We start from the raw sequence: 108,578 nt of genomic DNA on the forward strand, positions 1-108,578 counted from the left end.
CCCTCATTTGTCTATAAATAAAACACTAGTCTTCACTAAATTTCCATCCAAAACTACTATTCCCTACCTTTCTTAACTTCATCTTCAAGCTCTTTACTCTTCAAGTTCAAAAAAAAATTATTTTAATTAAAGAATCAAGCTCTTTACTTTTCAAGTATTGGTTTATTTAACTAAAGAGGTCAATTATCCAAGAATCAAGAGTGATCAATTTTTGAAGACCTCAATTAATTGTTTTAGTAATCAATTATTCAATTAAAGGTATCAACTATGAAGTAAGTAGTTAAACAAAAAAAAGGGTATCAAGTAAGTAATTTACTACCTTTTTTTTTGTTGAAGGAAAGAAAACAAAACAAACTACAAATCCAACTCCTTCGTCATCATCTCCTTCGAGTGCCATGTGCGTTTGACTCCGTATTTCCTTCCCCACTTGGCTAATTTATCAGCTAGAATATTAATCGATCTCGGGCCGTAGTGAAATTGAATTTGAGCAAACCTAGCTCTGAGAGATCTAATGCCTTCCATGTGATTCAGAGATTGCCAATTGATATCATGTCTCTGGTTCTGGAGGTGATTAATCAGGTTGCTGTTGTCGCTTTCTATTTGAAGATGAGAAATTTTGAGCTCAGTCGCCCATTGTACTGCCCTCAAGATTGCCATACATTCGCATTCCTCCGCTGTTTGTCCTCTGATTGTATCAGCCATAGCTATTATAAAATCTCCATGCTCATCGTGAATAATGCAACCAATACCGGTCGGATCGGAGTAACTACTGAAAGATGCGTCGACATTAATTTTGAGAAATGGTGGAGCCGGAGGGAGCCATCTTGGTGTTGGGACGGTGCGTTTGGGAGGCTTTTCGTCATGGATGCTTGTTGTGTAGCTTTGAATCATCCGAATAACCTGCATGGGCGAGAGATCTTTCTTTCCAAAGCATTTCTCGCATCTCGCTTTCCAAATAAACCACATTATTTTGGCCAAAAGTCCCAAATACGTTTCCTCCAAAGAATGCCAATATAGAATCCACTCCAACACCGTGGAGAAGCTATTGGTTCTGATGTTAAAGTGGAGCCAAATAGCTCGAGCAAAATTGCAGTGAAGAAGGACATGAGATAAAGATTCACGATTCTCACAGAAAGAGCATTGGTAGATGTTGCCGATGTATTTACCAATTTTGTCTCTGACTGGGAGACTGTTAGTGCAACACTTCCAGAGGAATAGTTTAATCCTCGGGATGGTTTGAATATTCCAAATAAACTGCCAGTTAATAACTTCATAGTGAGAATTATCGTTTCTCAAATACCTATACATAGATTTAATCGTGAAATTGCCAGATGTGGTTAGAGTCCAGACCATGGAGTGACTCGCAAGAGGGTGAATATTAATACTCAGGATAGCTTTGCTAACATCTTCGTCGAAGTAAGCATTTAGCAGGTCCGTATTCCAAGTGTTGTTCGAGATCAGATGATCCACTGTATTAAAGGGACAGTTATTAAAGTTTCGTATCGGCGGTTTATGGTTAAGGATCCAGTAGTCATCCCATATATTAATATTAGTGCCCTTGTTCACGTCCCAAAAGATGAGGTTGTTGATTTTGCCAAGAGGAGCTGCCAGTGATTTCCAGACCCATGAGTGGTTTTGTTTAGGTTGAGTGGGTTTAGCAGTTTTCGGAAGTATTTGGCTTTGAGAAGTTGTACCCAGGGGCATCCGGGAATTTTAGTAGACGCCAGCTAAGCTTACTAAGAAAAGCTTCATTATCAATGAGAGGGATTCGAAGACCCAATCCACCAAACTTACGCGGTCGACAAATATAAGCCCAGTTGATAGTGTGAATTGATTTGTTTTTTTCCCCACCAAAAGGACCGTTGGATGGTCTTGATGCGGTTGCTAACGCCCTTAGGAATGGCGAAGCATTGCATCTAGTATGGGGGAACAGCCGCGGTAATAGTCGAGATGACTACTGTGCGGCCAGCTTGAGAGAAAAGGTTAGACTGCCACTTGGAGAGTTTATTCTGAATTTGGTCTATAAGAGACACGAATGCTTGCTTTTTCTGGGCTCCAATAAATAATTTAGTACCCAAATACTTGTCAAGGGAAGACGCTTGATGCACTTTGAGGGATTTGATGATCATACGTTTGAACTTAGGGTGTGTGTTTTTAGAAAAGAAAATGGTGGATTTGTTATAGTTAATGATTTGGCCAGATTTAGAACCAAACAAGTTGAGAATGTTAATGAGATTGGTGATGTTATCAAGCGTGTTGCGACCGAAGATAATACAGTCATCGGCAAACAGCAAGTGGTTAATGGAGAAAAAGGAACGGGAAATGGAGAATCCGGTAAACTTGTGAGGACTATCAGGGGAGTCAAGCAAACGACTCAGTCCTTCCATGGCCAAGGTAAAGAGGAAAGGGGAGAGAGGGTCACCTTGCCTTAAGCCCCTAGACACGTTAAAGGAATGACCTAGACGACCGTTGATAAGCACGACCATGGAGGAAGAGGAGATGCAGGTGTGAATCATCTTAATCCAATGACGGTCATAACCCAAGCTGACCATGATGTTTACTAAGTAAGGCCATTCGACACGGTCAAAAGCTTTCGACATGTCAAGTTTCAGACCAAAAAAACTTTTAGAGCCACGCTTAGTTTTGAAGGAATGAGACACCTCCTGGCTAATAATAATATTATCTGTAATTTGACGGCCCGGGACATAAGCAGCTTGGAAAGGCGAAATGATATCAGGCAGGGTGGTTTTAAGACGATTAGCCAGAATTTTGGTGATGATTTTATACGTGGTGTTAAGAAGGCGCTAATTGGTCTGAAGTCAGAGGTGGATTGAGGGGACTTGGATTTGGGAATGAGACAAATATGAGTGTGGTTGGTGGAAGGAGGAACAAGGGATGAATGAAAAAAGGTACTCACCATCTGAATAATATCCCAGTTAGATTGGTAAAAGAACGGGGGGAAGTCGTCCGGCCCGGGTGCGGCCTCCGGTTTAAGGGAGAAGGTAGCCTTACGAATTTCATCTTCATTAGGAACAGCGAGTAGGATGATGTTCTGAGAATCAGAAATCTGGGTTTTGAACAGATTTTGGATTATGCCCGGGGATTCAGGGGAATTGGTAGTGGAAATTTTGCATAAATTAGTGGAGAAAATTTGGGAGATCTCAGAGGTATCAGAACACCAAGAGTCATCCTCTCTCTTGATCGACGAAATGTGGTTTTTCCGCTTTCTGGTAATAGCCTTGGCATGGAAGAATTTAGTATTACGGTCACCAAGTTGGACGTGAGCAACCCTGGATTTTTCCCTCCAGATACTTTCTTGGAGATTATAAGCCTCTTCCAGCTGAGAAGTAAGATGGAGTAATGTGTTAGGATTATGCGTGGATTGGATTGAAGCGGTGAGGTTCTTGATTTTGTGCTCATCATGTCCAAAAACCTTTTTGTTCCACTGGGACAGTTTGATCGCCAAGTAATTGATTTTATGTTGAATGAGATAGGAAAGCGGGAGCCAGTTATCATGAATAAAGGTTCTGCATTCTGGATGAGACATCCAGGTTCTAATGAATTTAAAAGGTTTGACACCTAAGGGAGTAGGGTGATTGGTAGAAAGAAGAATAGGAAGGTGATCCGACCCCACCCCGTGTAAATGCCGGATTCTAGAATGGGGATAGGTGGAAAGTCAAGACAAATTGGATAAGGCTCTATCCAGGCGCTCTTGAACAAGGTGGCCTTGGAATTGGCGATTGGACCAAGTAAAAGGCGATCCACTAAAACCTAAATCATGAAGCCCCAGGGTTTGGATGAATGAGACAATCTGCTTGGCATATTTAGGGATGGGTTTGGAAGTACCACTTTTTTCCGACGGATGCATAATCGTATTCAGGTCTCCTATCACAATCCACGGGTTGTTAGGGTTCGGGAGTAAAGATTTAAGAGTCCCCAAGGCTTAATTTTATCCTTGTTATAGGGGCACCCATAAAAACAGGTCATCGAAATGGCTTCCCTAGAATCGGGTAAAGTGAAATTAGTGTGGATCATATTATGGTCAACATGAATAACTTCCAGGTCAATATCCGGATTCCAGAAAAGAGCTAGACCACCTCCCTTGTTGATAGGTTCAATGGTGATCTTTTTGTAGCTCTGATGAAGGTTGAGAAGCCTATCTAGGTTTATGTTCATGCATTTAGTCTCGGATAAGAAAATCAGGTCGGGGCATGTTCCTTGACAAGAGTCCATAGGTGCTTACGGTTGAGAAAATTCCCACACCCACGGACATTCCAAGCCAGGATAGAAATGTTATCAGTGGGGGGGGGGGGGTCTATAGAGTCGGTGGTCCGGGTCATCAAAGAGGTTCTGGTCAGGGCCCTATTCGGGCCATACTGATTATGGTCCATAAGGGTAGGGCAAGGAAAAAGACTATAAAAGCGCCCCACACAAGCAGAAACCAAAGGACTAAAGAGGGCACCTAAAAGGCACCACCTCACCAACAGAAACAAAGAAAAAACTGAAGGCACCGCCACCCAAACAGAGATAAGACTAAAACAACAGTAATAAACTAAATATCAGACCAACGACAAAAGGCACAAAATAGAAACTAGAAGCACAAAGAGCTAACCGATACAAACGCCTAAAACAAGACCAACCCTGGTACACCAAGCAAGAAAGACAAAAGATGGGACCTTAGCCTAGCCCTGGAGAGGGGATTAGGCAAACAGACACCACACTATCAACCCAAAGGTGACAACCTCTCTTGTGTGTGTACCAGGGTGCAAAACGAAACAAAACGCTAACCGTGCTAACCGTGCTAACTATCTGACTCACAAAGAACTACCAGACAACCAAAGGAAACAGAAAACCAAAGAAAAAAGACAAACACATGGTAGACTAGGCAGGTGGTATAGAGGCACCCTCTGCACCCGGAGAGACAAGGATGTCCAGGCTTCGGGATAGAATGTTGGACTCTTCCAGGAGTTGACGAGCTTCAAAGTTGTCCATCAACCGCGCCCGAAGGTGAGGAGAGTCATGGGACTCATCAGAGGAGCTGATAGACAAATGGGAGGAGCTGGTTCGAACTCTCTTGCCTGTGGTGGTAACCCAAAGGTTAGAAGGGTTGCGGTGTTGCACTGGGGATGGTGGTGGGGCTCTAAGGATTGGTTCTTCAGGGAGTTGGGTAGGGGAGCTTCCTCTATATCCTCCATTGGTTCATAACTGGAATCATCATCCTCATCAGAGGGGCCGGAGCCCTGGGTCTTGATTGGGGCAATGGCCAAGAGGGTGTTCAATGATACGACAAGATTGGCAAATTGCACCCGGGAACTTTTGGTAGCTGATGTTAATGTTGCATTCCCTATCTACAAATAAAAGATTGATGACTGCCAAAAGAGGAGAGCGAACATCATAAAGAAAGTGGACCTTGATAACTTTGTTGTTGATGAATCCCAGACTTCTTGGTTTGATTTCTATGATTTTGCCCATTCGTTCAAAAATGGTGTCAAGATCCTCCTTGTTTTGAATTGCCAGAGGCAATTTGTACAGGGTACACCACATAGGTTCAAAGTATAAATCATCGACTCCTTTCGTGAGTGGAAAGTCCACTTGCTTAAGGACCAGTAACATCCCCCTCATAATCCATGGCCGACCGAAATTGAGGGCATTAAGGATAAAGAGGCTCTTAGGTTTAATGAGGAATATGTTAACAGGGCCATCCACCGGAGAGTAGTAGCAATCCCTGAAGAAAACAGTAAGTGGATAGAGCATTCTTTTGATTTGAGTGAGAGAGGCTTCCTCAGGACAGCACCACCTAGCCACAAAGCCCTGGGTGATGGATTGGAGTTCGTGATTAGTGGAAGGCTTTTGGTATCGAAGGGATAGGTGACCTCTGGGCGAAACAGCAAAGTGGGTGGCCATTAGAGATGAGTCTGAAGGTTGAAATGGAAAGGGTTTGCAAGGAGATGAGAAACAAGAGGCAAGGGAGCTGATGAAGATGGAGAAGGGGTGGAACTTACGTTGGCTTATAAAGACAAGGCATGGAAGAGTCGAGAAGAGTAAGCACCAGACTATAAACGCCATGCAAGCTCAGGGATTGGGTGGTGCCAACCACCCGACTAGTCTACTCGTCGGACAAGACGATTGACATGCCGGAGAGAGAAAACCAAGTCGCAAAAACTAGAGAGAGAAAGAAGGAGAAAACCAATAGACGAAACGACAAAACCAAACAACGAGAACTAGTACTGGAAGAGAGAGAGAGTGCAGTAATGACGCAGGAACAAAAGGATATTAGAACAGACTTACCATAAATGCAATCTTTGGTGTGAATGGGGAAGTCTCGGGAGAGCTGCGAGCCTGCCTTGAATAATACCTTGATCTGATGCTCCACCAATGTTGTCGATGCCTTCTGGAGTTTGGTATGACTGCATGCAAAGCGTGATGAAGGTTCGGGAAGTTGTGCCGGTGGTGATTGGGGGTTGAGCTAATCAATGGGGTGGGGGCTATGATTATCTACTGTCGAATATCAAGAGAAGATCCGATTAAGCTTTCCTAGGGGAAATCTGAGTAGGGATTGGGATTGAAATTAGGGTTTTGGAGAGTGGTTTCGGCGGGTGTGAGGGTGAAAATGAGAGAAGGGCTGACGTCACCGGGAGCTTCTCTCTCCTCAAAAAACCCTTGTCCTTAAATTAATTTACTACCTTATCAACCTATTTCTATTTTTTTTACATATAATTTCTTTTCTCCTACCCTCTATTTTACAATGGTGGAGACAAAATGGAGTTTATTACCCAATTATGTAAATCATGGCACGTGATTTACTTACTCCACCCGCATCAACCGTTGCTTCGGAATCGGCTTTTAGTGCATGTTCACGAGTTTTGACCGATGAAAGGAACCGATTAGGTGAAGATATTTTTGAAGCAACTATACGCGTGAAGGATTGGGATGATTTTGAAATTAGGGAAACCACTCATTGAGGAACTTCAAAAAATATATAAAGGACTACAAGAAGATGAAGTAATTGCTGAAGATTAGTTACTTATTTTATCATGTAGTATTTTAATTTTATTTTTCTAATATAAAGATAATTGGAAATGATTGATAGGTTAAGTGGGTGCCAACCTAGTTGGGATGTGCTTAATCTATAGTGATCTAATTATCTATCTTTTGTCTTGTAATTTTTTTTTATCTCATTTCATTTTAATTAAATAAAAAATAATTTTATTTCTCAATTTGAATGACTTTTATTTATATTTCCAATTAATTTAATAATTTGGTTGTCTTCCAGAGAATAAAGAAATTTAAAAATTTGAATTGAATTGAAAGCACTTAAAGACAAACTAGTCTAGATTCCACCAATTAATTTGAAATTTAAGTTGAAAACACTTAAAGACAAACTAGTTTGCACTTAAAGACAAACACTTAAAGACAATTTGTTTTTTTTTTTAAACCTTTCTAAACTTTTTTTTTGTGACCCGCGGGCCGGCCTGGTCTAGACCGGCCAAACCCGAGTCCAGTACCAGGCCCGGGCTGGGCGTTGTATGCCCAGGCCAGGTTGAGGCCCAGCCTTTATAACACCACTACTCCAAATGTATCAAAAGTCAAAATAAATTATAAACCCACATCTAGTCCTGATGAAGATCCCAATGCACCAAATTTCATCTCAAGGCAAAAAAAATTTCGCTTCTTCAACTTTACCCCTCTGTATATACAAAGTCATTTATGTATTCAACATTTCTAATAGTTCGTAACATATTTTTTCAAATACTTAGAACATAAAGTGACTAATTAGTATGGATTACACACTAAAATATGCATTGTACAAACTACCAGAGGCAATATACAAACATTGAATTAGAAATGGATTACATGTAAGATTAATATAAATTCATTTCGTCCACCACCCGTTGGTGTAGTGGTAGGATATCCCTCTTAAGGCCATGAGGTCTTGGGATCGAGTCCTAGTGGAAGCAGTTTATCACCAAGATTTATCCCATGTAATTTAGACACTAAATGAAGTAGATGTTGTCGGGCTTTAGGCATCTTTAATTATTAGTTTAACTTAGGCAGTTATCGTGCTCATCACATTTTAATGATGATCAATGCCTTCTAACGGCTAACACAGATTGTAGTCAATTTCTCAACAAAATTCAAATTCATTTTTGTACTCAGCATTTCGAATAGTTTCCAACCTGATTTTTCAGATGCTTAGAACCCAAAGTCACTGAATCGTATGAACACTTAAATTTGCATTCTACAAACTACCAGATACAATATACAAACATTGAATTAGAAATGCATTACATCTAAGATTCATACAAAGTCATTTATGCATAGTTCATACCCTATTTTTTCAAATGCTAAGAATCTAAATTAACTTACTAAAATGGATTAAACATTTGAAAATGTATTGTACAAACTAGCAGATGCAATATACAAACTACTAAATGCATTATACAAACTAGTATAAAATCTTTTGACTAAGCGTATTTTGGCCATTTTGGATAAAAGACTAAAAACCAATAGATCTTTATGGGTGGACCTTCAATCTCTCTCTCTCTCTCTCTCTCTCTCTCTCTCTCTCTCTCTCTCTCTCTCTCTCTCTCTCTCTCTCTCTCTCTCTCTCTCTCTCTCTCTCTCTCTCTCTCTCTCTCTCTCTCTCTCTCTCTCTCTCTCTCTCTCTCTCTCTCTCTCTCTCTCTCTCTCTCTCTCTCTATTTTACATATTTAAAAGTCTAAAATCGCTCTCTAAATTTTCTATTTCAAGATCAAAAGTTCATCAACAACATAAAAAGAGATTAATGGAGGATTCCCATTGATCATGGTTGCTATACCATCCAAAATGTTGTTTCTGTTGTATTTGCTTCATTACCTATTTATGCCTTCGATTTCCTCTTACAAGTCCATTGGTTCCATGACCGGTAGATGAAACAAGATTTATATGCTCTCTTTTATTTTATCTTCTTCCTCTTTCCACATTTCTTCATCTTACAAATTTTCATTGTTACATGTAGTGTTTTCTGTACTAAATCGTATCAAAGAAAATTTAGATTTAAAGGCTTGAAGATGAAATTAGGAAGGACTATGGTTGGGGAAAGAGAGTTTGTTCCAAAAATTTAAGGAGACAGAAAGAAATAAAGAAAAGAAAAGGAAAGCAAACCTAGAAACGAATTAGTTGGTTATTAGAGAGAATAAACTGAGGGCAACGTGCAAATTGCACACATATGTGATGACATCTGTAATTTTCTCAACAACTTATTGCCGTAAATACAATTGTTTTTTTTTTTTTTTTTTTTTTTTTTTTCTGATTTTCGTAAATTTGCATCTGGGCCTGGCACATACCTACGCCTTATTTAGGTTCTGCAGCGAACCCTGGCCTAATTATCAAAGAATCGTTGGGCCCGATCCCCCTTTTCGATATTTATCTAAAAATAGTTTTCAAATGAACTGAAAACCAACAGTTATACCTACTAAATGTACATGTTAGGACTACAACCTCTTTTTTTCAAAAACAGAGATGCAAGAAAAAGGGTCCAAGAGGATAAAACAAATAGTAAGATCATAAGTATACAAAACTACAATTATATTTCAGTAACCAGTTGTCTTCTCTGTTACTTCATTGATACGATTTATTGATGGTAAACAAAGTAGCTTAATACCCTTACGGCCTGATATGGTAGTTGACAGTATGGGTTACATTTAGGGGACATGAGACTCTATGGTCAATTTGTGACCCCTGGATGTTGAAATCCATCTTGGTGGTAAACTAACTCGAACAGAGTCGGAAAGATGGGTTGGTCCATGGGAGCCGTCTATCGGTACGCCGTCTTGTTACTCAGGTCCGCCTTCTCTCTTGGCGCTCCTACGGACTAGGCAAGTCCGAGGGCACGCACCAGGACTGGGCCTAATCTGAGACCCACGTGGAATGCCAAGAGTGAAGGAGGGCCTGAGCAAAAAGTTGGAGCGCCTTCAGAGGCACCCTTGGTCCTTCGATAGGTTTTCCTTCCTTCCGTCTGTGTTTGGTCAATAAATTAATGACGAGATATGCCCGGAAGTATAAAGACTTTATTTTTATGAAACAAGCCAGGCAAAATTTCTCCACAAATGTTCTCGTGGAGATTCTGGACGAAGTCAGTTTGATAAAAATACAAAGAATTGTAAGTCAAGCTGGGGGTAAAGCAGTGGAGATATCTGACCGATACAATTCTTCATCTGCAATAACAGTTGGTATATTCCATGTTCCAAAAGAATGTCCTGAAATCTTCCCACCTGCAACAAGTTATGTTATAAACTAGTGTAAAGAGAAGAGTCACCAACAAAACAGAATTTTATGTCAAAAGGCTTTGAACTTCAATAAAATGCAATTGAATCAGACCTTCTCTTGTTGCTTCTTCGCATCTTCTCCAGCAATTTAAAGAAAGATTTTCATCCAAAGATTTCGAAAGGCGTTCGTACTTCTCTTCAGCCTCCGAGATGCATCGTGCCTTAAAAAGGTTTAAGAACTCGTCACTCATGAGAATATAGATAAGTTCAACGTTCAAAGGATCTATTTGGAATTGGACATAACGAACCCTAAGTGAAACTTGGAAGATTGCATGTACTTGCCGCTTGATGTAATACGTGTCTCAATAATAGCTTGTTATTCTTGATTTAGGCATTGCTCAGGCAATCCAGCCTAGTTTACATGGTATGAGGTTTTTCCTGGGCAGGGGCTTGCCTATCAATCCGAGGCTTATCCACCTGCTAATATAAGGACCAACCCAACCAAAAAAGCCCCGCTAGAATGTAAGACAAGGTGTTGTACTATAACTCAGGTCTACAGAGCGTTGCTAAAAAAATTGGGAATAAGTGCCTTCCACACAAAACTTCCATTTCACATCACTCTGCATGCTCGGGTTTATTCATTAAGATGCAATAAAGCAAACACGACATCAGGATGAACACCATCAGGTTTCACCCAGGATTCATTAGGTCCCAATAGTACTGTTGTATTTTCATTTGTAGAACCTCAGAGTTTCCAATGTCACTTAGTTCATGGAATGTTTCGGATGGTTTCACGAACAGTTAGTTATCTGAAAGTACTGTAAAGTCTTCAAATAGTTATCATAGTCAAGGTTCATCCCGATGAATGAATGATCTACTGATATAACATTCAACAAAAGGTATTTCAGATTGAATATCAACTTCTCGTACAGAACACTTGAAAGCAGCAGTTATGTGCAGTACAAATTTGGAATCATAGAGAAAATGAAAAACATCAGATCGAACTCACCAACATAGCCGGTGCCACTGAAGCTCCATAAACTCCGACAAACATGCGTAGGATATTGAAACTGTTCTCAACTACATCTTCCTACATAAGATGTTTTCATCCTTCACTTGAGAACAAACTACACTATAAAATCAAAGGTATGGAGGAAGAAAATGCAAACTCAGTGTCATACCTCGTAATCAAACCTAAAGCAATATCACCATTTATCTTGTTATTCACCAAGAATATTTTCATCCTCAGCATGTATAGAAAAAAGAGAATGGTTCAAAGATTAAAAAAAAAAGTCATACCAGTAATTTAAGTGTATTAAGTAGAAGGGAGGTAATTGCTCTCTAATACTGCCCCACGTTGTTCCACTATTTTAGAGCAGTATGTATGCATGTCTATTCGGGCCTGTAAATTGAGGTCTAATATATATTCATGCAGATGATTCGTGCCAAAAGTATATGATACACTCGGGCAGATATTATTATGCACAAAGTAGACGCTGTAAGAAGATCTAGAAACTTGTCTCAATTCCAAGAAATTGGAAGTACTTACAAGTCATCAGATACCTCAACAAGGAATTCTGAGGTTGATAGAAACTCCATATGCATGTCATCGACCTTCACAACAACAGCAAAGAGTGAGTCGCCGTTATAGTCTACTATTTCCTGGTGCCATCTTCAACAATACACATTAACATCTTTCAAACCCTTTCAAAGATGTATTGGCAAGGACATGAACAACGTGTATTCGCCTTGTTCCTTGACCCAAGAACTAGGTGGTTCATGTTACACCATGATTTTGAATCAGAAGAGAGATTTCGAGAAATGGGAGATTTGTTCACTCTATCATCTATTGTCAAGTTTATGGTCATACAACTCAAAACCAATCAGCAACGAGTGCAGAGGACCTAGATATTATATTTTTGGTTGCTAGATACCCATTCTCCCATTTGGGACTATTCTCACATCTATCAATAACCGAGCCAGATCTAGATATTATCCTTGAAAATGCATATGCACCAGATTTCTTCTGTGCATCTATTGGTAAAGAAATGATTTTGAAGTTGCAATTTGTAGAAGCAAGAACTTGGTATACTAGTCAGTGGTAAAAGTGTCAAACTTCTGCCAGAAACAAATATGCAAATGTGAAGTATATTACCTGCTCTAGCCTGAGCTGGTACAATAAAAGATTGAGAACCCGGTAGTCGAAAGATTTCAGATGAACTGCTCTCATCACGTCTTCAATCATAATCTGAGTATTAAAATATTGAGTTAAATGTTTGCAAACATTCAAAAAAATGTGCATTTCTACAATTGGTCTTGCTACATATTCCTTGGAGAATACCAAACTATGATCAAGGGTAACTGCAGAAATATAGAACAAAATAGACAAGAATTATTGCTTCTTAAGTAATGAGAAACCAGACCTTACTCCTTCACAGCTCAAATAAACTTCCTACATATTGAGCTACTTGGATCAAAACAGTCAAGTACCAACCATAAGAAAATATGTTGACTCTAGGAAAGAATAGTCCGGAGAATATGGTTAACAATTTTGACCCAATTTATGAACAGAAAGAATACCCTAAATTTAACTTGCACTCATCTCCAAATTTTGAAATTCATAACATGAAATTGGAGACCTTGTAACAACAATATGGAAACAAACCTGATAACACATCTAAATATTAAAGCTGTACAAGAAAGTCATACTTTATGAGAAAAATAGGGATCAATAAACAATGGACACTAATATAGTAAAATGTCTATTGCTCTATGGGAGTAATATTTGCACATATGATTGTTCATATCATATCATTGTAAATAAGGTCAAAAATCAACAGAATTGTAATGCATAATGTAGTGGAACAATTATTCCTGATGTAGGTGGAAGCACTGGAACAGGAATCGCTGGCAGACCCAAGAAAAGACTAGATGATTTTCATTTATTGAATTTGAAATTCTTGTAGCCCATTCTCTTGCCTTCATAAATACCAAGAGCAGGATTTAATTGGGGGCAGGCGACATGAGAGCCCTGTTAGAACCTTAACGGACTAAGAGGGTAACAACATTATTTTGGTTCCTTTTTGCGGGATTAGATACCTGGCGAAGGGTAGTCACCCTATGTCTACTGGCGCAACAGGTAATTGGTCTCAAAGGTACATGTTCACCCCATTTTTAGTTTTGATTGGATTTTGTGAACCTACTCACTTGTTCAATCTAGTCCCTTTTGCCAGCACTTCATGCCCACCAGTCAATTGTTAAGATGTGTCACACTTCGCACATCAGCTTTTGCAGTTAATGCAGAATAAGCAGCTGATAATTTCGGCCAGTGCCGGTGCCGGCCCAATATGTGATGTAGATGCTAAAAATGATAACAGTGTGCACTTTTAGGATGTAGAATTGTACTAGACAATTCTCAACTTATCTCATATAGGCAGTTCTCCAAAAGAACGCAAAAGCAGCCGATCTTTTCCGTGAAAAGCGAAGTGCCCAAATCGACTAATAAGCTGCTAAAAGCTCGGCCAATGTCGTCCTAATATCTGATGGATATAAGATGTAGATGCTAAAATGGTAATAGTGTCTGCACTTTTAGGATGTAGAACTGTAGTAGATAATTAACCTGCAAATAGTTTCAAGTTCTTGAGATTAGGTGCAATTGTTTGCTTTTATGGCTAGGGCCCTTGTTTTGGTTATAGATCTTGCTATTAGTTTTCATCATTACCATGATTTTCGCCACAATGATGCCCTCGTCACTTGCTGACTTGCGATTTTTTTCGTAGATACGTCTTTTCATTTATTATGATATTATTACCGGCGTAAGCTTGTCCTTAATCCAAAGCTACTATTTTTTTCACTTCTCTTAGTAATATAGTCCCCAACAACTCCGTGTTAAGTCACTAACATTCTAGAATGACAAGGACCTCGGGCTAGAAGTGTTTTGGACTGTTGAACATGACAAATTTAAGGTAAGACTGTACGACTTCAACTCAACGATTTGAAAACAAACACAAAACAATCTGGCTTAGATTTATGACTTGGTAACCGCCTAATCAATCTCATCTACATTATGGAGAAACTTCTAGTATGTAGTTACATACCTGCTGCTTGCTCACCAGTGCAGTACACAACTTTCTCTCCAGAAGCCAGTACTCTTCTCCACTCTTTAGTTCTGCTCGAATTCTGAACACAGTAAAAAGATAAACAAGATAAGGATGACAATAGACCGGTCTCACACAATTTTCCAATGGATAAGCAAGATAATAAACCGTTCTGTCATTAAGCCATGATGTTCAAGTAGATGAGTGAGAGGTCCAAACGGATTAGTCCTGAAAACTTTCGAAAACCGTTCTTTAAACCCATAATTTTTTTTCTGCACCAAGGGAAGAATCGATCAAACCATGTAAGAGTTAATTACTACGAAATACTAGTAATTCAAGATTTAGCAGTAAGTCCAACCAAAACTACTTACTGGCTTATAAGCATCATCCATTACTTCATTAGGCAATAGTTGTACAATTTGTTCATTAAAACTATCCAGCTGAATTATGAAAAACAAGAAACTGTTAAAAGAGATGAAGTTCAAATAGAAACTTAAATTGAAACTCATGAGACATGTTTATAATCTGGAATTACAATAGGAGTACCCATACTGTGGGGATGTAGGTGATAACAAGATAAAATATTAAAAAGAACTATAATTAATACAAACTACAAAGTAAACCACCCTATCAGCATATTTGATGCAATATCCATTTCCATACCGAAGTAGAACTCGTGATAACATGAAGAACCCTAATGCTGTTTTTCGTACCAGTAACAAAATCATACCATATAAGTTGGGGGGGTGCTCGTACAAGTTGTTTTTGGTTTCAGATGTCTATATCTAAAGATTCAAAAACTGTAGCTTACAGAATTATAATGTTCAAAAAGTATTTTAGAGACATCTTTGACAAAGTAATCTGCTAGTTGATGTTTTCGACATAAAAAGTGACATGAAATTAGTTTAACAGTGAAAACGTTACCTGATAAATGTAACTCTCCGTAAATGATAGCATTGGCAGGTACTTGAATACCACTTCTGGCTTTTTCACATCGAGTCCGTGAAACATAAAGTAAAATCTACACTGACGATTCACCAAAAGTTTTTAGGCAGCTTACTATTGTCACAAGTCATCAGACACCAACTACCATTTGAAGCTATAGTCTCAAGCAAGGCTAAAAAATCCATAAGAACATATCATTTGAAGCTATAGTATCACCAATGTCAAATCTGAAAAGAAAAATACTCACAAAATCCTCAAGGGTGGAATTTGCCCGCTGCATTGCATCTAATCCAATCATAGCCATGTCTCTACCATCAACTCCCAGTGCATCAAGATCGTTTTTGCTCTCAAGACAGACTTCAGTAGGATGCCAGCGTAAAAAAAAATCAACCATTTCAATACAAGTCGAGCAGAACCCACAAGGGAGTTGATGTTGTTAATGTCATGGTTATATAACTTCTGGAGTGATGCTACTGTATATCGTGAAATGTTGTAAATATCGTACATATTCTGACTAGACTTTAGTCTATGGACTCTTTCAAGAAGCAACTAACGTGAGTGGAAAAATTTGTTATCGTTCATATGTTAGTACAAAATGTTGACTGACTATAGCAGACAATCTTCAAGGAGAAGGAAAAATAAGTGAAAAAACAACAACTTCATGAATGGAAAAGAATTTCTTGTTCAACTAATTTGCCTTCCAAAGATTCAGAAAGAAATTTCCAAAAGAAAAGGGCGGATAGACAATAACAGATTCAACAGCACATCTGTGTTGTCTAAAGCGCCCTTAGGTGCACCTTAGGCGACCAAGGCCCAGGGTTCCTGAACCCATCGACTCGCTGCAAGTTTGCTTCCCCTTGTTTCTTTCCCCTGGTATCGACCGACTAAGCGCTCTTAGTAAACCGCTTCAGGTAGACTAGGGGAAGTATGTATTCGAGTTGAGGCGACAAGGGTGGCCTTCAGAAAGAAAAAAAAAATTTGGGGAGGTGAAGCCCAAGTTTTAGGCTCAAAACCCAGGTTTCATCTGCCCTAATCGACCAAAATAGGGAAAGAAGGGGCATTGATTCAACTCTAAACTCTGAAGACATCTCTCTTTCTCTACATCCACCATTATTGGTGCTAAACCTGAGGCACTCGCCTCGCCTCTCGCTTAATAGAACATAGCCGCACACAAAGTCCAAACAATAACATATATAGATAGCACAATAATCCATAAGCTAGGTTTAAGATGTTCAAGTTTTGAATGACCAAAGAACATATTCACATTTTTGACAGTCCTACATAATTAGTTATAGTTCTTGTAAGAGTGAGATTACCTTGTGGAGGGAGAGAGAGTTGTTTAGCTTGTTCTAGAGCTGAAGGTGAAATCTGTGAAAATAACATCAGCAAGAAACGGAAAACTTATAAAAAAGAAGAAATGATGTTCTTGTTGTATATAGGAAAGGAAAAAATGTTCTATTACCTTTGGTAGATGTTGAGAAATCAACTTGCACTTGTCTTCCATGGTTAGGTTGGCAGATGGTTTTGCCATGAAAAGCATGAATTCAGCAAGGAAGCGATCAGAATGGTGATCGTTTGAAGACATACCACTTTCTTCAACATAAGAAAGCATTGTTTGAACATTTTGAAGATTCGTTAGTTCTTCCATCTTCTCCGATGACTTCCACAATCTCAAAAACCAGTATGTATAATTAGTAGTGGTTGATTTCTTCTCAGTACCTATTTCCAAGCACACACTGAAGAAAAAGCGAATAAAAGGTTGGTTTCATTGGGTTCAGAGTGACTGCGTCGGAGAAATCGTGTGGAAGAAAACTCTGGGGAGTCTATAGGCGCCCAAAAATTATTCTGGACACTTCTCCCTCTTCGCCCCCTCCTAGTGTCATGTCCCTTTTTGTCAAGCCTTATTGGTATTGCCAAGGGACATGTCTTTTACTTTTATGCATTGTAATAAGTGTAGCATATGTCTTGCGCTAGGCCGGCATATGTATTGAGCGTGCATAGTAAGGTGTCTTGTATATAGGTAGCTTCCTTAGATAGCTTCCCTTGGCACGGGGATGTAGATGTCTTTATTTCCAACAAAGGAGTATGCCTGGTTGAAAGCATTGATGTTTCCTTGTGAGGATAGGTGAAACATATATTTTGCACTATGTAGGGGAGTGGATGGTAAACTTTGAGTGGAAGACCCCTACCTTCCAAATAGTGGGCAACCAAAGAGCCATAAGCTTCCCTAGCCTTTAGGAAGCTTCTTTAGTCATATGCTTGTCTTTCCTTGTAAGCTCTCATTATCTATCAATATAATCTTGTTGCCTTCTTTTGTAGCTATCGTTGGTTGTTTGGAATATTACTTTGTTGGCTGACTTGTACCGAGAGCGCGCACAAGTGCCGCACGACGCCTATCGAGAGAAAAGGCCGTGACAATTGGTATCAGAGCATAGGATGGCAGCTCCAAGAACTACGAAAGAACGGTTGGATGCTTTGGAGGAACGGGCCGCGCGCTTGGAAGAAGTGATCGTAGGCGTCCCGTTGCTCGCGGAGAAGCTAGACGGATTGGAAGGTCACCACAATGGTGTGGATATGACGGTGGTAGCTATGGGAGCATCCCTGAAGGATGTGCAAGTGCAAATAAGCGAGCTTCGAAAAGAGCAAGGTAGCATAATCGACGAGTTGCGAGCACAGATGAACGTGTTGATGAGGATTGTAGGTACCCAAGACCGAGCCGGAGCGGCAGAAGCGCATCCTCCTCGAGTGCGAGTACCCGATCCAAGATCCTATGGAGGAGCCAAAGATGGCAAGGAGCTCGAGAACTTCTTGTTTGACATGGAGCAATACTTCCATGCCGTGCGACCCGACGATGAAGACACCAAAGTCTCGATGGCCACGAGGTACTTGACGGGGGATGCTAAACTATGGTGGCGCACACGGTATGAAGAGATACAAGCCGGACGTGCCGTCATAGACTCTTGGGAGGATTTGAAAAGAGAGCTCAAGGCTCAATTCCTTCCAGAGAATGTGGAGTATATGGCAAGAAAGAAGCTACGGAAGCTCCAACACACAGGTACCATTCGGGAATATGTGAAGCAGTTCTCAGCGCTCATGCTCGATATAAAAGATATGTCAGAGAAGGATAAGCTCATCTGTTTTCTTGAAGGCCTAAAGCCATGGGCACAGACAGAGCTCCAGAGGCAAATGGTGCAAGACTTGGCCACAGCGCAGGCCGCAACTGAGAGACTCACAGATTTCGCAACGAATGACCAAGAGAGAAAAAAGCCTACGGGCACTGGAGGAAAGCCCAATCCTGGAAGGGGAAAAGGCCATGGTGGTGAGCGGAAACCTTACCCCAACCGGGATGGCACAGGGTCGAAGACGGGCGCTACATCAGGAGCCAAAGCACCTTTGAAGTGTTTCCTTTGTAGTGGCCCCCATCGCATACGTGATTGTCCATCCCGAGCCGCGCTCAATGCATTGAAGGTGTCTTTTCGCGGCAAAGAGGACAAGGAGAGTATGCATGATCCACAGGAAGATGTGGATAGTGATGATGATGATTCAAAGATGGGTGTGATCCAGGTACTCAATGCTCTTGCGGGCCAATCAAGTGAGAAGCCTAAGGCCTCAAGGGTGCTGATGTATGTTGAATGTAAGATTAATGGCAAGACTACCAAGGTGATGGTAGATACTGGAGCTAGCAACAACTTTGTAGATGCTGCGGAGGCTAAGCGATTGGGTCTAAAGCTTCATAAGGATCCAAGCCGCATGAAGGTCGTTAATTCGGCACCAAAACCCGTAGATGGGGTAGCTCGAGATGTACCCCTCGAGATTGGCAAGTGGTCTGGTAAGACTAACTTTACTTGTGTACCTTTGGATGATTTTCAGGTCATCATTGGACTAGACTTCATGATGGAGCACAAAATGGTGTCGATGCCGTACTTGGGGAGCATATGTTTCCTTGGAGACAAGCCGTGCATGGTGCCAGTAGTTGCCGAGAAGAGTCGAGGCGACAAGATGATTTCAGCGATGCAACTTGAGAAGGGGCTAAAGAAGGGAGAGTTGACATACTTGGCAGCCTTGAAGATGGAGACTACAGAAGTAGACGCAGAACCTGTACCTGCCAAGATCCAAACCATTCTGAAGGAGTTCAGGGATGTTATGCCAGCAAAGCTTCCAAAGTCTCTACCCCCACGACGTGTTGTTGATCATCAAATAGAGATTATTCCAGGAGTTAAGCCACCTGCGAAAACTCCCTACAGGATGGCCCCACCCGAGTTGGCCGAATTGAGAAAGCAACTCGATGAGCTATTGGAGGCGGGATTCATCCGTCCTTCTAAAGCTCCTTATGGTGCTCCAGTGTTGTTCCAAAAGAAGCACGATGGTAGCTTGCGGCTGTGCGTGGATTTTCGGGCTTTGAACAAGGTGACTGTGAAGAACAAATACACGATTCCACTTATAGCGGACTTGTTTGATCAGCTCGGTTCGGCAAAGTACTTTTCGAAGTTAGACTTGCGCTCTGGGTATTATCAAGTCCGTGTTGCAGAAGGTGACGAGCCGAAGACCACGTGGGTGACGCGGTATGGGGCGTTTGAGTACTTGGTGATGCCTTTTGGCTTAACCAACGCACCTGCCACGATTTGTACGTTGATGAACCAGATCTTCCATGAGTTTCTCGACAAGTTCGTAGTGGTGTACCTTGATGATATCGTTGTGTATAGCCACAGTTTGGAAGATCATGCAAAGCACTTGAGAGAAGTGTTTAGGGTCCTGAAGGAGAACCAGCTATATGTGAAGGAGGAGAAGTGCTCGTTTGCACAAAAACACATTGGTTTCTGGGCCACATTATTGGTGATGGGCATATCCGGATGGAGATGAAGAAGGTGAAAGCCATCCAAGAGTGGAAGGTGCCAACTTCAGTGTCGGAGCTTAGATCATTTATCGGACTTACGAATTACTATCGTAAGTTCATCAGGAGATATTCAGCCAGAGCGACACCTTTGACAGACTTGTTGAAGAAGGATAGGCCCTGGGTTTGGTCGAAGGAATAATGTCAAGAAACATTCGAGGAAATGAAGCAGCAGGTTGCTAACGATCCCGTATTGGCATTGCCCGACACTTCCAAGCCTTTTGAAGTTCATACCGATGCATCTGATTTTGCACTTGGTGGGGTACTAGTATAAGATGGTCACCCAGTTGCATACGAGAGCCGCAAGCTTTCCGACACAGAGCGGCGTTATATAGCTCAGGAGAAAGAGTTATTAGCTATTGTTCATTGCTTAAGGGTCTGGAGGCATTATTTGTTGGGGTCGAAGTTTCTGGTGAAGACCGACAATGTTGCTGCCTCACACTTCATGACTCAGAAAAAGCTCACTTCCAAGTAGGCTCACTGGCAGGAGTCGGAGTCATTGGCCGAGTTCGATTTTGATATGGAGTACCAACCAGGAAGGATGAACAATGTTGCTGATGCACTGAGCAGGAAGGCGGAGTTGGCCGCCTTGGTTACTACGGGACAGAGGAGTAGGTCCCAATTGAAGACCATCATTATCGACAAGATTCGTGAACGGCTGCAGAGTGATAAAGAAGCCAAGATCTTGGTCGATATGGTGAAGGAAGGGCGTTCCACAAGGTTCAGAATCAAAGAGGATTTGTTATATACCACAGGTGGACGTCTCTATGTGCCTCGCTCTGCGGAGCTAAGGCGGGAGCTTATCAAAGAATGTCACGATACAGTATGGGCAGGCCACCCTGGCTACCATCGTACATTGGCGTTACTTGAGACATCATATTACTGGCCGAACATGAGGAAGCAAGTTGAAGAGCATGTGCAGACTTGCCTCATTTGTCAGCAGGACAAGGTGATGCGGAAGAAACCTTTGGCACTTTTGGAGCCATTGCCGGTGGTGCAACGTCCATGGGAGAGTGTATCTATGGATTTCATTAGTGGCTTGCCAAAAGTGGGGGAGTATACTTCTATTATGGTGGTGATTGATCGTTTATCGAAGTATGCAACCTTTATTCCAGCACCTGCTCAGTGTACTGCGGAAGAAGTAGCGTTCTTGTTCTTGAAGCACGTAATGAAATATTGGGGGTGTGCCCAGACTATTATCAGCGATCGTGATGCCAGATTTACAGGGCGATTTTGGACCGAGCTCATGAAACTCTTAGGGTCACAGCTGAACTTCTCGACAAGTAATCATCCGTAGACAGACGGCCAGACGGAGCGTTTCAACGCTCTTCTTGAAGAATACCTTAGGCACTTTGTCAGTGCCAACCAGCAGAATTAGGTGAATCTATTGGACGTAGCTCAGTTCTGTTTCAATTTGCAGGAGAGTTCTTCTACCAGCAAGACACCATTCGAACTGGTAACAGGGCAGCAACTGCTAACTCCCCACACGGTTGCAACAGGTTATACAGGTACTAGCCCTCGGGCATTCACTTTTGCTAAGGAATGGCAGCGGACAACAGAAATAGCCAAAGCACACCTGGAGAAAGCAGCAGAACGCATGAAGAAGTTCGCAGATGAGAACCGGAGGCCACACAACTTCAAAGTAGGTGACTTGGTGCTCGTCAAGATAAACAGGGATACTTCTCGGTTCGTGAAGAAGCTACACCGAAACTTGGTGAGGCGGTACGAGGGCCCCTTTCCCATCATTGCTCGTGTTGGAAAGGTTTCGTTCAAAGTACAACTCCCGAGGTATATGCAGAACCACCACCCTGTCTTCCATGCCAGCAACTTGAAGCCATTCTACCAGGATCAGGCGGATCCCCAACGTGCCAACCAGCAGAGATCTAATCCAAGACCGGAGCTCCAGCCAACCAAGGAGGTGCAGAAGATAGTATATGATCGTCGTGCTCAAGCTCATCACAATTCGCCACCCGAGATCGAGTACTTAGTGAAGTGGAAGAACCTGCCAGAAGCCGAAGCCAGTTGGGAACGTGCCAGCTCCTTGCTCGACAATGCAGAAAAGATCGTGGAGTACTTGGCAGCGAAGTCGTCGAGGACGACGACATAACAAGTGGGGGAGTTTGTCATGTCCCTTTTTGTCAAGCCTTGTTGGTATTGCCAAGGGACATGTCTTTTACTTTTATGCATTGTAATAAGTGTAGCATATGCCTTGCGCTAGGCCGGCATATGTCTTGAGCGTGCATAGTAAGGTGCCTTGGATATAGGTAGCTTCCTTAGATAGCTTCCCTTGGCACGGGGACGTAGATGTCTTTATTTCCAACAAAGGAGTATGCCTGGTTGAGAGCATTGATGTTTCCTTGTGAGGATAGGTGAAACATATATTTTGCACTATGTAGGGGAGTGGATGGTAAACTTTGAGTGGAAGACCCCTACCTTCCAAATAGTGGGCAACCGAAGAGCCATAAGCTTCCCTAGCCTTTAGGAAGTTTCTTTAGTCATATGTTTGTCTTTCCTTGTAAGCTCTCATTATCTATCAATATAATCTTGTTGCCTTCTTTTGTAGCTATCGTTGGTTGTTTGGAATATTACTTTGTTGGCTGACTTGTACCGAGAGCGCGCACAAGTGCCGCACGACGCCTATCGAGAGAAAAGGTCGTGACACTAGGGCATTCGGACTTAATCTGTGTTGGGCTTGAACAACATGGATTACGCCCAGTCCGAGTGCTCTTGGAGAGAGAGAGAGATCTACAAAGAGAGGGAAATCGAGATCTACAAAGAGAGGGAAATCAAGAAATTAGAGCGAGTGAAAGAGTGTGAGGTGGTCGAAACTGGTGGTGGTGATTGGAAGTTGTGGTGGTGGAGGAGAGCCGAAGATAAAGATTACGAGGCTAAACAAAATCAAGTGAATGACAGATTTTTTTTAGAATCCCCAAAAACTCCACTTAAAGAAAATACGGAATTCATAGAAAGTTGTGGAGTGGATGCCCCACTATAGTCATTTTAACCATCTTTGACAAAATGAAGCCCGGTCAGTGCAGCCTTGAACCTAACTATCTGACCTATTGTTAAGTTTGTGATCATCCAACTCAAAACCAATTGACCATGAGTGGAGAGGACCTATATTTTATATTCTTGGTTGCTAGTTACCCATTCTCCCTTGTGGGACTATTCTCACGCCCATTAGCAATTATAATCTAACCACCTCATTAAACTCACTTAATAATCACGAATCCCATTTGATAACCTCACATGCAGTTGCCCTCTGCTAGCTCGACGGAGTTGTTAATCCGAGGCTAGTTGATGATGGTATGAACAATTACTAGCCTCTACACCAAAACATCAAACTAAACTACCAGAACCCTTTTATGTGATAGTGAAAATGAAAAATATTGCCACGAAAAACAGATTATCAAATCACAAAGAATTGTTTCTCAATTTAACAGATCTTCATTTTACAATAAAGATAAAATTACAGGCTTCAAGTACACTAATGGCTAGTCAGACTTGTTTGAAACTTCGAATGTTCTTTGCAGCTGAATCAATCCACCTCAGTATTCCTCTTTGAGATTTCGTCTGGTACATATTTATTGTTCTTGCTCAGATAGATATCAGTAATCGCCTTTTGAAGCAAAATATCAAAAGAAATCAAACCCGTCGTCATGTTAAATGTGTAAGAACTTGTTTGATTGATGTTTACCTAGATCTGCTCAACCTATTACCATTTAGGCTTGGCAGTTCACTAAACTCTTTCAATGTCAAGTTCATCACCAATTTGGATATGGGTTTGAATCTGATTCGACTCCTTAGTCACTGGAGCCGAGTTTAGTTTGTCTACCTTATGTTCTTTTGTAACAAACTCTTTCTTGATTTCCCTTCTTGGCTTCTCTGTCTTCATGATTGCAAGAATCAACTCTAGCTGTTTTTGTTGTTGTTCCTGTAGAAGCATTTTAGAATAATCAGTAACTTAATAACAATTTGCTATCAAGGTTGATCTGTTGCTAAACATGCAGAAACTAATTGGAGCTTATAGGCACAGTAGGTTGGGCCGTTGGGGTGAGGCAAAGTGGCGCTGTCGGTGTCGCCCACAGTACATATATAGATATTCATATTACATCTAACAGAAAATGCCTATTTAACCGAACATAATAAATTACGAAAACACCTATTGGTACACCAAAATTACGACAATTTTACAACAAGATACCATTTATCTGCACACTGAATAATTTTGTTTATGGTATATTCTTAATTCTAATACCTTTTGCAACAACCAGAACCACAAAAATAGAATTTGTTACAAGTTTGTTGTGCCGTGTGCAAAAAGTTTTACTCCAAAATTAATCAATTAAATCAAGAGATAGTGACATATGAGTAATTTATATTTGAAATGACAAAAGCTCAAAAAGTTTAACATGGGCACTCAAAAAGGCGGTAAAGTTGGTCAGTTATATGCTAGGAGAAGAAAGACTGACCTGCATCGCCAACAAGACCTTTTGTATTTCACCAAGCTCCTTTTCGAGAATGTCTCCATTTGCTGCAAGAGCACGAGTAGCCTCGGAGTTCTTCTGAGCCAAAGATGCAGCCTAAAAACATTGAGAGATAGTCAGCAATTATGGTTCATGACACATCCCGCAAGCTAAGTTGGTTGCACATCGGATTTTACTACTGGAAACCTTTCTAAACGAAAGCGAGAAACACATATTTGGAGCATAGAAGTATTTCTTCTGTTCGCAACTTCGCATTAATATTTAACTAGAACGGTGGATGGATATCAGACTGACCGGCATACACGTTTCACTGATCACTCCAGGAACATAATATGGCGAGTAGGAATTCTATAAAAATGCAAAATGTGGCAGGAGGATTGGACATCAACAAATACGAATTTTGCATTGTTCAAACATTCTTATGGCGGCCTCCAACATGTCTTCGGGTCTATAGACCTAACACATAGTGATTGTTGAATTTTCCGGACCTATTACCTGTGACCTAGCTCTAATACCATATTAAAACTGTAAGAATCCAACTTAAAATCAACGAGCAATGAGCAAAGAGACCGTATAAATTATCGATTCCGGCACGAGAATATTATCCATGTGGGATTATAATACTCACATTAGTTTATAGTAACACGGGTATGTGAATGCTAATGGAATTCAGTTTCAAAGAATCGCAATGAGAACAGTTCATGTAACATAGTTTCAGTACTAACTACTAAATCTAAAATTTAAGAACACTAAATTATCAATCAGAAAGAGGAAAAGTAAGTTTTTACCTCAGAAATGGGTTCTTTCAGAGCCTTCCTTGTAACCCTAAATCTAATCCCCAATTTCTCAAGCTGTCTTGATAAAACCCTTATAATCGTAGCTGAACTTTTAAGATCCTCTTCTAATTTCTCAATTCTCTCAAGAAGATTAATACCAGAACCACTTGATCTAAACGAATTTCTACAAATCCTACTCCATTGTCTTCTTCTAATCAAAGCACCAATAAAGACAGCAGCCATTAACAAACCAAATTGCCATACAAAAACCCTATTAATCACCAATTCCTGTAATGACTTCTTCGAAATCGCCCAATTAACACCAAATCCAACAGAAAGAATAGCTGATGGAACGAGACACAGTACTTCAGCAATTGAAAGAAAATCATCGAAATTTATCTGATTAAGACCTTCATTTTGTACTGTTCCTTCTGATTCAAAGACTCTAAGTTGCCAATTTAGGGTTCTAAATGAATCGCTTCTGGGAATTCTAGAACATTTGTGGTCTGGAATTGTGAAATGCAGTGGGATTTTATGACCAAATCGTTGGGAGATTGAGAGAGAGAGAGTCTGGGTGTTGAGTGAATTGCTCGATTTAATCTGATTTGAATAAAAGTAGAGATGATTAGAGTGATGATTTGTTAAGAGATTTTGAAATGAGATTGACATGGTTTGATTTTCAAATTTAGGGTTGGCCGGGAGATGGCACTTGAATGAAGAGTGTGGTTTCGCTCGATTTGCCTAAAAGGCAAGAAGAGGGGAACTCGGGGAAAAAAAATTCTTATAGCCCAAAAAGCGGGTCCTAATAGCATATATAGTCCTCTCTAATCCTATAAAGGATTTCAAAACCAAAAAAATAATATAAATGGATATCTAGTCTATTTAGTCTCATGTAGAGAGAAAACACAAATCCCTAGGTTATTTTTGATATGAGATTTTTCATAGAAAATAGAAATTTTTTCTCAAATTTTCATAGTTTCTTTGTGTTTGGTAGGCGTTTAAGGGGAAAAAAAGAATTGAACTCACGTGACTCTTTTTTCCTCGTTTTACCCAAAATATTGGGAATTTGTTACCCGGGTGAAACCTGAGTAAAACTTTCTCAAGCCATGAAAAGAAATTATGGCTTTACTATGCATTCTTTTTCTCTCTATCTCTCTGCCGTGTATCCCACTCTCTCTCCCTCCTTTTCTCAGTCTTCTCATTGTAGAGAGAGAAAGTTAAAAGCTTCATCTTCCAACTCTCTCTTTCCCACCTCTCTCTCTTTCTTTGTCTCTACAAAAAAATACTAAATCAGATCTACAACTCAAACTAATCAGATTTATAAAGTCTTTATTTATGGTTTCCTTCTTTTGCCATTAATGATAGTAAACAGAATTCCTCCAATTTCACTTTTTCTGTAGTCTAGAGAGAGAAAGTTAAAGAGGGAGACAGATAACATTGGATATCTAGGGTTTCATTTGCTTCCATTAACGGCTTCTTAATAGTATTTATCAGTTTATTACATAGAGTGAGAAAGAGAAGTAATTCATTCATATGAAGTGGATATTAGGTTGGCTTCCATCATTAATTGAAAAATTTAGAGAAGAATTTGTCTTGAAGGATTCTTGCCTTGATTGATAAATTCATGTCTAAGTGTGCAAAAAAGTTATAAGGGAAGGATTGATACCTTGTGATCAAAGATTGATGGTGAACCCTAGTTAAAGATTGATGGTGAAGTAACACTGTTTTGAGCAAGCAACAACAAATAATTAATTAATGAACAAACTTAATCTTATTTTTATGTGGTTTCCTTCTATTTACTCTCTTTACCTTTTGTCTGTTTACATATTTTACAAGAAAGAAATGGAAGAAAATAAAAATTAATTTTTTTCTCTTAACGAACCAAATAATAGAAAATGAAGAAAGTATTACGGAGAAAAAGTTTCTTGGTGAAAAACTTTCTCGAGAGTAAATTTTTCTCTATTTTTTTCCTTTATCCAAATTGCAATCAAACACAACGCTAGATTACATATTAATTTGTAATACCTATACTAACCTTCTTTATATATAAAATCTGATTTACATTCTAAAATCCAAGATATCTTTTCCATTTTTATCTCCACATTCTCTCTCCAATCACGTTTAAATTCAAAGTAAATTCCATCTTCAATATATTCCGTAATTGAAATCTGAAAACTTTCTTTCTCTAAAAACGAAAGCTCCAATAAACCTCTATTAAACTCACCAACAGCAGTACAAACCTCCATTGTTTCATCTTCAACTCGAGTTTGTCATTATTGCAATCAATCATCATAGCATATATCTTTAGATTTGTATTTTAAGCTTAATGATATTCTCATTTTTTTTTCTTCAGATCTGGTTTTCAATCCATACGGATTTATGAAACATTTGTTCTTTCGTACGGTTACTCATAACAAAATTTACAGTACATGTACTTTATCGTAAATTACAATAATTTATAGTAAATTATGGGTAATTTATAGAACATTACCGTGCTTTAACACCAAAACAATACTCATTTCATTAGTAGAAATACTTCGTTTTACTATCAAATCTCGTGTACTTTGCAATAAAGTATATATAATTTACGTATATCTTCATGTGTTTACCATTATGTATATAATTTACGTATAAGTGCACATAAATTATGTATTATTTATTGGGAAATTTGGCCAAAACACCCTAAAAAATTGGGGCTTTGGTTAAAAAGGATCTATCAACTTTTTGTAGGCTTCAGCTCCCCGGGGCATTTTTGTAAATTATTTCATATAAGGAAAAGACTAAATTAACCTTATTTGTTAGAGAAATTACAAACCCAAATCAGGTTGATATTTCCCTCTTTCTCTATCCCGTATTTCTCTCTCTATCCCGTGCACTTCTCTCTCTATCCCGTGCAAAATCGATTCTTCTCTTTCTCTATCCCCTCTCTCGTTCAACAATCGAAGGCAATAATCGAAGGCAACAATCAAAGGTTCTCATCTAACTTTTTTCATCCTTGATTTTGCTAGGGTTTTCATTGATTTTGCTAGGGTTTTCATTGATTTACTAGGGTTTTCATTGATTTTCTGGGTTTAGCTTTATAACTAGAATATTAATTGATGATGTTAATATTCAAGCAATGGCTGTTTCAGTTTTTTTTGTCAGGAATGACGATTTCATCTTCATCGATAATATTAATTGATGATGTTACCTTTCGATTTTGAAGTATATAGAGGCTTACATATGTGTAGCTGATTTTTCCTTCTGTAACTCTTGTTCTCCTGAAATCCATTGGCTGGTATAGAAACTGTCAACGTAGTTAGGGTTTTATTTCATGATAAGGAAGTGCCAGTTCTTGATATGTTTTTATGTCTTTTAGATGTGGTTAAGTTTGTTCTCACAAATCTATGTCTCTTGTTTATCATGTATCATAGAAGATTAATCTATTAATTGTTCTTTTTTTTTTACGCTCTGTTTCTAAATAGAAAGTGCTTTCTGTAAAGGAAAGTTAATGAAGAAGTTACAGACTGTGCATCGATCATCTGGATCGTCTTTCAAATAAGCTATAATTCCATATAGTCGTTGGAAATTTACTCTTTCCCTTGACTGGTACTGCGAGTAAGTTAGAAGGTGAAGAGTTACCAATTTTTTTCTTTTTCTTAGCAATTTTTAGTTTATAAGTTGTTCCCTAAGTTCCAATTTGGTTGATTATATAAAATGTACTTAGTTTCAAGGTTTATTCTGCAAACCAGTTTTATGTACTTAGTTTCGACGCTTAATTTGCCCATTTTCACTTAAACATAATAAATGTTTATTATGCACTTAGTTTCATAATACTTCATGTTATTGACATTTGATAGGCCTAAAATAGGTCTATTCCTGCAAGTATACGGGGTCAAGTTATAGTATAATTTGTAAATCGGGAAATCGTCCCAAGGAATAGGTAGGTAACTTCGGATATTGACGGCGAGTTTAGCCAAATAATCAAAATGTCAATAGCTAACTTAGACTAACACACACCCCACTTCATAAGTTTGATGATTGATTGGTAAGAAATAAGAAAACAAATAAAACTAACTAAACTATCTAAGAAAGAGGTGAGAAGATATCTAAGGTTATAAAATCCACCGCATAATTTCACTTTATAAACAAGCACTTAATTACTTAAATCTCTTTTGTATTTACTCGGGATCCAATATAATGAACTATTTGGATTTCGGATGATGTTCTAGATAAAACAATTTTATAATTACTAATTCTAATTGTCTTCCTTATAAAGATTCGGATCACTTAACTATTATTCATCATCTAAAAAGCATACTCCATCTAACAACTTAACGAAAGTATGAAATATCTAATTATGAGGCATAAGTAATGGAAAGAAAATCCAATCCTTATAGATAAACAATCAATAGACATTAAAGCACATCAAGGGATTTAATTAATCAAGAACAAGTGTTACAAAGATCCAAAATGGGTTTCATTCACAACCTTAGATTGCTAAGTTAACTATACATGAAATCTAGGGTAACATTCATTGACATTGTAAAATAAATGAAAACACTAAGAAATTAATGGAAAGAAATCACCAAGAATGTTCAAATTCCATATCCCCATGTATCTCCAATTTATCCAAGATTTGCTCCATTTGTGCTCAAGAATTTTACTCCAAGAATTCCAAGTAATAGCTATTTATTGCACCCAAATAAGAAAAAGAAAGAGAAGGAAGAAATTAGATGTAGAAAGAAGTTGGAAAGAAGAGATGAAAGGGGATAAAGATGTAGAAGAATATGGAAGGATGAAGGTGAAGAATATTAATGGAAGAAAGAATAGTGGTAGAGAAGAAGTAGTAGTGGTAGTAGAGAAAGATGGAAAAAGAATGGAAAAGATGGATTTAGTAGTAGAGAAGAGAAGAGAGAAAGAAATAAGTAAGAGGGGATTGAGAGGGTTTCTAAGTCTAGAGAGAAATGAAAGAGGTAGAGATTTATTTATAGATGGGTCGATGGCTAGGGTTTTAGGAGTTAATTGGGAGAAAATGAGAGAAAGAGGGTTAAAATAGGAAGTTAGGGTTGCTTTCTACTAAAGAAATGATTTCCTACTGGTTGAACATAAAGTGAGACAAAAAGGAGGGGTATAAAAGTAATTTTCGGAGGGCTTAAAAGTGAAAAGAGGGACCACATGCTGCTGTCCGTTTTGTGCAATCAGGACGTGCCACGTCACCTGCTATTATCCCACCAGCCAGAATGGTGTCCGAAAGTGTCCCACTAGTCTACATTGTTTGACTCCAACTTTGACTATGCATATCTCACTCTTCCGGACTCCGAATTGACTTCCGTTTTCTCTTACGAGTTCGTCTCGGACTCTACTTTTCACTCGTCACTGACCTTGTCCAAATTTCCTAGAATACCCTTGTGTCAAAAAGACCAAAATGCCCTTCAAGTAACTTTTTCTCATTTTTAACCGTTTTTCACACCTAACTCCGCAAAAGACACCTAATCATAAAAACCAACCATTTTATTATAATAAAGACTCGAAACGAACTAACTTGGCTAAATTAAACGACTTAGATGGGACATTTTCATGACCCATCAACATTATTTTGGTGGTTACATAATACTTTGTTTGTTTGTTTTGAAGCACAGTATGTCTCGAACAAAAGAAAACAAGAAAAGCAAATCGGTTGATACATCTACTGGTATCGAACGTAAGGTATCAATTAGATCTAGTTTGAACGGATTGTGCAGTTGTTTAGATGATTTCAAGAAAAATATTAACGAGAACATCATCCGGATGTTGAAAGAGACACCATTCGGAAACTTGTTTGATGCGATATTGCAGAAGAGGATTACAACTAGTAAGAAGGATAACACAACTGATTCAGTGAACAAAGTACTCAAAACCTTCAATCTTAGTAGTTGTGAGTTCCATATTGGAAGCAAAAGTATAACGTTTACAACTAATGATTTGGCATTATTGTTTGGGGTGCCAAACGTTGGGAGTATTAAATTTCCAAAAGGAAACCTACGAAATAGTGAATTCATCCAAAAATATTTCAATGGATCGGGAAAGATAAAAAAGACGGATGTCAGTACTTGTTTGAAAGAACTATCAACGAAGATAGAGGAAGAATACGATGAAGGACTTGATGAGGATTTTGTTAAGTTGTTGCTTCTCTACATGTTAGCGACACTTTTTTATGCTAATGGTCCGGGAACTATACCACAGCATGCAATTAGTGTTGTTATTGATTTAAAAAAAATCAATGACTTCAATTGGGCTGCTGATATACACAGAGAATTAGCGGATAAGTTATCAAAATGTGAGACAACTTCACATTTTGCTGGTTGTGCAGTAGCTATTTTGGTAAGTTTATAATATGTTCTTTTTAACTTCATGTTATTGACATTATTGCTCATTCCCAAATTGATTTTTAACGATCTGTTATTTTTTGTAGTACTTTATATGTAAAAAAGTGAAAATTATTGAACCGATTGAAGGAAATGAAGCTCTAACTCCACGAGTAACAAGATGGGATCTTCAAATATTACAATCAACATTGAAAGAAGTTGATCTTGCCACTGTTGGGAGTGAAAATGTAAGATCTCTGTTGTTAAATGTTACTATTTTCCTTGAGAATTGTTTTGCAAGAGGTCTGCTAAGTTTCGCAAATCAGTTTGCAAATCAATTTGCAAATCAGTTTACAAATCAATTTGCTAACTGGTTTGCAGAGCTTTGCTTTATAGTTTGCATATAGGTTTTTTAATATAGTTTTAAATATTAATTTTGAAATGCAGGCTTTAAAATTGTTAATAAGTTCTTCATTATGCACTTAATGCAGGTATATGATGAATTCCTAGAAATTAGTCATGAAGAAACTCTATTACTATCTTCTTCGAACAATTTGCAAAGAAAGAAGAGCAATGGAAATCATCTAATGCCAAAGGAAAGACCTCCAATGCCAGTAAATGATGCTTCAGCTGGAAAAACAACACTTGCCATTCTTGAGAAAAGGATTGATGATCAAGCAAATGAAATCAAAATGCTCAAGAATGAAGTAAATTAAAAAGAAGAGTGAAGTATTTAGAAAAAAACGGCAAAGTTGAGGCAGGAGTAAATGAAGATGATGAAGAAAATAGTGGTGAACAAGGTGATGAACATGATGAAGAAAAAACACAAGATGCTGAAGAAAGCTCTGGAAATGAGAAAGAAGAAGAAGACGACAATGATGATAATGAAGAAGGAGAGAGCAGTAAAAATGGGAGAGAAAATTATGAAAAAGATGGTGAAAATAGGCAGGGTAAAGATGCAGAAGATAACAGTAAAGATGATGTTGGGAGTGATAATGTAAGATCTTTGTACTCAAAGTCTTGGTTTGCAAACTGATTTGCAAACTGATTTGCAAATTGATTTGCAAACTGATTGCCTTGCATTTTAGGTAAAAATTAATAAATGTTTATTATGTACTTAATGTAGATTAATGATGAGTTCCAACAAACTAATCATGAAGATGAAGAAAGAGGCGAGGGAGATGAAAAAGATGGTGTAGATGAAGATAGTAGAGGAGGAAAGGAATTGGATGAACATGATGTGAGCAAAGATATATTTGATGTTGTGAAGGAGATAAATGAGGGACTAGAAATGGAAAAAGCAAACGAGGAAAACAAAGATGAGGAAAAAACAGAAAGTGATGCCGAAATGAAGAAAGAGAAGGGAAAAGGGAAAGTGGAAATGGAAGGCCTTAATGAGGAACAACAAAGAGATGAAAATGTTGCTGAATTGAGGGAAATAGTTAAAGGATCTATTGAAAAGGGTGTGAAGGAGCGTCCTAAGAGAAAACAACTGGAAGACCCTATGTTTGTTTACACTAAAAAGGAAAAGAAACAAAAAAAGGCAGGACACACTTCAAAGGTGAATGAGAACAATTAAAAACATGTGTTCTAAACAATATCTTTAATAGTTTATTATGTTGAGTACATTCGATTACTTCACTATTCTTGTATGAATTTGAATTTTGGTATCACTTTTTGAATTGACTTGCAAAGCTCTTTAAAATCGCTGCAGAGCTGTTTGCACAGCTTTGCAGAGCTGTGCAAACTGGTTTGCAGAGTCTTGCTTTCTGGTTTCATTTTTTTTTAATCTTTTTCATTAATATCTGAAGTCTAACAAATCTTTTTATGACATTGTTGATTCTATTAAATGTAGGAACAAAAAGTTGAAAAGGGAAAAACGGTGTTAATTGATGACGATAATTTTGAGGATCCACCAGTTGAATATGGAAATGTTCTTGACCTAACAAGGTGTAAAATCTTCAAAATGTTGACATCAAAAGAGAAAAATGCAATTCAGAAAGATTGGTGTGATTACCTGATGAGACATGGAAATGTCCCATCTGAGTCTCTTAATTTAGACGAGTTAGTCTCTCTAGAGCAGTTGCTCTCACGAATTACTCTCTTTTATGTTCAGGTACCTTTTTACAAAGTTACGCGTGCAAAACGGATAAAGTCGGAAAGAATACAGACTAGGGGCATTTTGGTCATTTGTTGAATCTGACTTATTGGTCAAGATTAGTGTTCAGATGGAAAGTAGAGTCCAAGACGAGCCCGTAGGCAAAAACGGAAGTCAAATCGGAGTCCGGATCAATAAAATTGAGAAGGTCAAAGTTCGGGTCAAACTTGGTGGACTAAACGACAAGACGGACACATGGCATGCATCCAGGAAACAATCGCACGAACCAGAAGAGACGCGGGCTACGTTCGGTCAGTAAAGGTGTGTCACAGGATTCTCAAAGAGCGTCAGATCCGGTACACTCGCGAGCAAGTTATTACGGTGCTTCCGAGCTTGACCGACCGTCCAGATTCGTGTTTTGTAGATCCGACGATCTCTGTAGCCTCCCACCGTGGAGCAATCGGACGTAGCCAGCTGGATCCATTAACCTCATCATTTCAAACCTCTATTCCTGGTTGATATTGAAGAAGATTGTCAATTCAAACTGAAACAAAGAAGGAGATATTCTCGGCAATCCGAAAACAGAAAAGATTGAGAGAGATGGATTGAAGGAGTTAGTTTGTTAGGATCCTAGAGAGAAACCCGAGAGAGAAGGAGGGGATTCGATTCAAAATCAAATTAGAAACAGAGAAGGAGGGGATTCGATTCAAAATCAAATCAGAAACAAAGAAGGAGGGTCGGGGTCTATAAAGAACAGAAGAGTTCGGCTGAGAGAGGGGAGTTTTGATGATCGGTTTTAGAACAGAAAAGTAGAGAGAGAAAGAGACCCGAGAGCTTCATCATCTGATTTATTTGTCTTCCTTTTATCTCTTTAATTGTGGTTTCTTTATTTGTGAGAGATAGAGAGATTACAGAGAGATAAAGAGAAAAATAGAGAAAGAAAGAGAAAGAGATTGTAGAGAGAGAGAGAGAACAATAATGGAGAGATTCGGATTTCATTACTTTTCATCTTGTTTTTGATTTTTTACTCTTTGTTTTCTGTTTTCTTGGTGAGAGAGTAATAGAATACTTAAAGAGAAAGAGAGAAACAGGAGGTTAGAGTGAGAAACAGAGTTGGAGAAGACGAGAAAATAGGCGAGAAAATTATTTTCCCAGAAGGAATCCATTTCCGGGAAGACGAGAAAATCGTTTTCCCAGAGGGTGCGTTTGGCAGATTTTCGGGAAAAAGAGAAGGAAATCAATTCCTTAAGGTTCTGTTTGGCTGCAAAATCAGTAAGAAATCCAACTTTTTCTACTTTTATCCCATCATTTATTTAGTTAAACTTCCATCTATCATCATAAGAAACTAAATTTCTTATCTAGGGTTTTAGATGAAGTCATAATAATTGTTTTCTCGAGAATTTATTAAAGTTTTTACCATTTTAACGATAAAATCTTCCGGGTTTTTAGATCGTTCATGGACTAAAACCTGAGTTATATAAAGAACTCTCTAATTAGATCAACATTAAATTGTCGTTAGAATTATTAGGAAGATGGATTCGAAAACCCTAGGTTCCCTTTTTCTGAATACCGACTTATTTCTTTATTTATTTTTGAGTTTTATATTTTATTTTTACTTTACCACCATCAAACCAATTTTAAATCTCAATAGTTTTAAGGTTAGAATTTAGTTTAACTTAGTCTCTGAGGAACGAACGAACCGGTCTTACCGGGTTATTACTTGACGCCCGTATACTTGCCGGTGGAGACCTTTTAGGGTAACCTTTTAGGCCCATCATTACCGTAGAAGGTAATGCACATTTACTGTGTTTTTAGACAAAATTTACTTTACTAAAATAACAAAAGTGTTTGTCAATATTTTTTAGTGATCTTGTATGGTGTTCAAAAGAAGAGAGGATCAACATAACAGTTGATTAATTAGAAGATCTTCTATCAAATCGATTTGTTAATGGGTCAATCATCGATTGGTTTGCATATAAATTGAAGAAGGAAGAGACCGAAAAGAAATTCACTTACATCAGCCACTTTGATAGTGTAAGTATCTTTAATTTTTGTTTTTCTTAGTACGTTGATTGTATTTGTTCTTATATGTTGCTGCTATGCAACTGATTTGCAAACTGATTTGCAAACTAATTTGCAAACTGATTTGCAAACTGATTTGCAGATCTTTGCAACTCAGTTGCAATGATGTCTTTGAAAAATAACCACAACATACTCACATGTTTCCTTAACTATTTTTTCAATAGAAGCCGAAGATGACCGATAGTTTGACAACAAAGATATGCAACTTTGATGTTTCTTCTCAAATGCTGATATTCCCGCTTAATCATTCAAAGGAAAATAAGGATCCAACTGGTTATCATTGGTCAGTTCTGATATTGTGCATGATGAAACCATGGAAATGGTTTCACTTCAACTCTATGATGCCAAGAAAAAAAAGGAAGAGAGGATGAATCTAAGGCCCAAAAAAGGAGCCCAAATACCAAATCCAGCCCAATAGGGAATAATATCTCAAAAAAACCCAAAAAGTGATGTTACCTATCTATCCCCTCAAAACAAATACATACCACTCATGTCCCTCACCCATTTCTCGCCCAATCTAACCCAAAAGCCTGCCAATGCGTCAGCACCCACATGCCATACCCTCTATCTCTCTCTTCCTCTCTCTCCCTTTCTCTCTCTATCTCTCTCTCTCTCTCTCTCTCTCTCTCTCTCTCTCCATTTCTCTCTATTTTGATTTGATTAAACATTCTTCTCAACTCAAAATGCTCTCTCTCTCTCTCTAAATTGATTAAACACTAAAACCCTAAAAAACGCTCTCTCTTGAAACCAAACGATTTTGGGCGTCTCTATCTCTCTCTCTCTTTCTCGCTCAAACGAAACGATTTCTGGCGTTTACCCTCTCAACCGAAGCGTTTCCGGCTACTCTCTCTCTATATTAAAACTTCAAAAGCAACTTCAAAACCTACGGTTCTACTCTCTCTGCTTATACGGTTGTTCTCTCTCTGCTTCGAGAATCATCAAACCCTAAACCTAATTTATGTTCGCCAGCGTTTAACACACAGGTGAGACTCTGTTCTTCGTCAAAATCTTCTTCCTATCTCTGTTCTTGGTCAAGTTTTAGGGTTTTTGGCGGTGAAATGATGAGTTTGTTTTAACATTTTGTGTTATTTTAAAAAAATTAGGGTTTCGTTTCACACATTTAGTACTTTGATCTTGATTTTTGGGGTTTAACTTGCTCTTAAGTTGTTGTTCTTTGTGATTGTTGTCGACATTTTGGTTTGTGATAAAACATTTATGGATTTTGTTTTGGATTTCGGAAGCATGCATCTTCATATAAGGTAATTTTGGGGTTTATGGTTCTTTATCAAGTTTTTAGGTTAGGTTTGCTGATGAAATTATGGGTTTGTTGTAACATTTTGTGTTATTTTCAAAAAATTAGGGTTTCGTTTCACACATTTAGTACTTAGTCTTGATTTTTGGGGTTTAACTTGCTCTTAAGTTGTTGTTCTTCGTGATTGTTGTCGACATTTTGGTTTGTGATAAACCATTTATGGATTTTGTTTCTGATTTCGGAAGCATGCATCTTCATAGAAGGTAATTTTGGGGTTTATAGTTCTTCATCAAGTTTTTAGGTTAGGTTTGCTGATGAAATTATGGGTTTGTTGTAACATTTTGTGTTATTTTCAAAAAATTAGGGTTTCGTTTCACACATTTAGTACTTTGATCTTGATTTTTGAGGTTTAACTTGCTCTTAAGTTGTTGTTCTTCATGATTGTTGTCGACATTTTGGTTTGTGATAAAACATTTATGGATTTTGTTTTTTATATCGGAAGCATACATCTTCACAGAAGGTAATTTTGGGGTTTATGGTTCTTCATTAAGTTTTTAGGTTAGGTTTGTTGATGAAATTATGGGTTTGTTGTAACATTTTGTGTTGTGATCAGAAAATTAGATTTCTGTGGAGACATTTAGTACTTTGTTTTCGATTTTTTGGTGTTTGTCTTTGTAGATGAAATGAATGGTTTGTTTTAAAATTCTGGGTTGTGTTAAAGAAATTAGGGTTATGTTGAGACATTTTAGGTTCTGTTCTTGGTAAATATTGGAGAGATTTTGTTTTTCTTAAAAGAATTTGGTTCGGTGTTGATGCATTTTGTGGTTTTTTACCCTCTGAAACTTGATATGATGTAAAATTTTGGGTTGAGTAGTGTTCGAACATTTCGTTGAATGCTTTAACACACATGTATGACTATGTTCTTCCTCAAAATCTTCTTCCTATCTCTGATCATGGTCAAGTTTTAGGGTTTTTGGTGGTGTAATTATGAGTTTGTTTTGACATTTTGGGTTGTCAAATTAGGATTTCGTTTCACACCTTTAGTACTTTGATTCTGATTTTTAGGGTTTAACTTGCTCTTAAGTTGTTCTTCGTGATTGTTGAAAACATTTTGGTTTGTGATAAAACATTTATGAATTTTGTTTTTGATTTCGGAATCATGCATCTTCACAAAAGGTAATTTTGGGGTTTATGGTTCTTCATCAAGTTTTTAGGTTAGGTTTGTTGATGAAATTATGGGTTTGTTGTTACATTTTGGGTTGTGATCAGCAAATTAGGTTGCTGTGGAGACATTTAGTTCTTTGCTTTCGATTTTTGGTTGTTTGTCTTTGTTGATGAAATGAATTGTTTGTTTTAGAATTCTGTGGAGACATTTAGTACGTTGAGACATTTTGGGTTCTGTTCTTGGTAAATATTGGAGACATTTTGTTTTTTATAAAAAATTTTGTTGGGTGTTGATGCATTTGGTGGCTTTTACCCATGAAACTTGATATGATGTAACATTTTGGGTTGTGTAGAAACATTTTTGGTTTGTTTCAAACATGGGGGGTATCTTACAAACATTTCAATTTGTGCAGAAAACATATAAAAGATAGTGAAGAGCCAACCACCACTGGGCCTCGTAAAAAAGGCAAGAAAATGATGAATGTGACATCATCACAGACAAAGGTATGATATTCTATAAATATTTCAAAGCATTTTTAAGCATTTTACATAATTTCGAGACATTTTGGAGTTTGTCCTCTCAGTATTGTTTGTGGTCTCGCATTTCGTATAATGGTTTGGCATAATTGCTAGTGTGTTGTCATTCTGTAAAATGTTGCTTCATTTATTCCTACTCTTATTCCTAGGGTTTTGTGAAAAGTTCTGAAAACCATTGACATCAGCTTACAGTGTTGTAGCATTCGTAGTCGTGTTGGAACATTTTGCTGAATGATCTAACATATCTATTACTGTGTGTTTGAAGCATCGATCTGCAACATCCAAATCGAAAGAGCAGATGGTGGAGGCTCAACGTACAGAGTCAAGGGAGCAAAAGAAGAAAAATTCTTTAAATTACAAATGTAATTTGAAAGCAGTTCACAAGGTAGCAAGGGACAATTTGGAAGCATTTGTAGTCCAGTTTTTGTTCTTTGGAATGTTGATGAAATGAATGGGTTGTTTTAACAATTTGGGTTGTGTTCCAGAAATTGGGGTTATGTTGAGACATTTAGTACTTTGTTTATGATTTTTGGGAGTTTTACTTGATTATTACAGTGATGTTATTGGTCAATGTGGCAGACAATTTGGTTTATGTTTTAACATTTAGTGGGGTGATGATGGATTTTGTGGTTATTAATGAGTAAAAATTGATATGTTTTTGACATTTTGGGTTGTGTAGAAACATTTTGTGCAAAACATTTAAAAAAGAGAAGCAGCAGCAGCAAGACAATAGGTTGTACAAAGAGCTAGCTCTAGAAAGAGGGCTAGTGAAGAGACAACAACAGCAGGGCCTAGTAAAAAAGGCAAAAAAATATTAAAAGTGACTGAATCACAGACCAAGGTAAGATGCATTCCTAAACATTTTGCATAATGTTTAGGAATGCATACGAAATTACATAAGGTTCTGTGAAAAAAGTTAAAATTTGGAGAAAACAGTGGCATCAGATTTTTGAAATGTCCTCTCATTATTGATTGTAGTCTAGCATTAAGTATAATGTTTTCGCATTATTGGTAGTGTCCCGGCATTTTGGAATATGTTGTCCACATTATTCTTAGGGTTCTGTGTATAGTTATGGAAACTAGTGGCATCAGTTTTTTTTGGTACACAATTTGCAAAATGATCTCGCATTATTGATAGTGTTCTAGCATTGTAAATAATGTTTAGGGGTGCAAGGTAATAACAACAATTGTTTCTCAAACAATTCAAATAATGTTCCTCGAGCATTATGTATAATGTAGCATGCAAGTTACCTAATCTTCATCCATTTCAGAATATATTCAGAAATGTTACACAACGACGGAGTATGTCCATTTCAAAATCAAAAGTTCTCTCATCAGCGAAGAAGTGTAGGTATTTTAAATTGAATTCTGCTTTGCAATTTAACAAATGTTTGGGCACTGCTTAAAATGCTTAGAAAACGTTAGACTGGTCTGAACATCTTTAATACAAAATTCTGGTGAACATTTTTCAAAATGTTCACACATCCTTTAAAATGTTAATACAAATTGTAAAGTGTTTTTAACAAAACGAGAACTAGTTGCTACTGTTAACATAACTGTACGGAATAGTGTTAACACATCCCGTAAAATGTTTAGACAAACTGTAAAGTATTGCTTATAAAACGAGAAGTAGTTGCTAATATTAACAAATTTGTACGGGACAACAATGAAAACATCATGAAAATACCCTAAAAACCAAGAACAACCTCACCAATGGAGCTTCAAATAAGTATATCTACAAATCTATATATTTAACTCTCTACAAAACTATGAAAACACCATGAAAACATCCTAAAATCAGATTTGAAGATTTTTTTAACCTCCATTAAAGAAGATAATGATTGAAGATAAAAGATGATGAAGGTTGCTCAAACGAAGAAGATGATGAAGGTCGCTCAAACGAAAAAGATGATGACTGAAGATGATGATTGAAGATGATGAATGAAGATGATTGAAGATAAAGGAAGATAATGAATGTTCTTGAAGAGGGTTTAGGTTTATGTAGAGAGAGAAATCTGGAAAAAAAATTTAGAGAGAGAAAGAGGTAATGAAAAGGGTTGAAGAATGATGACTGTAGAGAGATGAAGATGATGATTGAAGAAGATGATGACTGTAGAGAGATGAAGATGATGATTGAAGAAGATGATGGTCGTTGAGATTCGAGAGAGAAAAGAGGGTTTGGGTTTGTGTTAGGTAGAGAGAGAAAGTGAAACAGATTATGGAGAGAGAAAAATATTTAGTTTGTGAAAGAGAGATATTAAGGAGAGAGAAAGTTTATGTTTCTTATAGAGGGAGAGAGTTGTTGGATATATATAGGAGGGCAAAAGAGGGATTAGAAGAAACTATTAAGTCTTAGAGATACGAGTTGGGTCCGGATTGAGCATTGGGATGTGTATTTGGGTTTGATTTGAGATATTAGTTGATTATTGGGTTTTGGGTGGGTTAATAACCCCGATTGAGTTTTTTTTTGTATTTGGGCCCAAAATTTGGGTCTTTCATCAAAAAATTCAAAAAGGAATGACAAATTATCCACATGTGCGAAAAATATGGTAAACATATATATACCACAATTCGCATAAATAAAATGAATAGTGTAATTTAACTTATACTACAATGTTTAAATCAAGTATTTTCTTATATTTTAGATAAATATTGTGGAAGGTCTTCTTCACTATGCTTAAGATACGGATAATTTGCGTCCAAAACCTCCATCAAGAATTAAGAGAGTGCAAGTAGACTGCCCACAACAACTAGAAACGTCGTAAGTATAAATTAATCATGCTTATTAATCGACAAGTAATTTTTTTTATTTATAAGCTAAATGACTTGTTTTTTCTTTACAGAGTTGATTGTGGTTTATATGTATGTCAATTCATTTCGAATGCTACAAAAGGTCAGGATTTTGAAGAAATGGAGATTGACCCTCATGAGATAACAAAACTTAGAGGAAAGATAGTTGCTGAAATTGTTTCAGATGAAAAATATTGTTGGATTCAATAAAAAAAGGCGTTTGAATATAGTGTTTGTTCTGAATATTTTGATGAATGTGTTTGTGAATATTTTGATGAATCTTTAATAGCTTTTTAATCTTATTATGTTGAGCATTTATTTGATTACTTATTTGGTCTGATGAATTTAGGTTTCACTAGTCTGCAAACTGATTTGCAAATTGGTTTGCAAACTGATTTGCAAATTGGTTTGCAAATTGATTTGCATTGTGGTTTGCATTGGTTTGCAAATTGATTTGCAGTGATTTGCAAATTGATTTGCAGTGGTTTGCATGTCTTTGCAAATCAGTGGTTTACAAGCTTGATTCTTCTAATTCTGTAATTCAATTAATCGTTTTTTAAATCTCGACAAAAAAAAAACGAGGGTTACACCCCCGAACCCCTGTAAAAAGACACGTAATCCAATTAGTTTGTAATTCATCAAAATGTTGCATACATTGTGTACATAAATTGAGTTCCTTAATTAACATCTAAGTTGCAAAAGGATTCTAAATTTATTTGGTGACTCTGCAATCTGTTATTCAGTGGGTTGCAAACTGATTTGCGATGATTTGCAAACTGATTTGCAGTAGTTTTCATTATGGTTGGCAGTGGTTTGGAAACAAGATTTTTTTTCAAAATAGTCACAACATACTCATATGTTTCTTTAAATATTTTTCAATAGATGCAGGATGAAGAAAGATTAAATCCTTTTCGAAATATTTATTCTTCATTTTTTTATTCTATTAATTATTTTTAAAATTTCTACAAAAAAGAATGGGAGCTACGCCCCCGAACCCTTGTAAAATAATACGTGAACTCATCAAAATTGAAGGATATGCAGTGGTTCGCAATATGGTTTGCAATATGATTTGCAATATGATTTGCAAACTGATTTGCAATGGTTTGCAATATGGTTTGCAAACTGATTTGCAATATGGTTTGCAAATCAGTTTGCAGTGGTTCGCTATATGGTTTTCAATATGATTTGCAATATGGTTTGCAAACTGATTTGCAAACTGATTTGTAAACTGTATCAGCTGCCAAGACCAAGATTTAAGGTTCACATACTATTTATAAGCAATTACACTAACATTGTTCATCCAATAAAAATGAAGACAACATATGCAAAAAGGCAAGTGAAAGCTAATGAAAACTAATTTATGAATTAAATTGACATGTCTTATTGTTAAAAGTAATAATGTAATGAGAACTAGTTCAAACATCATGTTTACAAGTCTTCTTGTTGTGACCAGATGTATGACACACGCTACACTTTATCGACCTCTTCCACTTTGCTCCACTATTTGGTATCTTCTTTTGCCTTGGTCTTCCAGGTTTCTTCTTCTCAGTCGGTGGTAAAGAAATAAGTTCGTCGGGATGATGATTCAGAAGATCATAATCAACCACAGGTTCAATAACTTTCTCGTACGACGCACAATAATGAGAAGCACGATAGAAATCACTAATGAAGTCGTATGGACTATAACCTGCACCTGAAATACAACATAGAGCATGATAGCAAGGAAAATCGTGTACTCTCCAATACCCACAACTACATGAACGATTCTCAAGGTCCACCCGAAAAGATCTACCATCAACAACCTCAAAAGTCGAGGATGAAACCCTTATTGCTCTAAAAACTCTACCTTTATTCAATCCTTCAGCAAGCTTTTTTTCATCTCCGGTCCAAGAATAGTGGTCCAACTATACCCGAGATCACGTCTAGTAGAAAACAAAACCATCAACTTTTTGCGAATATAGTCAACCAAAGGTGTTATTGGATAGCTGCGACCTTCTAAAATCCATTAGTTAAAACTCTCAGCTATACCAGAACATGTATCACCATATCTGTTGCCTGGAAAGTAAGCGTTTGCCCATTTCTCAACAGGTGCTGTTCTAAGAAATGCTTCAAAAGATTGGCCACCAACAGTTTTTAACTCTTCAAAAAGAGGTTTGAACTCTAAATGGTTTGGTGCATAAGCACATCGAGTGAAAAGATCAAGGATGTCAAATGATGCATATTTATTATCTCTTGTTCTAGTAGATATATTATGTTTTAAATGCCAACCACAATAACCATGGTGACTCGAAGGGAATACAGTAGATATACCATTTATAAGTCTAGGATGTCTATCAGTAAGAAATGTGTAAGTTCTTTCGGGAATAATCTGATAAAGAATCTCCAAAAACAATAACCAGTTAGCTTGATTTTCCGTGTCTACGAGCGCAAATGCAAGTGGATAAAAACATGCAAAAACAATAAAAGGAACAACACTATAATCAACATGTTTGCAATGCATTTGTAGAAGAGTTGCAAATCAGTTCGCAAAGTCTTGCAAATCAGTTTGCAAACCACAATGCAAATCAATTTGCAAACCACAATGCAAATCAATGCAACCCACAATGCAAATCAATTTGCAAATCAATGTGCAAACAAATGCAAATCAATGTGCAAATTGATTTGCAAAGCACTGCAAATCAGTTTGCAAAGGCTTGCAATGATTTGAACAAAATAAATACAAGAACAAAGCTGAAAAGAACATGTTTTACCTCCTTCGGCATTCTTGCCCGTTGCAGCTAATAAACATCCACTAAACTTTCCTTTGAAAAATGTTGCATCTAAATAAAGAATCGCACGGCAAAATCTAAATACATGAATACAAGCCCCAAATGCAACAAATAAACGCTGAAATTCTTTTGAATCAGAGTCAATCTCAATTTTCACACAACTATTTGAGTTACTTCTTTGTAGAGCATCAACATAAGAAACTAAATGATGATAAGACGATGAGGCATCCCCGTGAATATCCTTCAAAGCTAGTGCCTTTCCAGTATAAGAGTAATAGTAACTAACATCAAACCCATATGTATGCAATATATGATCAATAATTTGCCTAGGCTTGATAGATGGATCACTTTGAACACTATGCATCACCAATGTTTTTATCAAAGCACTTGTGAAACGACGTTTCTTAATGTCTTTTAGTCCAGCACCACAAGTATGACAATTGTTCATCGTTTTGATAACAAAGATATCACTCTCTTTGGAGAATTTCGTGGAATGAATTCTCCAATTACATCCAGTTTCTTTTCTAGTACATTCCACTGTAATCCTATAAGGATCGTTTTTCACAAAACGAAATCCATAACCCGACTCAAGAGAGTATTTTATCAACTCCATACGTATTTCATGTACACCACCTGGAAATTTCTGACTACATGTTTAAAAATGAATGCCCAAGTACTAGAAAGTAAAGGAACAACACTTGGACTTGTGTTACGATTTGATGATGACGCGGTAGTAACGATAGATGAAGAACAACTTGCATGATTTGTAATAGTAACTTGTATTTCAATAAGGTGAATATGTTTCGCCGAACAATAATAAAATATTGATTGTAAATGTAAATCAGATTCTACCTTCATATCTTGGTTGTTTATTTTGCAACTCAATTTGAAAAGTGATGGAGTCAAATCATTCCATTGTTTGCATAAGAACTCTTTCAAATGGAGTATAGTACTATCACTTCCAATCTTCGAACAAACAAAATTGCCCATATGTTGAAATACTCCAAGAACGGTCGGAACCATCAAACTGTAACGGAATTAATCTTATATAATTAATCTTCCTAACTCTTGTAAAAAGAATTAATCTTATAGAACAGAATTTAATGAAATCAAAATCAAATAGTAAATTATCATGAATAACTCAAAATTATTATTCATAACTCATAATCTACTGTGCAAAATATTTCTTATATTTGTTGATGAATGAAAACAAACAAACTAAGAAGAAATTATACCTTGAAACAGAAGATTCTCCTTCCATTGTTGTCTATGAGTCCAGTAATGAAGAAAACAATGTTAAACCCTAGAAAAATCTTCCAATAGTTGATCAAAATGTACTTTCTCTCTCTAGAATTCTTTCCAAAGACTAATTGAAAACCCTAATATTCAACTTCAAAAACTAAATCCAGAGATTCAAAGCTAAACCTAAAAGAAATTGTTGATTTGATAGAGAAAATTGATCGAAACCCTAGCAAAGCTATAGCCAAAAATCGCCCAAATACAGCTCTCTCGGTTAGGTCTCGGTTTTTCTCTCCCACTGAAATCTTTGGCCAAATTGGATGTTGTAAATTTCCTCAAATAAGAAGGTTAATTAAGGTATTAAAAATGTGGTGCTTCTAAAATTGTCCTCCAACCCTATTTTGAAAGATTTCATGGTGTCTCAAATAAGAAAACTTTGATTTGTCTTTTTAACAAAATAAAACAGGAAATTGGGCCTCCGACCCAATTTCCTGTTATTTATTTACCATTACGTGTACTTTTCACCCAAAACAGTAGCCTTGTTAAGTTTACCAAACTAATCAAAACCTTCAAATGTTGTCAAAATTTGACAAATATTATACATAATTTACGAAACCGTACATGTAGTTTATAATACAATATATGATTTTTTTTTTCTTTAATGTATGTGTATTTATGTGTGTAGATTTGATATACCAGATGAAATTTTAAAGAGAATCATCAAATCAAAGTGAGTCAAGAAAACTAATAGAGAGTACATGGATGGGCACCATTTTTTAACCAGAGAAGATTTTGTACGTTTTTTGTAACAGAATGTAAAGGATGGGTAATGTAAAAGAAATTATGTGTAATGTAAAAGAAATTGTGTGTAATTTATTGAACAAGACCCACATACATTTGATAAATTATGTTGTATACTTGACAAATGATGGTTTCCTCGTCATAAATAATACATAATTTACGTATTCGTTTCATAATTTGTATTCGATGTGTATTTATGTATGAGTAAAAACAAAAACAAATGTTGCTTTAATGTTCCCAGAAAAATATACTATTTCCAAATCTGAAAGTTAAGTGAGAGAAAGTGATATATATGTTTTGTATATTAATCCCCAAATCACGCTAAATTGATCCCAGAAAATATACTATTTCCAAATCTGAAAGTTAAGTGGGAGAAAATTGATTTGAATCGAAAAAAATTTACATAGTAAGAGAGAGAAAATTGATTTGGTTTCCAAATCTGTAAAGAGAGAGAAAATTGATTTGGTTACGATTTTTGTTTTGAATCGATTTGGAAATAGATTTGATTTCCAAAACGGTTAGAAGATAGAGAAAAATCAATTTCGGATTTATACGTTAGCTGCTTTAAATCCCCTAAATCACGCCCACATTAAAAACATTCCACATTCACCCTGAAAAAATTAAAAATCCCGTGATTTTTGTACGAGGGACATGGACGGTAGTTATCTCATAAAGAATGGGTTATTATGTCCATAATGTAAAAGGACTAAATATTCATGTTTTGGGAAGATTGGATCATAAACCTTTTTTGAATATTATTTTTGGTCTATATACCCACGGACCCCAAAAAAATCAAGGGTTAATGAGATTTTTCTTTTTCTTTTTGAACTTACAATGAAAGGAAAAAAAAAAAGAAAACAAAAAGGAAATTAAACATCATCCTTAATAAAATTCGGGAGGGGTCCCAAATATTCTTTCGTTGATGCTTTCTTCCCCATTGAGCTAACTCATCCTCTTTTACATTGATTAATCTCGAAATGTAGGAGAATTTGATGTTAGTAAATTCGCTTTTCAAGTGGAAGATTTCGGCTATGTGTTTCCTGAATTGTCATTGAGTGGAGTAGCTTTGATCTTCCAAATAAGAAATAACGTTGAGGTTCTCACTCTCTATATGGATGTGGCGAAGCGAAGATCCATGACCCACAGGAGAGCCGATTTAATTGCTAAACATTCGCATTCTTCCAGATTTTGACCTTTGACTGTATCTGCGAGCATTGATATAAAATTTGACTCCGCATCGAATATAATGCATCTGATCCCTATTGGTTCAGCTAAGTCTGTGAAGGATGTGTCAGTGTTAATTTTGAGAAACGGTGTCGATGGAGGGCTCCATTGGTGTTGCTTTAGTTCTTTGTCTTTAGTAGTAATCTTCAGTGGGACTATTGAGGAGGCTTTGATTAATTTTTTTTTTTTTTGATGAAAGAGGCTTTGATTAATAGAATGGTCTGAATAGGAGATTGTTTTTTTTGCTGAGAAGCATGTTTCACACTTGGCTTTCCAGATAAATCACATAATTTTAGCATATATGTTCGTTAATTCCTCATTTAGATCCTTCCAAAGAAGAATCCATTGTTTTACCGAAGTGAGATGTTCCGTCATGACCTGAACATAAAATCATATTGCTTTGGCATAGTGACAATGCAGTAGTGAATGCTCGATCTTTTCATTAGCATTACAGTTAATACAAGTAAAGACATTCCCAATGAACTTACCTATTTTATCTTTCACAGGTAGACTGTTGGTACAATATTTTCATAGGAAAAGTTTAATTCTCTGCATCGTATCTATGTTCCAAATGTAGTTCCATTCTGGTGATTCATTATTTAAATCATACCTGTAGGTTTTGAGATAATTGTATGTTGATTTAATAGTATGATTTCATGATTTGCTTAGAGACCATCTGGCTTTATTATCAGCATCTATCTGCAAATTAATACTGGTAATGGCATTTCTAATGTCAACAGTAGACACAATTGTTAATAATATTCATATTCCATTCATTATTGGTAATAAGTTGGCTAAATGGGTTAATGAGATGGAGGTCACAAAAGTAATATTCAACAAAAAAAAAAGGTCAGAAAGGGACAAGGGTCACGTCCAAAAAAATGGGTGTTGGGATTTTTTTTGTATTATTTAGCCGCGACTTTGGAGAGTAAAGAAAATTTTCGAAGGAATAAAGACTTAGTCAACTATGATTGACTTAGGAGGCATATTTATTTATTAGGCTAAAAAATTACTTAATTTATCTCTTACCCCCCTAATCTTCATCTTCCTCACACCTCGTCCCCCCTAGAAATTTCGCCCACCAATAATTCGGCCACTACGAATTCCGGTTACCACAGATTTCGACCACCTTCTTCTGTCTTCCTCCTTTGAGCACTTTCTTTCTCTCTCTGAAGACTATCTTCTTCAACTTAGAATTTAAATTGAAGAAGATGATGAAGGAGAAACCTTTTCATCCCTTCCATTAATGGAAGACGAAGGGGTTTCCCTTTCATCGTTGCTGCAGAGGGCAACAGATACAACCATCTTTATTTAGTTCTGGAAAAATGTTACTACAAACAAGAAAAGCCACTCTGTTTTCTAACTAACCTCTCTCTCACTTTCTCTCTTCCCCGGATTTCCTTACATTGGTACACATCTCTGATCTAATCCGTCATCTGGGTTATCTTCAGTTTTATAAAACGATATCACTTTCTCCCAAATTTCTAAGAGGTAAGAAGAGCTTTTAGTCTAAATTTTCTCATTAATTATGGTAAATGGGTTCCTCTGTTTTTCTTCTTCTATCAAGTTTATATGAATAATCGAAAATGGAGTTTTTTACATTTTTCTTAGATTTTTGTTCTGATATTTTTAATTGAATTTCAGAAACTGGTCTCTTAATGTACTCATTTTGAGTCAACTCAAATTTTGTTTATAATTGAGATGAATGTTAAGTGTTTGACATATTTTCTCACTGAATTTCGTTTAAATGAATTCTTTCAAAAAAATTTGTTTAGTTTCATGTATATGGGGTTTGTGGATTCTAACAATTTACACTTGTTTATTATTATTTTTTTCTTACAGGAATTGAGAGATATTTCCTCCAAGTTATTGTTCATTGACACTCCATTATAGATACTGTTGAAGAACAAGAATTTCGTTGTCTATATCGAATGGGAATATCGTTTTCTTGTCCTGGAGCTGGTTATGATGCTTTAGATGAAGGTTTTGATGCTTTTATTAGACCTATCAATTTCAAAGGTGATAACATGAGAACGACAATTCGATCAGTAAGTTTTAAAGATAATCTTTATTACAGCAGAGGAGAGAGAGAGGGGAGTTGAAGATGGTCGCCGGAATTTGGGGTGGTCGGAATTGTTGGTGGGTGAAATATCTAGTGGGATGAGGTGTGAGGTAGATGAAGATTAGAGGGCAAGAGACAAGTTAATTATTTTTTGGGGCAAAAAATAAATATGCCCCGTATGTCAATCATAGTTGACTAAGTCTTTATCCCTCGAGATTTTTCTTTATTCCCGAAAAGTCTTGGCATATTATTTACATATGAGAGGTTTACAGAAGAGAAACAAAAGTACAATAAAGAACATATATAAGAACTGAAAAATACATCATGGAAACTAATTCTCCTAATTGTAACCTCCATGGTTGTATGATAAGCCGTCAGACAAACTATCTTGTATCTAGCAGTTGTCTAACCATCCTTCAAAAGAGGAAGAGTAACAATGAAATCCAATGAATAAGTGTTCAACAAAGTTAATGTCCATTGCATCCCATCCGAATTCGAGCATGAGTTCCCAATAAACCAACACAACTCCATGAAACTTTCGAACAGAGTAATTCATACTTGTCTCGGAATCACAAAAATGAATAACAACTCCCACGTAGAGCAAAAAAGGAAGCTCAACATATTCAAACAAGATAATTAAGTTCCAAAGTTTGGAGTCATCAGACTCTACAGTTACCCTCCAGACTTCTCTCGAAAGAGAAATAATATCCAACTGTCTGTCAAAGAAAGAAAAATTGAATACCTAGTGCTTAGGGTTGTTGATCCGGTTCAACCTGGAAGACACGACTGAATCAGGAATAAAAGATAGCAAAGCTACCCAAGGTGGAGATAGCGTTAGCAAATTTGTATTCCATGACAAGTAAAGAACCAATCCATTTTGAAGAGCAACCAAAGAGATGTATCCAGGTCCATAGGAGAAGCAATCAGCTTTAGAAGTAGCTAGAGAAGTAAAGCTGAACAATTTACCAAGGTGAAATGGGCTACCCAATAAGAATAAGGCCCGCGCTCGAGTAGATACTCCAGGATCAAAAGGGTGCCCCAAACAGTAACATATATAAGCCTAAGAAAGTAAATTGGGCTCAAAATATGAAGTGAAACTGTGGTAATAGTAAGAACCCAAGATTGAATATGTGTAAGCTAGAGGAGCATGGAGAGGTTTAAAAATGACATGTGTGAAAACAATAACATGAATAACGAGAGTAATGATGTTAAGGAAGATAATAATGAGAGAAATGAAGGATATGTCCCTTACACAGAGGAACTCAACTTTGATCATGCAACGCAAGATCATGATCATGGAGTCCCACAGCGACCAACTGAACCTGTATCGTATTCTCGTAGAGGGAAAAACCAGTTGGCTGAAATGAATGATTCAGGTACTTCTTCTTGGGGCAATAGTGTTAACAATGTTACAACCACTCTCAGTAGTATGAGTATCGACGATAGCTCTTATGGTTACGATAGTTCATTGGCATCATTTGGATATAAATACCCAAGTCATGTTTCTTGGAGTAATAGTGAAGATGAACGACCATTAATGTTTCCGCCTCAACACCAAGTTTTGTTATGTACCATCAATATCCCCTAACCGGGCCACTACGCGATATTCGTCAAGAGCAATACATTAAATACGTCGAACAATATCGGAATTGGTTTCGAAATCGAATGTTAGGGGCAGAATATTACAATGCAATTGGAAATCAATCTCATGTACATCCAAACCAAGACAGTGATGACGGGGGTAGGAGATCATTTTAGTATTAATGTCTAATGTAACAGAAAGGAAGTAATTTACAATTCCATCTTAATAAACTATTGTTCAGAAGATTACATCTTTTTATGCTTAACACAGGTTAAAGAGGTTTGGAATGAACAATTGCATCATATTTCTATCATTTTCGCAACATTGTAAAATTTCCACACAGATGGAAATGTGTCCACTTTACGACCGACCGAAATTTCCACCGAAACTGAAATTTCATTCCTTGATTGGTTGTCCGTCGTTTATCAGTATAAACTCTTTTGCTCGATTTCGGTACGTCAGAATGTTCTTTACCACTTCCCAATGGGCATTACCAGGATCAGATTTATATCGACTGACAAATTTGATCACATAACAAATGTCATGTCTAGTTCACACCATAACCTACATAAGGTTTCCAACGATCGAGGCATAAGGGATCCTTCTTATTTTGTTCCTAACCAGTCTTAGGAGACTACCTCTTGTATAAAGAGATGTCGTATCCGAAAGGTACACCATATTTCTTTGATAGCCTTATCCGAAACTTTTCAAATATTATGTTTATGTACATTTTATGGGAAAGGTCTATCATCCTCTTTTGCCGATAAATCAACAACTTTATATTGAGGATGTAGTTTGCGCTTTTCCTGGTCCTTAATTTAAAAAAGGTGACATACTTTGTATATCATTTTCGATCAGTATGATGACACCCCGTACAACACAAGGAAAATAATTTGTTTTTCCTTGATGTACTTGTACAGCATGGTTCCTTGTGGTTAAGAATGAGTTGTAGTGGCAGCTAAGAGCATCCTGATGGAGTTAAGAATGACTATCGAAGAAAATGTTTCTTTATAGTCGACTCCTTTGACCATAGTGTATTTTCTACCAACCGTGATTTGCACGTTGAAGTCTGAAGAACATATGACAAGTCATTATTTATTTCTAATTTTAAAAAGTTAAAGTCCAAAATAATTTATCTTATTAAATGTCTTTAAGGAATATGATAGAAAAATCTGTACATACATACTAAGCTGAGTGTTTCCAACATTTAGTATTATCAAAATGTACATGTTAAAAGCGTATCATCTTAAAATATGTTTTTGTTTGCACGTGTTAGTTAAAGTTATAACTTTTGTCGAGTTTTAACAACTAAAGGGAGGATGATTATAAATTCCAATATTTGGGGGATAATAGGAAATAAGGTCCATACTTAAATAATATTGTAAAAAAAAACTCATTTCGTAAAAGTACAATTTTACCTCCTAAATGAAATTTCCCGTCCAAATCAACGTGTAAAACATTTTTGAAAATTTCTGAACAAATCTAAGTTTGCTCTCAACATTCTGACTAAAACATTTTGACTGGCACTAACATTCTGACTAAAACATTTTTCAAATTGTCTTGTGAAGAAAGAAATGGTTTCCACATTTTTTTTGTTATGCATATTATCCTTCGTGTTTGAGAAACCCATTAACGGGAAACTTATATTTTAGCTAATGCATTATATATGTTGTTAAAAACACAATTATATATGTCGGAAATATTTTATAACAAGTCAGAGCAATTATATGTCGTTAACATTTACTAACAACAGAATTATATATGTTGTCAACAGTTTATAACAACATATTTATATATGTTGTCAACGTAGAAAGGTAAAAAGGGGATTATGAAAAAAAATGGGACTGTCTTATTAACAACATAATTATATATGTTATAAACCGTCTGGAAAGTGTTAAAAAATCGTTAATTTTTTTGTGCGTTTTTTTTTCCTATTTAGGTCCGGATTTAGGTTTTTCATGCATTCTTCCACAACTAAAAGTATAATTCCCCACATTGATATTTGTAGGTTCATGAAAAGAAATAGAGAAATTGATGTCTAAAATGTAGCTTGTGTGACACATGTTAATTGTTAAGCTATAAATCATTTTTTAATAGAAAATTCTAAATTTTCTCGCGTGACTCGACTATAGTATCTAGCCTCGTAAAATTCTAGAGTTGTATAAAGTTTCTTAATAAAAGATTAAAATTTTAGTGGTACAAGGAGAAAGAAATTAAGAAAGATGGACATGTTGAAGAGAGACCAGAGTGTATCATTGTTCCATCAACTATTTTTTTTTTTGTTGAAAATTGTTCCATCAACTATGATTGTAGGTTGAAATCCGAAAGACATATTATAGATTTTTGTTTCTCTTTAATTTTTTTTTTTAAGCCACGGGAATCGATTTCCATTCATAAGTGATAAAATCACATAATTTACATGGATGAAATTTTATTTCTCTCTTCTAACTTCATGAGAGTTGCATACCTTTAAATGCAAAGTGCCTCGTGCATAAGAAAGAAATTGGACTAGACTCTGACGAAGAAAGATAGGAAAAAGATGAAAGGATCCTAAAGAACACAAATGAAAAGACCCTAAAGGTCAACAAAACAACTGATAATACAAATAAAGAAAATGCTAATCAAACATCCCCGTCACATTCGCCGGAAAATCGATATTGTCGCCGGAAAACTGCCACCATTGTCGGAAAACTGCCGTCATAACCGGAAAAGCCATCGTCATCTCCGAAAAGCCGCCACCACCATTGAAGGACCTCCAGTATAATAGTACTAAATATAGGTAATTTCTTCTTCTGTATTCTTTGCGAAATTGAGTCATTTGTTGTCTTAATAATCCGATTGAAATTGGTGTGTGCAAATCTTTTTATTCACAACGAAATCGTTAAAATTGACATCCCAAATGAATTGATACCCTTGATAGAATACTTCGATGAAAATTCATCTAAATCTTCACCATCAACAAGTGCAGATCTGAATCATCGATTCCGAAATATTAACTAGTTCATCAATCGCTTCCATGGATTGTACGATCTTCGAGTTGTTTTTATGATGGGCGAAAAAGATAGCCTGGAGGGAATTAATGGTTGCCTTCTTCATATCCTCCATGAATCTAAGTAGAGAAATAAAATCTCTTACTCTTTCTCCAGTAACCGTGCAAGAAGATACGATTAGACCCTAGAAACTATAATGGAGGGATACTAACTACTACAAGGAAAAGAGGAAAGGGGATCCGGCGAAGGGAGGGCCCTTCGCCGGAAGAACAAAGCAGATCTGACGACGGTTATAAGAGATAGAGAGAGAAAGTGATGAAAAAAAGGGGTTGGTCTTGTTTCTCTTTAATCTTAACAAATCAAAGTTTCCCGTTCTTTACTGAAAATAATTTATTTTGTCACGTGGCTTTTAGTGATATAAGGAAAAAGAAATTAAGAAAGATGTACGTGTTGAAGAGAGACCAGAGTGTATCCATGTTCTACCAACAGTGATTGTAGGTCAAAATCCGACAGACATATTATAGATTTTTGTTTCTCTCTAATTATAGCAAATCAAAGTTTATTGCTCTTTACTGAAATTAATTTATATTATTACGTGGCTTTTAGTAAAATGATCAAAAAACCTCTTTAGGGTGAGTTTTCAAATTTTAATATTATCAAAATGTATTCTATATATTGGTAGTAATTTTAAAATCTCTTAAATTTCGAAATATCTAAAATTTAAAAAGATTTGAAAATTAAAAATATTTGAAATTTAAAAAAGTAAATCTTAAAATATCTTTTTTGTTCCACATGTTAGTTATTGAAGCTATAAATTTTGTCCACTTTTAACAAGTAAAAGTATAACTTCCCTCATTAATATCCATATTTGTAACTTTCTGAAAGGAAAAAGAGGAAATAATGTTTACAAATGTAGCTTATGTGACACATGTTAGTTGGTAAGTTTTAAATCATTTCCATTTTATTTCAAACATGATTTCAAGTATCTTAGTGATTCTCCTACTAAATCTTTTTTTTGTTAAAGAATTCTCCTACTAAATCTAGCCTTCAAAAGATTCAGAAGCCCTATAAAGTTCCCTGAGTAGAAGAGTAAAATTTTAGTAGTAGAAGGAGAAGAAAATTGAGAAAGATGTATGTGTTGAAGAGAGACGGACGTAAGGAAGCAGTTCATTTCGACAAAATCATTGCTCGACTGAAGAAGCTAAGTTATGGTCTGAGTACAGACCATTGTGATCCTGTTCTTGTTGCTCAGAAAGTTTGTGCTGGGGTTTACAAAGGTGTCACCACTAGTCAACTTGATGAACTTGCCGCTGAGACTGCTGCTGGCATGACTGCCAACCATCCGGATTATGCTTCTGTAATTTACTCTTCTTTTTATTTCTGATTTTTTTGTTGTTGGATTCATGGGTTTATTTTCATTTACTTTTTCTCTACTTTTTTTTTTGGGTGGTTCAGTTAGCTGCAAGAATTGCAATTTCGAATCTGCATAAGAACACCAAGAAATCATTTTCGGAGACGTAAGAATCCTTTTTTTTATTCTCTCACCTCTTTTCTTTTATTTTCTTTAAAAACGAGGAGGTTTGATTGTAATGAGTGAATGTAGGATCAAGGATATGTACAACCATGTTGATGAGAGATCAGGGCTCAAGGCTTCTCTTGTGGCAGATGATGTATACCAGATTATCATGAAGGTATATTTTCCAACGGAAGTTTTAAAGGCGCCCCATTTGTTTTACTAAAAGTATCTCTTAATTTTTAGAAAATTGTTAATAGCGCCCCATCTCAAAACAAAGACTCCCACTTTTGTAATTGACTTGAAATCGTGGACCAACCGATTTTGGTTAAACAAATTTACCACCGTCAAAGGGCCAGTAACACAAATAGGGGCGCCTCAGAAGCTTCCCATTTTCTAATCATAAACGAGCAATAATTTTTTTTTCATTTATGTTTTCTTACATAGATGGTGGTAGTAAATTGTCCCTTTCTAATTTACATAGATGGTGGTAATAAATTTAGAGACGCATAGGCAGAAAGATGGTTCGGTCGATCCCCATTATTTAAAGTGTTCCTCTCTCCACGTGGACCGGCCAATGGGTGGAGGCGGTCACAACAACCTTTGACATGTGGTCGGCCCCAAATTTCGAGTGAAACGATATTTTTGTTCCAAAAAAATTACTTCAACAGTCATTTGTTGGGAAAAATAACCTAATTAACTTGTTCAAGAATATGAAGATAAACGATGTGAAAGTAAAAACAGAGACACCAAGATTATTTAACGTGGCAAAAAACTACTCCAAGATAGAAGGTAAAAAACCACGGGACCTAGTCCAGAAATCTTCCACTATAATGATAATAGTGGGGTTACACAATTCTTCCCTAAAGCAATAGGAGATTAACAATTCTTCAAGATGTGTAGAAACGCTCTTGGATAATAACTCTTCACCAAAACTATGGTGGATAAACTGAACAAAGAAACAAAGAAATAGAAATCTGTTACTCCTTAGGATTTGAACAAATCCTAGATTACCAATGGCTGAAGAAGATAATCACAAACTAAATTGCTTCACAAGATTAATAATCTTCTTTTCTTCAAACCAATATTCTTCTCTTTTACTCTCTCATGAAAGAACCTTCAGAAATCTCTCTTTCTCTGACTTCTCTTTGTTTTGAAAGTTGTGAATAATCTCTTCCTCTTCATTCCCTTTTATAATGATAAATATGGAGGTTTACCAATAGAAATAGGAATTCCATTTTAGGCTTGAAAAGATGGAAGTTTCTATTTTTTCCCCAAATAAGGAATAAGGAAAATCCTATTTCAATCAGGAATCCATTTATTATAAGGATGGATCCCAGCAAGCTTCCCCTCCCGACTTATGAAGAGGGACCTACCACACCCAAACCTGCAACACTGCTACATAACTCATGCCTTCCTTTGGGTAATGGTTTTCTCATCATATCAGAACTATTTTCGTCAGTATGGATTTTCTCGATCTTCAACACCTTTTCTTCAAGAACATCTTGGATCCACTAATATCTAACATTTATATGGTTAGACTTGGAATGGAAACTGGAATTCTTACTGAGGTGGATGGCACTCTGACTATCACAATGAATAACATAATTATCTTCTTTCATACCAAGTTCTTCTAACAGTCTCTTCATCCATAACATCTCCTTGTAACATTCTGTGATGGCAATATATTCTTCCTCTGTAGTAGATAAAGCTACACACTTTGGTAATTTAGATTTCCATGACATTGCTCTCCCTGAAAATGTAAATAGGTAGCCTGATGTGGACCTTTTGGAGTCTACATCTGCTGCTATGTTTGCATCTGTGTAAGGGACTAATACTGGCTTATCATTACCAAAACATATACGATCTTTAGACGTACATATAAGATACTTCAGAATCCACTTCACTGCTAAGCAATGCTCTTTGCGTGGATTGGCAAGAAATCTGCTTACTACTCCAACTTCAAATGCAATGTCCTGTCTCGTAGGCACCATTGCATACATCAAGCTTCCTACAACTGAAACATAAAGAATTTTCTTCATTTCTTCTTTCTCACTTCTAGTTGATGGACACTGATCACGCGTCAACTTGAAGTCACTGGCTAATGGACAACTCACTGGTTTTGTCTTGTCCATATTGAACCTTTCTAGAACCTTCTCAATGTATCTTTCTTGTGATAGCCAAAGTTTCCCAGCTTTTCTATCACGAGAGATATGCATGCCAAGAATTTATTTTGCTGAATATAAGTTTTTCATATTGAAATACTTGTTTAGTTCCTTCTTTAACCTGCTAATTTTATTAGCATCCTGACCAACAATCAACATATCATCAACATAAAGCAGAAGTATAATCAAATCTCCATCAGGAAATTATGAATGAAAACACAATGATCTGAAGCCGTCCTGTGATACCCTTGATCCTTCATAAATGATTCAAACTTTTTGTACCACTGTCTTGGTGCTTGTTTCAGCCCATATAAACTCTTCTCTAACTTACAAACCAAGTTTTCCTTACCTTTAACTTCAAACCTTGTTGGTCGTTCTATATACACATCTTCCTCTAAGTCACCATGAAGGAAAGCGGTCTTGACATCTAGTTGTTCAATTTCTAGGTTCTCACTTGCAGTCAATCCTAATACTAACCGTATAGAGGACATCTTCACCACCGGGGAGAAAATCTCATCAAAATCAATACCCTTCTTCTGCCCAAATCCTTTCACCACTAGGCGTGCCTTGTACCGTGGTTGTAAATTTCTTTCTTCGGTTTTGATTTTGAACACCCACTTATTTTTAAGAATTTTCTTATTCTTAGGTTTTTCAACCAACTTAAAAGTGTTGTTCTTATGCAAGGATTCAATCTCATCTTGCATAGCTTTCAACCACTCCTTGTGTACATCATCTAGGGCTTCTTCATAACACTGCAGTTCTCCACTATCTGTAACCATCACACACTCGTGTGGAGGATACTTGGTAGATGGTGCTCTCTCTCTAGTCGATCTTCTCAATTCAGCTGGTGGTTCATGTTGAACTTCCATTCCTTGTTCAACATCATCACCCTTAGGAACATCTTCATGATTTTGTTCTTCATCTACATTATCATGCATAACTTTAGAAGAGATATGTGGATCTAGATCAATGAGATCATTACTATGATTCTCATGTTTCTCAAATTTCCCGAAGTCCTCAATAGTTTGATCTTCAAAAAAGACCACATCTCTACTTCTAATAATCTTTTTATCGACTGGGTCCCCTCACCTGTATTCGAATTTCTCATCTGCATACCCTAAAAAGATGCATTGCTTGGCTTTATCATCAAGCTTTGTTCTTTGATCTTTAGCTATATGCACAAAAGCCCTGCAACCAAACACCCTTAGGTGTTCATAATTGACTTCTTTCCCAGCCCACACTCTCTCAGCTACATCGACATCTAATGGTGCTGAAGGTGATAAATTGATCAGATAACATGCAGTATGCATTGCCTCACTATAAAAACTTTTAGGCAGCTTAGCTTCTGAGAGCATACATTTGATCATCTCCACAATAGTGCGATTCATGCGTTCTACTACACATTTTGTTGTGGAAATTCTTGAAAACTGTAAGTACCTAATCTTTGGTTGTTATGGCATATGCCAAACTTTCCTGGAAGCATCCTCAATAAAAATAACAAAATACAAAGCACCAACAAGTGTTTTGACCTTTAAAGGTCCACAAACGTCAGAATAAATGAGCTCCAAAACACTGGATTTTCTTTTAGATGCATTCCTTCAAAGGAAACTTTATGTTGCTTTCCTACCAAACAATGAGACCAAGTGTTTAAATTTATATTCTTTCATGTTCGGTAAGTCTTGTCGTTTAGCAAGGATTTGGAGTCCCTTCTCTCTCATGTGCCCGAGTCTTCTATGTCAAAGATCAGTGGAAGAATCTTTTTCAACTGCATGCAATTCTCTTTGACACAGGTTTACTTGAATCCTGTATAAAGTACAACACTTCTTTCCCCCCCTTCCTATCACCATTGACCTTTTTGTGAGTTTTTACTTTCCATCACCAAAGTGACTGTGATACCCTTCATCATCTAATACTTCTGTAGAGATTTCGTTATATCAAAGATCTGGTATATGCCTCACATTCTTAAGAATTAATGTACTCCCTTTGGTCGTCTCAATTTTCACTTCTCCAATTCCTATGATTTTTGAGAAACCTAAGTTTCCCGTCCTAACTTTGCCAAGGTCACTAGTTCTCTAAGATTTAAATAAATCCTTACATGGAGTAGCATGATATGAAGCACCCGAGTCAACCAACCATGTTGTTTCTAGTTCTGACTCAGTCATACTTAAGCAAGTGTCTTCACAACCTGAGAGTAAGATAATGTCATCACCTGATGCAACTGCTGCAACATTGTCTTGTTTTTCATCATCCTTTTTATTTTCCTTCTTTGGTTTCCTCCATTCCCTCTTGTAATAACCCATTCTTCCACAACCAAAACATCTAACTTCTTTGTTTGGTTTTGATCTTTCCCTTGACTTATCACGGTTATGAGGTTTTTTACTTTTTCCTGTCCCCCCCCCCCCCCCCCCCCGTCTTTCTGTAACAAGTGCTTTTGAATGAGACTCGTCTGACGATGATTTCCTTCTTGTCTTCATTCAACAAATTAACTACCTGTTACGTGGTTCATACGCATTATGCCATCCGGAGCAGAATTGCTAAGAGACACCACCAATTTCTCCCAACTATCTGGTAAAGAATTTAGAAGAAGTAAGGCCTGCAACTCATCATCCAAAACTAACTTCATTGCAGAAAGCTGATTTACTAGACTTTTCATCTCATTCAAGTGTTGAGCAATTAAGGTTCCTTCTTTATATTCAAATGTCATAGCTTTCTCAACAAATAAGTCTTTTTGGCAGTTGTCTTCTGATCATATAATTCTTCTAATTTCCTCCATACACTAAAAGCGGAAGTCTCCGTTAATACATGATGAGAAACACTGGGTTCTACCCATTGTCGAATAAATCCAAAAACCTTTCGATCTAATACCGTCCAATCTTCTTCATCCATCTTCATCGATTTTGTACCGTGATTTTCAATGGGTGCAGCTAGGTCTTTGCAGTATAACAAATCTTTCATTTTCTGCGTTCCACATCAAATAGTTTTCTCCATCTAAACTAATCATGCGATTAGTATTCACTTCCATATTTCTGAACAATAAATCTAACCTGAGCTCTGATACCACTTGCTAGGAAAAATAACCTAATTAACTTGTTTAGGAATATGAAGATAAATGATGTGAAAGTAAAAGCAGAGACACCAAGATTATTTAACGTGGCAAAAAACCCCTCCAAGATAGAAGGTAAAAAACCACGGGACCTAGTCCAGAAATCTTCCACTATAATTATAATAATGGGTTACACAATTCTTCCCTAAAGCAATAGGGGATTAACCAATTCTTCAAGATGTGTAGAAACACTCTTGGATAACAACTCTTCACCAAAACTATGGTGGATAAACTGAACAAAAAAACAAAGAAATAGAAATCTCCTATTCCTTAGGATTTGAGCAAATCTTAGATTACCAAAGGCTGAAGAAGATAACCACAAACTAAATTGCTTCACAAGATTAATAATCTTCTTTTCTTCAAACCAATATTCTTCTCTTTCAATCGCTCTTGAAAGAACGACTTCAGAAATATCTCTTTCTCTGGCTTCTCTTTGTTCTGAAAGTTATGAATAATCTCTTTCCTTTCATTCTCTTTTATAATAATAATAGGGAGGTTTATCAATAGAAATAGGAATTCCTTTTTAGGCTTTAAAAAATAGAAATTTCTATTTTTTTCTCCAAATAAGGAATAAGGGAAATCCTGTTTCAATTAGAAGTACTTTTATTATAGGGAGGGACCCCAACATAATTTACATAGATGGTGGTAATAAAATTAGGGACGCATAGGCAGAAAGCTGGTGTGGTCGATCCCCATTATTTAGAGCGTTTATCTCTCCAGATGGACCGTCTAATGGGCGGAGGCGGCCACATCAACCTTCGACATGCGGTCGACCCCAAATTTCGAGTCAAACGATATTTTTGTTCCAAAAAAAAAAATACTTCAACAGTCATTTGTTTGAATTACTACACAAAATACTTAAAAATACAGTGGTGGAAATTAATGTTTATTTTCTTGTGTTGATTTGTTTCAGAATTCTCAACTCTTGGATAGTGAGATCATATATCACAGAGACTTTGACTATGATTATTTTGGTTTCAAAACCCTTGAAAAATCATACCTTTTAAAGATTAATGGAAAAGTTGTTGAAAGACCACAACACATGTTGATGAGGGTTTCTGTTGGAATCCATAAGGATGACATTGCATCTGCTCTAAAAACTTATCATTTGATGTCTCAACGTTGGTTTACTCATGCTACACCTACCCTTTTTAATGCTGGAACACCAAGGCCCCAAGTAAGTTCTTTTTTTTTCGCTATAAGCTTACTATCTCTTTTCTTTGTTTACTTGATATATATATTTTTTTCTTAATTCGATCGTATATGCCATCAGTTGAGTAGCTGTTTCCTCGTATGCATCAAAGAAGACGGTATAGATGGGATATTTGATACCTTGAAGGAGTGTGCTGTTATTAGCAAATCAGCTGGGGGAATTGGTTTTTCTATCCATAATGTTCGTGCCACTGGTAGTTATATTCGTGGTACAAATGGGACATCTAATGGCATTGTTCCTATGCTACGAGTGTTCAATGATACTGCACGTTACGTCGACCAAGGAGGATGCCGAAGGAAGGGTACGTAATGGTTTTCGTTTGATATGATTGAAGTGCTAGCTGCTCAATGTTGATACGTTTGTGCATAGTGTAGGTGCATTTGCTGTGTATTTGGAGCCATGGCATGCTGATATTTTTGATTTTCTGGATCTCCGAAAAAATCACGGAAAGGTATGCTTCGACTTATGATATTTCTCTTAATTTTTCTACATCCTATTGGAAAGGCTAGGATTGAATCGCATGTAGTGAGTTTTCTGTATAACATGTTGTACACTTGCAGGAAGAAAACCGAGCTCGTGATCTATTTTACGCTCTCTGGGTTCCTGACCTTTTTATGAAAAGAGTCCAAGAAAATGGGCAATGGTCATTATTTTGCCCTAATGAGGCTCCAGGCTTGGCCGATTGTTGGGGCGAAGAATTTGAGCAATTGTATACTAAGTATGAGACAGAGGTACAACTCTTCGAATGACCTTTTAGTTTTTCAACATTTTTCCACGTCTTATAAGAAAGCTAATATGGTATTGTATTACCCAGGGCAAGGCAAAGAAGGTCATCCCAGCTCAAAATCTATGGTTTGAAATTCTCAAAGCCCAGATGGAAACTGGAACTCCTTATATGCTCTATAAGGTATTCCACTGAGCATGTTGATTTGGTGTTCATGACATTATTATCTAAGTTTGAGTTATTTACTTGTTTCTTCTTATCTTCAGGATACTTGCAACAGAAAGAGCAATCAAAAGAATTTAGGAACTATTAAATCCTCAAACTTGTGTACAGAAATTATTGAGTACACTAGTCCAACTGAAACTGCAGTTTGTAATTTGGCATCGATTGCTCTACCTCGATATATCAGGGAGAAGGTCTGTAATTTTGATAATGTATTTTTCTCAAGTACATCATTCATTCATCTCGCTATGCTTTGACAACACTTAATGGTTGATGTACTTTGTTCGTTAGGATGTTCCAATCGAATCTCACTCGTCTAAGCTGGTTGGGAGCAGGGGTTCTGGAAATCGATATTTTGATTTTGACAAACTAGCTGAGGTATATTCACATCTTGCTTTAGTCTGGCATGCCACATGACGGTTCATCTGTTTCGATTATTGCCTGCCTGTATTGGTTCTTCTGGTAGCATATGTTGCTTTTGTCGTAATAGGTTACTGGAGTTATTACGAGAAATCTCAACAAGGTAATTGATGTTACATACTACCCTGTTGAGACTGCCAAAAGGTCAAATTTGAGGCACAGACCCATTGGAATAGGAGTCCAAGGTCTTGCTGATACATTCATCTTGCTTGGCATGCCATTTGATTCACCAGAGGTAACAACAGTGAACATGTTGTTTCATTTTCGCTATTCGAGTTTGTTGATGTGGATAACTAAATTTGTAATATTCGTCCCTTTTTCTAGGCTCAACAACTGAATAAGGATATATTTGAGACTATCTACTATCATGCTTTAAAAGCTTCTTGTGAGATTGCTACAAATGAAGGCCCTTATGAGTCATACGAGGGGAGTCCTGTTAGCCAGGTCTGTATATTGACGTAGCTTTTTATGCGTTTTAAATACCTCTAGTAAGCAGCTAATTAACTAGTTAATGTTGTGAATTTGCAGGGAGTTTTTCAACAAGATATGTGGGGTGTAAAACCATCAGATCGATGGGACTGGATGGCTCTTAGAGAAATGGTCTCCAAGAATGGAGTAAGAAATTCCCTTCTTGTAGCACCCATGCCTACAGCTTCAACCAGCCAGATTCTCGGCAACAATGAGTGTTTTGAACCATATACTTCGAATATCTATAGTCGTCGAGTTTTAAGGTTTGCTTCGTTTCCTACTGCATTTTGCTTTTGGCATGAGATACGTGTCGTCTAATAACCTTTTTTTTTTTTTGCTTGTGTTTGTAGTGGCGAGTTTGTTGTGGTGAATAAACATCTACTTCATGACTTAACTGAGATGGGTATTTGGTCTCCTGCTCTTAAGAATAAAATAGTTTACGAGGATGGTTCAGTTCTGAATGTCCCTGAAATTCCCGATGATCTGAAAGCTATTTACAGGTATAGGATATTTGCAAGTTTTCTAATATTGTAAGCTTATTTAAGAAATTTGTTCCTAAGAGCTGCTACTGTTGTGGGGGATTAGGACTGTGTGGGAGATCAAGCAGCGGGCATTAGTTGACATGGCGGTGGATCGTGGGTGTTACATAGATCAGAGTCAGAGCTTGAATATCCACATGGACCAGCCTAATGTTAAGAAGCTCACATCCTTGCACTTCCATGCTTGGTCAAAGGTATGAGGAGTTTTTAAATATCATCTTTATAAGTGTTATATTATAAAGTCACCTAACTTGCTCTTCTTTTTATTTTGAAATCTTAAGGGTTTGAAAACAGGAATGTATTACCTGCGATCACGTGCTGCAGCTGATGCCATCAAATTTACTGTCGATCTATCTGCTTTAAAGGTAGTACATTTGATTCTTCATTCGGTTTGGTGTTGTTTTTTCATTTGATACTTATTTTTAGTACTTACTTTTGTTTGGGGCAACATATGTAGGAAAATGCGAAGGTGAGTGAAGATGGTGGAGACGATGAATCGAAGATGGCAAAGATGGTATGTTCCCTACAGAATGGGGCCGACTGCTTGGCTTGTGGAAGTTGAAAAATGGAAGAAGAAGATAGTTGTCAGGGAGTGAATAAAAAAGAGGGTAGGAGAGACTGAGTGGTAAAACTTGAATTCTAAGTTCATTCGAGTAATAAATTATGATGGTTGTTGGTTTTAAAATGGATAATTGGTTTGCATATTCTTCTGCATTAAGGTTGTAGATGTTTTGTTTCCCATGGTTCAAGTCCTTCAATTCTAGGAGAATTAGCTTATAGACTTGGCTTGACTACTCACTTGGGTAAGCTTCTGCGACCACCCAAGTCAGGCTATAGAACTTGAAAAGTTAGTATTAGATGATTTTTTTTCCCTCAGTGTCCTATCTCGATCGTCTGAATCTAAATTGTCTGATTCAAATAAAATTTAGATCAATTGAATCAATCATTCAAATGTACTAGATGGTAAGGAGCTGAGGTAAGATACTTAGCACTCAAATGATCAAAATGAAGAGGATAAGGAGTGAGATTGGAATACCCTATTCAGAATGAAGTTAAGATAACTACAAATACTCAGAACCTATAGGAAAGGGTAGGGGTGTACATGAACCGAGCGTTTAACAAGCTGCTCGAGCTTGGCTCGACTATTGCTCGTGTTCGACTCGAAGATTAACGAGTATGAGCTTAACACGAGCCCAAAATCATACTCGGTTATGTAAACGAGCCGAGCTTGATCCTTCTTTAGTGTATCGCGAGCTACTCGTAAACAACTCGTTTAACATACTATTATAATAGTGTAGTACATAATTACATATTAGTATTGAAACTTGTACATGAAATATCAACCATTAAAAAATTATTAGAATATGAATCATTAATCATTATTATATATTGTATGTGACAAATGATCATTGAAGTATTTTGATAATTTAGGAAGTTGTTTTAATTTGAAGTATTTTTATAAACGAGCTTAAAACAACGAGAGTTCGAGCTCGAACTCGAACTCTTTCAAACTTATACGAGTCGAGCTTGAACAAGTGTATAATTACTCGAACGAGCTCGAGCTCGAGCAAACAGTCAAATACACGAACCGAGCTTGAACATCTTACTACTCGGCTCGGCTCGACTCAAATACACCCCTAGGAAAGGGTGTATTACTTTTCCCTAGCTGAAGAGTTCTCAAGCAGTTTTTGCTTCCTCAACTCTCTTCAAGAGAGACTCGAGGTCGACCATGAAGAATTACGGGTGAACAAGGCTTGCAATCCAACATATTTTCTATATGAAGAAGTGATGCAACGCGTAGTAGGCAAAAGATTAGAGGTATAGAGTTCGCTTCTCTATGATTGATTAAATCCAACAAAATTTTGTTCAATAAACTAAGCTCCCTTAAGAATAAACATTATAGGCTTGAAACCCTAAAATAACAGAAGTCTAAAAATACTAAAATATCTAGAATCTAAAAACTGCTAAAAACTAGGAAAACAACCACACTTAGGAAACTGCTAAAAACTATAAAATCTTCCTGATAGGCCTAAAATAGGTCTATTCCCGCAAGTATACGGGGTCAAGTTATAGTATTGAAAATAAGATCGAGTATCGTCCCAAGGACAAGCTATTTTATCTAAATCTCGAATTAAAACCCCCTTTCATTAATTTTGATTTGTTTTTTTAAGAAACTATTTTAAAAAGAAAGCAATACTAAAAGACTAATAAGAATGAAATCAAGATGAGAAGAAGAATCTAGGGTTTTCGATTTCACCACATAAATGGACTACTTAAAACATGCATTAATTAACAAATCCCTTTTCTCATGTATAACTCAAAATCTAACATAATAAACTATTTAGATTTCGGAATATATTCTTTAATAACACAATTCAAAATCAAGAATGTATGATTGACTACCATATAAAACTAATTTCCTACACTATCATTCAAGATCTAAAAAGCATATCTCATCTAATAAATCAATAAAAGCATGAAATATCTAATTATAATACATGAATGATAATAAGGTTATAGAATCAACATGAAATAACAATAAATAGGCATTGAAGCTCAAAATAAGGATTCATTGATTTATAACATATCTCAAAATAAGCCCAAATATGGGTTTCCTCTACACCCTAGATACAAAATTTAGCTACTCATGGAATCTAAAATAATATTCATTGAATTCATAAAATAAATGGAATTACAAAAGATTAATGGAAAGAAATCACCAAGAATGTTCCCAATCCATATTCCCATGTATCTCCATTTTGATGTCCAATTTAAGCTCCAAGTATCTCAAGAATATTGCTCAAAACTCCAAATAATAGCTTATTAGAGGATAAAAGAAGAGAAATTTAGAAGATAGATAGAAGAAGAAGAGATTTTAGAGAAGAAGGTATGAAGAAATTAGAAGGTTAGAAGAAGAAATTAGAAGGAGAAAGAAATTAGAAAGAAAATGTAGAGAAAAGATGAAGGTGGTAGAGAAAGTAGAAGAAAAGAATGGTGGATTAGGGTTAGAAGATAGAAAGAGAAGTGGCTTAGAAATTAGATAAGGAAGCCATTGAGAGGGTTGTTGAAGTCTAGTTGAAGAATGAGGAGAAAAAGATATTATATAGGGGTAGGGTTTTGAGTAGGGTCAAAATGGTAGAAGATGGGAAAATGAGGGTTAGTTTTGGAATTACAGGAGTTAAAAATGAATAAAACCCTAATCATTCTCATAAGTCCGGCGGCTAGGGTTTGCTGGGTTCACTTTCGTTTGATAGGGTGCAACGCACCACTTGAAATAGAATACGGCAGCAAACAGCCACCGTTAGATCTTGAGACACGGGGATCCGGAGGGACGGGAGTGATGACACGCGTCTGGGAGTACGGTATCTAGGCTGCTTCGGGTGCACGGGATAATGATAAAGCACGGGACACACAGCATCCGTTGGATCTACAAAACACGGAAGGTCACGGTCCAGATTAAAACGTGAGATCGGGGCTATGGAATTAAGTTGCTTCGGGTGCACGGAATAGGCCATAAAACACGGGATGCTCAGGAACCGTCCGATCTAGGACACGCGGAAGGCTACGGTCCAGATTAAGACGTGAACAAGGGACTACCGAAGCTCGCTGAGACGCGCTACACTGGATGATTCACGATGGTCCCACTTCGCTGCTTAGCGCGAACACGCGATTTAGATGCTCCGACCTCCGAACTACGACACGTGTCCCTAAGCATACCGCGGGCCAGAAACTTGCCCGAACTTGTACCGAATGCTGACCAAATGTTGACCTGACTTTGACCTTGGTTTATTCCTTAGTCCGGACTCCGATTTGACTTCCGTTTTCTCCTACGGACTCGTCTCGACCTCTACTTTTCAACCACGCACTGACCTTGGCCAAATTTCCAGAATGCCCTTGACTCCGAATGACCAAAATACCCTTTATGCATCTTTTTCTTATTTTTAACCGTTTTTCACACCTAACTCTGCAAAAGACACCTAATCAAGAAAACCAACCATTTTATTATAATAAAGACTCGAAACAGACTAACTCGGCTAATTTAAACGACTTAGATGGGACATTTTCATGACCCATCAAACATCCCCAAACTTAGATTTTGCTAGTCCTCGAGCAAAACAAAATAAAAGAAAAACCTAACTCACTTTCGAAGGCATCCCGGTTGCATTTAGCGTATGCAACAAGCCGTTAAACCCCTAGGTTGCCCTAGTGGACGAGTGTGATCTCGTGAGGGTTTTCAGAGAATATACCCACAAAATTCAAAAACATTTCTAAAATACAATAGGGTCCAAAAGCACTCAAAGTCAACTAAGACAGACCAAAAATGTTTATCTCCTAGAAAATTTTAGCAAGCTAATAGGAATCAGTCAAAGTTAACAACACTATACAGACGTTAAAGATCTCTTCACTAGTAGTCTAGACTCAAAGTGTCAGTGACTAGCCACAATGAGAATCACTTCGGTTCCAAGCAGACAGACCCTTGATCCCTATCTTAATACATTTCGCCTCGACTTTGGCCTCACAGACATACGCTCTAAAAGATGAATCACTCAGAAATGGTTCGCTCGTATGTGCGAGTGTGATCACTAAACTTGAACTCAACACATAAAAAGGGTGAGGACAACATTTTAGAACGAATGATCTACGAAAAGGAATATAACCACTAAATGGAATGGGGAAGCTCACTTACCCTTCTCACCCACTCTACCTTATAATAATGCTTCCTAAAGGTCAACGGATACAAGTGATGAGATGGATGGTGATGAGATCCCGAGAATGTCGACGCCTTCAATGCTAGAGAACTTCAAGCAACTTCCATACTTAGCTTTTTGCTTCGAACACTTATTTTACATAACAAACTAAAGTTCACATGAACTTTTTACACAAACTTTCTTTTTTTTTTTTTAGAGATTTTTCTCTTCACTTTTCAAATTTTTTTTTTTTTCAAACACACTATTAAACACAACTATAAACCATGCAATCAATGCAATACCAAGACTAGTATTCTCAACAATCAACTTTTCCATTTTTCGCACTTTGCTTTCACATTCTTCATCCTTTACTTTTCATGCCTTCATTCTCGGGAGTCATATGATGAATGGATGGTGGAGTATCCGTCTTCCTAAAGTCGACACTATTATCGGGTTTCATGGACTACAAGAGTAAGGTTTATTCGCTATCCTGATGTCACTCCCAGTGGCTATGGAAGTTGAGCACACGAGATCAAATGAGCTCTTTTTACAAATTTACGAGGTTGAGTAGCTCTTCACTCTACTCGGAATCAGCGCAGAAGAGTACACTCAAAGGTAATAGAAAGGCTCAGAAATCTCACAAGGGTTAAGTCTCCACTAATGATTAATCTAGTTCTCTCAGAACCGTCTACCCTTCACTTCCATAATACTCACATGGCTAGCACACAGACAACCTCAAGACTCGAAATTCATGAAGAAACCTTTAACAACCGGATAGTACGGTCAACTCGACTCTATAACTATTAACAAGCCAAAAACAACCATTAGACTCACATTTTCGGTCCAAAATTGAAAAATTTTTGAACCCTCTCGAATTTTTGAAATGAAGGACTTAGCAAAAAGTTCTTCCCTATCCCCAAACTTAAACCGAACATTGTCCTCAATGTTCTAAAGACTATGCCAAAATAAAAAGATGAGAGGAAAGATATTACCAGACTCCACTGTCCTATATCAGAAGCATGGGTTGCCTCCCAAGAAGCGCTAAGTTTATCGTCTTCAGCCAGACGATGATGAAAGAAAAAGGAAAGAAAAGTTACTGTAAACCTACTGGAATAAGGGTTGATGACTCCCCATACAATAGTAATCGGAAGATTTGAGGGTCAACCCAAAAGATGAAGTATCCAGGAAGGTTCAGTCTCACGTCCATGGAATGATATGGCAGTTTAAGTGAGACTTCCAATGTGAATGATTTATCCCCAAACTTAGATGAAGCAACAATCATTAAGTTTGGCGATAAACTAAAGTTGAAAGACATTGGATAAAACGGATCCTCATAAACATGACAAATGGATTGAGAGACCATGGTAGAGTTTACAAGCGATTGCAACGGGGTAACTTGAACTTCCGAGGGACATGGTGCATAACTATTTAAGAGATTGGACTCATCTAGATCAACACTCAAACTAGGAGGTTCTAAAATGACCTCATTGGCTCGTTGTAAAATCACCTCCAAGTTAGGTACTAGCTCATTTGAGTCTGACTTAGGTAAAGACTCCGAAAAACTTTCTAAAATTTCTCTTATTATGATGTCATCGGTGTCCTTAAAGAATTCTAAGGTTTCACCTAAGTCAAATGAGTCATCACTCTCTTTAGACATTTCTGCAAGCCATAACTCATCATCTTCATCTTCTGTAATACCTCCAATTGGACTCAAAAGGGTATCATCATGACTAAGTGTAGTAAAAGATTGAGAATCAAGAAATAATACAGACTCAGCTTTTGGATCTTCTAAAAGTGGCTCAAGAGTTTGCTCAACAATGGACTCGTATGATAATGGAACATTGATGTTGACATGTTTGAACAATTTCACTACCTCATCAGATTGAGGTAACTTCATCGTCTCTATTAGACGCTGAGGGTATGGAGCTCATCGACATGCCCATGATCAGTTTCAGGAATTTGATTTTGACCTAGATCCAAATCATTTTGGTTACCATGATTAAGACCATGACTCTGTAGTAGGGCGGTTTCACGGGTCTACCCTAGAACTAGTTCATCGTTCTGTGATTGCCCTAAATCAAGATGATGTTCACGAGTTTGCCTTAAATTCAGTTCACGGCTATGACCTAATCCAAGTCCATGATTATGCCGTAATGCTAACTGTTGGTTCTGTCCAAGAGCTAAATCACCACCTTGTCCAAGAACTAATTCTTGGTTATCCATTCAACAAATGAACTACTCACAGAATTACAATTACCAATAGAAAATTTCCAATACCTCTACAATTCAGGAACCAAATCCCTCTTCATCATAGAACAAACCCTAATTAAGTTGAAAAGCTTAAAAGGAGACATCTTTGAGTAAATCTAAACAGAAAAAAGAAAGTACAAGAACTTTACTTCAAAAAAAAGCAAACCTCAGTCTTCAAAACTGCAATCTGAGCCCTAATCCAACAACCCAAAAACCCAAAGTTTCCAAATTCCAAATAATCAAAGTTCAATCTGACCCCTAATCCAACAACCCAAAAACCCCCCACATTTCCAAATTCCAAGTAATCGAAGCTTAAAGGAGAAACCTTTAATCAAGAACAGTAACAAACAATAGCTGAAGAAGAAAACCCACAACTTAGAAGAGCTAATTAGACTAGCTTTAAGAAGAAAAAGAAAAGATCTGGTAAAATGTAAAAAACCAGGGTTTGGAAGAGGAGAAGAGAAAGAAACTGGAATTTGAAAAAATGGGGGGAGAAAGATGAGATTGGCGGTGGTGGGCTCCTCCGCTTCGCCGGAGTTGTATAAAGAGAGGTTAGAGAGAGAAAGGTCTCTTCCTGTTTAGAGAGATAGAAATTTTTTTTTTTATGTTTGAAGGTCGCCGAGCGAAAATTTGTCCGACGACCTCGCGGGTGAAGACGATGAGGTAGCGAGAAGATGAGGTGGATGGAGGAGAGAGAGGTGATGACTTGTTAACAGAATTATAACGGTAACTGAAAGAGGAAGCCATCTAGATATTTTTGATAAAGTAGGGGCCTAGACAGGAAGTTGGTCATAAAGTTAGGGGCTATTTGGAAAATAACCCTTAAAAAACTCCAAATTTTTTTAAATTGTTGGACATTTTCTAAACTATTGACACATTGCTCATAAATACATGCTTACATGACCATCACACCATTTAAAGTTAGTCCTACCTTATCAACCAGCTTAAGTCCAGAAGCCATGTTCTGTGTATGCCCTTTTTTCACAAAACAATGACCCCGACCAATATCCCGGTCGGGGTACTTGGATGGACAAGATCTAGTGAAAGAAAACCTAACACTTTCTCTCACTAGATCTGAACTGGCCAAGTACCTTGACTGGGATATTGGCGGGGAATAGTATAAGTGTTGTTTGTCAAAAATGATACTATACCCGGCTAATATCTCGGCCGGGGTACTTAGACGGGCAACATCCCACTAGATTGAACGAGTCCAAGTACCCCGGCCCGGGATAGTGGTCGGGCATAGAGTATCAGTGTTGTTTGTCATAGTATTTCTGTTGGGGTTAGACACGAGAACAAGCTCAACTGTTACAACAGAGACCCCGTCGTTCTCGCTTCTCTACGCGTGCTCGCGCGTGTGCACTGACCAACATAAACCTAGAGAGAGAGAGAGAGAGAGGGACTAGAGAGGGTTGTTGAAAAGGGGGCTTTTAAACCAAATTTGAGTTTGGGCCCAATATAAAAGTGTGGGTTTGAGTAAATGGTTTACCAAACTAGAAGGGGTAAAAAACGTAAAAGCCTCATGAAATTAATTAAAAGGGTGTAGAGAGTTATTTTCTTAGTCAAGTTCAAGAACAATCTAGAGAGAGAAAGAAAAAGGAAAATAGTAAACAAGAAACTTGTAGAAGAAGACATGGATCTAGTATGAATATTGTGTTTAAGGTAAGAACTAACTTCAATATCTAGTTTAATATTGTGACAAAACTTTGTGTCTCTTGTTTTATGAGATTGTGTAGATCTAAAGAAGCTTTATTATATGAAAGTATGTTGATGTGAATCTTTTGAGTTTATTTGAGTGTATTGAAGTATCTATACCTCTAATCTCCAACAAATTGGTATCAGAGCCATATTAGTTTATCAATTCAAGCTTTTTCAACATTTTTGAGATCTAGGGTTTGTGAAATTTTTGGGGATCTTTTAAGAAAATGTCAAATATGATACAACCTCAAATACCTAGGTTAACTAAAGAGAACTATGAACATTGGTGTATTCAAATGAGTGTATTATTGGGATCTCAAGATTTGTGGGATATTGTTCAAAATGGTTATGTAGAACCAACTCAAGAAGAAGAGAGTTTTATGAATGATGTACAAAAGTGTGTTCTTACAGACTCAAGAAAGATGGATAAAAAAGCCTTATTTCTTATCTATCAAGGAATTGATGGTCCTACATTTGAAAAAGTGTCCGAAGCAAAATCATCGAAAGAGGCTTGGAATATTCTCAAGAATTCATTTAGAGGAGTTGATAAAGTGGTAAAGGTTCGTCTCCAAATTTTGCGTGGTGAATTTGAAAGATTGAGTATGAATGAAGGAGAACTTGTCTCCGATTATGTTTCAAGAGTATTGTCTAATGTTAACGAAATGAAAAGGTGTGGTGAAAAATGTGATGATGTTCGGGTGATGGAGAAGATTTTACGATCTTTGACACCTAAATTTGATAATGTGGTTATTGTCGTTGAAGAATCAAAAGATTTGGAATCCATGACGGTAGATGAATTCATGGGAACATTGCAAATCCATGAACAAAGGGTGAATAGAAATGTCGCAACCTCTTCAAATTGTTCGGTTGATCAAGTACTTCAAGCAAAACTCACTTTAGAAGAAAAACAATATACACTCCAAAAAGAAAGAGGCTATGAGAGTTATGGTAGAGGTTATGATAATGGTAGAAGAGGCTTTGGAAACCAAAGAGGAAGAAATTTTTTTAATAGAGGAAGAACAAATGAACCAAGAGGAAGAGGTAGAGGAAACTTTACTAGACCTTATAATAGCCAAGGTAGAGACAAAAGGGATATTGAATGCTATAATTGTCACAAGCTCGGGCATTATAGTAATGAATGTTGGTATAAAAATGAAGTTAAGGAAGAATCAAACCTTGTTGAAGATGAAGTAGAAATTAATGTTGATCCTACATTGTTATTTTCTTGTGATGGTCTTGACGAATCACAAACAAACACTTGGTATTTCGACACCGGTGCAAGTAATCATATTTGTGGAAAAAGAGAATTGTTTGTTGAAGTGAATGAAAGTGTGAAAGGGTGTGTAAAGTTCGGTGACTCCTCAAAGATACCGGTGCTAGGGAAAGGTAATATCCTCATTCGACTAAAAAATGGAAAACATAACTATATTTCCGATGTCTATTATGTTCCCGCACTGAAAAATAATATTTTGAGTTTGGGACAACTTTTAGAAAAAGGTTATGATATAAGATTGAAGGATCTTCATCTCACATTAAGAGATAGAAGTGGAACTTTAATTGCTAAGGTAAAGATGGCAAAGAATAGATTATTTCCCTTGAACATTCAACATGGTGATGCAAAATGCTTAAACTCTATTGTGAAAGATGAATCTTGGTTGTGGCACTTGAGACTTGGGCATCTAAACTTTGATGGGATGAAGACCTTGGCAAGCAAGAATATGGTAAGGGGTTTACCATGTATTGATCACCCAAACAAAGTGTGTGAAGGGTGTATCTTTGGCAAGCATCATCGCACAAGTTTTTCTAAAGAAGGGAGGTGGAGAGCATCTAATATATTGGAGCTTGTGCATACCGATGTTTGTGGTCCATTGAAGCCAATGACAAATGGAGGTAACAATTACTTTCTCACTTTTATTGATGATTTTAGTAGAAAAACATGGGTTTATTTCTTAAAAAATAAATCCGAAGTATTTGAGGCATTTAAAGAGTTCAAGAACATGGTTGAGAAACAAAGTGGTTTTATGATAAAGAAACTAAGGTCCGATAGAGGTGGAGAATATACCTCAAGAGCATTTGATATGTTTTGTAGAGAACATGGGATTGTTCATGAACTTACTCCGTCATACACACCACAACTAAATGGAGTTGCCGAAAGGAAAAATCGCACCATATTAGACATGGCAAGAAGCATGTTAAAAGAAAAAAGTTTGCCTAGAGAATTTTGGGGTGAAGCCGTTGCATGTGCCGTATACTTGTTAAATAGATGTCCCACTAAAAGTGTTTATATGAAGACCCCACAAGAGGCATGGGGTTATTACAAGCCTAGTGTATCTCATTTAAAGATATTTGGATGTATTGCTTATGCAAAGATACCGGAAGCAAGAAGAACAAAACTTGATGACAAAGGTGAGAAATGTATCTTTCTTGGGTATAATGAGCAAATGAAATGTTACAAGTTGTTTAATCCAATTGTCAATAAAGTTCTATTTAGTAGGGATGTGGTATTTGAAGAAGATTTGGCATGGGAATGGAAAGGAAAAGAAATTGTTCAAGTTGAACTTAGACTTGAAGGAGAAGAAGAAGAAGATGTGCCACCAAGAGAATTTCAAAGAGACCCACAAACACCATCGTCCTCATCTCCATCATCCTCATCATCGGGGGGAAGTTCTAATGAAGGGCCAATGAAAACAAGAAGTTTGAGAGAGATATATGAAGTTGTGGATAATGAAGAAGAATTAAACTTGTGTTGTTTTCTCATGGATTGTGATCCTATTAGTTATGAAGAAGCCATCCAAGAAGAAAAATGGGAAAAATGCTATGAATGAAGAAATTAATGCAATTGAAAAAAATGATACTTGGGAATTGACAAATTTGCCAAAAGGATACAAACCTATTGGTGTGAAGTGGGTGTATAAGACAAAGAAGAATGCAAGTGGAGAAGTCCAAAGATACAAAGCAAGACTTGTAGCTAAAGGTTACAAGCAAAGAGCCGGCATTGATTATAGTGAGGTATTTGCTCCCGTTGCTCGTATGGAAACAATTAGATTGTTAATCTCTATAGCGGCTCAATATTCATGGAAAATTTATCAACTTGATGTCAAGTTGGCATTCTTGAATGGTATCCTTGAGGAGGAGATATATGTTGAACAACCTTTAGGGTATGTTAGAAAGGGCAAAGAAGATAAAGTTTATAAGTTGAAGAAGGCCCTTTATGGGTTAAAGCAAGCTCCACGTGCATGGAATGCAAGAATTGATAAGTATTTTCAAGAAAATGGATTTGAAAAGTGTCCTCATGAGCACACTTTATATATCAAAGTGAAAGAAGGTGGAGGTATGTTATTTGTTTGTCTCTATGTTGATGATTTGATATTCACCGGTAATGATTCAAGACTATTTGATGAGTTCAAGAAGAGCATGCTTAAGGAATTTGATATGACCGATATTGGGTTGATGGGTTATTTCCTTGGTATTGAAGTAAAGCAAATGGAAAATGGCATATTTATTTCTCAAAGTGGATATGCTAAAGAAGTTCTTAAAAGGTTTAAAATGGAGTCATGTAATCCGGTAAACACCCCTCTTGAAAGTGGAATGGAGTTGAGAAAATGCTCAAGAAGAAGTGATGTCGATCCTACATATTTCAAAAGTTTGATTGGAAGTCTACGTTATCTTACATGTACAAGACCGGATATTCTTTATGGAGTTGGGCTAGTGAGTAGGTACATGGAGACACCGGATGAATCTCATCTTAATGTTGCAAAGAGGCTCCTTCGATATATTAAAGGTACGCTCAATGATGGTTTATTTTTCTCTTGTGAACAAGATTTTAAGCTTATCGGTTATTCCGATAGTGATTGGGGTAGAGACTTAGATGAAAGAAAGAGTACATCGGGGCTTGTACTTTTTATGGGTTACACGGCATTTACTTGGTCTTCTAAAAAACAACCCATTGTGACTTTATCTACTTGTGAGGCGGAATATGTAGCCGCTAGCTCCATGGTTTGTCATGCAATTTGGTTAAGAAATATGTTGAAGCATCTTCAATGCCCTCAAGTTGGTCCAACCGAAGTGTTCCTTGATAACAAATCGGCTATTGCTTTAGCCAAGAATCCCGTTTGTCATGAAAGAAGCAAGCACATTGATACACGCTACCATTTTATTCGTGAACATGTTAAGGAAGGTGATATTGAAGTGATGTATTGCAAGTCTCAAGATCAAATAGCGGATATATTTACGAAGCCCTTGAAGCATGATGTCTTTGAGAGATTGAAGTGGATGTTAGGTATGAGAAGCTATGGAAATTTGGTTTAAGGGGGAATGTTGAAAAGGGGGCTTTTAAACCAAATTTGAGTTTGGGCCCAATATAAAAGTGTGGGTTTGAGTAAATGGTTTACCAAACTAGAAGGGGTAAAAAAAGTAAAAGCCTCATGAAATTAATTAAAAGGGTGTAGAGAGTTATTTTCTTAGTCAAGTTCAAGAACAATCTATAGAGAGAAAGAAAAAGGAGAATAGTAAACAAGAAACTTGTAGAAGAAGACATAGATCTAGTATGAATATTGTGTTTAAGGTAAGAACTAACTTCAATATCTAGTTTAATATTGTGACAAAACTTTGTGTCTCTTGTTTTATGAGATTGTGTAGATCTAAAGAAGCTTTATTATATGAAAGTATGTTGATGTGAATCTTTTGAGTTTATTTGAGTGTATTGAAGTATCTATACCTCTAATCTCCAACAAGAGGGAGAGGGATTGAACGAGTCCGTTTTGAATGATCAACTTTTCGATCTGTTTGGTTTCTGGGAGGTACTTGGATGATCTTAGAGAGAAAGAAAAAAACCTAGTCTTGATTCTCTATGAGAAATCTAAAAGGAGATTAGAGTAATCGAACGAAGACATTCTGATACTAATATACTCAAACTGGATTTGGTTGGATTACTTGATTTGAAGTTGTAATGTTTGTTTCTCTCTCTCTCTCTCTCTCTCTGTAAGTTCTCTTTGTTCTTTAAACTTTTCCAATCATATTTCCAATTTTCTATACTGTTTATTCTACTCCTGATTTCCCTCCACATTACAAGTCATATTGGGTAGACCTGTTTAGTGAATTTTTCAATTTTCATTCAAATTAAGTAACAAAGGAGATGATTTTGTCAAAATGAATAAACCACTAAACTAAAGTCTCTTACAAAATCAATTTGAAGCGTCTAAGGCGCATGCGAGAATGTCATCGCTTCGCCTCGCCTTGCGCCTCAAACAACATAGCCCTGACTTAACTACTTCAATTGATTTTGTCTTAGTAACACCCTTGATATAACTATGTAATTGACGATACCTTCTCAAACTAACATAGTTTGTTAACTATTAACTATTATTAGTAAGAATGTTATAGTTTGCGTGTTATAACGAAAAAGTTATCCAATTTACCCTCCTGAAGTAACTGTGTAATTTTTAATACTCCCTCAAACTAATAGATAATGTTAATCCGTTAGACACATCATTTGTATGCTTCATTATGGTTTAATAATCTTGTTATACATAATTGCATCATATTTCTATCATTTATGTAGATTTGTAAGATTTCCACATTGACCGAAATATTTCCACTTTTGGACCCATCGAAATTTCCACCGAAACCGAAATTTCATTCCTTGCCTTAAGATGATTTGACCGTTTCTGCCACTGAAGCGTACACATTTCAGTTGTGAAACGTGCGTCTTGAGGCATTTTGTCTCAACGCCTAAGAAGTATACTTCACATACTGGGGGGACAATTGTGAAAAAGGGTCACAGTAATTCTTTTTAATTAATTATTAATCATTAATGTAAAAATGTAAAAGGGGAATGTAGAGGGATTAGGTTTTAATGTTTTTGTGTTATTCTTGTTATGAGTTGGAGTTTACGCGACACAGAAACCACTGATAATTTTAGGTTGTTGAGACTTGAGACACTTAAAAGTTCATATTATGGTAGCGAAGTACAAAAGAATATGAGGTGTTCTTTTTTAATATAAATTTAGCGCAGTTTTTCCTTCTAAAAATCCGTCATATGCCTCTTGCGCCTCAAGGAGCATTGCTCAAGGGGACACCTAGCTTTTTCATAACTAACGGCCTTGAGGCGGAAAATCACTTTTTAAAACACTTCTCTCTCGTGTCGTGGTGGGTAAGCATTTCTTCTAGTGTCTGTCATTGGGATCATCTATGGCTTGTTATTTGTCTGATTAAATTCAAAATTGGAATTCTTGCAGGATTTGCCTAAATATCATGTCGTATAAAAACGAAGCATGGCTTGTTATTTGACCTAAAATGTAGAACGACGAAGCATTCTTTGACTCCTCTCTGGTACCACTTTCGAGGTATTGTGTTTGAACAAAAGGGAAATCACAGGTCCTTTCATGTTTTCCCCCATTAAAAATCTAGGATGACAGTTATGTTCTTCTAGCCTGGATACAGCCAAATGACACTTAGCAAAATTGCAGAATTTGTTTCGGGTATTTCAGCTGCAGCTAGTCGTGTGACCATATCGCATTCTCCTAGTATATCGTCTGGATTGATGCTCCCAGGAGATCGTGTTAATGGTTTTGGATTCCCCAATAGAGAAACTATCAATTTGCGTCAGGCCTCATCTCTCCAGGATTTCTCAACATTTAGAAGGCGTGATACAGAAGAAGGAAATCTGGACTTTGGAATCAATCAAAGTGTCGCTGAAGCAAAACTCTCCCGTTCTCTAGAAAGAGAAAATGGTGGTTCAAGTTTTTCAAAGGTGAAAGTTTTTCCTGCAGTTCACTATACATCGAAGAAATGGATACGAACAATGATTACTATTCTATGCCCATTATTTATATTCTTTTTCCTGATATTGACATGTAAAAGATATTTAAGCACATATTGGTCTGATGAAGCATCACGGTTTTATGTGGTGCTTGATTGTGGAAGTACAGGCACTAGAGTCTATGTTTACGAGTCATTGGTTTACCATAGCAAAGACAGTAATTTACCCATCCTCTTGAGACCAATACCGAAATATCTTCACAGAAAATCTAGTTCACGGAGTTGGCGTGCTTATACACGGATGGAAACTGAACCTGGATTTGATAAGCTGGTACAAAATACCTCTGGATTGAAGACAGCGATAAAGCCACTTTTTTTTTTTGAAACTTTGAATTAATCATTAAAAGAGAAAACTATACAATGGGGGGGAGGTTAGCGGATATGTTGACCAATCCACGCCTCCCAATTGAACACAACATCATTAAAACTAGCAGAACATATACAATTTAGATTTTTAGCCCAACCGTAGATAACTGACTTAATGTCCTCGACATCTAGGTTCGAGTTTACATTTCCTTCCTTGAAAGTCTTGTTATTACGATCTTTCCAAATGCTCCATACTATAGCTGCCGGAATGAGGTTCCAAACCTCTTTCTTGCCCCTCGGCTTAGGGGTATTTTCCCATTGATCGAAGAGGTCAGCAATCGAAGAAGGATTACACCATTTTATGCCTAGCGAGTTAAAAAAATAGGACCACAATCCTTGAGCAACCTTACAATGTATGAACAGATGAGCACTTGACTCCTCGCTTTCCTTACACATGATGCATCGATTGATGATCACAAATCCCCTACGTCTGAGCGCATCCACCGTCGGAACTCTATTGATGAACGTTGCCCAAAGCATAAATCCAACTCTCGGAGGGATACCCTTCCTACGAAGGATTTTCACTAAAGTGGGATGCATGATTTGGTCTCCTGATTCCATCATAGAATAACACGCTCTGACCGACAACTTCTCCTTGATCCAAACCCTCGAGTCCTGGTCATCATTTAACCGCACCTCTTGTAGAGTTCGCAACAGCTCCACATACTCCAACACTTCCCAGTCATTCAGACTCCTCCTTGTTTTGATATCCCACACCCCAGCCTCTGTGTCCCACAACTCCCATAATCTCACCTTCTTCTCCGCCACAGCAGAGTAAATGTTAGGGAAACGAACACTTAGCTTCTCGTTATCTAACCATGTATCCTCCCAGAACAAGATCTTCTGGCCATTACCCACCTTCTATTTGGTGATTCTTTTGAACTCTTCCACATTATTTTGGATTCCTTTCCAAACCCCACATCCATAAGATTGGTTCTTCACCTTCTTTGCCCAACTATTATAATCCTCACCATATTTATCTCCCATTACCTCCTTCCAAAGCTTACCATCCTCCTGCTCGAACCTCCACAGCCACTTTGATAGGAGAGCCTTGTTCATAGTCTTTAGATCTTTGATTCCCAGGCCCCCTTTGGGGCGGCCTAATTTCACTTTGCTCCACGCAGCCCAATGGAGCCTCTTGGATTCTGATTTTCCACTCCAGAGAAAATTGCACATCTTAGAGTCTATCACCCTCAATATACCCATAGGGATGGCGAACAGAGACAAGAAATACGTTGGTAATGCCTGCAGCACCGACTTCAGGAGTGTAAGTTTCCCACCTTTCGACAGAACATGACCTTTCCAAGAAGCCAACTTTCTGTTAACTCTTTCCAGAACAGGATCCCATAGGGACTTAGCCTTGTATCTATGTCCCAGAGGTAATCCTAAATAAGAAGTGGGCAGGGAAGCAACCGGGCATCCGAATCCTTCCATAACCTCCAGATTCCTTGGACCTCTCTCATTTTCTATAACCTCATAGATAAAAGACTTATTCAAGTTAACCTTCAGCCCTGAACATAATTCATACCAGACCAATATATCACGCAACCTTGTAATCTGTTCCAGGTCTTCATCAAGAAAAAACAGGGTATCATCCGCGAATTGCAAATGATTGATCTTCCTACTCGAGGCAGCAGCTTGGAATCCTTTTATCCATCCTCTGAGCTCTACTTGTTGCATGCACTGGCTTAAGACCTCTCCCACTAGAAGAAACAGAAGGAGAGATATAGGATCTCCTTGCCTGATCCCTCTCGAGCTCTGAAAAACCTTAGATGGTTGGCCATTGATCAAGACCGAGAAGGTAACCGACGAAATACATTTATATATCCATGCCCTCCATTTATAACCAAAACCCATGCGATTCATGATACTATACAAGAAGTCCCAGCTTATTCGATCATAAGCTTTCTCTAAGTCTGCCTTGAGGACAATACCTCTGGTACCTTGCTTTCTTCTCGAGTCAATCAGCTCGTTCGCTATCATAACCCCATCCAGAATTTGTCTTCCTCCTATGAAAGCCCCTTGAAAAGGGGAAACAACTTTATCCATAACCGACGCCAACCTGGATGCAAGGACTTTAGATATGATCTTGTAAGTCCCTCCAACTAGACTAATGGGTCTGAAATCCGCAAAGGAAGAGCTTTGCTTCTTCTTAGGAATCAAAACAATGAATGTCTGATTGAGTCTCCAGTCCAACTCTGCCGACCCTGAGAAAGCCTCTACCATGTCCATGAATTCTTCCTTTATGATGTTCCAACATCTACTGTAGAACGAAATAGGGAAGCCATCTGGGCCCGGAGCCTTATCTTTAGCAAGATCCGAAATTGCCTTTCTAACTTCCTCCTCTGTAAAACTCCTTTCTAGAACGTCCGCTTCGTTGGGGAGGAGATGTGGGAGATGCATCCCCTCAATGCCAGGTCTCCAAAAAGTCGGTTCACAATAGGTCTTAGAGAAATACGCGACTGCTTCCTTCATAATTTCTTCCTCCTTAGTGATGACCCCATTGTCCTGAATGATGATACTAATTCTGTTTTGTCTCGCCCTACATTTCATAATTTTATGGAAGTACGAAGTGTTCTTGTCGCCCTCTTTGAGCCACAGAGCCCTAGATTTCTAACGCATGCTAATCTCCTCCTGAGCCATCAGGCATTCTAATTCCTTTTTCTTCTTTTTTCTATCTTCAAATTCTGGGAGAGATAAGGTTTGTTGTTCTTCCTTCTTATCTAACAAGCCTATGTCCGACTGTAGAAGCTTGAAGGTCTTGTGGAACTTGTTATGCTTCTCCCTTGACCAGCCTTTTAGCTTCCCTTTCAGAAATTGAAGTTTTCTCCAAAAAGTATTACTAGGAGACGACCCTAGAGGGCCCTCCGCCCACCAGATAGCAATTAGGTCCAAAAACTCCGGGTCCCTCATCCATCTCTCCTCCAACCTGAAAGGAGGCGGATTGGATTTAGTAATCTCTGTTCCCAGTAGAATAGGAGCGTGATCCGAGATAGGCCTAGGAAGGATGAGCTGCTCCACCTTAGGATATTTGGTCTCCCACTCACCACTGATAAGGAATCTGTCCAAAACATTGAGGACCGGATCACTTTGGTTATTAGTCCATGAATACTCCATCCCTTGTTTGGGAAGGTCCATAAGGCCGTGACGATCAATCCACTCACCGAAGTCTCTCATGCTAGTAGTTAACTTTCTGCCCCTCTTCTTTTCATGGATAAAACGAATAACATTAAAATCCCCCCCCACACACCATGGTAACCTCCATTTAGCTGAGACACTGTCCAGCTCCTTCCAAAACTCAGTCCCGAGATTACTTTGGCAAGGACCATAAACCCCCGAAAACACCCATTCAAAATCATCTAAAAGATTCTTGAAATGTAAAGACATACTATAAGTAGTTTTAAGTACTTCCTTAACTTCCATTAGATTACTATCCCAAACACACAAAATACCACCCGACGAACCTACTGCTGGGATGGCATCCCATCCACAGCGACCCTTACCCCAAACAGACCTAACAAGAGACTCAGACACTTCTACTACTTTAGTCTCCTGTAGACACAAAACAGAAACAGACAGATCCTTCACAACCTTCTTGACAGCTAACTGCTTGGCCGGACTACCCAAGCCCCTGATGTTCCAACTAAGGAGGTTCAAGGGCATTTAAACTTGAAATCCCCCATGCTCGGAGCTGAGCGCGACCTGACCAAAGATGACGGCGGATCCGACAGACCCCAAGTTAAGTTCTTCAGTTCCCTGTTCAACTTGCCTGGACTGGCCTTCTTCTCGACTCCGATCTCCTTTTCTTCTTCCTGAATAACAATAGCCATCCCTATTTTCTCCTTAGAACCAGAACTGATCTCCTTGCTACCACTGGACTTACTCACCTGACTACCTCCTGGCTTAATGATGGCAAGAGGTGTTGTGTTTAGGACCTCCTCCTCCTGGGTTTCCTTCCTCTTTTTCTTACTGTGTTGTAACTCCACATCCTGCTCTACCAACAAATGAATCACCCTTTCATAGTCATCCGAACCTGAGAGCCCTAATTCCTTAGCAATCTTAAAGAACTGGGCCATCCTAACATCCTCATCAGTGCCTGTAGATTCAGGCTTCTCCTTTTCAACTTGACCAGTTGGAGTAGCGGGTTCTGCCCCCTTCTTCGGCCCAGATGACTTGGGGCGCCTATAATTTTTGGAGATAGTCCTTTTGATCGTTGGGACCCTTCCCAAGGACCACAACTTTTTCTTGTGCATGTCATGACTTTTCCTAAGTCTCTTGTACGTTATTGACTTAGTCCATTTGTTTGAATCATTGACTATCCTGGTCATAGACTCCACCATGTCTGGTCTGATTTCTATCCCTCTCATTTCAGGCATTGCATGCAGCTTCCGAGTTACTTCCTCCTTACGTACTTCCTTAGCCTCACCAACTTTAGATTTGCCTTTTCTAGGATCTCTCTTGGGGCTCGCAACTGTCTTATCTTTGACAACTTCAGTCTCCATCACCTTTTCCTGAGGTAAGTCTGGATCCATAGGTTCAGCAATAGGGTTATGTACCTGATTCTTGGGACTCGAGACCCTGTCATCAGCCATCGTCTTCTCCGGTACCGGGACCTGGTTATCCGACGAGCATAACACCGACGTATCCTGTCTCCTTTCAGCAACCACTTCCGTTTTGATCCAAATCTGATAGCTTTCGCCATCCACCAGCAGAGTCTTCCTCTCCGAGATGGATCCGTTTGGCTTTACCTCCACCGAGACTCCAGCATAATGAAGATCCAGAAGATGTGTTGTTTCGTAATTTACTGCTACTATCTCTCCCAAATCTTCTACCAGACTAGCAAAAGTTTTATCATTCCACAGGTGGAAAGGGATTCCAAACATCTTAACCTCCATTAGTAGAGGGGAAACAACGACTGAGTTACAGTGTGGGCTCCATTTCCGAATAAAAACTTTCTTACCCGAAGTCTCTTCCACCAAGAACTCCATAGCCCTTAAAGCAACTGTAGGGATCCTTGTTTTAACCAAGGTTGCTCCACTTTTGAACGGTAATATTTCCACATCATGCGACCCTAAGATACCTTGCACCTTCGATTCCACCGATTTCCAATGGGCCGAAGATGATTCCCTCTCAAGAACCACTGCTTTCGACCAGTCCATGTTATGAATATCTACAGAGGCCATATTCGAGTTGGGAGCAGAATGATAGTTAGGGGGCTGGGAAGAAGATGAGGCGTGCGCTGATGGGTTTGAGGAAGGAAAGAAAGAAGATGATGGAAGATGAGTCGACTGTTTGTAGGCTTGGGGGTATTTATAAGATGAAATGGGTTTAGGGGGGGTAGGAGTAACCAAGCCATGCATTGGTTCAAACGACGGTGGTGGTTGAGGGGTATAAAATCTATCCCTGGATTCGCCGGTAGGATGATTATTCCTTTTTGGCTTGTAGTTATTAATTCCTCCCTTCCTAGGGATAGGCTTATGCGAATCTGCTTTCCCCAACACCCCCCTGATCTTATCCTGGTCGTCGATCTTACCCAAAATGTCGAACTTATTTGCCGATCTAGGGATAGGCTCCAGCATGAGAGCCTCTTGAGTGTTCTTTAAATTGTAAAATATGGATGTAACCTCAGCAATAGCCTTTTCCAACTTGTTCCATCCTTCACCTTCCTTCCCCTTAGGTATACAGATCGATCTCTTGCTGTTGTCCCCATCCCCTATTCTATGGGCCCAAATATAATCTCCCCTCTTATTGCTCATCATCTCCCACATCCATAGGTTAGTGTTATCCCGGAAAATGGCCAAGTTTGCAGAGCCCTTCTGGTTACCTAGGGCTTTAACTGCATTAAACGCAAACTCCTTTAAGCTATTCATCCCGGCCAATGTAAGAGAAATTACCCATTCCCTGTAAAAGCCTTGTTCCGATATGGCATACCGGCCTCCGTTAAGTTTGGAGAAGAGAAATCTCTTTTTGTCAATATGAACAAAGATACCATTCTTGGTTGCCATCGCTTACTCCGGCGAGACGGTACCCCCTTTTGATACCACTCAGCGTACCAGACGGCGCTATACCCGAATCTACCGATTCAGTGCAATGGCGATAGCGGTGGGCTGGTAAGCTGCGATCTCCAGGGCAGAGTTGCTTCCGGAAATAAACGACGGACCCCCGTTCCGACGAGACAACCCAAGACACAGAACTTCCTTTTTGCGATAAAGCCACTTCTTAAGTGGGCGGAGAAACAAATACCCAAGAGTGCTCATAAGAGTAGTTCTCTGTTCCTTTATGCTACTGCAGGGGTTCGCAGGCTTCCACAGTCTGATTCGGAATGGCTTATGGATAAGGCGTGGTCCATATTGAAGAAGTCAGCATTCATGGCCCGTAGAGATTGGATTAAGATTATCTCTGGCATGGAAGAAGCTTATTTTGGATGGGTAGCTCTTAATTATAACATGAGGGTGCTCGGTTCTAAACCTGTAAAATCAACATTTGGCGCTCTTGACTTAGGTGGTTCATCTTTGCAGGTTACATTTGAGAGCAAAAAACAATTGCACGATGAAACTAGTTTGAACTTAACTATTGGAGCCATGAACCATCATCTCAGTGCCTATTCTCTCTCAGGCTATGGGTTAAACGATGCCTTTGACAAGTCTGTAGTTCATCTTCTCAAAAAGGTCCGTGGATTTCGTATTTCAGATCTAATTAGTGGAAAAGTAAAACTTAAGCATCCGTGCTTACATACTGGCTATAAAGAGCAATACATATGTTTTCAGTGTGCTTCACTAGTCCAAGAAGGTGGAAATACTCTGATTGGGGGAAAGAGCACGGGTAAAGGTCGAAAACGTGGTATAGCTATTGAGCTGCTTGGGGACCCAAACTGGAAAGAATGCAGTTCACTTGCAAAAGTCACAGTCAATGTGTCCGAGTGGTCAAAGTCAAGTCCAGCAATTGACTGCAAGCTGCAACCATGTGCTCTAACTGGTAGTTTGCCTCGTCCTCATGGAAAGTTTTATGCTATGTCTGGATTCTTTGTGGTGTTTCGGTTTTTCAACTTGACTACTCAACCAAGACTCGACAACATATTGCAGAAGGGTCAAGAATTTTGCAAGAAAAAGTGGAAAGTTGCTAAAAACAGCGTCGCATCCCAACCTTATATTGAACAATATTGCTTTAGGGCACCATATATTGTATCACTATTGAGAGATGGGTTGCATATTAGGGATGACCAAGTTGTTATTAGTTCTGGTAGTCTTACTTGGACACTCGGGGTTGCTTTATTAGAAGCTGGTGGAGCATTGTCAACTGGTTTTGAGCATCGAAGTTATAAAATACTACAAATGAAGATAAAACCATCCATTCTTATTGTTATAATGTTCATCTCGTTGATAGTTCTAGCTTGCGCTCTATCTTGTTTTGGAAATTGGATGTCGAATGTTTTCCGAGTGCCTTATTTCTCTCTCATCAGTCACAATGGTGCAACCGCTTTCTCTGCTCTGAGGCAGCGCTGGAGTCCTATCAGTTCAGGTAGTTTTTTAAGAGATTGATAACACGCATTTACTCTCCTGCTCTATGGATATTTAAATATCTGTCTCCTGCTACTGTTCTCTTCCCCTCAAATTTGAAATACTTCCCTACCTATTTTTTCATTGCTAATTTTCGCAAGTTAACTTTTATATCTTTTCAAAGGCGTAGCTATTGTGTTGTTCAGGAGATGGAAGGACAAAGCCACCACTAAGTCCAACTATTTCAGGGTCTCTACAGAGGCCATTCAGCATGAGAAATGGATTGGGAGGCAGCAGCTTTCAGCTCATGGAGTGTTCCGTGCACCCTTCAACCAGCAGTTTCTCACAAAGTTATTCCTCGGGTAGCTTGGGCCCTATGCTGTTTGAAAATGGGATGGGTTCCTCGTGGACCCATCACAGAGGCCAGATGAAGCTTCAAAGTAGAAGGTCCCAATCTAGAGAAGACCTTGTAATCTCTGAGACACATGTGGGAAACAACTAGCATATCGAGTAACTGTGGTATGATCACTTATTCATTACGTGTGGTATGAATTAAAACGAAATCCTATTTTCCTTCTCTCCTTTCTTGTGAAAAGTGTATTTGTTTTTAGCAGAAATCAAATACAAAGTCATTCGACTACCTTAGTGCTGCTTTTCCCGTGTTAATTTTCTTTTTACCACTGTGATCTTAGTTGCCTCGATTTTCACTACTTTATCTTATGATTCTTATTTCAAGATATTCACAATATCCTCAACTTTAATTTATGAAATTGTAATTTGTATCAGGTTTGAGACTGCAGACTTCATCGTCCGAAACTCCAAGATGAAATACACGCACAATGCAGACGTGGGGCATTCCTTCAATTTATCGGAACTGTTGGTCTACTCGAGTCCTGTGGTGGCACATATAAGTTCTGTTTTGTAAGTCGAAAGCTCTCATGTTGTTCCACAATAATTTTTAGAGCAGTTTCTCTCCAGAAGATTTACATGGGACCAGTGATGATGTGGATTCCACCACAACATAGAACTCATTCCTGATTATAACCGTTGGCAGATGTACTTGCCGGATATCAGAAGCCGTTTTACTGCATCAGTTAAAAACTCAAGATGGAGGTAAGTTACTTTCTTACACTGTAAATAATACTAAATCGAAGTTCACAAAGAGAATCAGTTTTGTTTTTGCAGACCTTCTCCTAAGTTTCTTATCTGCACACATTTTATTGTCATCTTCGTCGATTATAGAATTTAATTTTTTTGATACATTTATTCTTGTAATTTTTTTTAAATTATTCTACCAATATGTCCGTGTGATAAACACTGTAACGAAATAACAAAATGTAGCAAAACATCAATACCACAAAAGAGAAAATTTTAGTTTGATAATATTATATACTTGTACATATCGTTATCTGAAAGTCTATTTCTATTATATATATTTTATGTTCAAGTTTTCATCTTTCTAGTACTATTAAACTTAAAGAGCAAGAGAATAAAATCTTCACAAAAACTAACCAAAAAGTGGGGAGACCAAATTATTACTCAAGTACATAAAAGTTCACTCACTGGTCAGGAAATCATAAGGAGAAGTCTATCGAAGTCGTAAAATATACAGAAATGAACGATAAGTCTGCTGCAATATCTTGATTTTTGGACATTATCATTGAGTACAGAATCTCCATATTAGTACGAAAAGGTTTTGAAACAACCTCACACATTTAAGGACTTGCTAGACGGCGGAATTTGCTGAAAGATAAACTCAAAGGATATTATTAAACTTCATAACTCAAAGTTTTCTTTGTATGAAAAGTGAGTGATCAATCTTTTGCGAAAAAAGCGGAAACTTACTAGTTCGGGTGGAATTCCTTTAGTTTCCCAGTACATATGAAGTTTTGGAAGTGCATCTCATGAGGTCTGAAGATATTCTCCTGTTAAAAAAGATAAAAGTTTCATTTGGACAGAAATCAGAATCACCACAACCCTGGCCGTACGTAAATTAGAAAAAAAGTTATATGTAGTATTAAATATCGTAAAGCTCGCATTAAACTTAGACTGCGTGTAGGTTACAGAGAATGTATGACCCTTTTAGGTCATATCAAGGAGAATACTTGCTAATATTTTCGAGATACGAAAGAGACTTAATGTGGAAGAACTAACTTATTATACACACAGTAAGTCTTCAGAACTCAGATATAAGTTGCAACTACATCAAATTGTTGCCATTCCAAATCCGGATTTTAAAGAAAAACAAACAGTCCGAAGTCGACTATTTGAATTTATGAGACTTATTTGGTAACAGCTGTAGTGCACACACACATTGTTGCACACCCACATTGTTGCACACTCTAGGTGTTGGGGAATAAGCTAACAAGGATCGAAGTAAAAAAAAATACGTAGGAAAAAATAATATGAGAACTGTGTACTTAAAGAGTTGATTCATATGCGTGGGAAGATCTAAGAGGAATTAAAGTAATTAGCATTATCCCATGTCGTCTCCACATTGAAATTTGCGAAGTAGATAAGTCTTGGGTTATCATTTCGTTGGAAGTCGGTTTTCAAGAAGAGTTTGGTCCAATGGCCCCAACATGGTGGGCAGAATATTGTTTCAGGAAGGGTTGGAACTCCATAACCTTAACACTAGGGGGGGTGGGATATTGAGTGGCTCCATCTCTGGCCTTGAGGGAAGATATTAACAATATCTCATGATGGCTGAGGCGCTGAGCATTAGAATGTGTGAAGTAGATAAGTCTTGGGCACTCATTTCCTCTGCAAGCCGGTTTTCAAGGAGAGTTTGGTCGAATAGACTCTACCAAAACTTCAGTTCACATAACGGAGGTCTAAATATATGAGAACAAGCTTAGACTAAAACTTACAGGCAACGGAACTGGAACTTCATTATGCAGTACTTGAACGTAATACTTGTTTACATTGTTGGCAGGACAATTGTACAAAACCAGCATATTAGTCGCAGCAAAAGGAGCCATCAAACTTCCTCTCCAGTTTCTTCTCTGTGGAGGCTTTGGAGGAGGTTCCAGGGGCAACTCCTCTTTGAGTCGTTCCAAATCTGAATTTTTTTTCGAACAATTCTACCCATTAGCCGAAGAGTGAAGACAAACGAGATAGGCAAGATAGTTTTCTGCTCTAATTGTTTTGTTTATTCATATAGGGAGAAACCGGAAATATAGAAATCTCACCAGGTCCTTCAAGAAAGAGGTCGAGAAGACATGAGAATGGTATAACAGTCTCAGCATGAACAAATGGAAAGCTTGCCTTCTCGTAAGTCCCTGGATCGGAGTTCTCTATACCAAAAAACCAACTTAAAACAAGAATAGTGTGATTGGGTTCTCTGTCGTTTTTGTGGGCCTTTAGGAAAGCCCAATAGTCAATTGCTTTTGGCCCATGCATGCCCCACAAAAATGTGAAAAGTTATAGGTGTTTAAAGGCATAAATGTATTGTCTTTGTCAACCACGAGAGAGAGGGAATATATATGATATGACTTATATAAAGCGCTAACCAAACTGGACTAATGATAGTCAAAATGTAATGTTAAGTTCCACAAACAAGTAAGACATGTATCTTTCATTTTTTTTTTTTTTTTTTTTGAGAATTCGACTACGATCTACGTTAGTAGTTACAAGGTATTGATACATCATGAAGATAAAATAAGCACGATAACTGCCTAATTCAAACGAAGAATGAAAGAAGCCTAAAGTCCAACAAATTATTACATTATTTATAGCTTAAATTATATGGGATAAATCTTAATGGCAAACTGCTTCCACAGATACTCGATCTCACGACCTCATGAATTTCAGAGGGGTGTCCAACCACTGCACCTAAGGTGAGTGGACAAAAAAGTTTCTTATTGTTTTGCACTTTTTATTGTAATTTTTCTTAAATGAAATATATTAAGGACTAAAGATAGTTTTACTCAAAAAGTGGGGTTGAAGTTAAAGAATTATATAATCAAATGAATTACTATGTAAATACCACAATTTGATAGACTTAGACTTCACTAGAGAGTGAGCATTCCCCAACTTAATCTCATAGAAATTATTGTCATTAGTTCTTTTCTTCTGTAACCCTGCCCAAACCAAAAGGTACAGAGCTTTGTTCCTATCTGGAAAAACAGAAGTTCTCTCAAAAAAAATTGAGACTTAGGTGTTGTTTGTTTTTTTTGTATGTCTGAATCTGAATTAGCTGAATCTGAATTAGCTGAACTGAATTTGCTAAATCTGAATTGACTGAATTGTTTTCCAAGTTAGATGTTTGATTTTCAAATCAGAATAGCTAGGGCTGAATTAATGTTTTTACATTTTTACCCCTGTTAGATATTTTAAATGAAAAAACCTAATCCCAAAAAACCATAAATTCTTTCTCTATCTTGGATAAAAACATAAAATAAAAACCCTAAATCCGCCCTCTTTCTTCCTGCATCTCTCTACTGCCGCTCTCTCCCTCTCCCAATCTCTCTCTCTCCCCCAATCTCCCTCTCTCTCTCTCTGTTAGTTCGTATGTGAGACTTCCCTCTCTCTCTCAGTCCCTTTTTCTTTAACAATAACCAAAGATCCGGCTCTCTCTCAGTCCCTCTCTTTAACAACAACTGAAGATCCGTTGAGATCTTGCTCACAGTCCCACTATTTCTCTAATCGAAGATCCGACGAAATTTCTCTCTCTATTTCTCACACCAATGATCAACGAAGTTTAATATTTTCTAGCGGTGGTTTCCAGAGGTTGTGGCGGTGTTGTCTGGTGGTGGATTTGTGGTTGTGTAATGGTGTTGCCCGGTGTTGGCCGGTGGTGGTTTTATAGTGGTGGTGTTGTCTGGTGGTGATGTTTGTGGTGGTGGTGTTTGTAGTCTGGGTCAGGTGGTGGTGTTTGTGGTGGTAGTGTTTGTGGTGGTAGTGTTTGTGGTGGTAGTGTTTGTGGTCTGGTGGTGGGTGGTGACGGCGGTGGTGGCGGTTGTGGTCGGTGAAGGTGGTGGTCGTTGTAAGTACGTAGAATTGGCGGTGGTGAAATGTTAAATCTGAAGAGAAGATTTTCTTTAATTCATTGGTGGGGGGTATAATCGTCATTTAAAGCATTTCAGAAATTACAATTGGTTTCAGATTTGTTTTGAAGTCTGAAATTTGTGGGTCTTTTGTCAGTTATTTCAGACATCTGAAAAATTCAACCAAATTTTCAGATCTTACCAGATTAAAAAAACAAAAATCTGAAATCTGAATTGGCATCTGAAATATATAAAAAACAAATAGCACCTTACTAAATTTCACTTTGAGCTTATAACTTATGCTAGTCTAGACTGTCATTCACAAAGCGTGATATTGTCACGTTACAACTCATACCTTGTGAAGGATATGGTGCCTAAAGTCTGAAGGAATGGTATCCTTCCGAAGGAGTGTCCTTCGACCAAGGATGCAATGCGTGCAATTTGGCTATTAGGATCTTAATGACCTTATTCGGAAGATCATTAGTCCGGTCCAATTAGGGGTCGTAATGCTTAGCTAGAAGCCAACTACGATCGTCGAATCAAGAGTTGATTCGCGGCTAACATAGACCGGATCCTACAAGGGTTACACAACAGAATAATGATTTGAACGGAGAGAATTGACTAGATGGATGAAGGCAAATAAGTGGATTGGATCCGTTATTGGTAAGTCCTGAAAGATTCGGAGAAGTCCGAAAGAGATAAACATGTCCGGGCCCAAAAGGGAGGCCCGGAATGGCTTTAGGGAAGCCGGCCATGTGATGGCCGGCCAAGGCAATAGGGCCGGCCATGTGATGGCCGGCTAGGCCCTAAGTGGGCCGGCCAAGGAAGCCCATAAAGGGCTATGTTGGCCGGCCACACTTAAGTGACCCAATGGAGGGTATTTTGGGTGTTGCCTAATAATTAGGTTTATGGAATCCTAGTTTGAGTCTAATACCTCTTCTAGGGAATTCTATATATACCTAATTATACAACCTAAAGAGAGAGGCAATTCAGAGATAGAATTGTGTGTGTCTGAAAGAGTTTCAGAATATACATCTCAGAGAGAGAGAGAGAAAAGGAGTTTTCTCAAGTATCTAGTCAAGAAGAAGGAGTTCTTCATCTCAACCTTCAAGAAGGTCCTAGCTGACTGAAAGGAGGGAGTTCAAGTCATTATTCGGTGTCTCAAGTAGAGGAGCTACACTTGGAGCTCTTATCTTCCGAATACTGATCGGAATTTAGTTCGTGGGAAAGCGATTAAGAGGTAATCATCTTTCCAATCTAGTTCATTGGTATGTTCATGTATAGATCCTGGAATTAGTGTTAAACATATGATGTTTGAGATTCCGCTACCAACACTAATAGACAATTAGGTGTATGAGATACACTAGGTTATTCCCCTTCACCTTGGTGGGCCATGGTTTTAATACAACTTATTAGAGTTGTGAGTTGAACTTTTCAAATCAATAAAAATATACAAATGAGATAATTCCTAGACCTAAAAATGTCTAATTATTAAGTTGTAAGTTTAACTTTTCAAATCAATAAAAAGATATTATTGAGATAATTCCTAGACCTAATAATGTCTAACTTCCCATTTGATATTTATTTTTTTGATGAAGGAGAATACATTAAAACCAAGCGTCTATTACATACCAACTAGAAGTCAGAAAAAAAGGAGACAACATCATTCCAAAGTTTCTTACACCCGTGAGCACGTCCCCATTTGGCTAACGCATCTGCATAACTATTACTGTTCCTAGACACATGAGAGAATATAATTCCTGAAAAACTAACCTTGACTTCTTTGATCTGTCGGATGATACTTTGAGATTGCCACTGAATACATCCTTCCTCGCCATTGAGAGCTTGGATTATAGCTTTATTATCACTTTCTAAGTGCACATAAGATAGATTCATTTGCCTCGCGCTTAGCAGACCATATAATATCGCTAAGCTTTCACGTTCTTCGGCATTTTGCCCTCGTACACTCTCTGCTACCGCCAGAATAAAGTTGGCTTCTGCATCGCGCATAATGTAACCGATTCCTGCTTGTTCATGTAAATTAACAAAAGAGGCATCTACATTGATTTTAATATAAGGTGTCGATGGAGGTCTCCATGTTTGAATAACCATTTGATCTTGACCCTTCATGGTAGTGCATTTCTCAGTTCTGAGAGGAGTAGTAGTGGTTTTATTGATCCTTTCTATCATTTGCATTGGAGTCTGTTTAATCGTCGTAAAGCAGTTTCCACATCTGGCTTTCCACAGAAACCAAAGAATTTTAGCATACAGATTCATAGTTTCTTCATCAAGGGATTTCCATTGGTGAATCCATTGAATAGTGGTACTAATGTGGTCAGTTCTAACTTGGTAATGAAACCAAGTAGCTTTCGCAAACGGGCAATGCAACATAACATGATCTATGGTCTCTTCATCATTACAGTTCACACAGGAGTAATTATTACCGATGAATTTGCCGATCCTTGATTTTACTGGTAAGCTATTCGTACAGCACTTCCATAGAAATAGTTTGATCCTCGGGATAGTATTCATATTCCATATGAAAAACCAGTCCATTTGTTCATGCGTATTGTAGATAGTATTGGTTTGTAAAAAATTGTACATGGATTTAAGGGAGAATTTACCTGATTTAGTCAAAGTCCAGATAGCTTTATCTTCATCGTTAGGATTTAGATTAATGCTACGTATCGCCCTGCAAATCTCATTAGTAAAGTACATATTAATATCATTTAAATTCCACTTACCGTTCGTGATTAGTTGGGAAACCCGATCATAGTTACAACCTCTATCATTAAGTATAGGTGGAGGATGGTTAGGTATCCAGTAGTCAGTCCAAATATTGATTTGTTCTCCTTTGTTAATATTCCAAAAAATCAGACTCTCACTTTGATCATAGTATTTCGAGATAGATTTCCATGGCCACGAATAATGATTCTTGGGGGGTTTCGGTTTCTGGGATTTATGAAAATACTTCCCTTTCAGCACTTGGACCCAAATAGCCTTCGGGTTGCTTATAATACGCCAGTTCAGTTTGTGAAGGAAAGCTTGATTGTCGAGTTGTGGAAGACGAAGCCCTAATCCACCGTATTTGCGAGGCTTGCAAATAGAATTCCAGTTGATAGTATGGAAAGTTTTGGGTTTTCCCCACCAGAAAGTCCGTTGAATAGACTCAATGCTGTTGCTTATGCCTTTAGGAAGGGCAAAGCACTGCATTTGGTATCGGGGAACAGCCGCTGCGATGGTTGATATAACTACCGAGCGGCCAGCTTGCGAGAGGAGATGAGTTTGCCATTTGGCGAGTTTATTCTTGATTTGGGTGACTAGGGATGTGAAAGCTTGTTTCTTATTGCGATCAATAAAGAGTTTGGTACCTAGGTATTTATCCCCAGACGAAGATTGGTGAACCTTAAGTTCTCTGATAATCATCCGTTTGAACTTGGGATGCGAATTTTTCGAGAAAAAGATATTCGACTTAGCGTAGTTTATCATCTGACCGGAAGCATCACTAAATTCCTTAAGAATTTGCTTAAGATTGAAAATATTCTCAAGAGAGTTCTGTCCGAAAATGATGCAGTCGTCAGCAAAAAGGAGATGTTTGATCGAGAAGTTCGCATTGGGGATGGGAAAGCCAATGAAAGAGGAAGCATTTTGATTCTTCTCAAGAAGCCGACTAAGACCTTCCATGGCTATGGAAAACAGAAAAGGAGAGAGCGGATCACCTTGCCTAATACCCCTACTCACATTGAAAGTACTGCCCGGACGCCCATTGATGAGCACCGCCATCGAACTCGTAGAAAGACAAGTGTTAATGAGATTGATCCATTTGCTAGAAAAACCCATAAGATTCATAATATTCTCCAGATAGCTCCATTCAATTCTGTCAAAAGCTTTAGACATGTCTAGCTTTAAACCAAAGTAGCTTTTAGAGCCCTTAACTTTCTTGAATGAATGGATAATCTCTTGACTGATAATAATATTATCAGTGATTTGTCTGCCAGGGACATAAGCTCCTTGAAAAGGGGATATGATATCAGTCAGGATGGGTTTTAGTTTGTTAGCCAGGATTTTGGTAATGATCTTATACGTGGTGTTCTGCAGACTAATAGGACGGTAATCGGCCGGCGATTGCGGAGTTTTAGTTTTAGGCAGAAGGCAGATGTGAGTGTGATTCGCCATCTCAGGAAGCGTAGAATATTGAAAGAAAGAGTTGCTCATAAGATGAATGTCTTCCTTAACTGTCTCCCAATTAGATTGGTAGAAATAAGGAGGGAAACCATCTGGCCCTGGCGCCGCTCCAGGCTTCAGAGAGAAAATTGTCTTCCGAATCTCATCGGAATGCGGAATAGCTGTAAGAGACTCATTTTGCTCGTCCGATATCTGAGTTTCGAAGCAACTATTAATATTTGAGGAGATAGTAGAACCCGCTGTGGTGGAAATCTGCTGAATATGTCTCGAGAAAAGCATCGCAATTTCCATTTCATCATTCACCCACGTATTGTCTTCCTTCTTAATGGCCAGAATCTTATTCTTACGAAGTCTAGTGGTGGCTTTGGCATGAAAATACTGAGTGTTTCTATCACCCAAGTTGATATTAGCAATACGAGATTTCTCCTTCCAAAGACTCTCCTGCTGAAGAAGAAGATGCTCGATCTGGGAGTAAGTAGTTTTGAACTCTTCAGCATTATTAATCCTCTGAAGATTCTGAGTGAGCTGCTTGATTGTCATCTCCAGATTACCGAAGACTTCTTTGTTCCACTTAGCGAGCTTGATGGCCAGGGAATTGAGCTTGAGTTGAATCTGAAGGGGATGATTGAGCCAATTGGTATTGATAAAGCTAGCGCAATTGGGGTGAGACATCCAAGTGCGAATGAATTTGAAAGGTTTCCGGCCTATAGCCGAATGATTCTTGGTAGCTAGAAGAATAGGTTTATGATCAGATCCCAGAGTGTCTAAATGGTGGATTCTAGAATGCGGGTAACTGCTGATCCAATTATAATTAGCCACTGCTCTATATAGACGCTCTTCAATCAGATTCCCTGCAAATTGCCTATTAGTCCAAGTATACGGATACCCAACATAACCTAAGTCATGAAGGCCCAGCTTGTTAATCATATTCTTATGGAGCTAAATCGTAGGAAGATGACCCGGTAGCCCACCCAGCTTCTCCGAGGGATCAAGAATACAGTTAAGGTCTCCTATGACTAGCCACGGGCTATTACCACTAGGGGCCAGACTAGCAAGATTTTCCCAGGGTTTCATTTTATTATTTTTATAAGGGGACCCGTAGAAACCCGTGAGAAAAATCTTACTACCCAAAACTTCCTGTGTAATTTTGAAATGGATCATATTAATATCAGCATGAATAATGTCCACGTCAAAATTGGTATTCCAGAAAAGGGCAAGACCTCCAGCTTTATTCACCGGATCGACCACATGCTTATAGTAAATGTTATTGGTATTCACCATCTCGTCAATGTTAACGTTCATGCATTTCGTTTCAGAAAGGAAAATGATGTCTGGGTTGTGGTCTTTAATCAGACTAAGAAGATGTTTACGGTTAGCAAAATTATTGCTACCCCGAACGTTCCAGGCCAACACTTTTAAATCCATAAAGCCGAACCTCCCAAACAGACCACCCTATCACACCGAGCAGCCTAACAACGACAAGCAATAACCTCCGCTCTACTAGCACACCTAAAACGATGAAACACCAAGACAACCTCTCCAAGCACTCCCTACGCTAGCTCACAGGGATCAGCCTCTGAGAGCACTCCAAAAGAATGCCCTCAACAGTCCACAACCAAAGCCCAACCGATCTCAAGTCTGAAATGAAGGAGTTGAAGGAGATGTCCTTCGACCAAGGTGACAATGCAAACAATTTTTCGGATAGGACAATTGATGTGGAAGATCATCAAGTCCGATTGATTTAGGGATCGTAGAGTTGTAGCTAGAGACCAACTACGATCGTCGAATTACGAAGTAATTCGCGACTAACTTCGATCGGATCCTACAACGGGTTACACATAAGAGTGACAAATTGATCTAGGATATGACTAGTGGGAGTGAGATATAATCATGGGAGTGTCCCATAAACATATCTCATAGGCCTAAAAAGGAATTAGGCAAAGATAGTACAAAAAGGCCAAAAACAGGGTTTTTGGGCCTAGACCGGTTCGGGTACTTCTAGGACTCAGATTGGGCTGAATTTTGGAGGGTTAGTTGCTGATATAATAAACATTATATCTGGCAATTTTCGTGGTGTTTGGATACCTCCTCCTTAGGGAATTGAGAAAATATCAATAGTTGCTATTTTCGACTATTTCCCTAAATCTTATTCTAAAGGGTGTTTTGGGAAACCTAAAAGGAGGTGGATTCTTATTAGGGTTCTATATAAACACTCTTAGGGCAGAGAATAAGCTGTGGAATTTCTCTCTAAGCTTTCTTACTCTACCACATCAAGTAGAGAGGAGAAAGTGAGCTAATTCCCATTAACTATCTATCTAGTCAAAGAAGAAGGTGTTCTTCTATCCAACCACCATTGGTGTGCTAGCTATACAACAAGGTGGGAGATCAAATTGATTGCTCGTGTCCCAAGTAGAGGAGCTACACTTGAAGCTCTTGGTCTTCTTCATTCAATTCAACTAGTTCGAGGGAAAAGCGATTAAGGTAATCTACTATCTCCATTAGATTAATTACTAGTTTTGCATGTGATCCTGGGAATACTAGTGTAGACATTAGATATCTTATTTCCGCTATAAACACTAGTACAAGGGTTTAAATCCCTACAGTGGCTTCAAAGCCTCTTGCAATGAACTAGTTTTTGCTAAGAATCGAACTAGTTCATATTAGATATGATTAATAGTTTGATAAATTGAGTTTATAAAAGTATTTTAAAATTATTTAAACTCACAATTTGATATTATTGAATGGGAGTCAATGAATTTCAAATTGAGAATCAAATTGATGATTAAAAGTGTTTTTAAAACTCAATTTGATTGAATTTCAAACTAATCCATGCTTGATTAAGTTGATAGTTAGTTTTTAAAAGGTTTTAAACATAAAATTTGATTAATTTTGAATTGGATTCAAAGATTTTTCAAATTGATTTCAAAATTGTTCTTTGAAAAGTTTCAAAAACCTAGACTTTGATCCAAAATTGGTTTGATTAAGAGTTGTTTTTAAGTTTTGGAAACTTTTGAAAAACAAAATTTGGAATTTAGAAGTGTTCTAAAAGAAGTGTTTTGAGTTTTAGGAAACTCTCAAAACAAAATTTGGAAAATTTTAAAAGTTTCTACAAGTTTTGTAAAATTTTAGAAGTGTTCTAAAAGATTTCAAAATTTAGAAAGAGTTTTAAAATTGGAAGTTAGCAAATAAGATTTGCACAAAAAAAAAAAAAAAAATTTGGAAACTAGGGTTTTGGAAACCCTAGTGTCCGGCCATGAAGCTTCCTGGCCGGACAGAAGCTGCTGGTCGCGTCCACTGGACGCGTCCAGAGCAGCTGCTGAGACACGTCCAAGAGACGCGTCCAGCAGCTGCAACCAGATTGCCACTGGTCGCGTCTAGGACGCGTCCAGAGCAGCTAGGACGCGTCTTGGAGACTCGACCACCAGCTGTAATGGAAGCATCTGGACGCGTCTAGGACGCGACCAGAAGCTGCACTAGTAGCTTCCTGGACGCGTCTGAGACGCGTCCAGAGCTCTCGACCAGACGCGTCTTGGAGACGCGTCTGGGAGGTTCTGGGTGTCTCGGACTAGTCCGAGACACCTAGTGCTGGTCCGGTCCAGCAGCAGACACGTCTAGGACGCGTCTGGTACATGGACTAGCGTCCTGGCTCCGGCCAGGACGAGACCAGGCCTTAATAGGCCTCGGCCAGGACATGCCGGCCCTATGGGCCGTGCTATGTCCGGACCTTGTCCGAGCCCTTTTGTGGGCTTGGGCCGGGACTTGTCTAGGACTTGTCCCGGGCTTTTTCGAGGCTTTTCGGACCACAAAAAGGGACCATCATTCGAGTGGGAGTTTTTGCCAAAATTTCTTCTGATTCCAACCAAATAATTCCAAAATCAATCCGGGCCATCCAAAAGGCCAAAACGGATTTCTCTTTAAATTGATTTATGAAATCATTAAGAATCGAACCAATATTTTTCCGAAATTGACCCGGGCTTTCTCGAGCCCAAAACGGAGTTTTTTTCTTAAAGATGATTTTAGAAATCATAAAAGATAAAATCGGAACCCACCATTAGTTGAATTCTTCGAATTTAGACTTAAGGTCCGTAATGTGACATGTGATGTCAACAAAAGTATCTCCCAAGATAATCATGCATATATAATTCTTAGCCTTGATATATTATATGATTGCATATGATGTGAATGCGGGAAACTAGTATGGCCATAGATTTATATCTTTATTCTTGTTTTAAGCACGGATGGGTGCATGCTTTGTAATTAATTTTAATTTCAAGTTTATACGATCTGCGAATCGTTAGAGTCTTGTAATTAGAGTTTAAGGGTCTATAAGTCCATTGAAGAAACTCGAGGATGAAATCCAAAGGCGAGTGGGAGAAATCAATGGAGGTTCAAAGATGGTGATCTAAGACGAACCGAAAGGCGAAACAAGAAGAAAACCAAAGGAGATTAGATCTTCTAGGTTAGGGGCCATACTAGGATCCATGTCTGCTTGATTTACTTTCTCGCGCGCATTTACTTACTTATTTACGCTTTATGTCGTGGATGTTAGTTAGGCTAAATAGTTCACTATAACAAATGCCAGACTAGCATAAAAGTCCCCAAAAGTAATCTTGAGTAATCGCCTATCCAGATTAAGACACTCGTTGCGCCCTTGTTCGAGGAAGGTGGGTCGGCCTTCGCAGAGTACCTCCTCTTCCTTGGGACAATGCGGGTAGGTCTATAGAAGAGGCCTACATGTCTAAATGGTTCTACTCAACGAGATCAGCAAGAGAGTCTTGGATACTCGAGGCAAAAGGATAGATTAGTCATTCATTAATGAAATCTATCAACCAAGAGTCATAAGGTATGATCAGTGAAGTAAGTTCGCTCACCCGGAACGACGGAGTCAAAGGGTAGGGCCTTCGTCCGCTTTACTCCGAAGAACTGGGGTCTTGGAATCACTTATTCAATCGGGGACGATTTTATTGAATAATGTGGGAAAACTAATGTTTTTCAAAACTAGTGTTATTCAAAAACGATAACGAGTTTTAAAACTTTGCCATTTCTTTTATGTAGTTCAAAGATGACAAAAGATATTTTCAACTTCCGCTCACTTCTCGACAAGGAGAAGCTGAATGAGCACAACTTCCTTGACTGGGAAAGGAACCTGGGAATAGTTCTCAGGATGGAAGGAAAGCAACATGTACTAGAAACTCCAATTCCTGTATTGGATGATAATTCGACTAAAGAAGAGATAGATGAAGAAAGGAGTGTGCGGAAAAAGGCAGAGCCTGTAACTTGCTTAATGCTAGCAACCATGGAACCGACTCTGCAAGAGCAGTTCATAGACATGGATGCTTACTCCATGATCCGACAACTTGGGGAAATGTTCCAGAAACAGTCGAGATTGGAGAGGTTTGAAACCTCTAAAGCAATTATGGACATGCGCCTTGAAAAGGGAAAACCAGTTGGGCCTCATGTTCGTCAAATGATCAGGCTCATGGGCAAGCTGGCTAAACTAGGTTTCCCTTATAGCCAACAGACGGCTACCGACACTATCCTTCACTCCCTTCATAGTGGTTTTAATCAGTTTAAGATGAACTACAACATGAATGAATGGGATAAAACGTTGGAGGAACTTCATTTTATGCTTCTAACAGCCGAAAAGGACGTCGCTATAGTGGAGACTAAGAAGGACGTTCTTATGATACAAAAGGACAAAGGGTTCAAGAAAGGTGGAAAACAGAAGAAGAAAACCGCGTCAAAAGGTAAAAGCAAACGAGTTGCCAAACCTAAAGACAAAGGTCCTCCTCCTGACACCAAATGTTTCTACTGTGATGGCAAGGGCCACTGGAAAAGAAACTGCCCTAAGTTCTTGGAGGACAAGAAGAATGGAACAGTAGCTTCCAATTCAGGTATAACCAGTTAACTTATCAAATACTGTAAAATTCCCAAACCTTGGTATGTGATACCTAAAATTGCCCTATCATTGTGAATGTACAGGCGCAGCTGGGAACTGAGTATTTGGCTAAGGAAGACAAGATCCAAGAGGGAGCAGAAGCCTCGACTGCTAAGGATGCTGAAAGGGATCGAAGTCTACTTTAGGCACTATTCTAGATTAATAGTTTTTCTAGTTTTTAACATCATCTCTGTACTAAGTATTACGGAGAATCAATAAAGAACTTTATTTCTAAATTGAGATGTTAATAAGTGCTAAATTTAACAAATTATACCAAAAGATTCTAAACTTGGTCAAAAACCTATGAGATAGGTTCATCCCAATCCGAAAGGGATAAGGACAACAAGTCCACTATAACCAAAACATGAATCAAACTGACAAGAAAGAAAGTCTTGAGTCAGAACAGAGATTGATCTTCAAACGTACTTCTAACCTATCCATATTTGGAGTGTCCAAAAGGATTAAGATGAAGAACACGAATCAAACTCTATCCTCCAAATCCATTAGTCTAGACATAACTTCTCACAAAACTACCAAAATTCCGTCTAAAGCTAAATTGGTAAAAGCGTTACAAAACTAGCTAATATCTGACGCAATTTCTTTTTGAAAGAAATTTGGGCTTCTTCCATAACCAATCAAGAGAACAAAGTGTTTGTTGCTCATGATAGTATTCTTCTAATAATTAGCGCACCTAGTTGTCTGGGAGAAAAACACTAATTATTACAAGATTAAGTGGGAGAAAAGTACAAGTCGATTTAATTCGATCATGAGAAAAATCATGGAGGGTCATGAAGAACAATCATGAAACTTGTACAGGACGATTAAATTCGACCAAGAGCAAGAAACTGCGGCTCCTCGGAAAAGGAAAGGTTAAAGATATGATCTTATAAACCCACCGCACAAAAGCGAATGTCATTCGCCGGAGAACTCTCAAAACAAGTGAAAGTGTCTCTAAAGGAATATCTCAAAGTAGTTGAGATAACTCCAAGTTGTTGTTCAAAAGCCCTGAAAGGTCAAAATAAAATCTTAAAGACTCAGAAAATAAAGGTTATTTCTGAAGAGATAAAAGACCTGCGCAGAAACGGAAACTGACTCTAGATTTTGGCTAGAAGCCAAAATCATCGTGGAATCCATATCTCGTCAAGACATGAAGCTTGATAATTTAAGTCAACAGAAGACCTAAATTGTTTTTCCAAAATAGAAAACTGAGAAGGATGGAAACATTCATGTTTCCCGAAACGAGACAAGAAGAATAAGATTCTTCCAATCAAGTTATGTCCACAAGCATGCTTCAGAAATCTATCGACGGATTAAAAGCACGCAAGAGTTAGAATCTTCTATTCAAAAAGCCAATCAAAGAAGTTTGATTCCTGAGGAATGAAGAAAATCTTGAATCACGAGTTTCAAGAAGGTAAGTGGGAGAAACAAACCTTCCGGGTCCGTATGCTGAGTACATACAGAAGATTGAGTACGACATAAGATGTTGTGTAACAGTGAACACACTGACTCAATAAAAGGACCGCACACAAGGATGAAATGCCATTTTGGGCATCTGAAGATCTATAAGCATTGATCAAAAGGATGATAGGATTAGAGAGACTCAGTACGCTGAGATGCTTGAGATCCGAAACAGAAAATCTAAGACTCGGAAAGTCTAAAAGAATTTCGACCCAAAAACTCATGACAAAGGGCGTTGCAAAACTCGGAGTCTGAAAAGACACCGATGAGCTAGCACGCATGAGAGAGACATTTATGTTCGAAAACATAAAGTCAATCATGTTGGACATGAATAGCATTTAGATATCCAAATTCGGATTAGAAAACCGAAGACACTACTTTGAATATCCTAGAAGGCTTAAGGATAAAGTAGTACAAAAGTTGAACATGTCATCGTAGCAAACTTCCAGACATGGAAGGAAAGTAGGCTAAAAGTGTTTTAAGCCGGGAACTGTTGCAAATACTACATAAAGAATTAAAAGCCTTAACTCTAGTAAAAGTTACTAGATATTATCAAGGTTGAAGTTAGCAATCTTCAAATTAATTAATAATAAGCAAAGTTTAAAACCGACTACCACGGTAGTCAAACTAAACTGTCACCTAAGACATAGTATGAGATTCATACACAGTCTAAGGCATGAGGTATAATTTTAAACCTCGACAAGTAAAATTGAGTGGGTAAAAAGAGTTTTACGGAAGAGGCTCAGATTTACAACTCTCGTTATCGGAAATAATAGAGTTATTTCACAAGTCGTCTAAATTTGGTTTAGTATTTAAACGACAGTCCATCGATAATAAAACGTTCCGAATAGGTTTGTCAGATACGTGATCTGATGAATGAAACCCTATTAAGTGAACTTGGAATATTTATTATCAAAAACCCTGGTCCAGGTCATTGCATGGACAACAATGACTCACGAAGACTAGCACGGGAGTCGATGGGATAGCGCAGTTTCATGGGCTATAGGAATAGTATATTCTATTCGACTACGTGGGTGTGTGTAAAAGGTTTATACACTGGATAACCCTCAAATGAGAAGTACATCACTCGTGATGAACGTCAATACTTCTCATAAAGACAATTGGAGAGATTCCTCAAAACATGAGTGCTCCACTCATCTTATGGAAGGAATGTCCGACTGTGGTTCCGTCAAACGCCGCGCCGTAAAAGGAGGTTATAAAGACGGATACTAGGAAGGACAGGATAGACATGAAGTTAAATGGGAGCGCAAGAATGGATTATGTCACCCTAATCACATTAGGTACAATGTGTCTCAAGGCCACTTGATGAATAGCAACTGAAAATGCGTGGCCGCGCTCAAACGGATTAAAAGTTAATCGTTTGTCTTTTACAGTTGTACTCGGATATCAAGAAAGTCTGAATGACGTGACGTATCAGATGGGATACTAAATTGACACGGGAATCGAGGCATTGCACTTGTTCTAAGTCCAAGTGGGAGTCTGAAGGAGTTGAAGGAGATGTCCTTCGACCAAGGTGACAATGCGAACAATTTGTCGGATAGGACAATTGATGTGGAAGATCATCAAGTCCGATTGATTTAGGGATCGTAGAGTTGTAGCTAGAGACCAACTACGATCGTCGAATTACGAAGTAATTCGCGGCTAACTTCGATCGGATCCTACAACGGGTTACACATAAGAGTGACAAATTGATCTAGGATATGACTAGTGGGAGTGAGATATAATCATGGGAGTGTCCCATAAACATATCTCATATGCCTAAAAAGGAATTAGGCAAAGATAGTACAAAAAGGCCAAAAACAGGGTTTTTGGGCCTAGACCGGTTCGGGTACTTCTAGGACTCAGATTGGGCTGAATTTCGGAGGGTTAGTTGCTGATATAATAAACATTATATCTGCCAATTTTCGTGGTGTTTGGACACCTCCTCCTTAGGGAATTGAGAAAATATCAATAGTTGCTATTTTCGACTATTTCCCTAAATCTTATTCTAAAGTGTGTTTTGGGAAACCTAAAAGGAGGTGGATTCTTATTAGGGTTCTATATAAACACTCTTAGGGCAGAGAATAAGCTATGAAATTTCTCTCTAAGCTTTCTTACTCTACCACATCAAGTAGAGAGGAGAAAGTGAGCTAATTCCCATTAACTATCTATCTAGTCAAAGAAGAAGGTGTTCTTCTATCCAACCACCATTGGTGTGCTAGCTATACAACAAGGTGGGAGATCAAATTGATTGCTCATGTCCCAAGTAGAGGAGCTACACTTGAAGCTCTTGGTCTTCTTCATTCAATTCAACTAGTTCGAGGGAAAAGCGATTAAGGTAATCTACTATCTCCATTAGATTAATTACTAGTTTTGCATGTGATCCTGGGAATACTAGTGTAGACATTAGATGTCTTATTTCCGCTATAAACACTAGTACAAGGGTTTAAATCCCTACATGAAAGCACCTAGAAAAGGTCTACATAAAACTCAAAAACCGCAGGCACACTCTACCCACGCCTAAAGGCACCTGCAAACGAACTAGACTACCCACCCTCTTAAAGCTCTCAACCTTAAACACTAAAGAAAGCTAGTAAATAAAATCCTTCTTCTATAAAAAAAGAAAGCAACCAGGGTTGCGAAAGAACTAAAAACTTCCCTCTGCCGGCACTCCCTAATCACCACAGAGTTCTCAAAGTCTACAGGCACTCTCTAGCCCAAATAAAAGGCACCTACCACCGAACTAGCCCAACAACAACCCCAATCACTTAGGGAATCGATGGGACAACAAACAAACTTTTGCCGGCACTCCCTGACTCCAACTGAACTCTAAGCTCCAAACCTAACAAACAAGTCTACAGGACGCCTCTAACTCTGGAGGCACCCCCTCCCCAAACTAACACTCAAGCACCCAAACTAACCCTCAAGCAGAGACCACTCGCTACTTTGAACCTACTGATCACTACCCGAAGAAGAACTGATAAACCCACCAACAAGCACCAACAGGAAACAACACTAACCAACAAGAAATAACACCAAGAAACTAATGAAACCAAACTTAATACCAGCACTAAGAATCTAGAAAGGAAATAGATAAAAAAGAAAGCCACAAAACCACCAAATAAGAAAAGAAGAAAAGAGCACAGAAGACTAACTAAAACAAGAAGAAGATTACTATTAAACACTACATAACATAAGACTAATACAAGTACCTGCAAGATAACACAAGCCTAAAATCTCACTTAGGCTAGACCAACTAGAAGACTGTGACTAAGACTAGAGTGTCTACTACCACTCCAGCTTAGACTACAAAATAACAACACCAAAAAAGATCCCTACGGGATCACTAGCCACTATGGAAGATTAAAGACTAAACAAAACAACAACAAGCCAAGACCGAGCTGAAAAAACCATAAAACTAAACAAACACCAGCACCCCTACACCACCCCACCACCCAAGGGACAGAATCAGTTAGTAGACGAGATTGAGAGTGCAGCTTCCTCCCCTTCTCTTGCATTAGTGATAATATTCAAGCTTTGGTCCAATAGCATTGATTCCTGTAGCAATCTTCTCACTTCCAAGTTATCAATCATAGTCGTGTCTTCCAAAGAGTTATCATCAGACAACTGAGAGTTACCATCTGAAGAAGGTCTAGGATGACCTCTGAGTCTCTTACCAGAAGTGGGAAAGAGAAGATGTGGTGGAATTACACCCTGAACAGGAGAAGGAGGAGGAGCTAACAAAAGAGGTGGTTCAGGGGCTTCAACATTTAGGTCCACCAGAATATCCTCCATATGATCATTATTGGAGTTGTTTTCATCCTCAGAAGAGTTATCAAACAAAGGACAATGGTTAACAGGATGTTTGATGATTCGACATAACTGGCAGATGGCTCCAGGAAATTTTTGATAACTGATTTTGATTTCTTTCTCACCATCGGAGAAAATAGGATTGATAACCGCTAGG

At 37.9% G+C, this 108,578-nt stretch overlaps 7 protein-coding genes and 2 long non-coding RNA genes across 12 annotated transcripts; 3 read left to right on the forward strand and 6 right to left on the reverse strand.

Annotated features, from left to right (window-relative positions):
• Nucleotides 1-10,035: 10,035 nt before the first annotated feature.
• LOC147530858 (ATP synthase subunit B) lies at nt 10,036-17,176 on the reverse strand. 2 transcript variants are annotated; one of them, XM_086648710.1, is made up of 13 exons: nt 16,752-17,176; nt 16,606-16,657; nt 15,537-15,646; nt 15,269-15,370; nt 14,716-14,784; nt 14,513-14,616; nt 14,345-14,426; nt 12,403-12,495; nt 11,797-11,861; nt 11,429-11,441; nt 11,257-11,337; nt 10,360-10,468; nt 10,036-10,253 (listed from the first exon to the last, which is right to left on the reverse strand). In XM_086648710.1, exons 1-13 carry the CDS (start codon nt 16,935-16,937, stop codon nt 10,147-10,149), a joined length of 1,173 nt encoding a protein of 390 aa, XP_086504836.1. In that variant the 5' UTR covers nt 16,938-17,176; the 3' UTR covers nt 10,036-10,146. The 2 variants fall into 2 exon arrangements, 1 of the variants encoding a protein (XP_086504836.1); XR_015227817.1 differs by lacking the exon at nt 11,429-11,441 and having other exon boundaries at nt 11,793-11,861.
• Nucleotides 17,177-23,541: 6,365 nt separating this feature from the next.
• On the reverse strand, nt 23,542-26,277 carry LOC147530859 (uncharacterized). Its single transcript, XM_086649483.1, has 3 exons — nt 25,456-26,277; nt 24,653-24,763; nt 23,542-24,114 (listed from the first exon to the last, which is right to left on the reverse strand). Exons 1-3 carry the CDS (start codon nt 26,110-26,112, stop codon nt 23,920-23,922), a joined length of 963 nt encoding a protein of 320 aa, XP_086505609.1. The 5' UTR covers nt 26,113-26,277; the 3' UTR covers nt 23,542-23,919.
• A 1,817-nt stretch (nt 26,278-28,094) lies between these two features.
• On the forward strand, nt 28,095-33,778 carry LOC147530860 (uncharacterized). 2 transcript variants are annotated; one of them, XM_086649486.1, is made up of 6 exons: nt 28,095-28,512; nt 31,065-31,785; nt 31,877-32,017; nt 32,261-32,766; nt 32,896-33,330; nt 33,625-33,778. In XM_086649486.1, the coding sequence occupies exons 2-4, from the start codon at nt 31,066-31,068 to the stop codon at nt 32,483-32,485; spliced, it is 1,086 nt and encodes a 361-aa protein (XP_086505612.1). In that variant the 5' UTR covers nt 28,095-28,512; nt 31,065; the 3' UTR covers nt 32,486-32,766; nt 32,896-33,330; nt 33,625-33,778. The 2 variants fall into 2 exon arrangements, with proteins under 2 accessions (XP_086505612.1, XP_086505611.1); XM_086649485.1 differs by lacking the exon at nt 33,625-33,778 and having other exon boundaries at nt 32,896-33,474.
• Nucleotides 33,779-43,107: 9,329 nt separating this feature from the next.
• On the reverse strand, nt 43,108-45,073 carry LOC147530861 (protein FAR1-RELATED SEQUENCE 6-like). The gene is made up of 3 exons (XM_086649681.1): nt 44,443-45,073; nt 43,721-44,110; nt 43,108-43,385 (listed from the first exon to the last, which is right to left on the reverse strand). The coding sequence occupies exons 1-3, from the start codon at nt 45,071-45,073 to the stop codon at nt 43,108-43,110; spliced, it is 1,299 nt and encodes a 432-aa protein (XP_086505807.1).
• Nucleotides 45,074-55,295: 10,222 nt separating this feature from the next.
• On the forward strand, nt 55,296-65,410 carry LOC147530862 (ribonucleoside-diphosphate reductase large subunit-like). The gene is made up of 17 exons (XM_086647389.1): nt 55,296-55,715; nt 55,814-55,875; nt 55,962-56,049; nt 62,053-62,316; nt 62,413-62,653; nt 62,727-62,803; nt 62,913-63,083; nt 63,167-63,259; nt 63,343-63,492; nt 63,590-63,676; nt 63,789-63,953; nt 64,043-64,162; nt 64,247-64,449; nt 64,537-64,686; nt 64,772-64,919; nt 65,007-65,090; nt 65,183-65,410. The coding sequence occupies exons 1-17, from the start codon at nt 55,488-55,490 to the stop codon at nt 65,285-65,287; spliced, it is 2,436 nt and encodes an 811-aa protein (XP_086503515.1). The 5' UTR covers nt 55,296-55,487; the 3' UTR covers nt 65,288-65,410.
• A 12,683-nt stretch (nt 65,411-78,093) lies between these two features.
• Nucleotides 78,094-89,442, reverse strand: LOC147530863 (uncharacterized). Its single transcript, XR_015227689.1, has 3 exons — nt 86,763-89,442; nt 79,596-80,490; nt 78,094-78,331 (listed from the first exon to the last, which is right to left on the reverse strand). It is a non-coding gene; the product is annotated as an uncharacterized LOC147530863 (long non-coding RNA).
• Nucleotides 79,676-89,440, forward strand: LOC147530864 (putative apyrase 7). Of its 2 annotated transcripts, XM_086648119.1 has the most exons (5): nt 80,041-80,486; nt 86,759-87,214; nt 87,314-88,064; nt 88,249-88,561; nt 88,829-89,440. In XM_086648119.1, exons 2-4 carry the CDS (start codon nt 86,876-86,878, stop codon nt 88,542-88,544), a joined length of 1,386 nt encoding a protein of 461 aa, XP_086504245.1. In that variant the 5' UTR covers nt 80,041-80,486; nt 86,759-86,875; the 3' UTR covers nt 88,545-88,561; nt 88,829-89,440. The 2 variants fall into 2 exon arrangements, with proteins under 2 accessions (XP_086504246.1, XP_086504245.1); XM_086648120.1 differs by having other exon boundaries at nt 79,676-80,478; nt 86,738-88,064.
• A 215-nt stretch (nt 89,443-89,657) lies between the features above and the next one.
• Nucleotides 89,658-91,342, reverse strand: LOC147530865 (uncharacterized). The gene is made up of 3 exons (XR_015227688.1): nt 91,234-91,342; nt 90,913-91,103; nt 89,658-90,020 (listed from the first exon to the last, which is right to left on the reverse strand). It is a non-coding gene; the product is annotated as an uncharacterized LOC147530865 (long non-coding RNA).
• Nucleotides 91,343-94,665: 3,323 nt separating this feature from the next.
• On the reverse strand, nt 94,666-98,142 carry LOC147530866 (uncharacterized). Its single transcript, XM_086649682.1, has 4 exons — nt 96,286-98,142; nt 96,002-96,126; nt 95,655-95,722; nt 94,666-95,054 (listed from the first exon to the last, which is right to left on the reverse strand). Exons 1-4 carry the CDS (start codon nt 98,140-98,142, stop codon nt 94,666-94,668), a joined length of 2,439 nt encoding a protein of 812 aa, XP_086505808.1.
• Between the last annotated feature and the right edge of the window lie 10,436 nt (nt 98,143-108,578).

This window comes from Eschscholzia californica, unplaced genomic scaffold, assembly GCF_041429995.1.
Source record: "Eschscholzia californica isolate CP2 unplaced genomic scaffold, dmEscCali1.0.p SCAF_6, whole genome shotgun sequence".
NCBI classification, from domain to species: Eukaryota; Viridiplantae; Streptophyta; class Magnoliopsida; order Ranunculales; family Papaveraceae; genus Eschscholzia; species Eschscholzia californica.

Coding starts and splice junctions, on each gene's coding strand:
- LOC147530858 (XM_086648710.1), bottom strand. CDS start 16,937: ATGGAAGAACTAACGAATCTTCAAAATGTTCAAACAATGCTTTCTTAT. Junction 11,862..12,402: donor ACCAGCTCAGGCTAGAGCAG/GTAATATACTTC, acceptor GTTGTTGTGAAG/GTCGATGACATGCATATGGA. Junction 10,469..11,256: donor CAGTGGCACCGGCTATGTTG/GTGAGTTCGATC, acceptor AACCTTTTTAAG/GCACGATGCATCTCGGAGGC.
- LOC147530859 (XM_086649483.1), bottom strand. CDS start 26,112: ATGTCAATCTCATTTCAAAATCTCTTAACAAATCATCACTCTAATCAT. Junction 24,764..25,455: donor TGAAAGAACCCATTTCTGAG/GTAAAAACTTAC, acceptor CAATGTTTTTAG/GCTGCATCTTTGGCTCAGAA. Junction 24,115..24,652: donor AGGTCTTGTTGGCGATGCAG/GTCAGTCTTTCT, acceptor ATGCTTCTACAG/GAACAACAACAAAAACAGCT.
- LOC147530860 (XM_086649486.1), top strand. CDS start 31,066: ATGTCTCGAACAAAAGAAAACAAGAAAAGCAAATCGGTTGATACATCT. Junction 31,786..31,876: donor GTTGTGCAGTAGCTATTTTG/GTAAGTTTATAA, acceptor TATTTTTTGTAG/TACTTTATATGTAAAAAAGT. Junction 32,018..32,260: donor CCACTGTTGGGAGTGAAAAT/GTAAGATCTCTG, acceptor CACTTAATGCAG/GTATATGATGAATTCCTAGA.
- LOC147530861 (XM_086649681.1), bottom strand. CDS start 45,073: ATGGAGTTGATAAAATACTCTCTTGAGTCGGGTTATGGATTTCGTTTT. Junction 44,111..44,442: donor GGGCAAGAATGCCGAAGGAG/GTAAAACATGTT, acceptor TTGCGCTCGTAG/ACACGGAAAATCAAGCTAAC. Junction 43,386..43,720: donor ATATGGTGATACATGTTCTG/GTATAGCTGAGA, acceptor GTTGTATTTCAG/GTGCAGGTTATAGTCCATAC.
- LOC147530862 (XM_086647389.1), top strand. CDS start 55,488: ATGTATGTGTTGAAGAGAGACGGACGTAAGGAAGCAGTTCATTTCGAC. Junction 63,677..63,788: donor ATTTTGACAAACTAGCTGAG/GTATATTCACAT, acceptor TTGTCGTAATAG/GTTACTGGAGTTATTACGAG. Junction 64,920..65,006: donor ACTTCCATGCTTGGTCAAAG/GTATGAGGAGTT, acceptor TGAAATCTTAAG/GGTTTGAAAACAGGAATGTA.
- LOC147530864 (XM_086648120.1), top strand. CDS start 79,807: ATGACACTTAGCAAAATTGCAGAATTTGTTTCGGGTATTTCAGCTGCA. Junction 80,479..86,737: donor ATACCTCTGGATTGAAGACA/GCGATAAAGCCA, acceptor CCCAAGACACAG/AACTTCCTTTTTGCGATAAA. Junction 88,065..88,248: donor CTGGAGTCCTATCAGTTCAG/GTAGTTTTTTAA, acceptor TGTGTTGTTCAG/GAGATGGAAGGACAAAGCCA.
- LOC147530866 (XM_086649682.1), bottom strand. CDS start 98,142: ATGATTAACAAGCTGGGCCTTCATGACTTAGGTTATGTTGGGTATCCG. Junction 96,127..96,285: donor TCTCGCAAGCTGGCCGCTCG/GTAGTTATATCA, acceptor TCTATTTGCAAG/CCTCGCAAATACGGTGGATT. Junction 95,055..95,654: donor CTGGACTTTGACTAAATCAG/GTAAATTCTCCC, acceptor ATGAACAAGCAG/GAATCGGTTACATTATGCGC.